The sequence below is a fragment of the Mobula hypostoma genome, chromosome 10 (genome assembly GCF_963921235.1).
Source record: "Mobula hypostoma chromosome 10, sMobHyp1.1, whole genome shotgun sequence".
Classification (NCBI taxonomy): domain Eukaryota; kingdom Metazoa; phylum Chordata; class Chondrichthyes; order Myliobatiformes; family Myliobatidae; genus Mobula; species Mobula hypostoma.
In genome coordinates, this window is record NC_086106.1 from 3951135 (window position 1) to 4095313 (window position 144179).

At 47.6% G+C, this 144179-nt stretch overlaps 1 protein-coding gene across 2 annotated transcripts; it reads left to right on the forward strand.

Annotated features, from left to right (window-relative positions):
* Nucleotides 1-6378: 6378 nt before the first annotated feature.
* LOC134353218 (G-protein coupled receptor 4-like) lies at nucleotides 6379-117120 on the forward strand. Of its 2 annotated transcripts, none has more exons than XM_063061240.1 (2): nucleotides 6379-7591; nucleotides 114854-117120. In XM_063061240.1, the coding sequence occupies exon 2, from the start codon at nucleotides 115126-115128 to the stop codon at nucleotides 116185-116187; it is 1062 nt and encodes a 353-aa protein (XP_062917310.1). In that variant the 5' UTR covers nucleotides 6379-7591; nucleotides 114854-115125; the 3' UTR covers nucleotides 116188-117120. The 2 variants fall into 2 exon arrangements, with proteins under 2 accessions (XP_062917310.1, XP_062917311.1); XM_063061241.1 differs by lacking the exon at nucleotides 6379-7591 and adding an exon at nucleotides 102735-102765.
* Nucleotides 117121-144179: the final 27059 nt, after the last annotated feature.

Sequence of the window (144179 nt, forward strand, 5' to 3'; positions counted from 1 at the left end):
GTAACACTTGACAACGCTCCTTACGGTCTTGCGTCTTAATTTCCAAACACGGGAGAAACCGAGGGTAAAGCCGACCTTAGCTTGTTGCAGGCACAATGGGCCTTTAACCTGGTATCACCAAGACCCACGAGCTACGGGCTAGCATGATTGGTCCTTGAAGGATGGGGGGCGCGGGGTACAGAGCTGCGGTGCTGTGGCTCACAGAATACAAGAGTAAGGAAGTCATGTTGTGGCTGCACGAAATCATTATTTTGCCACACTGGTCAGCCCCGTTACAGAGGATATTGAGGATTTGCAGAGGGGGTGGAAGAGGTTTACCAACATGCAGCCTGGATTAGAGTGTATGCATTGAAGTTCAAAGTAATTTTTATTAACTAAGTACATACTCGTCACCATATACAATGCTGAGATTAATTTTCCTGTGGACATACTAAATAAATCTACAGAATGATAAGCATATCCGAATCAATGAAAGAACGCCCAGCTAGAGCGTTGGACCAGAGTGCACATGACAACAAACTGTCAATACAAAAAAAAGAGAGAAATAATAATAACTAAATAGTAATAAATATTGAAAACGTGAGACGAAGAGTCGTTGAAACTGAGCCCACTGGTTGTGGGAACATTTCAATGGTGGGGCAAGTGAAGTTGTCCCATCTGGTTCATGAGTCTGATGGTCGGAAGCTAATGGCATGCTGGCCTTCATAACAAGGGGAACTGAGTATAAGAGCAAAGAGGTCCTTCTGCAGCTGTACAGGGCCCTGGTGAGACCATACCTGGAGTACTGTGTGCAGTTTTGGTCTCCCAATTTGAGGAAGGACATTCTTGCTATTGAGGGAGTGCAGCGTAGGTTCACAAGGTTAATTCCTGGGATGGCAGGACTGTCATATGTCGAAAGATTGGAGCGACTGAGCTTGTATACTCTGGAATTTAGAAGGCTGAGAGGGGATCTTATTGAAACACATAAGATTATTAAGGGATTGGACACGCTGCAGGCAGGAAGCATGTTCCCGCTGATGGGTGAGTCCAGAACCAGAGGCCACAGTTTGAGAATTAGGGGTAGGCTATTTAGAACGGAGTTGAGGAAAAACTTTTTCACCCAGAGAGTGGTGGATATATGGAATGCTCTGCCCCAGAAGGCTGTGGAGGCCAAGTCTCTGGATGCTTTCAAGAAAGAGATGGATAGAGCTCTTAAAGATAGTGGAATCAAAGGTTATGGGGATAAGGCAGGAACTGGATACTGATTGTGGATGATCAGCCATGATCACAGTGAATGGTGGTGCTGGCTCGAAGGGCTGAATGGCCTACTCCTGCACCTATTGTCTATTGTCTATTGACATGTTTGGGTTGTTTTCTAGGGAGCGTTAGAAGCTGAGGGAAGATCTGATTGAAATTTATGAAATTATGAGAGGTTCAATAGAGTAGACAGCTGGAGACTTTTTCCATCCCCAGGGTAGAAACGTCAAACACTAGAGGACATGTGATGGGGTGAAAGTTTGAGAGGAATGTGTGGGGCGGGTTTTCTTAAACAGAGAGTGGAGGGTGTCTGGAACAGGCTGCTGGGGTCGGTGGCAGACATGACAATGGCAATGGAACATGTGGAGAACAGAGGGAGATGAAGTGTATGGGAAAAATAGATTTTGTATAGTGTGGCATCATGTTCAGCACAGACATTGTGGGCTGCGGGCCTGTTCCTGTCCTATGTTCTCTGTACAGCCACTGTACCATGATGGGGGTCAAACCAAAGGGAATGATCCATTGCTTCTCTACAGCCACTGGGATCAGATTAGGGGCTTTCTAATGGAGGTGTACACATTCTTTAAAAACTTGATCCCTTCCTGCAGTGCCCCTGCTGTGTACATACATCTACTGATGCTTCGGGACACATTTTCAGTGATGTTCCTGGAATCATCGGGTGTTTCGGGTCTTTCAACATCATACAGCCTCCTCCAGGTGACCCAGCCGGGGCTGATCAGACCCCAGCTTGTGTCCAGATGGCTAGCTACTTATGACTCCATGGCTCCCCTCTTTTGAGCCACAGCCATCTTGAGGCCCTCTCTGCTGCATCGGTGGTACTGAGGATGGCTCTCCTCTTCCTCTCTCCCTCGATGCCCAAAATGCTGAAGGCTCTAACTAAAGAACGGGCTGCAAATCCCCTACAACCAACCTCCACTGGGGCCAAATACAACCTCCAAAAGTAAGGGAGATCCTAGGACAGCAGGTCTGTCTCCTTATTCATCACTTTGGGTGGTCAGAGTAGTGAATTGGGTAGCGTAATGCTGTAATGCTACTCTGTGCAGACCAAGTCATTGGGTATATTTAAAGTTGGGGTTGATACATTCTTGATTAGTCAGGGCATCTAAGGTTACTGGAAGAAGGCAGGAGAGTAGTGAAGCAGGCTCGATGGGCCGAATGGCCTAATTCTGCCTCTGTAAAGCGCCAGCACCCCGGGTTCAATTCCCACTGCTGTCTGTAAGGAGGTTGCACGCTCTCCCAGTGCCCGCGTGGGTTTCCTCCTGGTGCTCCAGTTTCCTCCCACATTCCTCAGACGTGCAGATGAGTGGATTAATTGGTCACATGGGTGTAATTGGGTGGAGTGGGTTTATTAGGTCCCTTTACCGTGCTGTGTCTCTAAATTTAAAAAGTAATAAAAAGTTAGAACAACTTCCAAAACTCAGCATGATTCCCACCCCAGTCCCTTCACAATCCACCACCACCCCACCCCGCACCTTAACAGGATATGATCATTAGAATCAGAAGCAGGTTTAATATCATTGGTATGAAAAGTACGTCGCATCCGGAGTTTCTCCAGTTAGCGGATGATTTCCCTCCACGCCTCTCTGACGTAGTGGGGAACCGCGTACGAGGCAAGTTACGGCAGTGGTTTGCCATTGCCTTAGACCATAAGATAAAGGAGCAGAAGTCGGCCATTCAGCCCATCGAGTCTGCTCCGCCATTTTAACATGAGCTGATCCATTCTCCCATTTAGTTCCACACCCCCGCCTTCTCACCATAACCTTTGATACCCTGGCTACTCAGATACCTATCAATCTCTGCCTTAAATACACCCAATGACTTGGCCTCCACCATTGCCCGTGGCAACAAATTCCATAGATTCACCACCCTTTGACTAAAAAAATTTCTTCGCATTTCTGTTCTGAATGGGCGCCCTTCAATCCTTAAGTCATGCCCTCTCGTACTAGACTCCCCCATCACGGGAAACAACTTTGCCACATCCACTCTGTCCATGTCTTTCAACATTCAAAATGTTTCTATAAGGTCTCCCCTCATTTTTCTAAACTCCAAGGAATACAGTCTAAGAGTGGACAAACGTTCCTCATATGTTAACCCTTCTGCTGAGTAAGTTCCCAAAGAGATCACCAGCTCGTAACCCAGCACGGATGGAAAGCGTGCAGGGGAGCCGGCTGGATTCGAACTCGGGACCTTTCATCCCGAAGTCCGACGCTGATGCCACTACGCCACCAGCCGGGTCTATCATTGGTATATGTCGTGAAATTTGATGACTTTGCAGCTGCAGTACTATGCAATACATAACACTGAAATAAAGCTGAATTACTTGTTTTATACTTATTAAATTGTTAAATTGAATAAGTAGTGCAAAAATAGAAATTAAAAAGTAGTGAGGAAGTGTTCATGGCTTCACTGTCTATTCAGAAATCAGATGATGGCAGAGAGAAAGAAGCTGTTCCTGAATTATCTTCCTATGATTTGATTTTTAAATGGTTATCTGGCATGTTTCATGGTGTTAGAGGCTGTATATAACTGGGGGCTCTTGCATTGTGGCACTGCCAACTCAGACCACTGCAGCAGAGCTACCAGTATTAAGCACAGCCGGGGGTGTGAGGTGCGGAGAGAGAGGTCTCTGTCTGGACGGCAGTAAAGGTCAGTGGCTGCAGTCTACCGTTGTGTATGTATCCAAGACAAAGCAGCAGGCAGGAACAGTCATTGTGGACTCTGCCCACCCTCAAAACTGCCTTTCACAGAATCCCCCTTCTGGAAAGCACCATGGGTCTATTAAAACAAAAACTTCACACCATCTTAAAAGTTTCTTCCCCAGGCAGTTAATCTGATCAACCATTCCAGCTAGCACCCCACCCTCCTCTATCTGTACCCTCAGTCTCCACACTGAACTGTAAACACTTTAAACCACTGTTTATAGAGTTGTTGTTGTAAGTACAAGCTGTTATTTATGTATTTATGCACATTTTATTCCATATCTGTACTTCTAACTTTATTTTATATAATTCTTGATTTTTTTTTATAACCGTGAAATGTTTTTTGTTGCATGTTGTACCAACATGCCACAGTAAATTCCTAATATAACAACTTCTGGTAATTTCTCCCCCCCCCCCACCTTCTGTCACAATGGGGGGCGTTGGGAACGGACCCAAATGCAAGACACTGACACTGAAGTACAAGGAACAGGACTTGACTAGAGTAGAGACGTGACAGGATACAGACAAGGAGCAAGGGTGAGAACGCAGACTTGGGCTAGGACATGGACAAGACAGGGAACCCGGACAAGGAACTATGTACTAGGAGCCTGGGCTTGGGCTCCAAGCCAGAGACTGGACAAGGACCCCAGGACCTGGGTCTTGGCTCGGGCTCGGACCCCAGAACCAGGCGAGGACATGACACGACTCCAGGGCAGAACATGGCTGGGGTCTTGGCTCTCAAGGCTGGAGGCAGACTGGGAATTGTACATCAACATAGAGCCGGGACTTATCCTTCAAAAGCCAGGACTCATCTTTAACAAGACACCAACATGAGGCAGGACACTGCATAGACTTAGAGCCTGGACTTATACTTAGACAAGCTGGGACTCAACTTCTTCTCCACACCAAGGTGGGACAGGACCATCCATCGGGTAATGGCAGAACAGCCTGACTTACCCCACAGAGGCAAGGACAAGAAGAGACCAACACCAAAGAATGACAGACAGTTCCATCTCTGCATCAGGGTTGTTCCGAGTAACAGTTACGGCCAACAGCCTCGGCTGGCTACGGAAACAGCCGGATCCCCACCTAGCTCGGAGTGGCTGACAGCCATTCAGCTGGCCCGGGATTCGGCCAAATCCATACCGCAAAGACAGCCTTGAATACCAACAGCAAGGCTCCATGAGAGGATGGTTTCCCAATGCAGCCTAAAGATGGCAAGTGGCTGCTCTAGCCTTCCACCAGCAGGTTACTCCCAGGGGATCTTGACAAGACAAACCAGCAGCCCACACTCAACCCCAAGGCCACTTATATTCCAAGCCCCAAGATGGGAATCAGGTGCCTATGATTAATTCAACCAAAACAAGGAACAGCTGGAAGACCCGGAGTCCTGACTCCACGGACCGGACTGTGAACCGGAATGCGAGCTTCGTGGACCGGACCATGACACCTTCACCTTCTCCCTTTTTTCACTCCCCATTCTAGCTTCCCCCTCAGTCATTCCGTCCCCCTCACCTGCCTGTCACAACCTCTCCTCCTTCCCTTTCTCCCACGGTTCACTCTCCTCTCCTATCAGATTCCTTCTTCTTCAGCCCCTCCCCTCTTCCACCTAACACCCCCCCCCCGTTTCTCTCTTCACCCCACCGCCCCCACCCACCTTCCCCGTCACCTGGCCCCACATACCACCTTCTTCACATTCGCCCCACCTTCTTATGCTGGCTTCCTCCCTCTTCCTTCCCACTCTTGAAGGAGAGTCTTGGCACCAAACATCGACTGTTTATTTTTCTCCATAGATGCTGCCTGACCTGTTGAGTTTTGTGACTGTTACAATGTACACATAGTGGCTACTTTATTATGATTTGGGGTCTTCTACTGCTGTAACCCATCCACTTCAAGGTGCGATGTGTCGTGTGTTCAGAGATGCTCTTCAGCCCACCACTGAGGGTATCTGAGTTACTGCTGCCTTCCTGTCAGCTTGAACCAGTCTGGCCATTCTCCTCCGACCTCTCTCATTAACAAGGTGTTTCCGCCCACAGAACTGCCGCTCACTGGGTCTTTTGTCTGTTTTTCGCACCCTTCCCTGTAAACTCTAGAGACTGCTGTGTGGGCGTGAAAATCCCCGGAGATCAACACTTTCTGACATACTCAAACCACCCCATCTGGCACCAGCAATCATTCCACGGTCAATGATCACATTTTCCCCCCATTCTGGAGTTTGGTCTGAACAACAACCGGACCTCTTGACCGTGCCCGCATGCTTTTATGCATCGAGCTGCTGCCCCGTGATTGGCTGATTTAGATATTTGCATCATCGAGCGGGTGCACAGGTTTACCTCACAATCCGCCCGCTGAGCTGACTCCAGAAGGGGCATTTAACCAAGAATCCCCTTTCCACTTCAAGAGGGTAATAGAATAAGTTTATCTTTGAACAACCAGTACGAGTAAACTAACTTGTTTCTGGTTCACACATCGCCTCGTTGAGGAGGCTTGCTCTTGCAACTACAAAGACATCAAGCCGAGGTCTCGGTGGATATCATCGATGCCGCGGCACTATCTCGAAGTTCAAGGCTGTCAATTTCACAAACCCAGCGTCTCTAAAGTAGATCGAGTGAGCTCGGGCTTCGGAGATTAGGGGTGACTTGGTGGAGGTGTACGCTCTGAGGCGCAGTTCGCATGGACAGCCAGAGAACTGTATCCCAGGGCGGAAATGAGTAATGCGAGGCAGCACAACTTTAAAGCAACACCTACAAGATGCTGGAGGACCTCGGCAGATCAGGCAGCATCTGTGGGGAAAAGAGTAGACAGTCGACGTTCGGGATCGAGACCCTTCTTCAGAGCTGATGTGTAGGAGGGCAGGGTTAGACCTTAGAGGGTCGGCACAACGTCGGAAGGCTGAACGGTCTGCGGTGCGCTATCACGTTCTGCGTACTCTCTCCGCCAAGGCTGGTTCCTACCCAGAAGTTCCCAGAGCTCAAGACTCGCATTTGTTTTCAAGTAGACGGTCGGGAAGGAAAGAGTTAATGATTTCGCCCCCGATCTGATGAATCGCGGAGACTTTAAGAAAAAGCTTAGCGCACGCCTGGAGCTGCTTTTGAACCACTTCCTGTTTCTGTGCGCCCATTGAAAAGAAGCTGTCAGAGCGCTTTGAAAGGCTACACAACAGACTGGGCACCGCGTCCTGTCTCGCTGCCTGCGATTGTCTCGGTCGCCTTCAAGGCAAAGCGCAGAGGGGAGCGAGAGAGAGTGAGAGTATGACAGGGAAACTCGACTGACTCAGTCCAGACTCCACCATCGCACTCGCTGAGTTCCGAAAGAAAGTGAATGCGTCCTGACCTGCGTTCCAGGATTCAAATTAAACTGAATTAGATCACGCAACATGGTCGGATCAACGCGTAATCACTTCGATGGAAATTTCCCAAGCTTGATTCAGGACGTGAGGATTTATTTTTTATCGCAAAGAACCAGTTTAGTAGTTTAATTCTAACTCGGACTGGTCATTTTGAACTGGTGAGGTTGATCGGACACCGGCAGCTCTGAAATCCGGGAAGACTGGGCATTCTCTCTCTGATCGGATCCGTAACGTTATCGATCGGGCTGGAAGCGCCGCTGACTCCGACCAGCATCCCGCTGCGAAGGTTTTCCATTTTTCTTCTTTAATACCCGGGGGCTGCACGGGAGGGATGGGGAGGTAGGGTAGGGGACACTCAGGGAATCGGCCCAGTTATCTGAAGGTGAGGTTTGTTACTGAAAGTTCAACGCATTTGTACTTAGGTGAAATCGATTTCAGTTAGTTAGGTATCTCTGTGTCCCAGTTCTCTCCCTCCCTCCCTCTCTCACTCACTCCTTCTCTCCTCTCTCCCTCTCTCTCTATCTCTCTCACTCACTCCTCTCCCTCCCTCCCTCTCTCACTCACTCCTTCTCTCCTCTCTTCCCCTCTCCCTCTCTCTCCCACACTCTGCCTCTCTCTCTCCAGCCTTTCTCTCCTTGTCTCTCCCGTCTCCGTCCCTCTCTCCCTCTCTCTCTCCCGCACCCTCTCTCCTCTCTTCCCCTCTCTCTTTCTGTCCTCTCTCTCTCTCTCTCTCTCTCTCTCTCTCTCTCTCTCTACCTATCTCTCTCTACCTCTCTCTCTCCTCCCCTCTCTCCTATGCTAAATGTCAACGCTCTGGAATATATTTTAATATCTGTAAATTTATTTGCGGTGATGTTACGGTGCGTGTGGTGTTGTGCACCTTGGTCCAGAGGAAAGCTGTTTTCTTTGGCAGTATACGATTGAATGACAATGAACTTTAACTGTGTCCCCTTCTCCCTCTATATATTTCTGTCTCCCACTGCATCTCTCTTTCTCTGTTTTCGTCTATCACTTGTTCTCCCTCTCTCTCTCTCCCTCCCTCCCTCTCTCCCTCCCTCTCTCGCTCTCTCTCTCTCTCTCTGCCTTTTTCTTCAGCTCTGAGTCTCTGCCTGCATCTTGAAATGCATCACAATTAAGCACCGGGTCCTTCTCCTTGTATGAGAAGGGACTGAAGACTGTGTCTTCATCCATACAGGTTATATACAGGTACCCTGGACTTGTGTCCCCCCCCCCCCACCCACCTGCACCTCACCATACAGGACCAGTTCCCAAAGCTCGATTCCCTGACCAAGGCTTTGACCGCATCCCCCTCTGCCAATCCTCTTGGACTTCCCTACGTCAGGACAGAGGTCTACAGTTGCTTTGGCACTGGCATTGGTGAGGAAGTGCAAGAACTGGCCCTCAATTGAACCCAACCTCACGCATTTAGTTCCAGTGAAGTTATAGAGTCACACAGCCAGGAACAGGCCATTCAGTCCATTACATCCATGCTGATCAGCAAGTACGTGCAGGCCGTTCCCAGAGTAATGATATCCGGCTTATGAATGCACCCTACCTGCACCCAACGGCCACTTTATTAGGTACATCTGTACACCTGATCTTTAATGCAAATCAGCCAATCATGTGGCGGCAGTTCAATGCATTAAAGCATGCAGACCCGGTCAAGAGGTTCAGTTGTTGTTCAGAATGGGGAAGGAATGTGATCTAAGTGACTTTGACACTGGAATGTTTGCTGGTGCCAGATGGGGTAGTTTGAGTATCTCAGAAAGTAATAATCTCCTGGGATTTTCACGCACAACAGTCTCTAGAGTTTACAGAGAATGGTGAAAAACAAAAAAAAAATCTAGTGAGTGGCAGTTCTGTGGATGAAAATGCATTGTTAATGTTCGTGGTCGGAGGAGAATGGCCAGACTGATTCAAGCTGACGGGAAGGTGAAAGTAATTCAAATAACCACATGTTACAACAGTGGTGTGCAGTGGAATAGCTCTGAACGCACAACATGTCAAACCTCGACGTAGACGGGCCACAGCAGCAGAAGACCAGGAACATACACTCAGTGGCCACTTTATTAGGTACAGGAGGTGAGTGGTGGGGTGGAGATACGTCTCTACCAAAGGAGGTGTAAGACACTCTTTCCCTCCGCGAGCCTGCAGGTCACCCTTGGACAAGGTGTGGCACCTGTTTAGCCCCCCGATCAGGGTCACGTGAAGCCATGGGGGCAGGTGGTGGACGGTCGTACGAGCAGCCGGTGCAGATCACAAGTCCTGGTTATGTGACCACTGACACCAGGCAGACAATCTCTGAAGAGTATTGATGATAATGGCTGGGGGTCACCCGTCTTGTAAAGACAGTTCTGTAGAAAAATTTGCCAAGAACAATCATGGTCATGGAAAGACACTGATCGCCCACGTCATACGACACGGCACATAATGATGATGATCACTGAGTATATGAATGAGTTACCATAATATTACTAAACTTGAAAGCCTTCAAAGTCATACATTAACTCCTACAAACACAGAGCTGATTTCTTTTCTCTCTCCACTTTAATACACGGTGTTTCTTGTCAGATCTATGTGCATTTGATGTCATTTATTGTAATACTGTGGAGGTCTGGTTACCATATCAGGTGATATTTTCTGTCTATTAGACTCTGCAGTTCATGTTATGATGTATTTCTGGTTATTCCTCTGTTGTCGTTATTTTGTGCGATTTTGATCAGGGCGGATTGGCGCTGTGGCCGGCAGCCAATGAATGAAACCGCACTCACTCGAACTGAGCTGAACATACCCAGAGTGTTTCACTGACTCTGCAGTTTGATATTTTATATTCTGTGTTTCTCACTCATTCTTTTTTTTTTGCTATTTGCTCAATTTGTTCTTTTTTCTTGCGCGTTGGGCATTTGAAGTTTTTCTTTGAGCAGGTTCCATGGTGTTTCTTCGTTTTGAGGCTGTCTGTGGGGAGGAAAAATCTCAGGTTGTATATTGCATGTATACTTCAATAATAAGTACACTTTGAATTTTTAAACTTAGTACAAAGATATGTTGGCATTGGAGGGAGTTCAGAGGAGATTCACGAGAAGGATCCGGGAAATGAAAGGGTTAACCTGTGGGGAACACTTGATGGCTCTGGGCCTTTCCACACTAGAATTCAGAAGAATGAAATGGGATTAAAACCTATCGAATATTGAAATTTCTGGATAGAGCGGATACGGGGAGGACGTCTCCAAGAGTGGGAGGGTCCAGGACCAGAGCCGGACAGCCTCTGAACTGAGAGACATCCATTTAGAACAGAGATGAGATTTCTTTGCCGGAGGTTGATGAATCTGTGGAATCTGTTGCCACAGACGGCTGTGGAGGACGAGTCATTGGGTATAAAGCAGTTGTTGATAGGTTCTCGATTAGCAAAGGCATCAAAGGTTACGGGGAGAAGGTAGGAGACTGGGGTTGAGAGGGGTGATAAATCAGCCATGATGAAATGGCAGAACAGACTGGATGGGCCGAATGGCCTAATTCTGCTCCTAATGTCTTATGGTCTAAAATTGACTTACGGATGTCTGTAAAATTGGAATCTATTCGCCTGTATCGTATACGAACTTATGAGCAATTCGCTCCCAGTCCCTTCCTTATACTTCGATGATTTAAGTCCCGCCTGATGAAGGTCTTGGCCCACAACACTGACTGTTTACTCCACCCTATCGATGCTACCTGACTTGCTGAGTTCCTCCAGCATTTAGTGTGTGTTCCTCAAGATTTATAGCATCTGCAAAATTATATCTGCTGCATTCAAATTCTACCTTTTTACAGGACTATGCAGAAGTCTAAGGCACATACATATAGCTAGGGTGCTTAAGACTTTTGCACAGTACTGTAGTAATTTTATGTATTGTGCTGCCCTGCTGCAAAAAACAAAAAACAAATTTCATGACGTGTGAGTGATGATAAACCTGATTCTGATCTGGGTCTCTATTGTGGACTGAGAGTGGGAAGGAGACAGGGTGAGGAGAATCATGGTTGGGAAAAGAGGAAGGGAGAGGGGAGGGAGCAGGAAGCACCAGAGAGACATTCTGTAATGATCAATAAACCAATTGTTTGGAATCAAATGACCTTGCCTGGTGTCTCAGGCTGGGTGTGTCTGCACTCGTCCCTGGTCTTCCTTCTCTGCCACCCGTCCCACACCCCTCCCTTGTCTCCCTCGCCATTCCTGACATCCTTTGCTCCCACCAGATTTACAAACTCGCTCTCCGCTCCACGTTGACAAGTACCGTACTGTGCAGAAGTCTTAGGCACCCTAGCTATATATATGAGGCTAAGGCTCCTGCACAGTACTGTACCTCCACCATTTCTCAGGTAGCGTGCTCTAGATTCGAACCACCCCATAGGTGTAAAGAATCCTACCCCTTAAAACCTACTGGCTCTTCATCTAACCCTCTGCCTTCTAGTTTCAAATACTTTTGCCAAGAGGAAAAGTTTCCTACGACTGACCCTATCGATGCTTATAGTTCTGCATACCTCCATCCCCAAGGGACGTGGGGAAGTGAGTCTGGAGCAGGGCATTAGACTTGATACTGCTCCTAGATCCTGCATCCTGTTTAATTTCCTTTGGCTTCCCATCTGCACCTCTGGGTCCTCAGAAACCAGGGCGGCAGTGATGCCCGGCCCTGTGCCTCTGGGCTCACTTTCATGGACTTCAGGTGTGAATGTTATTTGCTTATCTTTATTGTTTGCATGATTTGCTCTTTTTTTTGCACATACTGGGTGTTTATTGGTCTTTTTCTCAGGGGTTTCTTGTTTTGTGGCTGCCTGCAAGGAGGCGAATTTCAAGAGTATATATCGTGTACATGCTTTGATTATAAATGCTCTTTGACTTTGAATGCCCTATAAATGTGAACTGATATTAAGACATAAGACCGTCAGATACTGGAGCAGAATTAGACCGTTTGGGCCCATGGAGACCGCTCCGCCACGCGATCATGGCTGATTTATTTTTCCCTTTCAACCCCCATTCTGCATGGTGGTGTAGTTGCATTAGTACGGGACCACGAGGCGAGGGGCCCCAGGTTCGAATCCGGCCCCTTGCACGCTTCCCATCCCTGCTGGGCTGAGCGTCGAGCTAGCAACTTGCTCTCGTAAAAAAAAAGACTGAAAAAATGCTAAGAAGTGGCAAAGTTGCTGCCTTACTGTGGCACGAGACATGGAGAGGATTAACATGGCATCAGTCCCGTTCTCCTGCTTTTTTCCTGAACACCCCGCGGTGTCGCTGTCACTGTCCAAGAACCTATAACCTCCGCTTTAATCACACCCAGTGACGCAGCCTCTGCGGCAGTGAGCATAAAGGCAAAAATTCACGGGGCCCCTGGGCCTTAAACATTTTGCCAGGATTTCCTTTGCCAATGTTTGTTCTTGGAGTATCTGGGAGGCCCTGCCTTTCAGGTGCATGCGTCCAGCAGGCAGGTGTGGCTGTCTGGGTAAATACACAGCCTGGAAGTTACCAGGGTGACTGACACCCAGGAGAGTGTGGCAGGGAATTTGACTTTGCACCCGGCTGATCGGCATCTGCGCCTGTTACCGGCACAGCCTGCTGTCTGGAAATCAGCAAATCAGTCACAGGAGTCTCAACTTGGGGAATAGGGCCATTACAGAAGAAAGACCCCAGGGAATGAATGACGGAAAAACGCTAGAACGCCCAAAGACCCCCTCCCAACGCGCTTGCTCCAGCAAAAAACATCAACCCCCCCTTCCCGTCCACCATGCCCCCACAGACCATGGTCTAGAGTCCATCAAATGCTACTGTCCATCCCAACACTTCTACATCTCAGGCAGCTCTCTTCCTCCCCCCTCTCTTTCTTTTATAAATATATAAAAAGAGAGAGAGAGAGCCTGTCTGAGTTGTCAAAGTGTAGGGATGAACAGTAGTTTTTGATGGGCCCTAGATCACAGTCTGTGGGAGCGTTGCTATTGCTTGCATGGGGGTGGGGATTTGATGCTTTTTCTGCAGCAAGTGGGGGTGGGGATAATGCCATTTGCTGCTGCTTGTGTATGGGATTGGGGTTGGGGAGGCTTTGGGGTTCTAACGTTCTTCCTTTGGGGTGTTTTGTATCCTGGGTGTCTGTGAAGAGTAAGAAAGTCAGGTTGTATACTGTATACATTCTCTGATATTAAATGGACCCATTGATATAAGATTTCCATTTATTCTCTGTACCCCAGGGAATAGAGTCCTAATGTATTCAACCTATCCCTGTGACTCAAGTCCCCAGCTGGAGTCACTGGTAACCTTCTGCTGCCCTTGAGGAGGTGGTGATGAGCTGCCACTTTAAACCACTGCAGTCCTTCTTCTGACCAAAGTCAAGCATTACACGCAAAAGTGCACGTATGCACAGGTGCAATGAAAAACTTACTTGCGGCAGCGTGAGAGGTCCATAACATCAGATCCACAATATCCCGGGAAAAAGAATTAACCATAGTCATTTTTACTAGAAAGAACATAATCAGAACAGAAACTCCACTGTTGTGCAAAGTGTTCAAAGGTCTACACCAGTGTAGTGATTAGGGACGTGCCGGTTGGTTCAAGAACCAAACAGATGCAGGGAAGTAGCTCTTTTTATTTATTTGTTGGAATAGGCGCTTCCAGACCTTCGAGCCACACGGCCTGGCAATCCCCCGATTTAACCCCAGTCTTATCACAGGACAATTTACAATGACCAATTAACCTACCAATTAGTATGCCTTTGGACTGTGGGAGGAAACCGGAGCACCCAGAGGAAACCCACGCCATCACGGGGAGAACGTGCAAACTCCTTACAGGCAGAGGCAGGAATCGAACCCGGGTCATCTGCGCTGTAAAGAGCCGGGCCAACCACTATACCTGTCTCATAGCAGTGGGATAGAAGCTGTTCCTGAACCTCATGGTACTTGCTTTCTGGCTTTCAGGCTTATGGGGTTGACTGGATTGCTCTGAGAACAGCATCGATTCAATGGGCTGAGTGGCCTCCTAATTTTTTTAGAAAGAGGAGGTGAAATGTGAATTGCTTCTGTTATGGGATTTTGCTGTGTGAGGAACTGGGTGCTGTGAATTGGGTTATTAATCGCCACATGCACTGAGATATGTTTCAATCTTTTGTTCGCCTGTCACCCAGACAGATCGTTACCTGCATAATTACATTGAGACAAGCAGAAGGCGGAATAAAGAGTTACACTTACAGAGAAAGAGCAGTACAGGCAGGCAGTAAGGTGCCAGTGCCACGGTGAGGTAGATCGGGAGTTCAGGAGTCCGAATAAGAGGTCAACTGAGCAGTCTGATATCAGCCGGACAGACACTGTCCTTCAGTCTGATATCAGTGGGACAGACACTGACCTTCAGTCTGATATCAGTGGGACAGACACTGACCTTCAGTCTGATATCAGCAGGACAGACACTGACCTTCAGTCTGATATCAGTGGGACAGACACTGACCTTCAGTCTGATATCAGCCGGACAGACACTGACCTTCAGTCTGATATCAGCGGGACAGACACTGACCTTCAGTCTGATATCAGCCGGACAGACACTGACCTTCAGTCTGATATCAGCGGGACAGACACTGTCCTTCAGTCTGATATCAGCCGGACAGACACTGTCCTTCAGTCTGATATCAGCCGGACAGACACTGTCCTTCAGTCTGATATCAGCCGGACAGACACTGTCCTTCAGTCTGATATCAGCCGGACAGACACTGACCTTCAGTCTGATATCAGCGGGACAGACACTGACCTTCAGTCTGATATCAGCCGGACAGACACTGTCCTTCAGTCTGATATCAGCCGGACAGACACTGTCCTTCAGTCTGATATCAGCCGGACAGACACTGTCCTTCAGTCTGATATCAGCCGGACAGACACTGTCCTTCAGTCTGATATCAGCCGGACAGACACTGTCCTTCAGTCTGATATCAGCGGGACAGACACTGACCTTCAGTCTGATATCAGCCGGACAGACACTGTCCTTCAGTCTGATATCAGTTGGACAGACACTGTCCTTCAGTCTGATATCAGCGGGACAGACACTGTCCTTCAGTCTGATATCAGCGGGACAGACACTGACCTTCAGTCTGATATCAGCAGGACAGACACTGTCCTTCAGTCTGATATCAGCCGGACAGACACTGTCCTTCAGTCTGATATCAGCCGGACAGACACTGTCCTTCAGTCTGATATCAGCCGGACAGACACTGTCCTTCAGTCTGATATCAGCCGGACAGACACTTACCTTCAGTCTGATATCAGCGGGACAGACACTGACCTTCAGTCTGATATCAGCCGGACAGACACTGTCCTTCAGTCTGATATCAGCGGGACAGACACTGTCCTTCAGTCTGATATCAGCGGGACAGACACTGACCTTCAGTCTGATATCAGCGGGACAGACACTGTCCTTCTGTCTGATATCAGCGGGACAGACACTGACCTTCAGTCTGATATCAGCGGGACAGACACTGTCCTTCTGTCTGATATCAGCGGGACAGACACTGACCTTCAGTCTGATATCAGCGGGACAGACACTGTCCTTCTGTCTGATATCCGTTGGACAGACACTGTCCTTCAGTCTGATATCAGCCGGACAGACACTGTCCTTCACTCTGATATCAGTTGGACAGACACTGTCCTTCAGTCTGATATCAGCCGGACAGACACTGTCCTTCAGTCTGATATCAGTTGGACAGACACTGTCCTTCAGTCTGATATCAGCCGGACAGACACTGTCCTTCACTCTGATATCAGTTGGACAGACACTGTCCTTCAGTCTGATATCAGCCGGACAGACACTGTCCTTCAGTCTGATATCAGTTGGACAGACACTGTCCTTCAGTCTGATATCAGCCGGACAGACACTGTCTTTCAGTCTGATATGAGCCGGACAGACACTGTCTTTCAGTCTGATATCAGCTGGACAGACACTGACCTTCAGTCTGATATCAGCCGGACAGACACTGACCTTCAGTCTGATATCAGTGGGACAGACACTGACCTTCAGTCTGATATCAGCCGGACAGACACTGACCTTCAGTCTGATATCAGTGGGGCAGACACTGACCTTCAGTCTGATATCAGTGGGACAGACACTGACCTTCAGTCTGATATCAGCCGGACAGACACTGTCCTTCAGTCTGCACTCGCAAGCTTCTGTACCTTCTATCCAGTGAGAGGGGATGAAGAGAGACTGACCAGTGGGAGGGGGATGAAGAGAGACTGACCAGTGGGAGGGGATGAAGAGAGACTGACCAGTGAGAGGGGATGAAGAGAGACTGACCAGTGGGAGGGGATGAAGAGAGAGTGACCAGAGGGAGGGGGCCTCGATGATGTTGGCTGATAACCTGAAGCAAAGTTCAACGTTCAAAGTATCTTTATGATCAAAGTACATGTATCCCACCCTCTGCTTCCTTGACATTCATTTCCTCGCTGGCATTCACAGTAGAACAAAGAAATAGACTAGAATCAATAAGAAATTACACTCCAACAAAAACTCACCAGCAAGCAATGTGCAAAGAAAAACAAACTGTGCAAACTCTAACATGATAAATCAATTATAATTGGCTGATCCATTAACTAGTAAGTAGATAAATAGATAAATAAATGAATAAATAAGCCATACTGAGAATGTGAGTTGTGGAGTCCTTGAAAGTGAGTCTGTAGGTTGTGGAATCAGTTCAGAGTTGGGGTGAGTGAAGTTATCCACACTGGTTCAGGAGTCTGATGTGTTGAATCAGTTCAGAGTTGGGGTGCGTGAAGTTATCCACACTGGTTCAGGAGTCTGATGTGTTGAATCAGTTCAGAGTCGGGCTGAGTGAAGTTATCCACACTGGTTCAGGAGTCTGATGTGTTGAATCAGTTCAGAGTCGGGCTGAGTGAAGTTATCCACACTGGTTCAGGAGTCTGATGTGTGGAATCAGTTCAGAGTTGGGGTGAGTGAAGTTATCCACACTGGTTCAGGAGTCTGATGTGTTGAATCAGTTCAGAGTTGGGATGAGTGAAGTTATCCACACTGGTTCAGGAGTCTGATGTGTTGAATCAGTTCAGAGTTGGGCTGAGTGAAGTTATCCACACTGGTTCAGGAGTCTGATGTGTGGAATCAGTTCAGAGTTGGGGTGAGTGAAGTTATCCACACTGGTTCAGGAGCCTGATGGTTGAGGGGTAACAACTGTTCCTGAACCTGGTGGCGTGGTACCTGAGGCTCCTGTACCACCTCCTTCCCAACAGCAGCAGCGAGAGGGGAGCGTGGCCTGGATGATGGGGTCCGTGATGATGGATGCTGCTTTACCGGCGGCAGCGCTCCGCGTAGACGTGCTCAGCGGTGGAAAGGGCAGCAGCGGGAAGACTGGATGCGGCCAAAGGAGGGGAGGGTGGTTTGTGTGATGTTCTGGGAGGCGTTCGCAACTCTACTGCGTTTCCTGCGGCTTTGGGCGGAGTAGTATCCTTACCCAGCTAAGGTGCATCCAGGTAGGATTCTTTCTGTAGTGAGTTGATAGTACCCTAGAGAACGAGGGCCAATGGGGATACGCTGACATTCCTTCACCTCCTGAGGAAGCAGAGGTGGCTGTTGCGTCCACTTAGCCAGTCCAGCATTGTTCCACCTGTCCCAACAGAGACTTGGCATTACAAGGTCCCATGCTGACCGTAAAGTGCTTTGCAATAACCCGAGGGCGAGCAAAAAGCTCTACGGAAATGTACCTGCTCCCTCCTCTGTGTGCCAGTGTCATCCCTGTCCCTACAACCCAGCCGGGAATTGCACCTGACACCTAGAAGGCAAAAAGAGATATAAAAATAACTGAGTAACATAACCTCATAACAGAATGCTGGTTTCAGTCCCAGGCATGCAAGGTGATCAGGTCAGTGCAGTCTGTTGTAAGGGCACGTGACTTCGCTGCTGATTACACTGAGATGTACTCAAACACTGGGGACAGCAAAACATTGCAGCCCTGTTTAACACAGGATCTGTTAGTGAAAGCTGAGGAAGGTGATGTACATTCTTGCTTACTGTCCGTTACGCTGCGGAGTTCAGGGCCGCAGTGAAGGTCCTCCATCTCTGTCTGTATGGAAGGATTCTTCGTTGCTGTTTCCATAACAATTTTGTTTGACCAGTCAGGGTTGTTAGCCCTGAGCTGAACCCCTAAACCTGGAGGATCAGTGGACCACTCTTGGTCTTGCTAGGGTCACTCATGACCCGTTTGGCCCTATCAAGAGCCAAAACACAAAGATAAGACTCCGGTCATCTCATTTAACTTCAAAAAATGCATATCTACTGTATGGATATCTACTTACTGTGGCGTGGTGGAGATACGTCTCTACCAAAGGAGGTGTAAGACACTCCTTCTCTCCGCTGGCCTGCAGGTCACCCTTAGCCCGTGTAGCACCTGCTTAGCCCCCGATCAGGGTCACGTGAAGCCATAGGAATGGGTGGTGGGTGGCCGTATGAGCAGCCACTGCATATCACACGTTCTAGTTATGTGACCACTGACACCAAGCGGACAACCTCTGAAGGGTACTGATAACGGCTGGGGGTCACCCACCTTGTGAAGACACTGCCCAGAAGAAGACAATGGCAAACCACTTCCGTAGAAAAATTGGCCAAGATCATGATCGCCCATGCCATACGACAGGGAACATAATGATGATGTCATACAACACGGCACATAATGATGACGTCATACGACATGACATATAACAAACAACTACTTACTGTAATTTACAGTTTTATTATGAATTGAATTGTACTGCTGCCGTATAACAACAAATATCACGACGTATGCCGGTGATATTAAACATGATTCTGATTCTGATTCAGCAATTGTAAAAGCAGGAAAGTTATGTTAAACTTTAGTAAAGAACTGATTGGTTTAGGCTAAGGCACCCACACAAAACACTGGTAGATCTCAGCAGGTCAGTCGGCATCTATAGAGAGGAAATGGACGGACAACCAGTCCAGATGGAGGGTCCCAACAGGGAGCAGGAAAACGCCATTTCCCCCAGTAGATACCAACTGCAGAAGGAATTCAGTGGGTCAAGCAGCATCTAGGGAAAGGAATAAAGAGTGGACATTTCGGGCAGAAACCCTTCTTCAAGTCTCTCCATAGGTGCCTCCTGCTGAGCTGCTCCAGTGTTTTGTGTGTGTTGCTCACACTTCTTGCGCCTCCCCCTAGTTTGGGCTAGTGGCCACTTCAAGAAGGACGACTGAGTTCAAGAGCCACGAGGTAATGCAGCAGCTCCCTAACACCCCGGTTAGAGCAGACGGAGTATCGTCTTCAGTTCTGGTCACCTTGTTACCGGAAGAACGTGGAAGCTGTAGACAGGGTGCAGAGGAGATTCACCAGGACGCTGGCCGGATTAGAGAGCGTGTCTTATGGGGATAGGCTGAGCGAGCTAGGGCTTTGAACGTTGGAGAGAAGGAGGATGAGAGTTGACTTGATAGAGATTTGCAAGACGATACATGGCATGGAGAGAGTGGACAGCCAGAGACTTTTTCCCAGGGTGGAAATGGCTTCGAGGAAAGTAAAGTTGGGGGGTTGGAATGTCAGAGATAAGTTTCACATGGGGGGGGGTGTGGATGGAAAGCACAGCCAGGGATGGTGGTGGAGCCAAATACGCCCAGTGCCAACTTTGTATAAGACACTATTGAGGCCACCTCTGGAGCTCCGATGGCCAAAACGTCCCTCCATAGATGCTGCCCGACCTTCTGAGTTCCTCCAGCACTTCGTGTGAGTTGATCCAGGGTTAAATTGATCTTAAAGTAAGCTGAAAGGTCATCACAGCACTGTGGGCCAAAGAAACTGCACTGCGCTGTTACGTCCCATGCAAAACCAACTCTTTTGTTCCACAGTATAATCATTTGCGTCTACACGGAGTGCTGGTATTCAGTCACTCAGGGGCACACACACTCAGGAACTGCATCGGAGAAAGTGACCAGTCATAAACCAGCCAACAGCTCAACCATTTTCTGTCCACTCGGACAAGGTCATTTAAAAGTCGGTGCTTCGAAAGAGAAGTACTAATTTTAATCCTGCCTCTTGGATTAAGTCTCTTGTTTACGGCTAAAGCGTTGGCATGGACAGAGCTGAAAAGTAAGAATTTCTAGCCTGCTGTGTTTATTCTGAAACAGAGAGATAAAACCATTGGTGATTAGTGCAGACCATGTGTATAAACTTCAAATCCTTGTACCCATAAACTTTCTGCTAACCACAGTTTGCCAATAATAGCAGCTCCCCCACGCAGTTTCAGCTGGTCAGTCACTTAATGTTAGTGTCTATCCAGCACAAAGTATACAGTCAGTGGCCACTTTATTAGATACCCCCTTCACCTCCTGTAAAATGGACACTGAGTGTATGTTCGTTGTCTTCTTGCTGCTGTAGCCCGTCCACTTCAGGATTCGACATGTTACGCATACAAAGATGCTCTTCTGCATACCATTGTTGTAACGTGTGGTTATTTGAGTTGCTGTCGCCTTCCTGTCAGCCTGAACCAGTTCTGGCCATTCTCCTCTGACTTCTTTCATTAACAAGGCATTTTCGCCCACAGAACTGCTGCTCGCTGGGTGTTTTTTGTTTCTCACGCCATTCTCTGTAAACTCTAAGAGACTGTTGTGCATGAAAATCCCAGGAGATCAGCAGTTTCTGAGATACTCAAACCACCCCGTCTGGCACCAACAATCATTCCACAGTCTAAGACACTTAGGTCACATTTCTTTTCCCCATTCTGATGTTTGGTCTGAACAACAACTGAACCTCCTGACCATGTCTGCATGCTTTTATGCTTAACTGGAACTAGGGGGCGTAGCCTCAAGATTCAGGGGAGTAGATTTAGGACGGAGATGAGGAGGAACTGCTTTTCCCAGAGACGGGTGAATCTGTGGAATTCTCTGCCCAATGAAGCAGTGGAGGCTACCTCAGTAAATGTATTTAAGGCAAGGGTGGATAGATTTTAGCATAGTAGGGGAATTAAGGGTTATGGGGAAAAGGCAGGTAGGTGGAGATGAGTCCATGGTCAGATCAGCCATGATCTTATTGAATGGCGGAGCAGACTCGACGGGCCAGATGGCCGACTCCTGCTCCTGTTTCTTATGTTCTGCATTGAGTTGCTGCCTCATGATTGACTGATTAGATACTTGCACTAATGAGCAGGTGCACCTAATCAAGTGGCCATGGAGTGCGCTGCTGTTTACAACGATGCTGAGCATTAATCTGAGCGCAGAGTATCCCGCGCCTCAAATGTTAAAAGCAAAAATATCAGATAACCTGCATTCCTGTTCGTGACAGAACTGGGCAGTTCCGCCGCAAGGTCATCCAAGCTTGCTTAGTTCCACCTCCACAGCTACCACCTGATTTCAAAGTTCAAAGTAAAAGTTATAATCATGGGAACGGTTGGCCTCCAGGAAATCTTTCTTGTTGTGTATGGAACAAGGGTGGTGGGCAAAGCAGTCCCCCAATCTATGTTGGGTGTGGCTACCATGGTGACATCCAATGATATGCTAGTATTCGGCCTATCTTATGCATTCAAAGGAGGCCGCTCGATCCATCAGGTCCATGTTAGATCTCATTGCCAAGTCACTGACCATCTTACAGCTCAGGACTAGATTGAAACCACCCTCTCCTCATCCCCTAACGCTGAGGGTCTGCCACTCGGGGAGCCGTCCTCACCCTGATGCTCCTGTTCCCTTGCACGTTTATTAATTTAGAGACACAGCACGGTGACAGTGCCTTCCAGCCCAACGGGCCCGCGCCACCCAGTTATACCCATGCGACCAATTAACCAGCTAACCTGTATGGTCTTTGGACTGTGGGAGGAAACCAGAGCACCCGGAGGAAACCCACGTAGTCACCGGGAGAACGTACAAACTCCTTACAGGCGGCAGTGGGGATTGAACCCAGGTTGCTGGCGTTACACTATCGTGGCGCCCCGCTGGAAGCCGTGCAGGTTCACAGATAAAATGGTTGCTATGGGTGGGCAGCAGGGGAATGGAAGGCAGTTCACGGGCATATGCGAGAAGACCCAGAAAATAGTTCACGGGGGAACAGAGTGAGATTGCTCTGAGAGTTAGTACAGGCTCGATGGGCCAAATGTCCTCCGACTACATAAAAGATAGACAGAGTAGTGAAGAAGGCGTTTGACATGCTGCCATGAATTTTAAATCCCACTTAAAGAAAGTGAGCAAAGCACTTTAGAAACATTGCAAAAGTATGTTAATTCCTGTCACCTAATGTTGGTGAAAAACTAGTGCATCCTTTATATCGAATAGACTAGATAACAATAATTCATTTTTTACTGGCCTTCCAAAGCCACCTATTGACAAACTCCAACTCATTCAGGACACCACTGTTAGACTTTTAACTAAAACCAGGACGAGGAAATATATCACTCCTGTCCTAGCTACTCTGCACTGGTTTCCTGTGTCTTTTAGGATTCATTTTAAACCTTCTCTTACTTGTTTTTTAAAGCTCTTAATGGTCTGGGACTGGAATACATCACAGAATCATTTCTGTTTCATAATCCTGCTCGAGCTCTCTTCCACCACTCTGTTAAAATTAAACAATCCTTCAAAAGATAATTGGCAGGTCACCTTTTTGATTTGCGCTCTTAAACTGTGGAACTCAATACCTAAAACTGTAAGGGATGCTATTTAACCTTGCTTTTAAACTAACATCTTTTTGTCTTTCATTTTCACATTTATGTATACTTTTACTTTTCATTTTGTTTTCATGTTTGCACTTTGCCCATTGAAAAGCACTTTGAACTATATCGTCTGTATGAGAAGTACTGGATAAATAAAGTTATTATTTTTGTTATTAATATTATTATTATCAGTCAGGGTGCTGTGTGTCGTAACTGTGGCGTCATGTTGCTATTGTGTAAGTGAGGCCGCGTTTGAAGTATAGATGAAGTCCTGCTGAACGGTCTCGGCGTGAAGTGTCAATTGTTCACTTCCCTCCACAGATGCTGCCTGACCTGCCCGGATCTTCCCCTCCCCCTCCCACTTCCAAATCTCTTACTAGCTCTTCCTTCAGTTAGTCCTGACGAAGGGTCTCGGCCCGAAACGTCGACTGTACCTCTTCCTAGAGATGCTGCCTGACCTGCTGCGTTCCACCGGCATTTTGTGCGGGTTCCAGTTCCTGCAGTGTTTGTGTGTGTTGCTGATCCAGATTTCCAGCATCTGCCAAGTTTCTTGTGTTTGTGTACATGAAGCACTGTGTACTGTTATAGAAAATACATCTTTTACGTTGGAAAGAGTGCAAAAAAAGATTTAAGAGAATGTTGGCAGGACTCGGGGATGGCTTAAGATATAAGGAGAGGTAGGGAAGCCTGGTGTGGTATAATTGGTATTTCAGTAATATTTGAGTAAATTGTAAATATATTGCTTGATTAAGCACTCTTTCTTGTTGAAGTAATTCATTTAGATTATTGTGTAAAAGTATGTGAATGTCATATGTCATTACGTCACTACATCATCACGCCACTAAAATTTAAAGCAAAACTAAGCGCATGCATCTCCCGACTCCATGTTCTCTTTCAATTAGTCTTTATGTTTTGGAGTTACAAAACGTAACAGCTAGAACTTTATTCTTTGCAACATACAGCACGTGCAAAACTCGTAGGGCACATACATATTGCTAGGGTGCCTCAGAACTTCTGCACAGTACTGTAGTAATTTTATGTATTGCACTGTACTGCTGCCACAGAAAAAAAACAAATTTCATGACGTGTGAGTGATTCTGATCTGGGTCTCTATTGTGGACTGAGAGTGGGAAGGGGGCAGGGAGAGGGGAATCATGGTTGGGAAAAGGGGAAGGGAGAGAGGAGGGAGAGGGGAAACACCAGAGCGCCAAATGGCCAGGACTGGTGTCTCAGGGATGGGGTATGTCTGCACCCACAACAACCCCCCCCCCACCCCGGCACTCCTTCTCTGCCACCTGCCCCACCACCACCACTCCCAACATCCATTGCTCCCACTAGATTTACAAACCCACTCTCCGCTCCACGTTGACAAATGCAGTCCTGTGCAAAAGTCTTGGGCACCCGAGTTGTAGATATGCGTCTGAGACTTTTGCACAGGACTGCCGGAGAGACTGGGGGTGCCTTCATGGAGGTGTATAAAATCACGAGGGGTACTGGTCATGTGAATGGTCACGGACTTTTCCCCCAGAGGGAATCAGCACTGAGAGGGCATGGGTTTAGGGTGAGAGGAGAGGCATTTAAAAGGGAGCCGAAGAGCATCTACTTCACCCAGCGGGTGGTGCAGAGATAGAAGAAGCTGCCAGAAGGAGTGGCTGAGGCGGGAAAAATAACAGCATTTAAAAGACACTTGGACAGGTAAGTATATAGGTAAGGCCAGGGGGATATGGGCAAACCGGACAAGCTTAGATGAGCATCTTGGTCGTCATGGTCTAGTTGGGCTGAAGGACCTGGTGTTATTCTGCATCTCCTATGACTCTAACAGGTGAAACACTGAGGCTGCGGCCTGCTCTGAGCTCCACGACATTTACACTGCGATGTGCTGAACTGAGGCGGAGGCTGAGGCTGCGGCCTGCTCCAGGCTCCGGCCTGCCCCAGGCTCCGTGTCTGGGGACTCTCATTCTAAATGTTATTTGCTTGCTTTTATTGCTTGCATGATTTGAATTTTTTCTCTCTCTCACACATAGATGACCCTTTTTTTAATGGGTCCTTTTAGGTTTTTTTGTTTCGTGGCACCTGTCAGAAGCTGAACCTCGGGGTTGTATACTGTATACATACTTTAATGAAAATCAACAATGCCCAAAGCTCCAGACACACTTTGTTGGAACTGAGCCAACCAAGAACGTGGAAACTCAACATCTAGGAATCTGCAATAGAATAGAAGTAATTGATATTTTTGTACTTCCAGTACAGAATAATGGATTTCCTCTTTTTGGGAGACATACAATAGTCTCTTCTCCTGCATTACCAGCCCTTTTGTTCTCCTGCCTTGAGTGGTGCTCCACCCATCCACAGCCCTCCTGTGCTGTCCCCCTCGCCCCACCTTGTAGAGTCATAGAGACAGGCCATTCTGCCCATCTAGTTCATAGTCATAGTCATAGTCATACTTTATTGATTCCGGGGGAAATTGGTTTTCGTTACAGTTGCACCATAAATAATTAAATAGTAATAAAACCATAAATAGTTAAATAATAATATGTAAATTAAGCCAGGAAAAAAGTCCAGGACCAGCCTATTGGCTCAGGGTGCCTGACCCTCCAAGGGAGGAGTTGTAAAGTTTGATGGCCACAGGCAGGAATGACTTCCTATGACACTCTGTGTTGCATCTCGGTGGAATGAGTCTCTGGCTGAGTGTACTCCTGTGCCCACCCAGTACATTATGTAGTGGATGGGAGACATTGTCCAAGATGGCATGCAACTTGGACAGCATCCTCTTTTCAGACACCACCGTCAGAGAGTCCAGTTCCATCCCCACAACATCACTGGCCTTACGAATGAGTTTGTTGATTCTGTCGGTGTCTGCTACCCTCAGCCTGCTGCCCCAGCACACAACAGCAAACATGATCGCACTGGCCACCACAGACTCGTAGAACATCCTCAGCATCGTCCGGCAGACGTTAAAGGACCTCAGTCTCCTCAGGAAATAGAGACGGCTCTGACCCTTCTTGTAGACAGCCTCAGTGTTCTCTGACCAGTCCAGTTTATTGTCAATCCGTATCCCCAGGTATTTGTAAACCTCCACCATGTCTTCTACCTAGTCTTCGACCTAGTCTTCTGCCTATGCCTTTCTACCTATACCCAAATCATATCCCTCCCATCCATGTACCTATCCATGTTTCTCTTCAGTGTTAAACTGAACTTCAATTTTGAAAATTAAATTAAATTTATTATCAACGTCCATGTACCGTATGCCACCATATACATTTTCTTGCGGGCATACTCAATACGTCCAATGGCCATAATGGAATCAGTAGAAGACATTTATTGATACTACACTTCTATTGACACTCACACCAGCTGGAAAAAAGTGGGCTGCAAAATGACGGGAGGAAGTTAATGTGGACAAGTGTGAGGTGCTGCACTTTGGCCCGACTAACCAGGGTAGGTCTTTCACAGTGAGCGTTAGGGCACTGAGGAATAAGGTAGAACAAAGGGTTCTGGGAATACAGGTCCATAATTCATTGAAAGTGGCATCACAGGTAGAGAGGGTCGTGGAGAAAGCTTTTGGCACGTTGGCCTTCATAAATCAAAGTACTGAGTACAGGAGATGGGATGTTATGTTGAAGTTGGTGGTGAGGCCTACGTTGGAGCATTGTCTGCAGTTTTGGTCACCTACCTACTGGAAATATGTAAATAAGGTTGAAAGAGTGGAGAGAAAATTTGCTAAGATTTTGCCAGGTCTGGAGGACATGAGTTATAAGGAAAGATTGAATAGGCAAGGACTCTATTCCTTGGAATGTAGAAGATTGAGAGGAGATTTGATAGAGGTATACAACATTATGAGGGGTATAGGTAGGGTAAAAGCGAGCAGGCTTTTTCCACTCGGTTTGGGTGGGAATTACAACCAGAGGTCACAGGTTAAGGGTGAAAGGTGAAAAATTTAGGGAGAACATGAGGAGAGACTTCTTCATTCAGAAAGTTGTTTAAGAGAAGTTAGGATAGGTACGTGGATAGCAGGGGTACAGAGGGCTATGGTCTCGGTGCAGATCGATGGGAGTAGGCAGCTTAAATGGTTTGGCATGGACTAGATGGGCCGAAGGGTCTGTTTCTGTGCTGTAGTTTACTATGACTCCATGATGGCCATATAACACATCCAGGGCTCACTCACAGCGTAGCTGTGTGGGGGATTGATTAAGATTCACGGTTCAAATCCACATCCAGCAACGTCCAACATCCAACCTCAGGTGTCGCATCGGGGTGCCACAGTAGTGTAGCGACTAGCACAACGCTTTGTTGTACAGGTGACCTAGGGCTCTGGTTTCCACCCACAGTCCAAAGACGTATCAGTTAGTAGGCTAACTGGTCATTGTAAATAGTCCAGGATTAAATCAGGGGATTGCTAGGCAGCGCGGGTCGAAAGCTGGGAAGGTCTACCCCACGCTGTATCTCGGTAAGTAAAGACCCACATGCTAGCATTCGAACGTCGAGCAGAATCTTGGACGCTAACTGCCCCACATCCCTCTCCCGAAACCCTAACCTAATGCCTAACTCTTCTCTCTGTCCCCAAAATACATCCTGACAAGCCTAAAATAAAATTCAAATCTGAGCTGCGATCACAGCCCAGCCCCGTCTTCTCCAACTGAACCATGTTTCTGTACAGGTTGTTTCAGTTGGCACAGCAAGGGTTAAGGTGATTGTCTTTGGAAACATTCCTAGACTTTTATCTTAGATCCTTTCGTCAACCTATTATATACCCTGCTCCTCCTGACTACACTGCACCTCAAAACAATATCCCGACGTTCCCAGGAGAACGGTCAAAGCGTCAGTGCTGTGATTTGCAGGAACTGGATCTGAGAGCGGAGAGACGGAGATACGATCAGAGAGTCAAGACAGGATGGACAAGGTTGGCTCACTGCCTCCCTCCTGTCATGGGAAGGGAGGAACAGGTTGGAGACGCTTTGCCGTGATGGGATTGCACAAGGCGGATCGGAATCGGGTCCGGTGTGTTGTGAAATCCGTTGTTCCGCGGCAGCAGAACGTTGCAATGCACGGAATACATGCAGTAACCAGCGCGGTCGTCGTGCAGTGGAGACTGAGTCTGTCACTCTGGTGGGAGCACAGGATGCTGGGAATTGGCGAGGGTGGAGCGCCGCGGGAGGGGTGTGGGACAAGTGGAAGAGACGGAGGGGCTGGCGCGGGTGCAGACACCCCCAGCCCTGAGACACCAGTCCTGGTCATTTGATTCCAAACAATTGGTCTATTGATCATTACAGAGTGTCTCTCTAGTGCTTCCCACTCCCTCCCCTCTCCCTTCCCCTTTTCCCAACCATGATTCCCCTCTCCCTGTCCCCTTCCCACTCTCAGTCCACAATAGAGACCCAGATCAGAATCAGGTTTATCATCACTCACATCTGTCATGAAAATTGTTCTTGTGACAGCAGTACAGTGCAATACATAAAATTACTACAGTATTGAGCAAGAGTCTAAGGCACACTAGCTATAGATATGTGTGCTAAGACTTTTGCACAGGACTATATGTGCATAGCTTATATACACAGATTAATTGGATGTCTATAAAGTGACACTAGGTGACTGACAGGAAATAATAAAGTAGTGGAGGGTGTGGGAGGTGTTGTAGGGTGGGCTGGCAGCAGAATTACTGTGATGTGATCAGTGATCGATCATACAAATAAGGAATTTGAAATTCCACGCGGTTACCAATTGGTCAGTATCAATATCGAAGTCGTCAGTTTCTGTATAGAAATAGCAGTTCTTTGTCCAGACTCCGGAGACAGGGGCCACACTGGTCTTTGTGCACAAGTAGAGGAAGTGTGAGTGAGGAACGAGTGTGAGTTCTCAGAAGTCTGGTTAATCGGGGACAACAAGGGAAGCTGGGGAAGCTCTTAGCCCTCTCTGCATCTGTTTCCTCCCCCGGTTTGAGGGGACCCCCCCCCCCAATAATCTTTCAGTTCCACGTGCGTCAACTAAATTAGACTCACTCCCCTGGCTTCCTGTGAAGTCACTAATGTCCGATTTTGTTCATTAAAATCTCCGAGTCCAAGATGAATCTGGCAGAAAGAGCAGGGCGTCTGTGACCACATCGGCGCGGACGAGTCACTGTGTGTGGCATCTCTGCCATGGGATTGGAAGGAAGTGAGTTCAAATCCCATCACTGATCTGGTACACAATGATCCAGGGTGGCATACCAACAACAGATTGTGGTGCTTTATTCTGGGCAAACTGTCCTTTGTTCCCTGAATTAGACATAAAAGGTTCCCCTTGCGCTCTTTCAAAGGAGTTAAGGCACAGCTTAATCAATATTACTAACAAATCAAACTACTGCTTGTGCCTGCAAACTCTTCTGTGAATTTGGTTTTGCAAATCGTTTTGCATTGTTTTGCATTCCAGTTGAGACCTACCTAAAGGTCTACCTAGAGAGGGTGGGCATGGAGAGGATGTTTCCTGTAGTGGGGGAGGCTAGGACCAGAGGACACAGCCTCAGAGTAGAAGGACGTCCAGTTAGAACTGAAATGAGGAGGAATTTCTTTAGCCAGAGGGTGATGAGTCTGTGGAATTCATTGACAGGACAGCTGTGGGGGCCAAGTCATTGGGTATATTGAAAGCACAGGTTGATAGGTTCTTGAATCATCAGGGTGTCAAAGGTTGCGGGGAGAATGCAGGACAGTGGGGTTCAGAGGGATAATAAGTCACCCAAGGTTGAATGATGGAGCAGACAGGATAAACCAAATGGCCTCCTTCATCTTAGGGTCTAATTTGACAGTGTTTTAAAATTCAGCAGATTTTGCAAAATGTACAACTTGGTTACCTTCAAAAAGTGATTCTTTGGTTGGAAGTGCTTTGCAACGGAAAATATTCCCAGGAAGCACAAATCTTACTTTGCATACAACTTAAAACAATAAAGCTCAGTAGAGGCCCTTCGGCCCACAATGTTGTGCTGACCTTTTAACACAACCTAAGATCAATCTATCCCTTCCCTCCTGCCCAACTCTCCATTTTTCTATCATCCATGTACCTTTCTAGGAGTCTCTTAGATGTCCCTGACACCACCACCCCGGACAGGGTATTCCACACACTTACCAGTCTCTGGATTTGAAAAATACTTTCACTTTCTTTTCTTCCTTTAATCACCACACACAACACAAACCCGTTCTATGGTTCGATAAAGCCAAAGCTAATATTTGCTTTCATAAAGTCAAGACGGACTCAAAGAGCCAAACTTCTCCCTTAACCACACGCATAAAATGCTGGAGGGACTCTACAGGTCAGGCAGCATCTAAGAGGAATAGACAGTCGATGATTCAGGCTGAGACACTTCATCAGGACTGGAGAGGAAGAGGGAAGACACCAGAATAAAAGGTGGGGGGGAGGGAGGAAAGAGGCTGGCTAGAAGGTGATAGGTGAAACCAGGTGAGTGGGAATGGTAAAGGGCTGGAGAAGAAGGAATCTGATAGGAGAGGAGAGAGGACTATTGGAGAAAGGGAAGGAGGAGGGGACCTGGGAGAGGTGATAGGCAGGTGAGAAGATGTAACAGGCCAGAGTGGGGAATAGGTGAAGAGGGGAGGGGGAGGGAACGTTTTTTTTACCCAAAGGAGCAGAGGTGCTCAACGGAGCGATCTTTCTTCCTTGGTATGACTGACAATTATTTTATTATTACCACTGGTACCGAGGTGTAAGCAAAAGCCTTTGTTGTGTACCATACAAACAATTCATTCTCGGCATTCATACATCAAGGTGTGTGGAATATGTCACTGAAAACAGGTACAGTGAAAGAGTCAGAATCGGGTTTAATATCACCGGCGTGCGTCGTGAAATTTGTTGTCTGCGCGACAACCGTACAATGCAATACATATTAACAAAAAAATATAGATACTGTAAGAAGTATATATACTTAAAAAGTTAAATTAAATAAGCAGTGCAAATAGAAATAAAAAAGTAGTGAGGTAGTGTTCATGGGTTCAATGTCCATTCAGAAATCGGATGGCAGAGGGGAAGAAGCTGTTCCTGGATCGTTGAGTGTGTGTCTTCAGGCATCTGTACCTCCTCCCTGATGGTAGCGATGAGAACAAGGCATGTTCTGGGTGATGGGGGTCCTTCATGATGGACGCTGCCTTTTTGAGGCATCGCTCCTTGAAGATGTTCTGGATACTGGGGAGGCTGGTGCCCGTGATGGAGCTGACTGAGTTTACGACTTTCTGCAGCTTATAGCCCCCGCCCCTACAGCCAATTAGAATGCTCTCTAGGGTACATCTGTCAAAATTTGCAACAGTTTTTGGTGACAAACCAAATCTCCTCAAACTCCTGATGAAATATAGCCGCTGTCATGCCTCCTTTGTAGCTGAATCGAAGTGTTGGGCCCAGGTTAGATCCTCAGAGATACTGACACCCAGGAACTTGAAATTGCTCACTCTCTCCACTTCTGATCCCTCGATGACGACTGGTATGTGCAGGGAGACAAATAAAGTTCAAGGGTCATGGCAAGGTAGACTGGGAGATCAAGAATTCATCTTTACATTACAAGAGGTCCATTCATAGTCGTACTGACGCCGTCCTGGAGCCTGGTGGGATGTGATCTCAAGCTTTTGAGCCTTCAGGAGGGCGACGAGACGAGACAAGAGAGCTATTGTGGTGAGAGCAGTCGTTGATTGTGGTAGCCTGCTTTCCTGAGGCAGATGGAGTCAGTGGAGGAGGTTTCATGACTTGCTGAGTTGCTTTCATACCACTGCACTTTCTCAGACAGACCAGTCACCGTGCCTGCCAAGCTGTGAAGCATCTGGGTAGGATCCTGGGTCCAACATAACCTACCTGCACATCACTCACATCTTCTGGCATCTTCACCCTCGCACTTCAGACCTGAAGAAGGGTCTTGGCCCGAATCGTCGACTGCTTATTCATTTCCATGGATGCTGCCTGACCTGCTGAGTTCCTCCACTGACTTGTGTGCGGAACTTCAATTTCCCACTCTGTCTCATTATGTCTTGTTTTGTTCAATGACCAACATGGATCCTGGTACTGGTAGTTTTTAAACGGGAAAGAAGAAGTTAATATTGACCAAGGAAGACTAAGGAATTGATTGTGGACTTCAGGAAGGGGAAGCCAAGGGAACTAAGGAAAAGGGTGAGCAGTATCATGTTCTTGTCAAAATCCCGAAAGACCTATCCTGGGCCAACATATTGATGCAACTACAAAGAAGGCACACCACTAGCTATATTTCAGTAGGAGTTTGAGGAGATTTGGTATGTCACCAAAGACTCTGGCAAATTTTACAGAAGGACCTTGGAGCGACGGAGGATGAGAGGTGACCTGATAGAGGTGTATAAGATGATGGGAGGCATTGATCATGTGGATAGTCAGAGGCTTTTCCCCAGGGTTGGAATGGCTGCCACAAGAGGACACAGGTTTAAGGTGCTGGGGAGTAGGTACAGAGGAGATGTCGGAGTAAGTTTTTTACTCAGAGAGTGGTGAGTGTGTGGAATGGGCTGCCAGCAACGGTGGTGGAGGCGGATACGATAGGGTCTTTTAAGAGACTTTTGGATAGGTCCATGGAGCTTAGAAAAATAGAGGTCTATGGGTAACCCTAGGTAATTTCTAAGGCAGGGACATGTTTGGCACAACTTTGTGGGCCGAAGGGCCTGTATTGTGCTGTAGGTTTTCTATGTTTCTATGTTTCTAGAGCATTCTAACTGGTATGGAGGGATCACCGCACAGAATCAGAAAAAAAAACCGTAAAGGTTTGCAGACTCAGTCAGCTTCATCTTGGGCAGTAGCCTCCCCGGCATCAATCACATCTTCAAACGGCAATGCCTGAAAAAGACAGTGTCTATCGTTAAGGACCCCAATCACCCAGGCCAGGCCTTGGTTTCATTGCTACCATCAGGGAGGAGGTACAGGAGCCTGAAGACACACACTCAACGATTCAGGAACAGCCTCTTCCCCTCTGCCGTCCAATTTCTGAATGGACAATGAATGAACCCATGAACACAACCTCACTATTTTTGCTCTCTTTTCCTACTTCTTACTTAATTTATTATAGTTTACAGTATTTTTATGCATTGCTGCCTCTAACAACTAATTTCACAGCAGATGTCAGCAGTATACCACCTGATTCTGATTCTTTTGAGCAACGGCTTTGCTCGAGAAACTTGACTAAGTGAGGTAGATGCTGAAGCAACAGGGCTTTGCGTTTCGTCCCGCGTACGTATTCTTAAAACATCTGCCAGATGGTGTTTCACTGGTGCCAAAGTTGACAAATCGGCCCCACCTAAACGGCGGAGTTCAGATCTGAAGCATCGAGTTGGGACCAGTTTGTGGAGTGGGCTCTGCAGTTCGTGTTGTGACGTGTTTCTAGTTTCTGGTCGTTCCTTTTGTTTTTTTTGTTGCTGTCTTGGGTGACTGATCGGAGCGAGATGCAGATAATGAAGGACACCGAGCTAGACTGAAATGAACTGAGCTGAACTGACTGTGCCCGGACTCTTTCAATTTTGTGCTTTATATTCCGTGGTCTTTGCTCTTTTTTTCCTTTTTTGCCGTTTGCGCAATTTGTTTCTTTTTTCACGTGTGAGGGGGTGTTGATGTTTTTTTTTTCTTTGAACGGGTCCCAGGGTTTTCTTTGTTTCGTGGCTGTCTGTGAGGAAGACGAATCTCGGGGTTGTATACTGCGTACGTAATTTGATAATAAATATACTTTGACCTTGAACCTGAAGACAGGTTGCACGAATAACCTACCAACAATGACCATGGGGGTGGGAGGGTGGTAATCTTCAACCAAAGCTGTAGATCAAGCGAACGGCGCAGACGCTGGAAATCTGAAATAAAAGACAGAAGATTGGAAACACTCAGCAGGACGGGCCACATCTGGAGAAGAGAAACACAAGTTAACACTTTCAGGTCGAACATTCCTTTGTCAGTGCTCATGTTTGATGAAGGGTGTCCGGCCTGAAAAATTAGCTCTGATTCTTTTCCACAGATGCGGCCTGACACGTTGGGAGTCATTTCATTTATTTTACAAATCAGCGTTGAGTAGGCCCTATCAGCCCCTTTGAGTGACACCACCCCAGCAAACCGCCAACAACCCCGCTTTAACCCTAAAACTAATCGCGGGGCAATTTACAATGACCTATTACCCTGCCAATCGGTACGTCTTTGGACTGTGGGAGGAGACCGGAGCACCCAGGGAAAACCCATGCAGGGAGGGTGGAGAAACTCCATACAGAGGACGCTGGAGTTGAATTCTGAACTCCAACGCCCTGAGCTGTAATAGCATCGCGCTAACCTCTATGCAACCGCGGTGCCCAGTTTCCAGTATTTTATGAATTAGACCTTGCCTGAGCAGGATATCAGCTCTTGCTATCAGTCAAAATACAACCCTTTCTGCCCCAGACTTTTTGTCTTGGGGGACACACTTGGGTTACTTGGGGATAAACACTCTCAAAATTGGATGCAGCCAAGTATAATGGGAGGAAGACAGAGGTTGGAGCAACTTGGGGGGAGGCCTTCATTTCAGGAGTGGGTCACAGAAATAGCCAAAGTGGCAGCTTTTGAACGCACGTCTTACGAACAGTTTGATAGATTGGACATCTATACACAAAAATGGGGCAACTATTAAAGTTAAAGGGCAAAAGTTTAGGGGTAACATGAGGGGGAACTTCTTTACTCAAGGAGTGGTGGCTGTGTGGAACGAGCTTCCAGCAGAAGTGGCTGAGGCAGGTTCGATGTTGTCGTTTAAAGTTAAATTGGACAGCTATATGGACAGGAAAGGAATGGAGGGTTATGGGCTGAGTGCAGGTCGGTGGGACTAGGTGAGAGTAAGAGTTCAGCACAGACTAGAAGGGCCGAGATGGCCTGTTTCCGTGCTGTAATTGTTATATGGTTATATGGTTAAATATTTAGGTTCCTGGGGGGGAGGAATAGCGGTGAATATGTGGTGAAACATATTGCTGAATGGCAGTCTTTTCTGTTATTAGAGGTCTAAATAGACACACATGGTTATTATATTGATATTTATTTCTGCCATGTTTGTTTTTTTAATTTTATGGATAATTTTAAGTTTTGTAAGCTATGATTTACATAACTTCAACACTGACTCAAGGGTTCGGGGAAAAATTTGTAAGAGAATTCAATAACATTTAAATCACAAAAAAAGATATAACCTGCAGCTCTTATAACCTTTTGCGGCAGGAAGTTTCACACTTTCAACGGCTGAAGAATCTCTGGTTGAATCTAAAATGTGCTGAAGGGGCAGAGTTATGTTTATGCTGCGGGCCTTGTCCGGTACCGTCCTGTGCAAAACTCTTAGACGCAAATATACAGCTCGGGTGCCCGAGACTCTTGCACAGTTCAGTATTCGTCAACGAGGAGTGAAGATAGAGTTTCTAAACCTGGCGGAAGCAAAGGATGTTGGGAATGGTGAGGGTGGAGTGTCGCGGGGGGCGGGGTGTGGGACAGGTGGCAGAGAAGGAGTGCCAGGGTCGAAGGGGTAGTGCTGATGCCACCACACCCAGCCCTGAGACATCAGGACAGGTTATTTGATTCCAAACAATTGGTTTATTGATCATTACAGAATGTCTCCCTGGTGCTTCCCTCTCCCTCCCCTCTCCCTTCCCCTTTTCCCAACCATGATTCCCCTCTCCCTGTCCCCTTCCCACTCTCAGTCCACAATAGAGACCCAGATCAGAATCTGGTTTATCATCACTCACACGTCATGAAATTTGTGTTTTTTTTTTGTGGCAGCAGTACAGTGCAATACATAAAATTACTACAGTACTGTACAAAGGTCTTAGGAACCCTAGCTATAAATATGTGCCTGAGACTTTTGCACAGGACTCTATTTGCCCAGCAGAGAGTATCAATATTTTCTTCTCCATCGTCCCCTTTCCATCATCTAAAGTCTGATGATCCTGGCACTGCCCTCTCTCCCAGGTCATAAATTATCTCCAAATCCAGGCTCCCAACCTAGGGTCCATGGACCCCTTGGTTAATGGTAGGGCTCCGTGGCATAGAAAAGGTTGTGAACCCTTGCTCTGAGGCATTGCAAGCACAAGATAGTCTGAAGATGCTGGAGATCCAGAGCAACACACACAAAATGCTGCTGGAACTCAATGTCAATCTCAATGTCTTGGGCCAATGTCAATCCATGGCCTCCTCTTGGGCCAATGTCAATCCATGGCCTCCTCTTGTGCCAATGTCAATCCATGGCCTCCTCTTGTGCCAAGATGATGCCACCATTGAGGTGGAGGAACAACACCCTATTAAACATCTGGGTACCCTCCACTCTGGTGTATGAATTTCGATCTCCCCTTCCAGTGAACAAAATGTCCCCACCCACCCTTCCTCTCTTCCCCACTCTGACATTTTATTTCTTCTCACCTGCCTATAACTTCCCCCTGGGTCCCCTCCTCCTTCCTTTTCTCCTATGGCCCACTTTCCTCTCCTATCAGATTCCTTCCGCTCCAGCCCGTTACCATTCCCACCCACTTGGCTTCACCCTTCACCTTCTAGCCAGCCTCTTTCCCCTACCCCTTTCTTTCAATTCGGCTATCTCTCCCCCACTTCCCTCTCAGTCTTGAAGAAGGGTCTCGGCCCAAAACGTCGACTATGTAAGGCTTTGCGTCTTCTTTCACTTCACCACTCTTCCGCCCCCCCCCAACCCCACCCATCAACTGCAGATAAAGCCTGGAAAACAGAAAATTCTAGAAACATTCAGCAGGTCAGGCAGTGCCAATGAAAACACAGGACATAGAAAATTACAGCACATTACAAGCCATTCGGCCCACAATGTTGTGCTGACTTTGTAACCTACTCTAGAGACTGCCTAGAATAACCCTATCCCATAGCCCTCTATTTTTCTAAGCTCCCTGTACCCATCTAAGAGTCTTTTAAAAGACCTAATTGTATCCACTTCCACCACCGTCGCTGGCAGTACATTCCACACACCCACCACTCTCTGTGTGAAAAACTTACCTCTGACATCCCCCTTGTACATACTTCCAAGCACCTTAAAATTATGTCCCTCCTGTTAGCCATTTCAGCCCTGGGGAAAAGCCTTTGGGTATCCAAAAAAAAGGAGAGAGCTAGTGTCACAATCAAAGATCTTTTTTCGTCAGAATCTTTTCATGCCGAATCTGTCATAGCCATTCCTCGAGGTCTTGTGATGCTGGTTATCACACGCCTCTCCCATCACCTGGACCCACCAATCCCCTTCCAGCTCTCGCTGCACCCAGTCCCTCCACCTCTTTATATCGGCCACCTCCCCTCTACCTTTCATTCCAGACGATGGTCTCAACCCAAAATGTCGATTGTCCATTTCCCTCCACAAATGCTACCTGGCCCACTCAGTGGCTCCTTCGCTGTGAGTTTTCTTCCCTGTTTGAAAACTGCCGATACCAGGACCATTGATGGACGTGAAACAGAGGAAGACATGAGGAGACAAAGTGCGGTCGATGTGCAGATAGATTACATCCCATCCAGATACTTCTCAGCTCGGTACAGCAGCTGCTCCGCCTGAGATTGCAAGAAATCGCAGTCTTTTGTGTCTCCATCACGATGCTGGTTCCTGAGCCAACTTTTGTAAGTTGAAAAGGCTGAGTAAAATGCGTTCTTGTTATTTTGAGTATGGCCTAATCCTGGTTGTTATAGACATGTGATTCGAAGACAATTAGACCAAAGACTCGGAACTATTGCAGGAAAAATTCAGGGTCTTAATATTCACAAATCAAGGAGTTATTGGGCGATAATAAGACCATGAGATTTAGCAGCAGAAATGGGCCATTTGGCCCATTTTGGTCCGATCCACCATTCAATCAAGGCTGATTTATTTTCTCTCCCAACCCTTTTCTCCTGCCTTCTCCCCATAACCTTTGATGATGGTCGAAGTCCACTTTAAATGCACCCATTGACTTGGCCTTCACAGCCGACTGTGGCAACGCAGTCCAAAGATTCAACACCCCCTGGCTGAAGAAATTCTTCTTCATCTCTGTTCTAAAGGGAAGTCCTTCTGTTCTAAGGCTGTGTCCTCTACTCCTTGACTCTCCTGTTGGAAACATCCTCTCCACATCCACTCTATCTAGGCCTTTTAATATTCGGTAGGTTTCAATGAGATCATCCTTTATTCTCCTAAACTCCAGCACGTACAGCCCCAGAGCCATCTTGTGTTAACCCTTTCATTCTCCAGATCATTCGGGATCCTCTCCAATGCCAGCACATCCTTACGCAGAGATGAGGTCCAAAATAGCTCAGGATACTCCAAATGCTATAAACTCCAAATGCTGCAGCTATATAAGACCTTAATTACACCCCTCTTGGAGTACTGTGTTCAGTTCTGGTCACCTCACTACAGGAAGGATGTGGATGCTTATAGAGAGAGAGCAGAGGAGATTAACAAGGACATTGCCTGGATTGGGGAGCATGCCTTATGAGAATAGGTTGAATGAACTTGACCTTTTCTCCTTGGAGCAACGGAAGATGAGAGGTGACCTGATAGATGTGTATAAGATGATGAGAGACATTGATCGTGTGGATAGCCAGAGGCTTTTCCCCAGGGCTGAAATGGCTAACACGAGGGGTATAGTTTTAAGGTGCTTGGAAGTAGGTACAAGGGGGATGTCAGAGGTAAGTTTTTCACGCAGAGAGTGGTGAGTGCGTGGACTGCACTGCCCAGTGACAGTGGTAGAGGTGGATACAATAGGGTCTTTTAAGAGACTCTTAGATAGGTACATGGAGCTTAGAAAAATAGAGGGCTAAGCAGTAGGGAAATTCTAGGCAGCTTCTAGAGTAGGTTACCTGGTTGGCACAACATTGTGGGCCGAAGGGCCTGTAATGTGATGTAGATTTTTTACGTTTCTATGTGATCTTACCAAATACCTTGCAAAGCTTTAGTATTACATCCTTGCTTTTGTATTCTAGTCCTCTTGAAGTGAATGCTAGCTTTGCATTTGACTTCCTCACCACTGAATTAACCTGCAAGTTAACATTAGGGAATCTTGCACCAGGACTCTTAAGTCTTTTTCCAAAGCTGAGGCGGATGCAAACCCAGGGCCTTGTTCAACGAAACTGCAGCCGTCACCCAAACCATGCGTCCAAATGGGCAGATTGCTTGTCAGCAAGCATTCCAAAGTTATGCTGATGGTGGTTGTCCATCTTGTCTGCGCTGATAACAGAAAACCTGTGCAGGAGAATTTTTAAAGCGGTCCACTCTCTCGACCTCAGAAGTCCGGGTCCAGTGGTACGAACGAGTGTCACAAACTGGGGTCTGCAGTGGGTGACCATGACATCTTCTGTGCCTCGTCACGCCCTTCGCTCTCCACGGAGCGTTACAGAACCACCTTCCTGGCTGTTGGCGTATCTCACCGGCGTATGAGGCCACCTGTCGAAGCAGTATACCGGAGTGCAGCCGCTGTCGCACGCGAAAAGCTACTTGGAGCCACAGTTGAGAGCTGAGTGTCTGGTGGGGACCGAAAGTGAGAGAGCTGCCCGGGAGCAGACATGATAAGCCCCTTCACCAGAGTTGCTATCCCCTCCCTACACACCCCATACACCCTAGATTAGCTGATAATTTCGAGGGAATTATACAGACATCATCAAAATATCACTATGCACTTGGATGTGAAACAAGATTGTTATCTGATGGTATATCTTACGAGGTAATCAGTTATGTGCTCTTTTTAAATATCACCAGACAATTAAAGAACATTTGTTGCCTCCACAACTGAAGCCAGATGAATCGCCAGCGCTTTCTTCATCAAGTTTACATAGAAACACAGAAACGTAGAAAATAGGTGCAGGAGTAGGCCATTCGGCCCTTCGAGCCTGCACCGCCATTCAGTATGATCATGGCTGATCATCCAACTCAGAACCCTGTACCAGCCTTCCCTCCATACCCCCTAATCCGTTTAGCCACAAGGGCCATATCTAACTCCCTCTTAAATATAGCCAATGAACTGGCCTCAACTGTTTCCTGTGGCAGAGAATTCCACAGATTCACCACTCTCTGTGTGAAGAAGTTTTTCCTCATCTCAGTCCTAAAAGTCTTCCCCTCTATCCTCAAACTGTGGCCCCTCGTTCTGGACTTCCCCAACATCGGAAACAATCTTCCTGCATCTAACCTGTCCAATCCCTTTAGGATTTTATACGTTTCAATCAGATCCCCCCTCAATCTTCTAAATTCCAACGAGTACAAGCCCAGTTCATCCAGTCTTTCTTCATATGAAAGTCCTGCCATCCCAGGAATCAATCTGGTGAACCTTCTTTGTACTCCCTCTATGGCAAGGATGTCTTTCCTCAGATTAGGGGACCAAAACTGCACACAATACTCCAGGTGTGGTCTCACCAAGGCCTTGTACAACTGCAGTAGTACCTCCCTGCTCCTGTACTCGAATCCTCTCGCTATAAATGCCAGCATACCATTCGCCTTTTTCATCGCCTGCTGTAAATCTGCATGCCCACTTTCAATGACTGGTGTATAATGACACCCAGGTCTCGTTGCACCTCCCCTTTTCCTAATCGGCCACCATTCAGATAATAATCTGTTTTCCTGTTTTTGCCACCAAAGTGGATAACTTCACATTTATCCACATTAAATTGCATCTGCCATGAATTTGCCCACTCACCCAACCTATCCAAGTCACCCTGCATCCTCTTAGCATCCTCCTCACAGCTAACACTGCCACCCAGCTTCGTGTCATCCGCAAACTTGGAGATGCTGCATTTAATTCCCTCATCTAAGTCACAAGTTTCTCATCAGTTAGCTAGTTTTGTTTAAAGCCATGATTCTGGTCACCAGTGCTGCATCTCAACTTGTGAAGGGTGGTTAAGAAAGTGTCTGGTGTGTTGGCCCTTCCTAGTCAAGGAATTAGTTTCCAAAAGCCACGACGTAACATCAGAATCAGGTTGAAGATCATCGGTATGTCGTGAAGTTTGTTGACTTTGCAACAGCAGTATAATGCAATAGAGAGAAAAAAGTGTGAATTACTTCGGTCCTGTGCAGTAACCATCCCCTCCATACCAGACAGTGATGCAGCCAGTTACAATGCTCCCCATGGGACATCTGTAGAAATTTTTCAGTGTTTCTGGTCACATACCAAATGCTGCAAATCCTGGCTATACCAGACTTGAAGTATTGTGTTCAGTTCAGGTTGCCTCATTATAGGAAGGATGTGGAATCTTTAGAGAGGGTGCAGAGGGGAATTACCAGGATACCAGAGAGCTCATCCTTTGAAGGTAGGTTAAACGAGCTAGGGCTTTTTGTCTTTGAAGTGAAGGAGGAGGAGAGATGACTTGATAGAGGTGTACAAGATGATGAGGCATTTTGTCAGAAATTTTCCCCAGGAGATTGCGAAAAGTGTAGGGGAGACGTCAGGGGTAGGTTTTTTACGCAGAGAGTGGTGGGTATGTGGAAGGTCAGGGTGATGGTAGAGACAGATACATCAGGGACTTTTAAGTCATAGTCATAGTCATACTTTATTGATCCTGGGGGAAATTGGTTTTCCTTACAGTTGCACCATAAATAATAAATAGTAATAGAACCATAAATAGTTAAATAGTAATATGTAACTTATGAAATAAGTCCACGACCAGTCTATTGGCTCAGGGTGTCTGACCCTCCAAGGGAGCAGTTGTAAAGTTTGATGGTCACAGACAGGAATGACTTCCTATGACGCTCTGTGTTGCATCTCGGTGGAATGAGTCTCTGGCTGAATGTACTCCTGTGCCCACCAGTACATTATGTAGTGGATGGGAGACATTGTCCAAGATGGCATGCAACTTGGACAGCATCCTCTTTTCAGACACCACCGTGAGAGAGTCCACCATTAACAGACTCTCAGATGCGTAGAAAATAGTGGGCTGTGGGGTGGGAAGGTTGGGAATTGATCTTGGGGTGGATTAAAAAGTCAGCATAACACCACGGGCCTGGAATGGGTTCTACTTTCCATCAGAGACTGTGTCAGTTGGTTTATCAGTGAATCATCATCTTGCCAGTGGCTACAGCTTTTACTTTGAAATGTAACGACCACAAAGAAAGAAAGCTGGAGGAATATACGGGAGGGAAGAGTTGGGTTGGACCTTGGAGTATGGTCAAGGGTCAGCACAGCATTGTGGGCTGAAGGGTTCCATGTTCTTATCTTCCTCCCTCGGGCCATCGTGGTGCGTCACACAGCCGACACGAACAGACCAGGCTCTTCACTCTTTGCAAAGTTTGGACCTGTGTCCTTGACGGGTAATGAAGGAGGGTCTCGGCCCAAAACGTCAACTGTTTACTCTTTTCTACAGATGCTGCCTGGCCTGCTGAGTTCCTCCAGTCTTTTGTGTGTGTGTGTTGTGTAACGCTCTAGTTCAGCGGTCGTGAGGGGATCTGGAACTACGTGAATGGGGTATAAAACTGTCCAAGAATTAGGAATCAGAATCAGAATTAATATCACCGGCATGCACTGTGAAATTTGTTGTTATGCGGCAGCAGTACAATACAAATCATAATAAAAACTGTAAATTATGGTAAAAAACGTCATATAATCTTTAAATAAGTGGTGCGAAAAGAGGGGGAGAAAGTAGGGAGGTGGTGTTCGTGGGTTCAGTGAACACTAGGAGACACCCAGGATTCCGCAGACGCAGGAAATCTGGCTTAATGCACGCAAAGTGCTGGCGGAACTCAGCAGGTCAGGCAGCGTCCGCGGAGAGGAATGATTAGTCGACGCTTCGGGACCGGAAAGGAAGGGGGAAGAAGCCAGAGTAAAATTACAGTGGGAGTTGGGGGGAGGAGGACAAGATGGTGGGCGGTGGGCGGATCCAGGTGGAGGTGGGGAGGGGGAAAAAGAGGAGGTGAGGTGAGAAGCTGGGAGGTGATAGGTGGAAGAGGCAAAGGGCTGTAGATGAAGGAATCTGATAGGACAGGAGAGTGGACCTTGGGAGAAAGGGAAGGAAGTGAGGAACCAGAGGGAAGGAGGTGAAGGCAACGGGCAGGTCCTGAGGGTGGAAAAGGATAAAGACAAGGTGTAACGGGCCACATGGAGAAGGGAAAATAGGGGAGAGGAACAGAGGGGTGTAGTTACCAGAAGTTAAAGAAATCGATGTAGATGGTGTCATATTGCTCCAAATTTCCACCATTTTAAGTCTCTCTCCATTTTTCTGTCAATACAAACCTCTCATCATAGGGTGGCCCGTACACCCTAGGTAAACACCTCTTGAACCCAGTAATATCCTTTCTTAACTGAGGTCACCTTGCTTTGCATGTCTTAATCACAAACTCCCTACTTTTAAATTCCCCTAGATGGAAACGGTACCATGCCCACAACGTTCCTGATTAGTTACCATTCATGCGGACCAGCCATCAACATCTCAGCTCGCAAGACACCAGATCCCTCTGCCTCTCCGATTTCTTCACCCTCTCGCCGTTAAAATGAAAGTTCACACTTTCACTTGTGAATTAAAGTCTGGGGCACATTTAGATATCTAGGGAGCCCGAGGCTTCTGCACGGGACTGTATTTGTCAACGTGGAGCAGAGAGCGAGTTTGTCAATCTGGCGGGAGCAAAGGATGTCAGGAATGGTGAGGGTGGAGCGCTGCGGGGGGGGGTGGGACAGGCGGCAGAGGAGTGCCAGGGACAGAGTTGGCACAGGTGCAGACACACCCAGCCCTGAGACACCAGGCAAGGTCAATTGATTCCAAGCAATCAGTTTATTGATCATTACAGAATGTCTCTCTGGTGCTTCCTGCTCCCTCCCCACTCCCTTCCCCTTTCCCCAACCATGATTCCCCTCTCCCTGTCCCCTTCCCACTCTCGGTCCACAATAGAGACCCAGATCAGAATCAGGTTTATCATCACTCACATCTGTCATGAAATATGTTTTTTTTTGTAGCAGCAGTACAGTGCAATACATAGAATTGCTACAATACTGTGCAATCATCTTAGACACACTAGCTATAAACAAGGGGTGATTGATAAGTTCATGGCCTAAGGTAGACGGAGTCAATTTTGGAAAACCTAACACATTTATTTTTCCTGCATTTACACACTTAGTCCAGCTGTCGTGGAGCATACGGATCCCTTCTTTGTAGAAGTCGCGTCTTGGACCTTCAGAAAGTGGTCCACAGCAGGGTGATTGATAAGTTCCTGGCCTAGGATAGAAGGAGATCGGTTATTAACTTCAAACTTTCTGCATTATCACTCAAAGAGCTGAACTGCACGTGCATGTAACGAGAGCTGTATAACTCATCTCCTTCTACCTCAGGCCACGAACTTATCGATCATCCCTGCCGTGGACCACTTCTACAAAGAAGGGATCTGTATGCTCCACGACCGCTGGACAAAGTGTGTACATGTGGGAGGGGACTATGTTGAAAACTAAATGTGCTAGGCTTTCTAAAATTGACTCCTTCTACCTCAGGCCACGAACTTATCAACCACCCCTCGTATATATGTCTGCCTGCAGGTTTTGCACACTACAGTATCTGAATTGAGTCTTTACCCTAAGAAGCTTTCTCTAGTAAGTAGTAATTTTGGGAATAGGTGTACTATTGGGCCCCGTTGTCCCTCAGTGGGTACTGATGCACGAGCAGCCACCACACGATCCTCAACAGGTCAGAGGTTGGGATCCAGTGGCATGGAGTGCTGGGCAACTACGGACCCTTCAGTTCCGTTGTGATGTGTCATCGTCTTCCTCCAGCTCCGTCGTTGAGGCCTTGGTCGGATCGTTCTTTGTCTGGAACCTCGGCCTTGACCTTTCCGTCACGGGTGACCCCCCCACCGGGAGCTGAGCTCCGACCCGCTTTGCCCTCGCGGTCGTGGGAACTCATAAGCCTCTCCGGCACGGTGCAAAGAGTAGTGCAGTACCAGCATAGGGCATTCGGCCCATCGAGTCCATGCCAGCCACAGCACCCACCCCTCCACCGCCAATTCCCTGCATTCATCCCACGTCCCTCTCCGGCCCTGCCCCTCCGTGTACCTGCCCAAGTGGATCTTAAGTGATTCTATTGTATCTGCCTCAGCCGCTCTCTCTGTCAGCTCATTTCATACACTCATCATCCTCTGCATGAGAAAGTTGAGTGAAGTATTAAGCACTTACCTCTACAGGGCAGACCACATTTGCGGAGAGAGTCAGTGCACACGCTTCATACTTAACTCCCCCGAGATTTTTTATCTGAAGTATCAGTAAAAACTTCTAACCCTTTTCCCCATCACTATGCTAATTTAAAAATACGTGGACAAGTTTTAGAAATTTCAGCCGCCTTTTCTCACCTCTCTCTACCCTCATCCAACACCATCGTCCGGTTCTGGCCTGTTGACTACCCCTGCCTGGTTTCAACCACCCCACCATGGCAGCCGTAGTAAGACCCTCCCATTCCCTCCACCTCTCCCTCCTCACTCTTCAAAACGTAACTTCTTCACTCGGAGGGTGGTGAGGGTGTGGAACGATCTGCCTGCAGGAGTGGTACACGTGAGCTCAATTTCAATGTGCAAGGGAAGTTTGGATGGGTACATGGATGGTAGGGGTATGGAGGGCTATGGTCCGGGTGCAGGTTGATGGGAGTAGGCAGTTTAAATGGTTCAGCATGGACCAGATGGGCTGAAGGGCCTGTTTCTGTGCTGTACTTTTCTGTGATTCTATGGCTCTTTATCCGGAACAGAGAACAGAACACTAAAGTGCTTCAGTCCACGGTGTTGTACTGACATTGCAACCTACTCTAAGATTCAAAGTACATTTATTGTCAAAGTATGTATACAATATACAACCCTGAAATTTATCTTGCTCACAGACAGCCACAAAACAAAGAACCATGGAGTCAAACCGTTCAAAGGAAAACATCAAGCATCAAATACAACCCCCCACCGAGGGCAAAAAAATTAACGTGCAAATGGTAACGAGAAATGATCGGAAACCCAGAATATAAAACGCAAAATCAAAAGACATACTTCAGTACAGTGCAACTCTCTCTGCGGGCCACCCTGATTGTAATCTTGCCTTCGATCAATCTAACCCAGTATTTCCCAACTCTTTTTTAGCCCAACGCCTACCCACCCCCAAAGCACTTTCATACTTGCCAATGCCCCTCTTAGGCATAATGTACTTTCCAGTGTAAAAACTGTGAATACTATTTGTTAAAAATTGCTATAATTTGCACATTGCAGAAACAGACGGAGATGTAACGTAAAGATTTTTACTCCTCGCGTATGTGAAGGATGTAAGAAATAAAGTCATTTCAATTCAGAACATGACTACTATATGTTAACATGAGAAAGATTATTCTGCTTTAAATTTTTATGTCTTTAAACCTAGTTTACACAGTATCCGTATGCTTCGATATCAATGTGATCCTTCAGCTTGATGGTTTTTAGCAAGAGTTGAAATATCTGATTCAAGTTGTGATAGCAAAAACCCCAAGTCCCCATGCATAAAAATGTCTAAGCAGTTTCTATTTTTAGTGAATATGTGTTTCACTGCACTGAAGCCTCTTTCAACAAGATAGAACCGTGGAAATGCGATGAAGAGCAGTTTGGCTCTTCACCAAAGACCAGGAAATTTCGTATGACAGTGTAGCACATACCACAAAAGCCGACATTTTTGAAAAGCATTTTTGCTTCTTCATCATTCTGAATTTAGATCATTTCTTCTTGCAAGCTCTCTTCTTGTTCTTCCACCTTGCAAAGAAATGGGTCAATTACCCAGTCCTTGAATCGATTCTGAAAGTCCTTCTTCAGTGACTGCAGGTGTAAGCAGTACCCTTGAAAATCACAGTCTTGAAAGAGAGTGCCATACTTTTAATTCAAGGGAAAAGATTCTTCTCCCAATATTTTGCTTATATATTTCTAATTTAAAAGTGGACACTGCACTTTTTGCCTGAATTAAATTGAAATTCTCACCCTGCAGTTTCATATTTAGAATGTTCACCTTATCATACAGATCAGCTAGGTATCCCACATCTCCACGTAGAAACTCAATCTTTTTCAAGCTATTGTTGCCTTTGAGCAAAAATTCAACCAGTGTCAGAAAGATCAAAGAAATGTTTTAAGCAGCAGCCTTTCAATAGCCAATGCACTCCAGTGTGAAGAAGCAAGCATTCAAAATCTTCATCGTTATCTTGGGATAACTGACAAAATATTCTGCTATTTAATGGATGAGCTTTAATTTTGAAAGCAGGTATTACAAGAGTCATGCCTGAAGAAAGTCGCTGGCTGAGGTTTTTGGCTGTGAGATGTTGACAATGAACTACACAACGGATTACAAACAGACTTGGAATTTCTTTTTTCATAAATGCCATTAAACCAGCATGGCGATCTGTCATATATGGTTCTCCATCAGTTGCACAAGAAATCATGTTCCTAATCAGAATACTCTTACCTTCAATATATATTTTGAGCTCATCATAGATTGATTCTCTGTTTATATTTGTTTTTAACTTTTACATAAGATAATCTTTTTTTGATAATCTGTACATATGCCATTAGCAATATCTCATTTTCTTGCACAGTTGACGCATCCAGTTGTATCCCAAATTCCGTTCTTTGTAGCTCTGTGCATAGTGGATACTCAATTTCTTCACTCATTTCATTAATGTGACAAGCTGCAGAGATATTTCTTGGAGGAAATGACTTTAAAGTACTTGGTATTCATTTTGAGAACAGTGGTGAGCACTTCTGATACAGCAGGCATTATTAATGTTCGTCAATCGTATGAGATTTGCTATCACTTGGGAAATGTTATAAGAAGCAATGAGACCACTATCAAGCTCATTTTTAGCTTTCTTGGCAAATGACTCGAGTGTTCAACACTTTTCAAATGCTTCTTTCATCCTCTGGAACTGAGTAACACCATAAGTAGCCTTTTCAGGGTGTCTTTTATGGAAGTGTTCCTGCAGTCTTAGTAGTTTTATGGCTTCATTAGACAGTACAGTATTACAAATTAGACACATGGGGTGTCGCTGATCCGACAGGAGCGGAATAAAACCATACTCCAGATCTGTAACATTGTATTGACACACTTTCTGTAGTTTCTGTTATTTAGCAGGATTAGAATTCAAGGCTTCAGCGCCTTCAGACTAATAGAGATCGTGCTGTACATATGTATCCATTGTTAACGGGGCTAAATTCAAGTAAAAAGTTTGCACAAACTGGGAATAGCTATCGGATGTTGACGACGGCGGCAAGTTGACACGGTCGGTCAGGTCCCTGACGCAAGTTAGGGTGCCATTTGCCCCCTCCCCCCGCCAGGGATCTTGAACACTCCCTGATGACTTCTATACGTCCTAACTATCCCTTAGGACTTATAACTGCCCACTGATCTAACCCTTTCCCCCTACATAGCCCTCCATTTTTCTAGCATCCACGTGCCTATCTAAGAGTTTCTTAAAAACCTGTAATGTATCTGCCCTGGCAGGGCGTCCCACACACTCACCACGCTCTGTGTGGGAAAAAAACCTACCTCTGATATTCTTCCCATGCTTAAAGTTATGCCCCCTGGTATTAGCCGTTGCCACCCTCAGAAAAGGTCCCTGGCTGTCCACTCGATCAATGCCTCTTATCATCTTGTACGTCTCCATCAAGCCACCTCTCATCCACCTTCACCCCAGAGAGAAAAGCCCCAGCTCACTCATCCTATCCTCAAAAGACAAGCCCTCCACTCCAGGCAACATCCTGGTGAGACTTAGGAAATGTGCATCTCTTGGAAACCAATTGTTTTCTGTCCATGGTTACTCATTTGAACTACCAGTTGTTACATTAAAGACTCGATATAGACTCATAGACTTGGAGGGAGATCTCCAAGTGGTGGTGCTCCCAAGTATCTGTTGTTCTTATCCTTCTAGTTTGTAGTGGTTGTGGGTCTGGAAGGTGCTGCCTTAGGAACTTTGGTGTGTTGTCGCAGTGCATCTTGTTGACAGTACACACTGCTGCAACTGTTTGTCGATGGTGGAGGGATTGGACACTTGTGGAAGAGGTACCGATCAAGTGGGCTGCCTTGTACTGGATGGTGTCCAGCTTCTTGAGTGCTGATGGAGCTGCACTCATCCCAGCGAGTGGCGAGTATTCCATTCCACTCCTGACCTGAGCCTTGTAGATGGTGGACAGGCTTTGGGGAGTCAGGAGGTGAGTTACATGCCTCAGGGTTCCTAGCCTTTGACCTGCTGTGGTAGCCACGGTGTTTATATGGCTAGACCAGCTCAGTTCCCTGTCAATGGTAAACCCCAGGATGTTGATAGTAGGGGATTCAGTGATGGTGATGCCACTGAATGTCAAGGGACGATGGTTAGAGACTCTCTTGTTGGAGATGGTCATTGCGGGGCACTTGCCTGGCTCGAATGTTACTTCTCACTTGATATTGTCCAGGTCCTGCTGCGTTTGGGTATGAACTGCTTCACTACCTGAGGAGTCACGAATGGTGCAGATCATTGTGCAGTAGTGGTGGATACTGCCCAGTCCGTCACAGGCAAACCCCTCCCCACCACGGAGCACGTTTACGTGGACGACACCGACAAGAAGGCATCATCCATCATCAAAGACCCTCACCACCCAGGCCAAGACCTCTTCTTGCTGCTACTGTCCGGCAGGAGGTTCAGAAGCCTGAGGCCTCATGCCACCAGGTTGAGGAACAGTTATTACACCTCAACCATCAGGCTCCTGAACTGGACAGGATACCTGCACCCACCTCAACTCTGAACTGACTCCACAACCCACAGACTCACTTAGAAACATAGAAACATAGAAAATAGGTGCAGGAGTAGGCCATTCGGCCCTTCGAGCCTGCACCGCCATTCAGTATGATCATGGCTGATCATCCAACTCAGAACCCTGTACCTGCCTTCTCTCCATACCCCCTGATCCCTTTAGCCACAAGGGCCGTATCTAACTCCCTCTTAAATATAGCCAATGAACTGGCCTCAACTGTTTCCTGTGGCAGAGAATTCCACAGATTCACCACTCTCTGTGTGAAGAAGTTTTCCCTAATCTCGGTCCTAAAAGGCTTCCCCTTTATCCTCAAACTGTGACCCCTCGCTCTGGAACTTCCAAGAACTCTGCAACTTGTGTTCTCAGTGTTATCTTTTTATTTGCATAATTTGTCTTCTTTTGCTCATTTGGCTGTTTGTCAGTCTTTGTTTATGTATAATTTTTCAGGAATTCTATTGTAGCTCTTGATTTTTCTGCAAATGCCCGCAAGGAAATGAACTCAAGATAGCAATGATAACACAAACGTACTTTGATAATAAAGTTAACTTTTTTTTTGCAGTTTAGATATTTTTACCAAACTGAAGGCAGTAATTGGAACCAAAAGGCAACCCCCTTCACAGTGCCAATGCACTGTTGAAAGCTGTACACTAATTGTGTGTAGGCACCTCAGGCAGGAAGCCGAGCGGAGACCTGGTTTGAGTCAAATAGGTCACAGGAAAGGCAGTTTGGTAGTATCGAAAACCTGTCACCAGGCGAGCAGCAGAGATCAGCGGAACTTGGGTGTGTGGGGTGAGACTGGTATTCTAAGCTCAAAGTAAATTTTATTATCAAAGTACATATATAAGTCACCATATACAACCCTGAGATTCATTTTCTTGCGGGCATGCTCAATAAATCTATAGAATAATAACCATGACAGAATCAATGGAAGACCACCCAACTGGAGTGTTCAACTAGAGCGCAGAAGACAACAAACTGTGCAAATACGAAAAGAAAATAATAATAATAATAAATAGCTAAGCAGTAAGTATTGAGAACATGAGATGAAGAGTCCTTGAAAGTGAGTCCAGAGGTTGTGGGAACATTTCAGTGATGGGGTGAGTGAAGTTGAGTGAAATTGTCCCCTTTGGTTCAAGAGCCTGGTGGTTGAGGGGTAGTAACTGTTCTTGAACCGGGTGGTGCGAGTCCTGAGGCTCCTGTACCTTCTTCCTGATGGTAGCAGTGAGGAGAGCGGACGTCCTGGGTGGTGAGGGGTCCCTGATGATGGAGGCTGCTTTCCCGTTACAACTCTCCGTGTAGGTGTGCCCAATTGTGGGGGAAGGCTTTACCCACGATGGACTGGACCGTAACCACTTTTTGTAGGATTTTCCGTGAAAGGACGTTAGTATTTCCACGCCGAGCTGTGATGCACAATTCTGTTCACTGTGATCAGGTGAACACTTCCAGTTCTCTGCTACCAGAACTAGAGGGCTTGAGTTCTATGGAGAGGCTGAACGGACTGGGAAATCCTGAACACGAGAGATTCTGCAGTTGCTGGAAATCCAGAGCAACGCACACAAACTGCCGGAGGGACTCGGCAGGACAGGCAGCATCTATGAAGCCTCCTTTGGTTGGGGTCAACCATGGATATTGTGTCCTAGCTGCCTACGTGCTGCAGAAGCCAAGAAGCACACCGGGGCAGTACGATATGGAGAGCAAGCTGCCGCCCATGTAGCAGACTCCCCCTCTCTACCCATCTGCTGAACCCAGTGAAACAGCAGAGACGGATACAGTTTGGCACCAGCAGTGTCGCAGGAGCTGAGGAGCATTGAACTCACTGTAGGACTGCCTTAGGGACTACAGCTCCGGAATTTTCCCGAAGCCTTCCCTGTGAGTGGGTATAGCCATGAGGCAGCACAGGTTTGAGATCAGAGTTTCCCTTCTCCTGAATGAGCTTCCAACAATGCCAGTTGAATCCCATCTGCCCAAAGCAGCTGGTTTTGAGGTGCCAATAACCCACCTTTGCCCCTTCTCCTGTTAGTAGAAGTGGTTCCACCAGGCTTAGTCCCTAGGCCACACACGAAGGCCAGGAGCTGGACTTGGCTGTCAGAGGCTATTTGAGACGCACGCCATTGGAAGCATTTAATAGGTGCTGGGAGCTTGTCCCCACTACTCAACCTCTGGGCTATGACAACTTGAGGAACCAGGCAGCATCTGTGGAGAGGAATAAGCAGTCAAAGTTTGGACCCAGGCTCAACAATACGACAGATGAAGGGGCTTGGCCCAAGATGCTTCTCTGTAGGTACTGCCTGATTTGCTGAGGTCCTCAATACATTCCCCTGAAATATTTTACCTTTTACTCCGGACCTATGACCTCTACGCCTGAACCTCTAAATTGACCAATTATCCTACCTACCGGTACGTGTTTGGATAGTGGCACCGGGAAGAAACGCACGTCACAGGGAGAACGCACAAGCTCCTCACGGGCCGCGGCGGGAATTGAACCCGGGTCGCCCGCATTGTACAGCGTCGTGCTAACCACTACGCTACCGTGCCGCCCTGCGTTGGCACCAGAAACGTGGCAGCACTTGTGGGCTGTCCCCAGCACAGTTCTCGGACCGTGTTGGCCATCGATGCAAAAGAACGCAATTCGCTTTATGTTTTGACGCGCGTGTGTCAAATAAAACTGATCTAATCTTATCTTAGAATGTGGGGAGAGAGAAAAGGAGACTAGTTTGAGGTTCGTAATCAGATGATCTCAGAATTTCCACACCAAGCAACTGCATCTGAAGATATATTAAGCCGAAGTTGCCACCGCCCAATGCACCATGTCAGCAGCTCTCCTGTCAGTCATCCAGGTCCTGGGTGGAGACTCAGGAATACCGTCACACTCGGATCTAAAACGATTCTTCAATGCTGCTTCCGTAACAGTTCAGATTTGGAATGCCCTTCGCTCGCTTCTACTGTTTGCATGGTGTGTGTGTGCTTTTCCCCTCTTTCTCTGTGCAGTGGTTTTTAGTTTTTTTAATAATTACATTTCTTGCTTTGTGGCTGCCTGCAAGCAGGCAAATCTCAAGGTGTATATTTTATGCATTCTTTGGTAATAGATGTGCTTTGAATCTTGGAATCTTAACAGTTTTGTTTGTTTGACCAGTCGAGGTTGTTGGCCCTGAACTGAAACCCCGAACCTGGAGGACCGGTGGACCACTGTTAGTCTGGCCTCTACCCTTTGACCTGTTTGGCATGGGTGACCCTACCAAGAGCCAAAGCATTAAGCCCTGACTCCAGCCAACAGAGCTCTCCAGGTCAGTGGTTCAAACAAAGCTGTTAAGATTCAAAGATTGTGGTGGTGGCAACCGTTAGTCTGCGAGACCATGGATCTGTGCCTGGAAAGTCTTGCTTCAGTCTCTCCAGGGCACAGGCCTGGGCAAGGTTGTAGGGAAGACCGGCAGTTGCCCATGCTGCAAGTCTCCCCTCTCCACGACCCCGATGTTGTCCAAGGGAAGGGCATGAGGACCCATACAGCTTGGCATCAGTGTCGTCGCAGGAGTTGCCAGAACGAGGTTGAAGGCAGTGTCGGATTGCCTTAGGGACTCCAGATTTGTCCTCAAGGTTTACTCCCAAAGCCTTTCCCATGAGTGGGTATGGCCGCAAGGTAGAGCAGGTTTGAAATCAGAGTTTCCCTCTCTTAGATGGACTGCCGTCCCAGGCTGACGAGCTCCACCTACCCGAAGCACTGGTTTTAAGGTGCCAGGACCCACCTTCGCCCCTTCTCCTGTGAGTAGAAACAGTTCCGCCGGGCTCAGAGGCTAAACCACACGAGAAGGCCAGGAGTTGGACTTGGTTGTCAGAGGCTATTTGAGGTGCATGCCGTGAGGAGAACTTTTAGGTAGTGGGAGCTTGTCCCCACTCCCACTTCTCAGATTGATAACCTTGGAACCAAGATTCAACGATTAAAGTACATTTGTTATCAAAGAATTAAAAATTATTCACCTTCAGATTTGTCTGCTTACCAGCAGCCACAACGCAAGAAACACAAATGACCCTTTTTTTAAAAAAAAAAGACCAAAAACTAGTGCACGGAGAAAGTGGGGGAAAAAGCACACATTGTGCTAACAATTGAAGCCTCCAAAGCCAATGACAAGGTTGTGATCCTCTTGGAAGAAATCAAATCAAGCAGTTCAATTTAGCAACAGAGAATGTATACAGTATGCATTCCGAGATTCTTACTCTTCACAGACATCCACAAAACAAGAATGAATAACAGTAGCATCTGAACCCCAAAACCCCCTCCCCTCACCCCATTTGCGCCAGCAGAAGCACGAGTATCTTCCCCCATCCCCCCAGTACCTCCTTCCACCATGTAAGCAAAAGCCCCCAAAGAGCCGTTGATCTAGGGTCCATTAAAAACCTCAGTCCATAACCCAACACTGCGGTATCTCAGGCAGGTTCTCTCTCACGAGCGAGGGAGAGGGGGATCGCTCCTGGATCAACGAGAGCGGGAGACCAGCCACTCACTGTTCCAACGTTACAGTCTCCCGTGGCGCTTCTCCAAAATAAAGAACGACGTATGTAAGGTGGATAGTAACAGTCTTTTTTTTTAAAAGAAGGGTAAGTTGTCCAAAGTGAAGGGGCGTATGTCTAAGGTGAGAGGAGAAAGAGCTAGAAGAGATCTGATGGGCAACATTTTCACACAGAAGGTGGTGACCCCCCCCCCCACCCAGGTCATGCCTTGTTCTCGTTGTTACCATCAGGGAGGAGGTACAGGAGCCTGAAGACACTCACTCAGCAATTCAGGAACAGCTTCTTCCCCTCTGCCGTCCGATTTCTGAATGGATACTGAACCCATGAACACTACCTCAGTACTTCTTAATTCTATTTTTGCACTACTTATTTAACAATTTAATATATATAGTTACTATAATTCACATTTTCTTCTCTATCATTATGTGTTGCATTGTACTGCTGCCGCAAAGACAGCAAATTTCACAACATATGCCAGCGATATTAAACCTGATTCCGATTCTGAATATATGGAAGCTGGTGCCAGAGACGGGTACAAGAGTGTTATTTGAGAAGCACCTGGATTGGTACAAGGAGGGGCAGGGGTCCACGGACCCCTTGGTTAATGATAGGGGTCCACAGGAACCTCTGGCTTAGAGGGGTGTGGGTGAATGCGGGAAATTGGGAATGACTGTGGGGGCTCCGTAGGTGGCATGAACACTTTGGGCTGAAGTGCCCGTATCTGTGCCGTATTAGTGATCACACAAGTCAAATATGAGGCTAGCACTCATTTCGAGAGGAGTAGGACATAAAAGCAAAGGTGTAATGTTGAGGCTTTATAAAACTCTGTGAGACCTCAACACCTACAATGGTAGTTACATAGGCTTACATACAATATTTTGGACCAGAAAGAAATGGTCCAGAAGAGATATATGGAAATTATTATTAATCCACTATTATTACTATTTTTCTTAGCAACTAATATCATTACTTAGCCTAATAGAGTAGAATTTCAACTGCACATAATTATCTATTTGTGTCTAACTTCTTTTTATATCATCTCAATGTGTACTTAGGAATGTATAAATAATTATAGATTTATACATATATAAAAAAAAAGAAAAGGTTATACATGAGAAAAAAGTTCATGATACTTGTGAATTCCTTATCCAAATAAAAATAAAAAATTTAAAAAAAAAAGACAACTCTGTGAGGCCTCACTTGGAGTAATTGTGAGCAGGTTTGGGCTCCTTATCTTAGACAGGATGTGCTGAAACTGGACAGGGTTCAAAGGACGCTCACAAAAATTATTCCAGAATTGAACAGCTTGCCGGTATGATTGAACAGCTTGGGGCCAGTTTTCACCAGAATTCAGAAGAACTGAGGGGGTGAACTCATTGGAGCCTATCGAACGTTGAAAGGCCTTGACAGAGTAGATGTGGAGAGGATGGAGCCCAAAGCCTGAAGACGCAGCCTCAGAATAGAGGTGCGTCCCCTTAGAACAGAGTTGAGGAGGAATTTCTTTCACCAGGGAATGGGGAAATCTGTGGAATTCTTTGGCACGAGCAGCTGTGCGGGCCAAGGCTTTATGTATATTTAAGGCAGAAGTTGGTAGATTCTTGATTGGTCAGGGCATGAGGGGATACTGAGAGGGGATTGGAGCTGAGAGGAAAATTGGATCAGCCATGATGAAATGGCAGAGCAGACTCGATGGGCCAAATAGCCTAATTCTGCTCCCATATTTTATGCTGTATGTTCTGCATGCTGTATTGCTCGATGACTTCAATTACAGTCACCGCTCCTGGATTGGAGCTTTGCCTAGGTTGTCCTGAGAAGATGCAAATTATGTGTGAATCCCCAGAATTAAATGCGGAAGCAGTTCCGAAAGGCGAACGCGTTGGGGAGGAGAGAAGACAAGCGTGAGGTCATTCCCTTGATGATTCTTCAATCCCTTAAACACCAACATCTTCAAACATTTCCTGTTAGGGTATTTCACCTGTCCTGGTGAACAATCTCCTGGTAACTGGAACCATGTGGGATCTTTCTTCCAAAATTTCACACTCTTTTCTTCCCATTGCAACATCTGGCCATCTTCCAACCAAGTTCAGAGTCTCACCCAACCACTTCCAGCTCCTGCTGCAATTGTTCATCTTGGGAAATGCCGGGGATTTTCCCCTTTTGACACTATGACCCCTCTTTCCTCTTCAAACCGTCTCTGCAGTTTTGGTCAAATCCACCTTCTATGCTTTGGAATCTGACGACTCGGCGATAGTGCGTATGATTCAAAGGCACATCCATCCCTAAAATGCAAAGATGGTCTGTTCTGAGTGAACCATAGACACAGGAGGTACCGCAGATGTTGGAGATCGAGAGCAATACGCACAGTGTGCCAGCGGAGCTCCGCAGGGCCGCATCAGAATCAGCTTTAATATCATCGGCATACTGTGTGTCGTGAAGTTTAAGCAACACACATCAAAGTTGCTGGTGAACGCAGCAGGCCAGGCAGCATCTCTAGGAAGAGGTACAGTCGACGTTTCGGGCCGAGACCCTTCGTCAGGACTAACTGAAAGAAGAGCTAGTAAGGGATTCGTGAAGCTTGCTGACTTTGCAGCAAAGTCAACGATATATAAAATAATTAAATTAAATAAGTAGAGCAAAAACAGAAGCAAGAAAAAAGATAGTGAGGTAGTGTTCATGGGTTCAGTGTCCAATCAGAAATCGGATGGCAGAGGGGAAGAGGCTGTTCCTGAATCATTGAGTGTGTGTCTTCAGGCTCCTGTACCTCCCCCCTGATGGTAGCAATGAGAACAAGGCATGACCTGGGCAATGGGGTTCTTAATGATGGACGCCGCCTTTTTGAGGATCGTTCCTTGAAGATGTCCTGGATACTACAAAGGCTGGTGCCCATGATGGAGTTGATTGAGTTTACAACTCTCTGCAGCTTTCTTCAATCCTGTGCAGTGATACAGCCAGTCAGAATGCTCTCCATGGTACATCTGTAGAAATTGCGAGTGCTTTCGGTGACGTACAAAATCTCCTCAAACTTCTAATGAAGTATAGCCGCTGTCGTGCGTCTTTGTAGCTGCGTCGATGTGTTGCGTCCAGGTTAGGTCCTCAGAGATATTGACACCCAAGAACTTTGGTGATATATCAAATCTCCTCAAACTCCTAATGAAATATATTCACCTTCGTGCCTTCTTTGAAGCTGTATCGATGTGTTAGGTGCTCAGAAATACTGACACCCAGGAACTTGAAATTGCTCACTCTTACCCAGCCCTCCACCCAGCGCTGATGAAGGGTCTCGGCCCAAAATGTTGACCGTCTGTAGATGCTGCCTGACCTGCTGAGCTCCTCCAGCACATTATGTGTACCGTTCTGAGCAAAGATTTGACCGACAATAATAGAGTTTCACAGACATAAAGGAAGAGGGACAAGATTCTTTCATCCTTCTTAACTTCAGGGTATCCCAAAGCATTTCACTGCGAGGTATTTTTGGAATGTAGCAGACAACTTGGCGAGTTCTCACAGACAGCGTTCCAGTTGTGGCCACAGAACCTGTTTCTAGTCAAAGACAAAGTCGAGTTTCTTGTCATTCGCATTAGTCCACGTGTGCACAATATGATTATAAACTTGCTTGCAGCAACACCTCAGACACTCAGCATCATGTAGTGTTCACAGGTAGAATAACTCACAACCATTTTTTTCACAATAACGGGAAAGTACTTAATTGTGGGAGAACGAATTATGATGCTATTAGGCAGGGACATGGGAGTGTAAATTGGGAACAGATATACTCAGGGAAACGCACAACAGAAATGTGGAGGTTGTTTAGGGAACACTGGAAAGGGGTTCAGGACGGAATTGTCCTATTGAAGCAGGGAAATGGAAGAACCATAGTAGACAAGAGATGTGGAACATCTAGTCAAGAGGAAGAAAAAAGCTTATTTATGGTTTGGAAAGCAAGGATCAGACTTGGCTGTAGGGGTTCTGGATGGGTTTTTCCCATTGAGTCAGGGAAAGGCAGGTAGGGTGAAGGAACCATGGTTGACAAGAGATGGTCAAGAGGAAGAAAGAAGCTTACTTAAGGCTTAGGAAGCAAGGAGGAGACAGGAGTCTAGAGAGTTACACAGTAGCCAGAAGGAGCTGAAGGGTAGACTTAGGAGCTCTAGAAGGGAGCTGAGAAGGCCTTGGTGAGTAGGATTAAGGAAAACCACAAGGTGTTCTACATGTACATGAAAATCAGATGTAAAACTAGAGTGGGGGTAAACTCATCAGGGATAAAAGAGGAACATGTATCTGAAGTCAGAGGATGTGGGGAATAAATCCTTTGCTTCAGCATTTACCAGTGAGAGGGACCTTAGCGAATATGAGGTCAGCGAAGAATGTTACTCCTTTGTTCAAGAAGGGTAATCTGGAAAACACTGGGAATTATAGACCAATTAATCTTACTTTAGTTGTGGACAAGCTATCGGAGAAAATTGTGAGAGACAGGATTCACAAGCATTTGGCGAAGCATTCTCTGATTGGGGAAAATCTCAATGGCTTTGTGAGAAGCAGGTTGTGCCTCACGAGCCTGACTGAGTTCTTTGTGGATGTAACAAAACATATTGATGAAGGTAGATGAGTGAATGTGGTGCATATGGATTTTAGTAAGGCGTTCCATAAGGTTTCTCATGGTCGGCTCATTCGGAACATCAGGGGCCCAGGGAAACGTCTGCATTGATTCAGAATGGGCTTACCCACAGAAGGCAGAGGGTGATCGTAGATGAAGCATATTCTGTCTGGAGGCTGGTGACCCAGGGATCTTCAGGGATCTGTTTGTGAACCCCTGCTCTTTGTGATTTGTATAAATGACTTGGAAATGGAAGGGTGGGTTAGCAAGTTTGCAAGTGTCTCTAAGGTTGGTGGTGTCGTGGATGGTGTAGAAAGTTGTTGTGGGTTACAAGGAGACATTGATGGGATGTCGAGCTGGGCAGGAAAGTGGTGGATGCAGTTCAAGTGTGAAGTGATTCACTTTGGAAGGTTGAATTTGAAAGCAGAATACAGGGTTAGTTGCAGGATTCTTAGCAGTGTGGAGGAGCAGAGGGGTCTTGGAGTTCACGTCAAAGTTGTCACACAAGTTGATATGGGGGTTAAGAAGGTGTATGGTGTGTTGGCCTATATTATTTGGAGAACTGAGCTTAAGAGCCATAAAGCTTTGATTAGACCAGACTGGGAAGTGTCTGTACAGTTCTGGTCAACTTATGAAGGATATGGAAGCTTTAGAGAAGATCCAGAGATCTACCAAAATACTGCTTGGATTAGAGAGTGTACCTTGTGAGGATTGGTTGAGCCGAGCCTAGGAGAATGAGAAGTGACTTGATAGAGGTGTACAAGATAATAAGAGGCACAGATCGAGTGGACAGCCAGAGACTTTTTCCCAAGGGGCATAATTTTAAAGTGATTGGAGGGAAGTATGGGGGCGATGTCAGAGTAAGTTTTTACACAGAGAGTGATGGGTGCATAGAATGTCTGGCCAGGGGTGGTGGTAATGGTAGATAGAACATAGAACAGAGAAGAGTACAGCACAGGAACAGACCATTCAGCCCGCAATGTTGTGCTGAACCAGCTAAAGCAAATCAAAAACACCCAAACACTAATCCCTCCTACCTACACCATATCCGTATTCCTCCATCTTCCTCACGTCTATGTGCCTATCTAAAGGTCTATTAAAAGCCACAAATTAAGTTCCCTCTTAAATCATACCAGGCAGTGCATTCCAGGCATCCACAAATGCCTGGATGCCCTCACATCCCCCTTGAACCTACCCCCTCCCTCCTTCAATGCATGCCCTCTGGTATTAGACATTTCAACCCTGGGAAACAGATACTCCCTGTCTACTCGATCAATGCGTCTTTTAATCTTATAAACCTCTATCCGATCCCCCCTCAGCCTCCACCGCTCCAGAGAAAACAACCCAAGTTTATCCAGCCTCTCCTAATGGCACATGACCTGTAAACCAGGCAGCATCCTGGTAAACCTCTTCTGCACCCTCTCCAAAGCCTCAACATCCTTCCTGTAGTGGGGTGACCAGAACTGTACACAATACTCTAAATGTGGCCTCACCAGAGTTTGATAAATTTGCAACTTAACCTCCTGACTTTTGAACTCAATGCCTCGACTACTAAAAGCAAGCATCCCATAAGCCTTCTTAACCACCTGATCAACCTGTGTAGCCACTTTCAAGGAGCTATGAACTTGAATCTCAGGATCTCTCTGCTCAGGATCTTGCCCTTAACAGTGCACTGACTCCTTGCATTTGCCCTAGCGAGGTGCAACGCCTCACACTAATCTGGGTTCAACTCCATCTGCCATTTCTCAGCCCATATTTTTCATATGCAATGAATTTTATTTTTTCTTTTTGCTGCAGCAGTACAGTGCAATACATAAAATGACTGTGCAAGTGTCCTGGGGCACCCTAGCTATATATATGTGCCTAAGACTTTCACATAGTACTGTATATATACCCAATGACAAATCGCGTATACAATGAATTAACATAACATAATATATACATGACAAAAATTAACATAAATTATAGATTAACACAAATATATCCAATGATAAATGACATAAGCACAGTAAATTAACATAATTATATATATGGCAAAATAGAAATAATAACATTAATGAAAGTTGAAGGAAATCCTGTTCTCTCTCTCTCTATTTAAACAACATTCTTTTCTGCATAAGAGACCCTCAAAGGGACTCCAAATCCTTTAACAAGGATTAGCCAGTCTCTTTGAAAGGGCTTCGAGTTGGCAGACTCCACTGTTAATAAGGATTTCTTTCAGCGAGCTCCTCTCCCATGGCGGAAATTTCCAGAATCAGCTGTCATCAGCAAGCGATGCCCCTATTTTAGTTTCAAGAGCAATGAAGTCCTCTATTTGTCTTTTGTCACTTGTTGAAACAATTTTCCAAAACAATGAGCCGATCTGACTCAGATTATCGAAAGTTTCGATCACGATGCAGCCAAGGGAAAAGGGCTCGACGCAGAATGCGGGACAGGAGGACGGGTGTCGGGAGAACTAGTTGCCAGCTTAGTCAAGAGATAGCCTCAGCCAAAAGTTTGGGACAATAATTCTTCAGGTGGTTTCTGTTTTCAAGATTTCTTTCAGGATTTTTGGTAAGTCAACTTTAGCTTACATCAATTTCAAACTTAACTTAAAATGTTAGTCTGATAGCCAATGATGTCCTGTGGCCACTATTAGGGAAGTATAATTGAGGTATATTCACTGGGTACCATGCCTTCTTCTCCAAGGACGCCCAGGCATGTTCATTGTCTCAGGAGAAGGGTAGGTGATGAGATGAATGGACAGGTTTGATCTTGATCACCTGAAGGCAATCTGACTTGGAGGTCCCAAGAAGAGCCCATCCCTAACTCCGTACTGGGTAGGTAGGGTGAGGTGAAGCCAAAACCACTTCAAATCTCTCTTGTGCCTCAGACGCACTCCAACCACCTACACAACATTTCTCTATGTTGGCCTTGAATTAATCTCCACGTAACCACCACGTCAATAATTCCAGTTGGAAGTCAAGAGGGAACTCTAACTTCCCTAGAGATTTGTTCTGAGTGAACATTCCTGACATTAGAAAGCAATGGTGCAGAATGTTCATCTAACCCATAAGACCATAATATCCTGGGCTCCTCTCTTGTTTAGCGGCCTCACTTATGGCAGCTTGTCAAAGGCCTACTGAAAATCCAAATACACAACATCAACCGATTCTCCTTTGTCTATCCTGCTTGTAATTTCTTCACATAATTCTAACAGATTTGTTAGATGAGATTTTCCCTTGAGGAAACCATGTTGACTATGGCCTATTTTATCATGTGCCTCTAAGTACCCCAAAACCACCTCCTTAACAATTATCCCAATATCTTCCCAGCCACTGAGGCCAGACTAACTGGCCTATAATTTCTTTTCTTTTGCCTCCCTCCCTTCTCGAACAGTGGAGTGATGTTTGCAATTTTCCAATCTCCCAGAACCATGCAAGAATCTATTGATTCTACAAAGATCCTTAACAATGGCTCCACAATTTCTTTAGCCACCTCTTTCAGACACTGGGGTGTAGTCCATCAAGTCCAGATGACTTAATTACCTTCAGACCTTTCAGTTTCCCAAGTACCATCTCCCTAGTAATGGTAACTTCACACACTTCTGTCCCCTGACTCTTTGCAACCTTCTCCATACGACTAGTGTCTTCCACAGTGAAGACCGATGCAAAATACTGATTCAGTTTGTCCGCCATTTCCTTGTCCACCATTACTACCTCTCCAGCATCATTTTCCAGCAATCCGGTATCTACTAACTTGTGGTCCACTGAACCTCCAAGATATTCCCATTGCCGTACCAGCAGCACCAGCTTCATTATCTACTAACAGTGTGTGACGAGAGGCCCAGGTGAGGACGGTAAGGACCCAAGTGCTGGAGTACCAAGACGAGAATCGAGACACGATTTCGAGACCGAGATGAGGACAGGGTCTTGACTAGATGCCAGACGAGAACCTGATGAGGGCAAGATGAGAATCCAAATGAGACAGAAGATTGAGCTGACGACTGAGCCCCGAACCCAAGTTCAAGTGCTCTCTAAGTATCCACATCTTGGCGGCAAAACATGGCCACCAATTAGCGGAGGGGCGGTGCTGGCTTTCCATACTCCGGAGAATCGGAGCGTCTAAACCCCGGAGGCTGCTACTGTCGGGTGTATACTGTAACCCGATTCCAAGGTTAGAGCAGGACTAGAGAGCTGAATGCCAAACAGTATATCAATGTTTCTTGAGAAGGAGAAGGGGACCATTCAACCCATTGAACCCGTGCTGGTTCACTTTGCAATCCCGATCACATTCCCGCACTAACTTTCACAATGACCCATAATCCCCATCAACTCCCCCAGGGATCGCCCACTAGGGGTAACTTACAGCGCTCAGTTAATCTACCTACCCGCAGAGGTAGTGAGTGTATTGGGAGTTGCCCTTCAACTTGTCTCTGGAGCTGAGCACAAATGTCCTTCAACCCACTGAAACGTTGAGGCAAACCAGTCAGAAATCCGATGGTGGACGGGAAGAAGCCTGTCCCTACAATTCTGAGTGTGGGTCTGCTGATGGTAGTAATGAGAAGCTGGCATTTCCCAGATGGTGAGGGTCTTTAATGATGGTGGCTGCCATCCTGAGGTGCCTCTTTTAGAAGAATTCTAAATGGCGGGGAGAGCTGTGACCGTGATAGATCTGGCTAAGTCTACAACCCTCTGCGGCCTCTCGCAATCCTCTGCGTTGGAGCTGCCACACCAGGTGGTGATGCTGTCAGAGTGATTTTTGGGTTGAGGACTTAGACATTTAGCAATTGACTTGGGCTACCCAGTCCTCACACCTGAATATGGATTGTACATTTAATTTGGAGTGCAGCTCCGAACTATGAGTTACTAAAAGCTGTGAACGCCAGTCCAGACAACGCTGATTAAAATTCATTTGAGTGTCTGTGGTGTGGATGCGAATCAGGAGGTTTGAAGGCTGTATGTAGTTTCAAAGAAAGCATTGTCCATACATTGTAAATACGGAGTTGTTTGATGTTTGGCACATAAAATATCAAGCCCCACGTTGGGCCAGCGAGACCTCTTGACTGAAGGCGTCTCCGTATGATGCTTGCTGTACCTTGTTTTGTTAAATGAAGAAGCTGCTTTGTATCTACCAGTACTTCTCTCTGGTGACCTCATTCACACAGCAGCAATGCATCCAGTACGAATGCTCTCCACACTACACCTACAGAAATTTACAAGAGTTCTTGAAGATATACCAAATGACCTCACACTCCTAGTGAAATTGAACCCCGAAAGTGTGCGTTCTTCATATTGGCATCAACGTGTTGGGCCCAAGCAAGGTCTTCTGCGATGTCGAGATTGTTTGTCAGAAACACTGCAATGTTGGACATAGTCATTGTCTGGCAACCTTATGGAGCAAGTGTCCCTTGCCACTTTTTCAGCCCATGGCTGATATTGTCTTGGTCTTGCTACGTACTGGAGTGCACTGCATTGTTTACAAAGTAGTTGCAGATGGAACTAGAAATTGTTTAACCATCAGCAAATATCCCCAATTCTGACCTTATGATAGATAAGGCCTTTGGTGGGGCAGCTGAAGACAGTAGGCCCACAGCTCTTGCGGACACAGCTCAAATCACCATGGAAACCAGCCTCCCCTCTGTGGACTCTGCCTACACTCTCACTGCCTCAACAAAGCAGCCAGCATAATCAATGACCCCACCCACCCCAAACATTCTCTCTTCTCCCCACTTCCGTCAGGCAGAAGATACAAAAGTCTGAAAGCACGTACCACTAGGATCAAGTACAGCCTCTATCCCACTGTGGTTAGCTCCTTGAACGGACCTCTTGTGCGATCAGATGAACCCGTCACCTCACAATCTGCCGTGTTATGATCTTTCGCTTTATCGTTTAACTGCACTGCACTCTCTTGGCAATTTTGACACTTTATTCATATATATATATTTGGTGTGTGTGTGTGTATATATATATATATATATATATATATATATATATATATATAAATAGAACAGTCAATGTAACATAGAAATACACTCAAATCATTGTGAGTTAATCAGTCTGATGGCCTGGTGGAAGAAGCTGTCTCGGAGACTGTTGATCCTGGCTTTTATGCTGCGGTACCGTTTCCCGGATGGTAGCAGCTGGAATAGATTGTGGTTAGGATGATTTGGGTCCCCAGTGATCCTACGGGCCCTTTTTACACACCTGTCCTTGTAAATGTCCTGAATAGTGGGAAGTTCACATCTACAGATGTGCTGGGATGTCCACACCACTCTCTGCAGAGTCCTGCCATTGAGGGAGGTACAGTTCCCATACCAGGCAGTGATGCAGCCAGTCAGGATGCTCTCAGTTGTGCCCCTGTAGAAAGTCCTTAGGATTTGGGAGCCCACACCAAACTTCCTCAACCGTCTGAGGTGAAAGAGGCGCTGTTTTCACTCTCAATATGGGCTGCCCCCTCCCTTTTTTTTCCCTTTTCTTTTATTTTTTGTTTTTGTTTATAGAGAATAGTGGGGGTTCATATATATAAATTATAAAAGTTTCTTTATCTTTTCTTTCTTTTTATGAAACAATAAGAGGAGAATTGATTATCTTATTTTTATTATATACTATTAGATTAATACTATGTATGATATTGATATTGTTTATTTTACCTTTTATATGTATTGTTATCGATATAGATATCTGGGATAATCCTCCTCTTGTTTGTATATATGTACTTTTGTAAATTAATAAAAAGATTGATAAAGAAAGAGAGAGAGGCACTATTGTGCCTTGTTCACCACACGGCTGGTGTGCATAGACCATGTGAGGTCCTCGTTGATGTGGATGCCATGATGGAATGGTGGAGCAGACACGATGGGCCGGATGGCCTAATTTCGCTCCTACATTCTTGTGGTCTTATCACCTTGGGAACAAATTGGAATCAGCTTGTTCCAATGGCACTTTGACTGGAATGATATTTGCAACTCCCCAGAGATCGTTGTCCTCAGTCAGTGTGACACAACCAACTTCACCTTGTGTTTCTCCAGTGCTGTTGCACAAATGAAGCTCTCTATGCTGCCCTGGTATATAAAGTTTCACTTTGCAAAGACTGTAATATGATACATTTCAATTATCTGCTATTTAATCAAGTGCGTAGTGAGAGATAGAGAGAGTTTATACTGGGGGCCTGGCGGGAGTGCAGTGCTGACTCCCAGAGCGGGCACGCTCTCCATTCTCACGATCTGCAGTTTGCAACCAGCCTTCATCTGTTCAACCTGTTTGGGAACAGACCAGCACACACGGCAATTTGTCAGGCGTGGGCAACAGCTGGGGATGTCCAGGTGAGTGATAATTCCACAGTACCCATGGATCTCTGACTCTCTGTAACACACTCACACCTACACACACACCATAATCCCACACTATTCATGGATCTCTGACTCTCTCCTCTCTCTGCAACACACACACACTCGCCATAATCCCACACTATTCATGGAATTCTGTCTCTCTGTAATACACTCATACTCACACACACATTGACACATTCACACATTCACACTCACACACACAGTCACACATTCACAGTCACACACTCACATTTACATACACACATTGATAGGTGCACACCGTTCACACTTGCACACTCACATTCACACATACTCACAGATATTCACACACATTCACACTCACGGACACCATTCACACTCACACACCCATTCACATGCATTCACACACATTTACACTCACACACACGCACAAGCCCCTACTCACACACACACACACACACACGCACACACACACACATTCACACTCACATGCATACTCATGCATTCACAACACACTCACTTACAATCACACTAACACACTCGCACCACACCACACCACTCACACACAAACACGTTTCCATAGATGCTGCCTGACCTGCGGAGTTCCTGCAGCATTTTGTGTGGGTGCCCAGACATGTTCCAACCACACTGAAATGCATATCAATCACACACACTCATGAACTCTCTCTCACACACACACACACACACACACACACACACACACACTCCACCTCAAACAATACACTCTCAAACAAACAACACACTCTTGGCAAGCCACCTTTTCCTCCATATTGGCCCACCTTCACCTTGGTCCCAACCCCTACTGATCAGTAATATCTGCCTCATTGAGCCTCGATTTCAGCACTGTCCATCAGCTCCCCAATCCTGGTCTTTGTGGACAGCTGCCTAGCAAGCACAAGGTGGAGAAGGAATGGGGAATGGGTTCGGACACGGGTTTCCACAGACTCTCACAGGCAAACCACTCGGTGACAGGCCGGCCTGGAAGGCAGTAAATTGGGTAACTCGGGTGATAATAGATAGACAGACATACTTTATTGATCCCGAGGGAAATTGGGTTTTGTTACAGTTGCACCAACCAAGAATAGTGTATAAATATAGCAATATAAAACATAAATAATTAAATAGTAATATGTAAATTATACCAGGAAATAAGTCCAGGACCAGCCTATTGGCTCAGGGTGTCTGACCCTCCAAGGGAGGAGTTGTAAAGTTTGATGGCCACAGGCAGGAATGACTTCCTATGACGCTCTGTGTTGCATCTCGGTGGAATGAGTCTCTGGCTGAATGTACTCCTGTGCCCACCCAGTACATTATGTAGTGGATGGGAGACATTCTCCAAGATGGCATGCAACTTGGACAGCATCCTCTTTTCAGACACCACCATCAGAGAGTCCAGTTCCATCCCCACAATATCACTGGCCTTACGAATGAGTTTGTTGATTCTGTTGGTGTCTGCTACCCTCAGCCTGCTGCCCCAGCACACAACAGCAAACATGATCACACTGGCCATCACAGGCCAGGGTTGAAGTTTCCGGCAACACACCAGCTGGGATGAAGCTACCGAGTCAGAGGGAGTCGGGATGAGGTTGAAAACTCATCTCGGTCGACGGCTCAGAGAACTTCCCGGACAAGATGTCAAAGGAGCAAAGTTTGTGGCTCTGACTTTGCCCACACAGAGCAGCCTGGTGGATTTCTGTCAGATGAACCCTGAGGCCGACTGCTGGTGGGTGGTGAATCAGAGCTGATGGCGCCAAACGTGGTGCGAATTTACAGAGAGTGCTGACGAGCAAAGAAAGGGCCTCCTGGGACAGCAAACCGGGAGCGAGAGAGGAAAGGGCTGGGGACAATAGTGCGCCTCCCACGTTAGTTATACGGCACGGCAACAGGCCGCTCCGGGAACGTCGAAGCTACGCCGCTCGCTCCCGACCTGCTGACCACTACGTCTTTGGGAAGGTGAGAGGGAACCGAAGCGCGCACAGTCCTGGGGAGAAGGCGTCAACTCCCGACAGCCAGCACAGGAACCGTGGCTGCGTCGCTGGTGCCGTCACAGCGTTACACTGGCGTGTTAATGGTCGGGCTGCGCTGGGCCGCGGGAAGAACGTACCAATGGCACGCTCGGCAATTAGTGTTCCGCGAACCGCTGGCGGTGTGGCACTGCGTGGCCCCACCCACCCACTGGTCTATAGGTTGCTGGACTGCAGGTCCCATGGGAACTGTCTCTTCCTGGGAAACCACAAGACAGAATTAGCCCATTCGGCCCATCAAGTCTGCTCTATCAGTTCATCTTTGCTGATCCATTTACCTCACAACCCCATTCTCCTGCCTTCTGCCCATTTCCTGGGCTCTTGTCTCGTTTAGCAGCCTCATGCGTGGCACCTTGTCAAAGTTACAGCTCCCATGGGAACTCTCTCTTCCTAAGATAAGGTCCCCATGGGAATTGGCTCTTCTTGGAATACAGTTCCCATGGGAACTGACTCTTCCTGGGAAACAGTTACCATGGGAACTGTCTCTCCCTGTGATGCAGGTCCCATAGTATCTGTCCCTTCCTGTGGGTCAGGTCCCAACGGGATATGTTTCTTCCCAGGATATAGGTTCCACAGGGATTATCTATTCCTAGGATTCAGGTTCTCTTCCCGGGTTCCAAGTTTTCCTGGGAAGTGGATTCAGAAGGGGAGATTCAGTGTGATGTTATAGCAAATGCTGCATCCTCCAATAGGACCATAACCTTGTCATGGTTTGTAGACTTGTGTGCCTCAATGATCCAGTGAGCTGTGCTGGCTGGAGTCAGGGCTTCATGCTTTGGCTCTTGGTCGGGTCACCCATGCCAAACAGGTCAAAGGGTAGAGTGTCCACCCATCCTCTAGGTTCGGGGGTTCAGCTCAGGGCTAACAACCCTGACTGGTAAAAACAAAATTGTTACGGAAACAACAATGAAGAATCTTTCTACATCTGAGAGTGACAGTATTCCCGAGTCCCCACCCGGGACTTGTACGACTGACAGGATTTAAAACCAAGAGAAAGTTACTGACACGATGAAGGAAGCCCTGAACACCACCAAGTCCAACACCAAATTGGTTTTGATGGCCAAGGACAGACAGAAATGGAGGACCTTCATTGCTGCCCTAAACACCAGTGATGTGACGGGCAGTAGAAAAAATTGCTGCACGTTCTGAGAAGAGATCAATGCTTGCATTGGTCAGTAATTCAGTCTCGATCCTTGGAAGAGCCCCTGTAATAATGTCCATTGCAGCCCTTTGTCCAGCCCAACATTCAGGGTGATATCAGTTTGGACCTGGGGTTTAAATACTGCTTCAAGCCCCAGGGTGCTGGGTCACAGCTAACAATAGCTGAGCGAAGCACTGCTCTCTCTTTCTCGTCTTGTCTCTAGTTAAGGTGCACAGCGGTAAACGCCCCCTTTAAGGCCAGCCGCGCTGTGTTGGCTAATGGACCGAATCATGCACAAGCTGTTAAACTGGAGCCTTAATAATCGAGCGTTGGCTGCAACCACCTGGGTCAGGAAACTCAGGATGTGGTGGGGCAGCTTCTGGTCGGCTGACAGACTGATCAGAGTGAAACGGCTGAAGGGGAAAAAACAATTTGCGTCAACCCACTTCACTCAGGACAAATCACAGTGCAGGCTACACAGCCCTAGCTTCAGTGGGAGTTACCTAGTTATGACATCGGATTGTGATTCTGCACAGGGCTCCTGTAAATATCAAAGTGCACTCCATCTCGAACGCTCCAATAGAATACGTGAGCATGGTTTCGTTTAATCGGTTCCCCTTCCAGTTTATTGAAGGCAATTGAAATCTAATCAGTATAGACGATGTTTCTTGCTTGTCTGGATAAATCACCAGGTTATTCAAAGAAGCTCCAGCCTTCTTGAACTCAGGCTCTTTGGCCCAAATGCAGCATGTCGTCCACAATGCGTGACTAGGCCTGGCCCATTTGCCTGTATTCATCCCTTATCTCTTGAACTTTTTTCATGCCATGGACCAATACCATTAAGAAAGGGTCCACGGACTCCCCATTTGGGAACCCCTGCCCTAAAGCTCTCCTACCCAAGCACCTGTCTAAATGTTGTTAATGTACCTGCCCTCGACCACTTCCTCTGGCAGCTCGTTCAACATGAGGATCACACGCTGGGTGAAAATGTTGCCCCATTCCTGCCTTTTAAATGTTAATTTCCAGGCCCCCTACCACTTCCTCTCTCCGTCATTGCTGCCGACTCCTTCCCACGGGAAGAATCTCAGAGGCTGCTGCTGGAGCAGTCTTCATAACGGCTTACAGAGAGAAAAGATTATCAGGACCTCCTCAACTAGACTTGAAGCTCAGGGAGTGTGACTAGCTCGGTGAATGCTCTGTATGCAAGTAAATTATTAGCCATCATGAAGTGACATAAATGGGCTGAAGGGCTTTTATTTTGTAACACACAAACTGCTGGAGGAACTCAGCAGGTCAGGCAGCGTCTATGGAGGGGAGTAAACAGTCATCGGGGACTGGGAAGGAAAGAGAAACAAGGTAGAGGGGAGGAAAAGGAGTTAAAGCTGGCTGGTGATACGCAAAACCAGATGAGGGCTCTTTCCTCTCCAGTCCTGATGAAGGATCTCATTCTGAAACATTAATTGCCTATCGCTCTGACCTGCTGAGTTCCTCCAGCATTTATCTGTCTATCTGTCTACCTGTTTATCTGTCTATCTATTTGTTTACTCTATCTATCTATCTACATGCCTACCTACTGACCTATCTGCGTACCTACCTCCCTACCTATCTGTCTATCCACCTGTTTATCTGTCTATATGTCTATCTGTCTATCTACTGACCTATCTGCATACCTACATATCCACATTACCTGTACATAGATTTACATTTTATTGATATACGGTGCGGAATTGGCCTTTCCGGCCCTTCGGGACGTGCCGCCCAGCAACTCCCAATTCCTAATCGCAGGACAATTTACAATGACCAACCGGTAGGTCTTTGGTCTGCCAGACGAGGACGTACAGACTTCTTACTGTGGACGTTGGGATTGAACTTGACTCTGATGCCCCAGACCCCAGTCGTGTCGTGCCACGGGTCCCAGTTTACAATATTTTATCAGTTAGACCATGATCAGGACACAAGAACATACAAACTCCTCGCAGGCAGTGATGGGAATTGAACCCGGGTCGCTGGTACTACAGACCCGTGGTACTGACCACTACACTATCGTGCCGTCTCACAGTATGTGTGTGCAGATTAGGTGTATGACTCTAGATCTCCAGCACCTGCTTGTGTTTAGTATTTTATATTTTATAAGCTCCCACTCCCTATTAAATACTCCCAATGGTGTGCTTCTCATATAGCCTCTGACAACCAAGTCCAGCTCCCGGCCGTCACGTGAGACTTGGCTACTCAGCCCGGCGGAACTGTTTCTACTGACAGGAGAAGAGGCAAAGCCAGGTTACTGTCTGCGTTTGCAGAACCTCTAGAGTTTATTTGTATCTTGTAATCTGAAGGCAAGGGAATTAAATGTAAATAGAATTCAGATTATTCCATGATCTCAAACATGAGAAAATCTGCCGATGCCGGAATCCAAAAAAATGCACACAAAACGCTGAAGGAACTCGACAGGTCAGGCAGCGTCCATGGAAATGAATAAACAGTCGATGTTTTGGGCCAAGACCCGCCCCAAGTGGGGGAGATGCCTGAATGAAAAGGTGGGGGGAGGGGAAGGAGATTAGGTAGAAAGAGATAGGTAGGTAGGTGGGACAGGTAGGAGAGGAGAGTGGACCGCAGGAGAAAGGGAAGGAGGAAGGAACCCAGGGGGAGGTGATAAGCAGGTGAGGTGAAAGGTCAGAATGGGAAGTAGAGATGAGGATGGCGAAATTTGTTCACTAGAAGGAGGAATCGATATTCATACCATCAGGTTTGGCGGCTATCCAGACAGAATTTAAGGTGTTACTCTGCCGTGATCTGTAATCAGGAATATGTTCACGGTATTCCATGATCTGTAGGGAAAGAGAAAACAACCATGGGAAAATGGTGGTCCTGACGAGTGGTCTTGGCCTGAAATGTTGACTCCATAGATGTCGATGCTCCCTGACCTGGTGAGTTCCTCCAGCATTTTGGGCCCTGCATGTGCTACTGGAAAATCGAAGGGAATTGAACACAGCCCAGTCTATCCCAGGCAAACCTCTCCCCACAATTGAGCACAGCCACAAGAAAGCAGATTCCATCATCAAGGGCCCCCACCATCCAGGCCAAGCTCTCCTCTAGATAGTACCATCCGGCCGCTGGTACAGAAGCCCTGGGTGCCACACCACCAGGTTCAGGAACAGGCATTACCCTTCCACCATCAGACTCCTGAACCAGTGTGGATAAACTCACTCACCCCAACTCCGAACTGATTCCACACATCAGACTCCTGAACCAGTGTGGATAACTTCACTCACCCAACTCCGAACTGATTCAACACATCAGACTCCTGAACCAGTGTGGATAACTTCACTCACCCCAACTCCGAACTGATTCAACACATCAGACTCCTGAACCAGTGTGGATAACTTCACTCACCCCAACTCCGAACTGATTCAACACATCAGACTCCTGAACCAGTGTGGATAACTTCACTCACCCCAACTCCGAAATGATTCAACACATCAGACTCCTGAACCATTGTGGATAACTTCACTCACCCCAACTCCGAACTGATTCCACACATCAGGCTCCTGAACCAGTGTGGATAACTTCACTCACCCCAACTCCGAACTGATTCAACACATCAGACTCCTGAACCAGTGTGGATAACTTCACTCACCCCAACTCTGAACTGATTCCACACATCAGGCTCCTGAACCAGTGTGGATAACCTCACTCACCCCAACTCTGAACTGATTCAACACATCAGCCTCCTGAACCAGTGTGGATAACCTCACTCACCTCAACACTGAACTGATTCAACACATCAGGCTCCTGAACCAGTGTGGATAACTTCACTCACCCCAACTCCGAACTGATTCAACACATCAGACTCCTGAACCAGTGTGGATAACTTCACTCACCCCAACTCCGAACTGATTCAACACATCAGTCTCCTGAACCAGTGTGGATAACTTCACTCACCCCAACTCTGAACTGATTCAACACATCAGGCTCCTGAACCAGTGTGGATAACTTCACTCACCCCAACTCTGAACTGATTCAACACATCAGACTCCTGAACCAGTGTGGATAACTTCACTCACCCCAACTCTGAACTGATTCCACACATCAGGCTCCTGAACCAGTGTGGATAACCTCACTCACCCCAACTCTGAACTGATTCAACACATCAGCCTCCTGAACCAGTGTGGATAACTTCACTCACCCCAACTCTGAACTGATTCCACACATCAGACTCCTGAACCAGTGTGGATAACTTCACTCACCCCAACTCCGAAATGATTCAACACATCAGTCTCCTGAACCGGTGTGGATAACTTCACTCACCCCAACTCTGAACTGATTCAACACATCAGACTCCTGAACCAGTGTGGATTACTTCACTCACCCCAACTCTGAACTGATTCAACACATCAGACTCCTGAACCAGTGTGGATAACTTCACTCACCCCAACTCTGAACTGATTCCACACATCAGACTCCTGAACCAGTGTGGATAACTTCACTCACCCCAACTCTGAACTGATTCCACAACCTACAAACTCACTGTCAAGGACCGCACAACCCAAGCCTCAGTATTATTTATTATTTGCAGATTTTCCTTTATTGCACATTGCATGTTTGTCAGTCTTTGTTTTTGTAGAGTTTTATATAAATTCTACTGTGTTTCTTTATCTTCCTGTAAATGCCGGCAAGAAATGAATCTCAATGTAGTATATGATAACATATACATACTTCGATAATATATTGCGCTATACTTTCAACTTGGTAATGAAGGTTGCTACATGCGCACACCAAAGGACCTATTTCTATGCCGTACAAATCTTTGACTGAGTTACTCGATGAACGTCGCCAGAATGATGGATACAGTGGGGCACGTGGCCAGATGGTTAAGGCATTCGACCAGCGATCTGAAGGTCGTGAGTTCGAGCCCCTGCCGAGGCAGCGTGTTGTGTCCTTGAGCAAGGCACTTAATCACACATTGCTGTGCGATGACACTGGTGCCAATCTGTATGGGTCCTAATGCCCTTCCCTTGGACAACATCGGTGGCATGGAGAGGGGAGACTTGCAGCATGGGCAACTGCTGGTCTTCCATACAACCTTGCCCAGGCCTGCGCCCTGGAGAGTGAAGACTTTCCAGACGCTGATCCATGGTCTCGCAAGGCTAACGGATGGTACAATTGCCAGGTTGATGGGCTATCCAGGTTTTTGATGCAGAGGGCCCAATGATGGGATAAATGGGTGCGTCCCATGTGTATGCAAGAATGGTTCAAGGCTTGTCCCTCAAGGATAGAATCAGAATTAGAATGCTTTTGCAAAATGTAGTGGATTCGGCCCAGTATGTCAGGGGCAAGGCCCTCCCTACCATTGAGCAAATCTACATGAAACACTGCCATCATCAAAGATCCTCACCACCCAGGCTATGCTCTCTTCTCACTGTTACCATCAGGTAGAAGATACAAAAGCCTCAGGACTCACACCATCAGGTTCAAAAATAGTTACTACCCCTCAACCATTAGTCTCCTGAACCAAAGGGGATAGCTACACTCATTTGCCCATCCATTGAGATGTTCCCACAGCCAGTGATCTCACTTTAAGGACTCTTTATCTCACGTTCTCCTTATTTATTGCTATTTATTTATATTTGCATTTGCACAGTTTGTTGTCTTCTGCACTCTGGTTGATCTTTCATTGATCCTGTTTACAGTTACTATTCTATAGATTTGCTGAGTATGCCCACAGGAAAAGAATCTCAAGGTTGTATATGGTAATATACATGTGCTTTGATAATAAAATTTACTTTGAACTTTGAGAATCAGGACGAGGTTTCATATCACCAGCATATGTAGCAAAGCTTGTTGTCTTTGCAGCAGCAGTGCAATGCAATACATAACAATAATATGCATTATAAAAGAGTTAAATTAGATAAGTAGTGCAAAAAGAGGGAAAAAAGTACTGAGGTAGTGTTCATGGGTTCGATGTCCATTCAGAAATCTGATGGCAGAGGGGAAGAAGCTGTTCCTGAATTGCTGAGTGTGTGTCTTTAGGCTCCTGTACCTCCTTCCTGATGGTAGCAATGAGAAGAGGCCATGTCCTGGGTGATGGGGGTCCTTAATGATGGACGCCGCCTTTCTGAGGCATCGCTCCTTGAAGATGTCCTGGATGTTAGTGCCCATGATGGAGCCGACTGAGATTACAGCTTTCTGCTGCTTTTGCTTAGTTAAGGAAGCAGGTATCCTAGTTCAAGAGTGGATTTCTTCACAAAGCTGCCACTCAGGGGTTGGTTCAAGGAATTGTTACCAGTTGGTTCATTGAAGGGGTAGGCAAATTTGCATTCCAAATGTTCTTGATGATTTTGATGGCAGCATTGCAGTTTGAGAGGGAGAAGCTAAAATCAGATGTATCGGTATTATAGTGCAGTAAAGGGAACTACAGAGGCATGAGAGAGGAGCTGGCCAAAGTTGATTTGAAGGGGACACTAGCAGAGATGACGGCAGAGCAGCAATTGGAGTCTCTAGGAGTAATTCAGAAGGCTTGGGGTCGGTTCATCCCAAAGAAGTTTTCTAAAGGCAGGATAATACAATTGTGACTGACCAATGGAATTCAAAGACAGCATAAAAGCAAAAGAGAGGGCATACAATAAAGCAAAAAATTAGTGGGAAGTTAGGGAATTGGGATGCTTTTACAAACCAAAAGTAGGCAACTGATAAAACCATAAAGAGAGAAAAGATGAAATATGACGGGAGCTAGGCAATAATATCGAAGAGGATACAAAAAGTTTCTTCAGATGTATAAAGAATAAAAAAGAGGTAAAAGTGGATATCAGGCCGATGGAAAGTAAGGCTGGAGAGGTAGCAATGGGGGACAGTGAAATGGCAGATGAACTCAGTAGGTATTTTGTGTAAGACACCAGCAGCTTTCCAGAAAGTTGAGACAATCCGGGGCAGAAGTGAGTGTAGTTGCTATTACCAGGGAGAAAGGTCTCGGGAAGCTGAAAGATTTGAAGGTAGACAAGTCATCTGGACCTGATGATTACACCCCAGGATTCTGAAAGAGGTGGCTGAAGAGATTGTGGCGACATTAGCAATGATCCTTCAAGAATCACTGGATTCTGGAACAGTTCAGTAGGATGACAAAATTGCAAAGGAAAAGAGTGAGGTAAAATATGGGCAATTAAGTGGTTGGGGAGATGTTGAAGTCCATTATTGAGGATGAGACTTCAGGGTACTTGGAGGCTCATGATAAAACAGGCCGGACTCAGCATGGGGAAATCCTGCCTGACCAATCTGAGAAAATAACAGACGGGATAGACAAAGGATGGTGTTTATTTACCTAGGTGTCGCACATGAGGCTGCTTAACAAGATGAGTGCCCATGGTATTACAGGAAGGATACTAGCATGGACAGAAGATTGGCTGACCGGCAGCGGGCAAAGAGTGGGACTAAAGGGGGCCTTTGCCAGTTGGTGAGTAATGGCGTTCCTCAGGGGTCTGGGTCTGGGTTGGGACAGCTTCTTTTCACATTATATGTCAATGATTTAGATGATGCAATGGATGACTTTGTGGCCAAGTTTGTGGATGATATAAAGATGGGTGGGGGGGGGTGCAAATAGTATTGAGGAAGCAGGGAGTCTGCAAAAGAACTTGGGCAGATTAGAGAATGGGCAAAGAAGTAACTGATGGAACGATATGGTCATGCACTTTGGTTGAAGGAATGAAGGCACAGACTGTTTTCGAAGCAGGGATCAAATTCAGAAACCAGAGTTGCAAAGGGATTTGGGAGTCCTTGTGCAGGATTCCCTGAAGGTTAACTTCCAGGTTGAGCCAGTGGTGAGAAAGCAAATGCAATGCTAGGATTCATTTTGACAGGAGTAGAATATAAAAGCGAGGATATAGTTTTGAGGTATTAGAAGGCATTGGTGACATGGCCTCTCGTGTCCCGTGAGCAGCTGCGGGGCCCCTTATCCCAGAAAGGAAGTGCTGGCAATGGAGAGGGTCCGGAGGACGTTCGTGGGAATGATCCTGGGAATGAAAGGGTTCACGTGTGAGGAGCGTTGGATGGCGCTGGGGCTGTACTCACTCGGGTTCAGAAGAATGAGGAGGGAATATCATTGAAACTTTTCGAACGTTGAAAGGCCCAGATATAATGTATGGGGAGAGGATGTTTCCTGTAGTCGGGGTGTCTAGGACCAGTGGGCGCACTTTCTGAATACAGGGGCATTCATTTCGAATAGAGATGAGAGGAATTTCTTTGGCCAGAGGATGATGAATCTGTGGGATTCATTGCCACAAATGGCTGTGGAGGCCAAGTCAATGGGTATGTTTAAAGCGGAGGTTGATAGGGTCTTCATTAATCAGGGCATCAAAGGCTACGGGGAGAAAGCAGGAGACTAGGGTTGAGGGGAATAATAAATCAGCCAAGATGAGGGGGTGGAGGAGATCAATGGGCTGAATGACCTTATTTTGCTCCTATATCTTATGGCCTATCAGTCTCTCAAGGAGGAGATGATGGGAATATGGGAAGGATTATGATGGGGTTCCTGCAGGATTCAGATCAATGGATGCATGGTAGTCTTCCTCTGTTCTGTGTGTTTCAACAACTCTAAGATCAGAGCCGGTGCAAATATTTGGACAGGATAGAAAAGGCCTAGAGTAGGGGTTCCTGGCCATTTTTATGCCATGAACACTTACCGTTAGCCGAGGGGTCTGTAGACCCCTGGTTGGGAACCCTTGCTCTGCGAAGGAGCTAGCATGAAGTCGATGGACACAATGGCCCCTATTTGTACCAGAGCAATTCTACGTCTCTTTAATGCATTGTTGCTGACGGCCGCTTTGTGCTTCCTGCAGCAACCACTTCCCATTTTGAAATGTTACAATTGTCTATTGTCTGCTAAATTGCATTTGGGTTGTCCGCTGTGTTGTGTCAGGCATCTCCTCTTGTCATCAGCGATGGCCAGAAATGGCCATTGTCAGCTCAGCTGCAGAAAAGGTTTCAGTACCACCTGCAGTAAACCTCAAGACTACTGTTACGTGTAATTCTTTGACCGTGTCCCCTTTCCTGAAACCGTTCATTGGAATTTCTCAGCTATCTACAGCTCACAGGCACTACAATTCCAGCCATTAGCTGAGGAGTCCGAGGAACCCAGGCTGGGGACCTTCGTTCTACAGCCTCGTATTTGCCATCCCATCTCTCTGGTTGCAAGAACCACCGTCACAAACACGGTGTTTCATCGCAGGGAGGTGATGCAACCAGTCAGAATGGGCGGACAGTAGCGTAGTGGTCAGCACAACCCCTCACAGTTCACTGTCTGTGAGGAGTTTGCACGTTCTCCCCGTTTCTGCAGATTTTTGGATACCAAGGGAATCCAGAGAAACAGGAGACCCGAGAGATTCTGCAGATACTGGAAATCTGAAGCAACGCACACACACACACACACACACACACACACGCTGTCACACAGTCTCTCTCACACACACACACACACAGAGCTGAACAGAGGCTACACAGGGAAAGAACCCTCAGAGAAATGTCCTTCTTTACCCCTATTCAGTTTACCCCTACTATGTGAATATCTCATACTTGTGGTTGTCAGTGAGGACAGCAAGATAGGCCACTTTAAGATTCTGATGGGGTTATTGATAGAATCATACTGAGGTAGACGCTTCGGCCCACTGAGTGTATGCTAACCACTGACCACTACACTAGTCCTATATTAGCTGATATAAAGGGCTTATTTGAAGAGGGAAATAAAAAAAAATTATTTTTGAACATTAAAAGAAGCTCCTTCCTATCATCAGGTAATTTACAACAGACAAAAGAAAAGTAGGAGTTGCTTGAAAATTATAGCCAGCAATCAAAACATTTTCCACACTGGAAATTTGGGAAGAATGAGGGTGAATTGAGGCTTGCACGACATTATTTAACTTTGTTATGTAAGTGATATCAAGGAGTCCCAGTCAAAGGCAGGTAGGTTGGTTGAGGTATAAACCATCTACAATCTAACCGAACGTGGAGCAGAGCTAAAAGACTGACTTCCTCGTCTTGACAAGCTGTATGTCGTCGTCGTCGTCGTCATCATCATTATCATCATTATGTGCCATGTTGTATGACATCATCATTATATGCCATGATGTATGACATCATCATTATGTGCCATGTTGTGTGACATGGGCGATCACGGTCTATCCATGACCAAGATTGTTCTTGACAAATTTTTCTACAGAAGTGGTTTGCCATTTGCCTTCTTCTGGGCAGTGACTTTACAAGACGGGTGACCCCCAGTCATTATCAATACTCTTCAGAGATTGTCTGCCTGGTATCAGTGGTCGCATGACCAGGACTTGTGATCTGCACCGGCTGCTCGTACGACCGTCCACCACCTGCTCCCACGGCTTCACGTGACCCTGATCGGAAGGGGGAGGGAAGGGGGGGAATAAGCAGGTGTTATACCTTTCCCAAGCGCGACCTGCAGCCTAGCAGATGGAAAGAGGGAAAGAGCACCTTACACCTCCTTTGGTAGAGACATATCTCCACCCCACTACCCATGGGTGTGGTAGGGTGGGTTGGTGGGTGGAGGTGTTGATCAGCCTTACTGCTTGGGGAAAGTAACTGTTTTTGAGTCTTGCTGGTCCTGGCGTGGATGCTACGTCGCCTCATCCCTGATGGGAGTGGGGCAAACGCTCCCTGAGCAGTCAACATTTCAGGCCGAGACCCTTCATCAAGACCCGAGACGTCGACTGTCTACTCTTTCCCATAGGTGCTGCCTGGCCTGCTGAGTTCCTGCAGCATTGTGTGGGTGACGGCTTGCCTTCTGCCGAGTGAACACTGGGGGGGCAGCACTGAATGCAGCATGGGTGACGTGGCACATCGCCTCTGGCACTCCAGTGGAGTGGCTGACCGTGATCCCTCCCCCGGGCAGACTCACATGCATAATTGGTCTATATCCATCCTTTGCACACCAAATTGCTCTACTCTAATCATCTTGCCTTTACTGGGAGAAGTTCATCGCCTTTGTTCATTAATTAAACTTGTTCCTTGAGTAAGCTGGTTGTATTCTACTGTAGGAATTTTGCTTTGGGCCACGTAGCCTATCTCCAAACCATTCTTTCCATCACAGCACTGTGAAACCAGAACACAAGATGCTGGAGGAACTCAGCAGGTCTATGAAAAGGAATGAAGAGTCAATGTTTATGCCCAAACCCCTTCATCGGATCCAGAAGGAAGAAGGGCCTCACCCCAAAATATCTACTCTTTTTGCCTTTCCACAGATGCTGCCTGACCTGCTGAGTTCCTCCAGTACATTGTGTGCATTACTCTGGATTTCCAGCATCTGCAGAATCTTTTGTGTTTAGTTTTTTTATATATATTTTCTGAGCTCCAACTGGCTATTAAATGCTCCCAATGGTGTGGGTCTCAAATAGCCTCTGACAGCCAAACACAATTCCTGACTTTCACATGTGGCTTAGCTACTAACCCCAAAGAACTGTTTTTACTGTCAGGAGAAGGGGCAAAAACAGGTTACTGGCGCTTAAAACAGTCACTTCAGGCAGATGGAGCCTTGTCAGCCGTGGTTGGCAGCTCGACTAGGAGAAGGAAAACTCTGATCTCAAACCCCCGCTGCCTTGCGGCTCTACCCACTCATGGGGAAGGCTTCAGGAGTAAACCCCGAGTAAAAATCCAGGGCTGACGTCCCTAAGGCAGGCCAACGTTGAGTTCAATGCTGACTGGCAACTCCTGCGATGCCGCTGGTGCCAAACCGTATCAGTCTCTGCCAACCATTCCTTTGGATTCAACAGACAGGGGGAGGCACAGCTTGCTCCCCAAATCATACTGCCCTGGCTTGCATATCTGGACAGGCTGGAAGGCAATGTCCATGGTTGACCCTGACCCATGGAGGACCTCATTAATATATGCAGACGCATGCAGTTGGTATTTTATTGGAGACACTTTTGAAATTCTAGTTTCAAACAGCAAATAGAGCAAATGGAGAGACGACACAAATACCTGAGGCACAAGGGGACTTGGGAGTCCTTGCGCAGGATTCCCTGAAAGTTAACTTGCAGATTGAGTCAGTGGTGAGAAAAGCAAGTGCGATGTTAGCGTTCATTTCAAGAGGACTAGAATATAAAGGCAAGGATGTAATGCTGAGACTTTATAAAGCACTGGTGAGGCCTCACTTGGAGTATTGTGAGCAGTTTTGGGCTCCTATCTGGGAAAGGGAGTGTTGAAACTGGAGTGGGTCAAAGGAGGTTCACAAAAATGATTCCAGGATTGAATGGCTTGTCATACGAAGAGCGTTTGATGACTCTGGACCTGTATTCACTGGAATTCAGATGAATGAGCGATGACCTCACTGAAACCTGTCGAACAGTGAAAGGCCTTGACAGAGTGGATGTGGAAAGGATGTTTCCTCTGGTAGGAGAGTCTCGGACCAGAGGGCACAGCCTCAGAATAGAAGGGCATCCTTTTAGAACAGAGATGAGGAAATCTTATGATCTAAATGAATAAGAAAAGAGAGAAAAAATTTATTTATTTAGCTGATTCATGTACCACTTTAAGGCTAAGTAAGGACATATGATCATGCTTAAGTCTAAACACCAGCTAATACGTACATACACACACACATTAACTTCCCGTAAGCAGCCTTCTGATTCAGGGAAATTGACTCAGTATCACACTTGAAGCCAGAATTCCAGGATAACACCCCTGCAATTCTTCATCAACACTGCAGTATGCAAAATCACAGCAGAAGGCAGGGAGTTGTGGACACCGTCCATTGCGCAACCAGACTCCTCTCTTCTGATTCCATCAACACTTCCCACTGCTTCAGTAAGGCAGCCAACACAATGAAGGAACACCTCCTGCCCCAGTTATTCTTTCTGCTCTGCCCTCCTTCAGGCAGAAGGTACAAATGCCTGAGAGGTCGAAGGGCATGTTTTGTTACCAGATTCTCATACGCTGACCGACAAACTCCTGATCTCCCAATCTTATACACAAGAGGATTCTAGCAGACGCTGGAGACCTTGAACAACACGCGCAAAATGCTGGAGGAACTCAGCCAGTCAGGCAGCTTCCATGGAGGGGAGTAAACAGCTGGCTCTTCATCAGGGCTGGAAAGGAAACAGTTTTCTCCAGCACGTTATGTATGTTGATCTCCCAATCTACCTTGTTGGAGCCCTTGTATGTTATCCGATGCCATGCACTGCACTTCCTCTACATCTCTAACATTATATTCTGCATTGTTTTCTTCTGCTCGGTCTCGATGTACTTACGTGTAGCGTGATTTGCCTGGGTGCCACACAGAACCAAAGCTTTCCTCTGTATCTCAGTACGCTCTCAGCGGTCACTTCTATTCACTACAATTCACCTATCTATCAGCCAATCGGGTGGCAGCAACTCAATGCAGAAAAGCACGCTAGCACAGTCAAGAGGTTCAGCTGTTGTCCAAGCCAAACATCAGAATGGGCGAAGAAATGTGACCTAAGCTATGGAATGGTTGCTGGTGCCAGATGGGGTCATTTGAGTATCTCAGAGACTGCTGATCTCCTGAGATTTTCATGCACATTTGAAGCCAGAATTGACAAAGTATGCAGAATGTTTACCGAGGATGGTGTGAGAAACAAAAAGCATCCAGCAAGCAGCAGTGCTGTGGGCAAAAACGCCTTGTTAATGAGGGAGGTCAGAGGAGAATGGCCAGACCGGTTCAGGCTGACAGGAAGGCGACAGTAACTCAAATAACCAGGCGTTACAAGAGTGTTGTGCAGAGGAGCGTCTCTGAATGCACAACACTTTGAAGCTTGACATAGATAGTCTACAGCAGCAGAAGACCACGAACATACACTCAGTGGCCACTTTATTCGGTACAGGAGGTACGCACTGAGTGTGTGTGACAATAATACAGAACCAAGCCAATAGCCGGAGAGAAGCAGAGGCCCCAGACAAACCACAGTCTCTGATAGTGAGGCACACGGTCTCTCCCTCTCTTTCTCTGGCAGCGAGTGCCAGCGTTCAGCACCTTGGGCAAGGTGTAGTGGGCATGTGGGGCGGACTCTGCAACTCACATTACGATGTGTTTCTGCTCCTTCCTGTGTCGCAATGTTGTGCAATTCCGATCGGGGCAGCCTGCAGCTAGCAAATGACACTGCGCTCGATTGAACTGAACCGAATATGCCCGGGGCTCTTTTGACTTCAGTGTTTTACATTCTGTGTTTCTCACTCGTTTTTTTTTTTTCGTTTTTGCAATTTGGGGGGGGGGGGTTTTGCGCGTTTGGGGTTTGGTGCTCTTTCTTCTTTGAATGGGTTGGTTCCATGGTGTTTCTTTGTTTTGTGTCTGTCAGTGGAAGACAAATCTCAGGGCTGTATACTGCACGCATAATTTGATAATCAATATTCTTTGAATCACCTCAAGTAATGTAGTGGGAGATTTAACTCTGATTTTACCTCTTCTGACCTTCTGACATTCGAGTACTGCCAACTAAGCCCTGACTGACAGATAGAACAAATCTAAACCATAATAAAGATAATGATCTGAGTGCCTGCTTCCTACGTTTATACCTGTTTGAGCCTGTTAAATGCTCCTATCAGTTTGCTTTCAACTGATATTTTCCCACAAACTGTTACTGCTCTTGGCTAAATCTACGTCAATAGTCAAGAAATAAGTCACCAGCCAAGTGCAGGAAGGTGAGAATTACGAACAGAACAGGTGCGAGGGAGGAAATTCAGCCCATTTGGTCCAAACCAGATCCAATCCATCCCAGTTAGTGACTGCCTGTGATGCCGCAGATGCTTTGGGCAGCAGAGAAGGGTGTCCATCTCTGCCCCAGGCCTGGTTCAGGTCCTCACTTCACCCTCTACAGTACAACGCCAGGTTGTCTTCGCTCTCCCGTGCTCCCACTGCAGTGAAGAGCTTCCTTGATAGTCATAGTCAGACTTTATTGATCCCGGGGGAAATTGGTTTTTGTTACAGTTGCACCATAAATAATAAATAGTAATAGAACCATAAATAGTTAATAGTAATATGTAAATTATGCCAGGAAATAAGTCCAAGACCAGCCTATTGGCTCAGGGAGGAGTTGTAAAGTTTGATGGCCACAGGCAGGAATGACTTCCTATGATGCTCTGTGTTGCATCTCAGTGGAATGAGTCTCTGGCTGAATGTACTCCTGTGCCCAACCAGTACATTATGTAGTGGATGGGAGACATTGTCCAAGATGGCATGCAACTTGGACAGCATCCTCTTTTCAGACACCACCGTCAGAGAGTCCAGTTCCATCCCCACAACATCACTGGCCTTACGAATGAGTTTGTTGACTCTGTTGGTGTCTGCTACCCTCAGCCTGCTGCCCCAGCACACAACAGCAAACATGATCGCACTGGCCACCACAGACTCGTAGAACATCCTCAGCATCGTCCGGCGGATGTTAAAGGACCTCAGTCTCCTCAGGGTGACGGAGTTGGCCCTCTGTTCTCATCACGTGCCCAACCCAACTCCCAACGCTTCCTCGTGATGATTGTGGCCCATGTCCCCTTGGTGACACTGCAGGAGCAGGGCGCGGCTGGAGATCTTCCCTGGCCAGGAAGTAGGGAGGATCTTCCAGAGGCTCACGGTGTGGAATGACTGCAGCTCGGCAAAGTCGTTCTCAGCCACGCGCCCGAATCCTGGCCCATACGAGAGCATAGACGAAGCACAACTCTGGTACAACTCCACCTTGGTGTGGATGCAGTACGTTATATTCCCTGATAATTACCCCAGCCTTGAAAATTATTACCTCTCATCCCCACCCCCAGTGATTCGGTTTCCTTCTCCCCTCCAGGCAGCCTTTCCAGAGCATGAATACCCTCCCTCTTAAAGTGTCCTTTTTCCCTTTTTGCACTTGATTCCAAAAATTCTGAGCCTGTGTCCCATCGGCTAATCCTTGGCCAGAGGGTGGTGAATCTGTGGAATCCATTGCCATAGGCGGCTGTGGAGGCCAAGTCATTGGGTATATTTAAGGCAGAGGTTGATAGATTATTGGTTAGTCAGGGCATGAAGAGATACGGAGAGAAGGCAGGAGATTGGGGCTGAGACGGAAAATGGATCAGCCGTGATGAAATGGTGGAACAGACTCGATGGGCCAAATGGCCTGATTCTGCTCCTATGGTCTTACGATCCAAAGCAGAGGTTCCCAACCCGGGCTCCACAGATCCCTTGCTAACGGCATTAAAATGGTTTTGAACCCCTGTGCTAAAGGGAACAGTGTCCCTCCTGTGATTATCTCCAAACCCGTCATGATCATCCGCACCTCTCTCACGCTCGCTAGTTATCCCGAGGGAAGGCACCTGCATTCGAGTGGTCTCCCTCAACGTTGTCGGAAGCTGTTATCGAAATTCTGCAATTTATGCATTGGACTGTGGACTGTAGTTCATATTGGTCTCTCCCAGCTTTATGTTTTTTTATAATCTGTGTTTTCATCTTTCTCGTTGCCCTTGGGTGTGAATTGTTAGGAACACATAATATATATCTAGGGTGCCTAAGACTTCTGCACAGTACCGTAGTAATTTTATGTATTGCACTGTACTGCTGCAAAAAAAAAACAAATTTCATGACAGATGTGAGTGATGATAAACCTGATTCTGATCTGGGTCTCTGTTGTGGACTGAGAGTGGGAAAGGGGCAGGGAGAGGGGAATCATGGTTGGGAAAAGGGGAAGGGAGAGGGAAGCACCAGAGAGACATTCTGTAATGATCAATAAATCAATCGTTTGGAATCAAATGACCTTGCCTGGTGTCTCGGGGCTGGGTGTGTCCACACCCGAGACAACCCCACCCCCCCCAACTCCAAGTGCCCCGGCTCTCCTTCTCCGCCACCTGTCCCTCACCCCTCCCTCCTCCCTCGTCATTCTCAACATCCTTTACTCCCGCCAGATTTACAAACTCGCTCTCCGCTCCACGTTGACGAATACTGAACTGTGCAAAAGCCTTAGGCACTGAGCGATATGTGTCTAGGAGTTTTGCACAGTACTGTATAGGATGAGGTTATCAGCATGACCGAAACCTGCCCCTTTAGCACTCTCTCAGTTCAGCAGGAGATTCGTCAGCACATTGGCAGTGTGAAACTTCCGGCCCTACCAGCTTGTTTCTTGACTGATCACCAAGAGCTGATATCCTGATCGGGCATGGTCTAACTCATAAAACACTGGAGACTGGGCACTGTGGGCGCATAGCGGTTAGCCTAATGCCATTGCTGCTTGGGGCATCACACAGTAGCTGTTTATAGGTGCCTAAGTTTTATGGTCATAGTCATAGTCAGACTTTATTGATCTCGGGGGAAATCGGTTTTTGTTACAGTTGCACCATAAATAATTAAATAGTAATAAAACCATCAATAGTTAAATAGTAATATGTAAATTATGCTAGGAAATAAGTCCAGGACCAGCCTATTGGCTCAGGGTGTCTGACCCTCCAAGGGAGGAGTTGTAAAGTTTGATGGCCACAGGCAGGAATGACTTCCTATGACGCTCTGTGTTGCATCTCGGTGGAATGAGTCTCTGGCTGAATGTACTCCTGTGCCCACCCAGTACATTATGTAGTGGATGGGAGACATTGTCCAAGATGGCATGCAACTTAGACAGCATCCTCTTTTCAGACACCACCGTCAGAGAGTCCAGTTCCATCCCCACATCACTGGCCTTTCGAATAAGTTTGTTGATTCTGTTGGTGTCTGCTACCCTCAGCCTGCTGCCCCAGCACACAACAGCAAACATGATAGCACTGGCCACCACAGACTCGTAGAACATCCTCAGCATCGTCCGGCAGATGTTAAAGGACCTCAGTCTCCTCAGGAAATAGAGACGGCCCTGACCCTTCTTGTAGACAGCCTCAGTGTTCTTTGACCAGTCCAGTTTATTGTCAATTCGTATCCCCAGGTATTTGTAATGTTGAGGCAGCTACATTAATAATATCTGAAAGGTGCTTGGGCAGATGCACAGGTAGGAAAGGCTTTGATAGATATGGACAAATTGGACTAGCTTGGATGGGGTTCTGGGTCAGCATGGTCCAAATGGGCTGAAGGGCCTGGTTCGGTCCTATAACTCTATGGCAGCTCTTTATGAGGTGCTTTAGGTGATGAAAAGGGGCTGTGAATATGTAAAAATAATTTCACGACCTCCAAAGTCGAGCCTTCAAGATCCGTCTAAAATTGTCAACATTGCTCTTAAGGCTCCAAATAAGAGGCCGTGTTTCGGCGCTATTTTGCCAAACGCCTGGATAGTTTTGATGTATGTTTTTCCATCACAGTTTGCTTGATCAGCTAACTTCTTTCAGCTGGGGTCACTGTGAGTTCACATCTCACCATCATCATTATGAGCCGCCTCGTATGGTCTGGTGTTCATGGACTTTGACCACGAGCATGATTGCTCACGGCAAATTTTTCCACAGAAGTGGTTTGCCATTGCCTTCTTCTGGGCAGTGTCCTTACAAGACGGGTGACCCCAGCCATTATCAATACTCTTCAGAGATTGTCTGCCTGGTGTCAGTGGTCACATAACCAAGACTTGTGATCTGCACCGGCTGCTCGTACAACCATGCCCCCATGGCTTCACGTGACCCTGATGGGGGGGCGGGGGCTAAACGGGCGCTACACCTTGCCCAAGGGTGACCTGAGTGAGATTTTTTGAGAAGCTGGAGAGCTACAGAAAAGAAGGAGGTGACGTGTGGTGGTTTTGTAGATGGCAATTTGGTGAATAGGTGACTGCTGGGGTGGGTGGAATTGGCAGTAATTTTTGCAGCTCCTTTCTTCGCTCTGGCGATGTACAGGCCTTTTAGCATCAGTAGCTGACAGCCAGTGATCTTCTCTGCTGAGCGGACTACCCTCTGCAACCTGGTCTTGGAGAGGGAGGTGAAGGCAGGAAATCAAACAGCGATAAAGATAGTCACAATACTCTCAATGATGGCGGAGAAAAAAATTCATCAGGATACGCCCCGAGATGTTACATAGAAACATAGCAAATAGGTGCAGGAGTAGGCCATTCGGTCACGAAGGCCATGTTAAGTGTCCTAAGCTGGTTTCAGAAGAAGAGTCTCTGCTGAGGCTTTCCTAGTGATGAGTGTAACCTGCTTGTCCCATTTCAAAGTAGATTTCCATCTGGGACAGTCCTATTTTCCTACCTTTGGCCGTAGCCACCATAACCTGTCCCGTCCATGTACCTGTCCGAGTGTGTTTTAAACGTTGAGGGAGTGCCTACCGAGGTACTTCCTCGTGCAGCTCGTTCCATGTTCTCTGAGTGAAGAAGTTGCCCCACAGGTCCGTTTTAAATCCCCCCTCTAACCTTTGGCGTACGCCTTCCACACCTTCAGAGGTGTTGACCTGAACGCACGCACCCTTTCACTCCCGACAGCCGGACGAGGACTGGTGTATGCTCTCCCCTCATTTCTCCTTCCCTCCTCCCCCCCACCCCCCCAGGTCGACTGCCTATTCCCCGCCATCGACGCTGCCCGACCTGCTGGGTTCCATCAACCTCCTGTGGGCGTTACTCTGGATTTGCAGCCTCTGCAGAAGCTCTTGTGGTCCACGGGGGAGCCGGAGTGATGGGGCGGGGAGGGGGCAGGCAGGAAAGTTTCAAGCGCAGAAGTCAAGCAAACGCCAGTAATTTTACCCCATTTGAGCCCTGGCCCGATGAGATGCCGTATTAATGTACCCAGGAATCCTCTGTTGGCAAGAGAGGGGAGGGGAAACTGAAAAAGCACAGCCACCATGGCTGATAACTGCATCTAGGTTATTTACTTACTGGAATTAAACTTCCACCTCATTAACAGGTTTGGCTGGACAATCTGTAAGGCCCAATTTGGAGTATTGTGTACAGTTCTGGTCACCGAATTATAGGAAAGATGTCAATAAAATTGAGAGAGTACAGAGGAGGTTTACTAAAATGTTGCCTGGGTTTCATCTCCTAAGTTACAGAGAAAGGTTGAACAAGTTGGGTCTTTATTCTTTGGAGTGTAGAAGGTTGAGGGGAGACTTGATAGAGGTGTTTAAAATTATCAGGGGAATTGATAGAGTTGACGTGGATAGGCTTTTTCTATTGAGAGTGGGGGAGATTCAAACAAGAGGACATGAGTTGAGAGTTAAAGGGCAAAAGTTTAGGGGTAACATGAGGGGGAACTTCTTTACTCAGAGAGTGGTAGCTGTGTGGAACGAGCTTCCAGCAGAAGTGGTTGAGGCAGGTTCGATGTTGTTGTTTAAAGTTAAATTGGATAGATATATGGACAGGAAAGGATTGGAGGGTTATGGGCTGAGTGCAGGTCGGTGGGACTAGGAGAGAGTAAGAGTTCGGCACAGTCTAGAAAGGCCGAGATGGCCTGTTTCCATGCTGTAATTGTTATATGGTTATATCTTATCAGTCACAACGAGTGTTTTATACAACAAGAAAAGGAACGGTTAACCCACAGGCAGGAGTGATTCAAACCATCAAATAAACAGGAGAAGCCTGGGACACTGGCTGACTGTAGTGAACTGGACAAGGTGTACAGAAACCCATATGACCTTAAGGCATTCCTAATAATTCCCATTAAGGCCACTCGGCCCATCAAGTCCCCTCTGCCATTTCATTGCGGCTGATCACCCTCCCACTCCCACCTTTAGAATCCCGTGGACATGATCTGATTTGTCCCTGAGCAATGTAGCATTTGGGTCTCTCAGAGTCCGTGGATGCAATAGAGAACTGGAATCTGATCCTCCATCGCATCTACAGGCTCTCCTGCCTACCTCTCGGGAATCTCCTGTCACCACCACTTTCCTCCTCTGCCCCCTTCCCTTCTGAGCCACAGCACCAGACGCAGTGCCAGAGATCCAGTCACTGCGGCTGCCCTCCCGCTAACAGTGTCCGAAACAGTATACATTTCCGAGGGGAACGGCCGCTGGGATAGTGTGCACCAGCTCCCCATTTCCCTTCCCTCTCCTGACAGTCGCCCATTCTCCTGCCTCCTGCATCCTAGGGGTAACGACCTCCCTGCAGCTCCTGTCTATCACCTCCTCGGTCTCCGGCATAAGCCCAAGGTCACCCAGCTGCAGCTCCAGTTCCTTACCACGCTCTCTCTGAGGGGCAGCAGCTCGGCGCACCCGGTGCGGGTGAGGTTATCCGCGAGGCTGGAGGACTTGCAGTGATGTAGCGCCTCTCGACCACGGCAACCTCCGTCGACAGGGCAGGTGTGAGGTAGATATTTCCTCACGGGGGAACCAGCAGCATGTTTTCCAAATGGAACATTCAGTTTGTCAGAACCAGAATCTGAGTACATTTCCAAATCAAAATCCAAAATGGGTTCCGTTCGCGACGTTTACTGCGCTCTTTGCTGCACTGAGGCCGAGGTTGTGGGCCTGCTCCAGCCTTCGTGCCGGCAGCCTCTGAGATGATTTGCCCGGCTATGTGATAAACTGAGCCTGAGGCTGCGGGCCTACTCTGGCTGCCCTGGGCTTTGTGTCTGTGGACTCACTTTCATTCTGAATGCTGTTGCTTTTATTGTTTGTGTGTGTGTGTGTGTGTCTGTCTGTCTGTGTGTCTGTGCAGATATCCCACCTCTCCCGGAAGTTCCGGGGGTCTCCCGCAAATTGATGATGCTACCTCCCTGAAATGAGTCTGACTGTAAGGAGACAAATGTCAAGGTTCTACATAGCATACATACTTTGATCATAAATATACTTTGAACTTTTGAGTACAGGATCTGGCTTATTGTCACTGACATGTTGTGAAATTTGTTGCTTAGCAGTGCAATGCACTAATGATCACCGTGGGGTAGAGCTCGTGGGTTCATGAACCATTCAGAAATCTGATCACAGAGAACAGAACAACAGAGTACAGATCCTTTCGGCCCACAATGTACTTACCTCTCGATCAATCTAACGCTTCCCTTCCGCTAAACCCTCCATTTTTCCATGTGCCTATCTCAGAGTCCCTTAAATGTTCCCAATGTGTCTGCCTCCCCCACCGCCCTGGCAGTGCGTTCTGAAAAGCTACCTCTTATACTTTCCTCTGATCGCCTTGAAATGATGCCCTCTTGTAATAGGCATTGCCTCTCCGGGAAAAAGGTGTTGGCAGCCTCATCAATACATCTTGGACAACTCCAACAAAACTCCTCTCATCCTCCTTCGCTCCAGAGAGAAAAGCCCTGGTTACCTCAACCTGTCCTCATAAGACACGCTCTCTAATCCAGGCAGCATCCTGGTAGATCTCCTCTGCACCCCCTCTAAAGCTTCCGCATCCTTCTAGAATGAGGTGACCAGACCTGACACAAGTGTGGTCCAGCCAGAGTTTTATAGAGCTGCAACATGGCCTCATGGCTCTTGGACTCAATCCATTGACTAATGGAGACCAGCACACTCTATCAACTTGCCTGACAACTTTGGCGGAATCAAAGGCCACATCTGCAGTATTGAATACCGTTCTGGTCATCCGGGATGCTGCCTGGTTCAGAGGGCATGAAAGGCTGGGTAACCTTGAGTTATTTTCTTCGGGGTGGCGGAGGGTGAGGGGAGATCCGATAGATTATGAGAGGCATAGACAGAATGGACAAGGATTACCTGTCTCCCAGGGTTGGAATGTCTAACACCAGAGGGCATGCGTTGAAGGTGAGCGGGGGTAGGTTCAAGGGGGATGTGAGGGGTAAGTTTATTACTCAGAGAGTGGTGGATGTCTGGAATGTGCTGCCTGGTGTGGTGGTAGAGGCAAATACATTAGAGGCTTTTAAGAAACATCTGGATCGACACATGGATGTGAGGAAGGTGGAGGGATATGGACATCGTGTAGGCAGGAGGGATTAGTGTTTGGGTTCTTTTGATTTGTTTTTAGCTGGTTCAGCAAAACACTGTGGGCCGAATGGCCTGTTCCTGTTCTATGTTCTGTGTTTTATGGACACGGACCCCACAATCACTCTGATCCTCCACGCTGCTCAGAATCCTGCCGCCAACCCTGGACTCTGCCTTCGAGTTAGACTTCCATACTGCATCATATCACACTTTTCTGACCCGGACTTTGGAAAAGTAAGGGTCCGATCACTGAAGAGGGAAACATAGAAACATAGAAAATAGGTGCAGGAGTAGGCCATTCGGCCCTTCGAGCCTGCACCACCATTCATTAAGATCATGGCTAATCATCCAACCCTGCCCCAGCCTTCCCTCCATTCCCCCTGACCCCCGTAGCCACAAGGGCCATATCTAACTCCCTCTTAAATATAGCCAATGAACTGGCCTCAACTGTTTCCTGTGGCAGAGAATTCCACAGATTCACCACTCTCTGTGTGAAGAAGTTTTTCCTAATCTCGGTCCTAAAAGGCTTCCCCTCTATCCTCAAACTGTGACCCCTCGTTCTGGACTTCCCCAACATTGGGAACAATCTTTCTGCATCTAGCCTGTCCAATCCCTTTAGGATCTTATACGTTTCAATCAGATCCCCCCTCAATCTTCTAAATTCCAACGAGTACAAGCCCAGTTCATCCAGTCTTTCTTCATATGAAAGTCCTGCCATCCCAGGAATCAATCTGGTGAACCTTCTTTGTACTCCCTCTATGGCAAAGATGTCTTTCCTCAGATTAGGGGACCAAAACTGCACACAATACTCCAGGTGTGGTCTCACCAAGGCCTTGTACAACTGCAGTAGTACCTCCCTGCTCCTGTACTCGAATCCTCTCGCTATAAATGCCAGCATACCATTCGCCTTTTTCACCACCTGCTGTACCTGCATGCCCACTTTCAATGACTGGTGTATAATGACACCCAGGTCTCGTTGCACCTCCCCTTTTCCTAATCGGCCACCATTCAGATAATAATCTGTTTTCCTATTTTTGCCACCAAAGTGGATAACTTCACATTTATCCACATTAAATTGCATCTGCCATGAATTTGCCCACTCACCCAACCTATCCAAGTCACCCTGCATCCTCTTCACAGCTAACACTGCCACCCAGCTTTGTGTCATCCGCAAACTTGGAGATGCTGCATTTAATTCCCTCATCCAAGTCATTAATATATATTGTAAACAACTGGGGTCCCAGCACCGAGCCTTGTGGTACCCCACTAGTCACCGCCTGCCATTCTGAAAAGGTCCCGTTTATTCCCACTCTTTGCTTCCTGTCTGCTAACCAATTCTCCACCCACACCAATACCTTATCCCCAATACCGTGTGCTTTAAGTTTGCACACTAATCTCTGCTCCTAGGCTGGTGAACATGTGGAGTTCTCTGACTTTTTAGAGCTGTGGAGGTGGATGAATTCAAGGCTGAAGTAGCTCGGTGTTTTGTGCTCGACGTGTTACGGTGAGCAGCCCGAGGTCAACAGACACAAAACGGGGGAGGAACTCAGCAGGTCAGGCAGCATCTACGCAGGGGATAAAGTTGACATTTTGGGCTGAGACCCTTCATCGGGATTGGAAAGGAAGGGAGCAGAAGCCGGAATAAGAAGGTGGGGGAAGGGGAGGAGAACACGCTGGCAGGTGACAGGTGAGACCGGGTGAGGAGGAAGGCTGGTGGAGCAGGGAAGGGGAAGATGTTGACCCCCAAGGTCAATGCTTGACCCGACCAGGCGCACGGAATGCTGGAGCTAGTCAAAGGGGGCATCTTGTTTTTCACGTTCTCCACTAGGGGACCAAAGCTGAGCCAGATCGGTCTGGGCGAAGGCCCAGCCAGAGAGAAATGGACCCAAGGAGCATCTCAGAGAGCGAGACTGAGAACTGACGAGGCTTATGGGCAGAAATCCAGAGCGCGGCCACTGAAGACCACACACACTTGAGTTACTTAAACTCTGGGGCCACCGACAGGAGAGAGAGCGGGGAGGGGAAAGATCCTCGTGACCTCGGGGAGTGACACTCAGCGGAAGTTGCCGCTCCAGGAAACGCTGCCACTCAGAAATGCTGCTGGCCCGCAGATCAAGATCCCAAGGGGGTGGGGGGGGGCGCGCGATGGCCTGATTTTAGCTGTCGGTTCCAGGAGATTATATTTTTTTTAAATATAATACCAGGAAGCCAAGGCAAATTTCCCAAAAGAGACGTTTACCAGAGGAAGCCAGTAAGAAATGCAATGCCATCACCATAAAGGTCAAGAAGTGAAAAATGATTCTGGTTGCATTCCTTGTTTACTTTAATCTTCCACTGGAAGTTGCTTATTCATGCCTCAGCCATCCACAACCTCTCAGCTATTGTCTCTGTCATTACGATGCCCCACAGACAGCGGGTGAGTCAGATCATTAATGATGTCATGTCCACTAATTGTATTTTGCACTTTGAGATAACTTCTGACAGGACTTATGAAACTGCCAACTGGCACATAACATGTGTGACTTCGCATGAGAAAGCAAAGTGTTTCGAAGAAAAACCTTTGTTTTTTGCAAGAGTGCTGTTCCATTTTCAGATCAGGCACAGGAGAGCAAGAAGAAAGTTCGACAAACGCAGGTACTTTCTGTTCTTAAGACTAAGCGGATAGTGCGAGGGATCCTAACCATTTTTATGCCACTGACACCTAACGGAGGTCGGGGAACCCCTGGGTTCGATCCTGATCTCCCTCTGTGGAGTCTGCAGGTTCTTCCTGTGCCCACCTGGGTTGCCCCTCACCCCCCCCACCTCGGGGTGCTCCGATCCCCTCCCATGTCCCAAAGACGGATGGGTTAGAAGGTTGATTGTCCACTGTCAATTGCCCCCAGTGTTGGAGGGTGGCAGGAAAATCGGAAAGGGGTTGCAAGAGAAAGAATTGGGACAGGTGTGAATGGGTGCTTGGTGGCTGATGGGCTGAAGGCCTGTTTTCATGATCAGAGTCCGAATCTGAAACAGCTTTATTATTATTTGGCCTAGGTCACAAGATTAATTGTGTATAGTAGTACAATTTTAAACACTATAAGGTACAATAAGGAACATAAAAAGATTTTTACAAAGAATGCAAAATAGTTCATGGTTTTATGGACCGTTCAGGAATCTGATGGCAGAGGGGAAGAAGTTGTTCCTAAAATATTAGTGTGTGTCTTCAGGCTCCTGTACCTCCACCCTGATGGTACTAATGAGAAGCGGGCATGTCCTGGGTGGTGAGCTTCCTTAATAACAGGCATGGCCTTTTGAAGATGTCCTCGATAGTGGGGTGGCTGGTGCCCATGGTGCAGATGGCTGTGCTTACAACTCTCTGCAGCTTGTTCAGTCCAATGCATTGGCACCCACATACCAGATGTGACCAGTGAGGATGTTCCCCACGGTACATCTGTAGAAATTTGCTATGGACTTTGGTGACATGATTAATCACTCAAAAGAAGGGATTAATATTGATGGGGACTATAGTGTACTCAATAGTTCAATAATGTCTGAATAATGTTGTAAATATATTGTTTGATTGAGCATTCTTTGTTTACGCAATTCTTTACGGGTTAGAGGTAAGAAGTATGTGAATGGCATGTGTTATAATGCCACCATGCCACACGTTACTGTGCAAACGTTTTAGATACTCAAATATATGCTGTAACTAGGGTGCCTAAGACGTTTGCACGGTACTGTAGTAATTTTATGTATTGCACTGTACTGCTGCCACAATAAAAAACAAATCTCATGACAGATGTGAGTGATGATAAACCTGATTCTGATCTGGGTCTCTATTGTGGACTGAGAGTGGGAAGGGGGCAGGGAGAGGGGAATCATGGTTGGGAAAAGGGGAAGGGATTGGGAAGCACCAGAGAGACATTCTGTAATGATCAATAAACCAATTGTTTGGAATCAAATGAGGTTTTCTGGTGTCTCAGAGCTGGGTGTGTCACAACCCGTACCAACCACCCCCCCCCCAACCCGACACTCCTTCTCTGCCACCTGTCCCACACCCCACCCACGGCGCTCCACCCTCGCCGTTCCCAACATCCTTTACAAACTCACTCTCTGCTCCGCGTTGACAAATACAGTACCGTGCAGAAGTCTTAGGCACCCTAGCTATCTATGTGCCCCCCTGTTTTTTGTTTCAATTAGTTTCTGAATTTACAAAACATAACAGGTATCTCAGTCAGTATGAATGTGATGAGTTGAAGATCCCACTGTTGTTTTGTAAAGCTGTGTGACAACCAAATGCATGAAGTTAAAATACTGCTGGATTTTAATTGACATATGTTATATGTCAATGATTTGGATGGTGGAATTGATGGCTTTGTTGCCAAGTTTGCAGACGATATGCAGATAGGTGGAGAGGCAGGTAGTTTTGAGGAAATAGAGAGGCTACAGAAAGACTCAGACAGATTAGGAGAATGGAAAAGAAGTGGTAGATGGAATACAGTGTCGGGAAGTGCATAGTCATGCACTTTGGTGGAGAAATAAAAGTGTGGTCTGTTTTCGAAATGGCAAGAAAATTTGAGATGCAAAGGGACTTGGGAGTCCTCATGCAGGATCCCCTAGGAGTTAATTTTCAGGTTTTGTCAGTGGTGAGAAAGGCAAATGCATTCATTTTGAGAGGACTATTGTGAGCAGTTTTGGGCCCCTTATCTCAGAAAGGATGTACTGATATTAGAGCAAGTTTAAAGCAGGTTTACGAAAATGATTCCAGGATTGAATGGTTTGTCATATGAAGAACATTTGATGCCTCTGGGCCTGTGTTCACTGGAATTCAGAAGAATGAGGGGTGACCTCATTGAAACCTATCGAATGCTGCAATGCCTCTATAGAGTGGATGTGGAGAGGATGTTTCTTATGTTGGGAGAGTCTAAGACCTGAGGACACAGCCTCAGAATAGAAGGGCGTCCTTTTAGAATGGAGATGAAGCCAGAGAGTGGTTATTCTGTGGAATGTGTTGCCACAGTAGCTGTGGTGCCAGGTCTTTAGCAGAGGTTGATAGGTTCTTAGTTAGTCAGGATCTCAAAGCTTACGGGAGAAGGCAGGGGAATGCAGTTCAGAGGGGAATGGATCAGCCATGATGAAATAGTGGAGCAGACTCGATGGGCCAAATGGCCTAATTCTGCTCCTATGTCTAATGGTCTAAATTATAACAATATGTGTGCATTGCAAAGTCATATTTCATATAAAAATGTTATCAACGTCTATCAGAGTAATAAGGAGACAGAGATAAAGAAAGTTAGTCAGTGGTGGTTTATTGAAAGTCACCTCCGGCATTTCTGTACAAAAATGAATGAAAGACCTGATCCCACAGGACTCCGGTTTCTTGCTGGCACGGAGTCCGCTAATGAAAAGAAAAATAAATTTTCCTCCTCGGTCTTCAAGGGTAATTATGTTATTTTTATTTATCGAGATACAGCGTGGAATAGGCCCTTCCGGGCCTTCGAGCCATGTCACCACGATAACCCCAGATTTAACCCGAGCCTAATCACAGGACAATTTACAGTAACCAATTAACCTACCGACCAGTATATCTTTGCACTGTGGGAGGAAACCCCCGCGGTTACGGGGAGAACTTACAAACTCCTTACAGAGAGTGGCGGGAATTGAACCCGGGTCACTGGTACTGCAAAGCATTGTGCTAACTGTTATGTTACTTCTATTTAAACATTCCGTGGGTTAACAACAAAGAATCATATTGTGGAAGGATTATAGAACTTTTATTTACAGAAATAAACACATCTTCAGCCCGCCACGTGCTGATACGTTCTGGCAAACCCCGCGCACGCTCAGTGCTGTCCAATCAGGAACTGGCACATCATTGCGCGTGATATCACCACACTAACCGCTGTGCTACCGTGGCTGGTAAACAAAAGGTCAAGCCTCGTTAATGAGGAAGAGGAACCCCAGGGTGCTTCGGCAGCCTGGCAGTGAGGGCAACGCTGTCACGGCTCTGGGTGTCAGGGTTCAGAGTTCAATTCTGGCCACCTCCGTAGGGGGCCTCTGTACGTCCTCCCTGTGGAATGCGCGGGTTTTCGCCGGGTGCCCCGGTTTCCTCACTCAGTCCGAAGGCGTATTGAGTAGGTTCATTGCTCGTTGTAAATTGACCGGTGATTAGATTAGGGATAAACCGAGGGTGTCGGGTCGGGGGTCGCTGGGACGGCACAGGAGGTCTGGAAGGGCCTAACTCCATGCCGGACCTACAAAAAAATAAATTATAACACAAACCGATGGGGTTTGGACTGGAGTGCCAGTCAGGGAAACAAGTGTTCAAGATAGCAGCTTCTACGATGGGCTCCCAGGGTTGGTAGTGGAAACAGACACGATAGTGGAGTTTAAGAGACATTTGAAAAGACACAGGAACATGCAGGGTGTGGAAGGATATTGAAGCATTTGCAAGCAGATTGGTTTGCTTGAGGACAGCCGAGAGGATCATAGGGGTCTCCCTACCATACAGCGGGGACATTTATCAGGAGCGCTGTGTTCGCAGGGCCCTTAGTATTATCAAGGATCCCACCCATCCATCCAGCATCCTCTTTGACTTTCTACCCTCAGGCAGGAGACTCCGATGCATAAAGACAAGAACGGTCAGGATGTGAAACAGCTTCTTCCCTCAGGCCATTGGCATCTGAAACTCCCTGCTGCATCACATTCAAAGTGTCACTAGTTAATCTGTTCTGTACCAGACAATATTTAATTTATGCATTTTACTTTGTTTACTTTTGCATATTTCAACTGTAGATTTTATCCTTACTTTCATAAATTAGTGTGTGTTGTGTGTACTACTGTGCTTAACACCTGATCTGGAGAAATGTATACATGGATAAAGTTAAGTAACAATAAACTTGATTTGCCATCAGGGTAGGCACAGATATTGTGACCCAAAGGGGCTGTTCATGTGCTGTATTGCTCTACGATCTCTGTGACACTAAAGAATTGCTAAGTGCTGATAAAGACATTTGGGGGGCCAGCCTACATACCCTGGGATATAGACTATAAAAGCATTGAGCTACTGGTACAATATTAGTTGGACCACAGCTGAATACTGTGTATGTACACCCAGTGACCACTCTGTTAGGTATCTTCTGTATCTAATAAGGTGGCCACTGAGTGTGTGTCCGTGGTCTTCTTCTGCTTCTATGTTCAACGTGTTGTGCCCTCAGAGATATTCCACTGCACACCACGGTTGTAACGTGGTTATCTGAGTTACTGTCGCCTTCCTGTCAGCTTGAACCAGTCTGGCCATTCTCCTCTGGTTTCCCCCCTTAACAAGGCGTTTCGCCCACAGGACTGCTGCTCACTGGATGTTTGTTTTTTTCACTCCATTCTTTGTCAACTCTAGAGACCGTTGTGCGTGAAAATCCCAGGAGATCAGACAGTTTCTGAGATACTCAAGCCACCCCATCTAGCACCAACAATTTTCCACGGTCAAGGTCACTTCGATCCTATTTCTTCCCCATTCTAATGTTTGGTCTGATGTTTGGTTTGGGAGGGCAGGGTTGGAGATACATCTCTACCAAAGGAGGTGTAAGGCACTCCTTCCCTCCGCTAGCCTGCAGGTGAGGTGTAGCACCTGCTTAGCCCACCCCGATCAGGGTCGCGTGAAGCCATGGAAGCAGGTGGTGGACGGTTGTACGAGCAGCCGGTACAGATCACAAGTCCTGGTGATGTGACCACTGACGCCAGGCAGACAATCTCTGAAGAGTATTGATAATAGCTGGGCTCACCCGTCTTGTAAAGACACTGCCCAGAAGAAGGCGATGGCAAACCACTTCTGTAGAAAAATTTGCCAAGAACAATCATGGTGATGGAAAGACCACAGGGATGGAAGGTTGTGGTCCAGGCTTGGATCAATGAGACTAGGAAGAATACCAGTTTGGCGTGGGTGTGTAAGTATTGGTAGACAGAAGCTGAGAAGTGACAGTCAACATGGTTGGCGGAAATAGAAGAGATGGTTTTAACATTTAAAGGAATTTGCTTAAGTACATGGATGGGAGAGGCATAGAGGTCTACGCTCCAGGTGTGGGTCAATGGGACTAGGCTGAACAGCAGTCCAGCATGGACTAGAGGGGCCAAAGGGCCTGTTTTTGTGCTGTAGTACACTCTAACTGTGTTCATCCACCTTCCTCAGAGACGGAATTTCTATAATTTCCCTATTTCCTAATTCTTGTGATGGGTTACGCAGTCCTCAGAGTAAGAGGCACTCAGGACGTCCCATCCACTCCGAGGGAGGCCTGAGGATCTTGTAGCTGTAGGCACTACCAGTCTGGCTCAGTTCACTGCTATCATGGGAAAGCCGACCCCCTGGGAACTGTGGAATCCGCACGCCCTGGGGCTCCGGGATAGCAAAATCGCAGTTTGATCTCCAGTCCAGCTGCAGACCTCAGGGGAGGGATGGGAATTTGTGGTTTGAATTGAGCCAGTAATTAATTCCTCATAATGACAAATTTGGGGCTTTCCATCCACAGAAGGAGCTGGAGTGAATGGAAAGAGCTCCCTTAGAGACTGAGAGATCTAATGTGCCAGGAAATATTTTTTGTCAGCGGTTATAGGCTATTCCAGGCCACCCACATGACCAATTAACATACTAACCTGATGTCTCTGGACTTTGGGAGGAAACAGGGGCACCCGGAGGAAACCCACACGGTCACGGGGAGAACGTACAAACTCCTTACAGACAGTGGTGGGAATCGAACCCAAGTCGCTGGTACCGTAAGGTGTTGTGCTAACCACTACGCTACCGTGCCCCGCATAGGGAATCTTTTCCAGAGTATGGTATAGAGATACATCCTTACAGAAGACACACACTCAGCGATTCAGTAACAGCTCCTTCCCCTCTGCCATCCGATTCCCAAATGGACATTGAACCCATGAACCCTACCTCACTACTTTACTTGTTTCTGTTTTTGTACTATTTAATAGGCAAATATATACTTAATGTAATTCACAGTTTTTTTCTCTATTATTACGCATTGCAATGCACCGCTGCCACAAAGTTAACAAATTCCACAACATATGCCGGGGATATTAAACCTGATTCAGATTCTGATATCGTTGCTGATATTGTGACTGACTGAAACGGAGCCACACGGTAACTGGGAAATGTAAACATCTTTATTCACTCAGTAAAGCTCCAGGAGAGACAGAATGTTCAGGAGAATCTCACTCTCCAGCCCTGATGTTTTAAATCTCTTCAACTCAAAGATCATAAAAACAAACCATTAATTACAGTCCTATGTTCTATTGGGTGTTGTGTAGGTAGGAGCAATTAGCCTTTGGGGGGTTTGATTTACTTTCTAGATGACTCACCACAACCTTGTGGGCTGAAGGGCCTGTCCCTGTGCATAATCACCCGACTAACCTTAACACTTGGAACAGATTCAAATAAGTTTTCAGAATGACAGTTTAACATATCCCAAACAACAGAATTATTAAGGCATCCGTTAGTCTTGCGAGACCATGGATCTGCGCCTGGAAAGTCTTCACTCTCCAGGGCGCAGGCCTGGGCAAGGTTGTATGGAAGACCAGCAGTTGCCCGTGCTACAAGTCTCCCCTCTCCACAACACCAATGTTGTCCAAGGGAAGGGCATTAGGACCCATACAGCTTGGCACCGGTGTCGCTGCAGAACAATGTGTGGTTAAGTGCCTCGCTCAAGGACACAACATGTTGCCTCGGTCGGGGCTCAAACTCACGACCTTCAGGTCGCTAGTCCAATGCCTTAACCACTTGGCCACGTGCTCACACAAGCAACAAAAATCATTTCAATATTTAATAATGGTGTCTATTCCAAAAACATCTGAGAACAAACTACAATCCTTTTGTTCCAGTGCTGAGGGATAACTCCAGAATCAAATATCGTTGCGATGATTGTACACTCTAGTATCAATTGTTTTGCAACAATAAAGTAAAGTAAAGTAACATCCAAAACTGGCAAATTTCTATAGAATTGTGGTGGAGAGTGCATTGACTGGCTTCATTGTGGCCTGCTATAGAAACACCAATAATCTTGAATAGAAAATCCTACAAAAACTAGCAGATTCGGACCACTCCATCACGGGCAAAGCCCTCCCAGACTTTGAGCACATCGACATAAAACACTGTCGTAGGAAAGCAGCATCCGTCATCAGGGATCCCCACCACCCAGGCCAAGCTCCTTTCTCTCCGCTCCATCAGGTAGAAGGTACAGGAGCCTCAGGACCCACACCACCAGGTTCAAGATCAGTTGCTACCCCTCAGCCATCAGGCTCTTGAACCAAAGGGGATAACTACACTCACTTGCCCCATCCATTGAGATGTTCCCACAACCAATTATCTCACTTTAAGGGCTTTTTATCTTGTTATTTCATGCTTTCATTATTTATTGCTATTTATTTATATTTATATTTGCACAGTTTGTTGTCTTCTGCACGCTGGTTGATCTTTCATTGATCCTGTTATAGTTACTATTCTATAGATTTACTGAGTATGCCCACAGGAAAATGAATCTCAGGGTTGTATATGGTGACGTATATGTACTCTGATAATAAATTGTACTTTGACCTTTGAATTTTGAATATGCAGCTTCAAACTTCAAAGTGCATTTATTATCAAAGAATGTATAAATTATACAATCTTGATGTTTGTTTGCTTACAGGCAGTCGCAAAGCAAGGAACCCAAAGGAACTCAATTTTAAAAACCGCCCCCAGTGCCACGGAGAAAGAGAAAAAATACAAATCATGTAAACAATGGAGGCGAACGACAGCATTCCGATCCAAATTGTGTCTTTAGTTCCAAATTCCAGGAGCAGTCCGGAGTAGGCCCAAAGCCTCGGTATTCAGTTCATCATATTAATGGGGCAAATTGCCGCAGAGTTCACAGGCACGAGGCACAGCAGCCGAGGGCAGTCTCACAGCCTTAGCATCATGGGGAGAGACAGTCTATCTGGGCCAGCGTTTAAGCTGTCCAAACCGTGCACTAGACCGGGCCCTGCCACGGCAAAGCTCTTCAGGCCCAGATTTCGTTGCCGGAGAAGCCAAATTGGCTCGGCACCCAGAGTGATCAAACCTCGCCCAACTCTCGACACGCTGCCTTTCCAGTTTATCTGGATCGGTGTTTAGATTGCCGTACAGGGGATTGTACCTCACGTTAGGACCCGGGCCTCGCCAAGGCGAATCACTCCGGGCCTTCAACATGCTGCCCGGCAATCCCACTGCCCGGAGAAGCTGGTCTCCACCTCTCCAAAACGGCTTGGCATTTAGAGCGATCCAACCCCGTACCCAGGGCAGCTGGACGGGCATCAGAACTCCCCTGTCCCACCTCCTCCCCTCCCACTGTCCACTCCAACCAGCTCGGCTCCAACTCCAAGTGCATCAGCAGGGCACATCCCGCAAATTCACTCACCTCTTCATTGTTTGCGGTGATAGTTTGCCACAATTTACTTCAAAAGAAAGTTTTCAAACTTTTCAAACCACCAGTAAGATGTCACATGTCATTGGTAGTGACATCTTAAACCGGAAGATTAAGTGATATATATATATATAGCTAGGGTGCCTAAGATATCTGCACAGTGCTGTATTTGTCAACGTGGAGCAGACAGCGAGTTTGGAAATCTGGCGGGAACAAAGGGTGTTGGGAACGGTGAGGGTGGAGCGCTACGGGAGGGGTGCGGGACAGATGACAGAGAAGGAGTGCCAGGAACAGGAGGTGGTGTGGGTACAGACACACCCAGCCCTGAGACACCAGGCAAGGTCAATTGATTCCAAACAATTGGTTTATTGATCATTACAGAATGTCTCTCTGGTGCTTCCCTCTCCCTTCCCCTTTTCCCAACCATGATTCCCCTCTCCCTGCTCCCTTCCCACTCTCAGTCCACAATAGAGACCCAGATCAGAATCAGGTTTATCATCACTCACAAATGTCATGAGATTTGTTTTTTTTTGTGGCAGCAGTACAGAGCAATACATAAAATTACTACAGTACTGTGCAAACGTCTTAAACATCTATACAGCTAGGGTGCCTAAGACTTTTGCACAGTACTGTAGTCATACAACACATGAACAGGGCCTTCACCCCTTTTAGTCCATGCCAATCTATTATTCCAGCTCGTCCCATTCCCTTCCCATCCCTGCACAGTAATTGGACAAATTTCTCTGAAATGTTGAAATCGAACCTGCGTGCACCACTCCTGCTGGTAGCTCGTTCCACGCTCCCCACGCTCTCCGAGCGAGGACATTCCACGCTCCCCACGATCTCCGAGCGAGGATGTTCCATGCTCTCGACGCTGTCCGAGCGAGGACGTTCCACGGTCCCGAAGCTCTCCGAGCGAGGACGTTCCGCGCTCCCCACGCTCTCCGAGCGAGGACGTTCCGCACTCTCGATGCGGTCCAAGCGAGGATGTTCCACGGTCCCGACGCTTTCCGAGCGAGGACGTTCCACACTCCTGACGCTCCCGACGCTGTCCGAGCGCCACACTCTCGACGCTGTCCGAGCGAGGACGTTCCGCGCTCCCCACGCTGTCCGAGCGAGGACGTTCCGCGCTCTCAACGCTCTCCGAGCGAGGACATTCCACGCTTCCGGCTCTCTCCGAGCGAGGACGTTCCACACTCTCGACGCTGTCCGGGCAAGGACGTTCCACGCTCTCGAGACATTCCACGCTCTCGACGCTGTCCGAGTGAAGACGTTCCACGCTCTCGACACTGTCCAAATGAAGATGTTCCACGGTCCCGATGCTCTCCGAGTGAGGATGTTCCACGCTCTCGACGCTGTCTGAGTGAAGACGTTCCACGCTCTCGACGCTCTCCGAGCAAGGACGTTCCACGCTCCCCACGCTGTCCGAGCAAGGACGTTCCACGCTCCCCACGCTGTCCGAGCGAGGACGTTCCACGCTCTCATCCCGACGCTGTCCGAGCAAGGACGTTCCACGCTCCCCACGCTGTCCGAGCGAGGACGTTCCACGCTCTCGACACTCTCCGAGCGAGGACGTTCCACGCACTGGACGCTGTCCGAGCGAGGACGTTCCACGCTCCCGACGCTGTCCGAGCGAGGACGTTCCACGGTCCCGACGCTTTCCGAGTGAGGACATTCCACGCACTGGACGCTGTCCGAGCGAGGACGTTCCACGCTCTCGACGCTGTCCGAGTGAAGACGTTCCATGCTCCCGACGCTCTCCGAGGGAGGACGTTCCACGCTCTCGACGCTCTCCAAGCGAGGACGTTCCACGCTCCCGACGCTGTCCGAGCGAAGAGGTTCCACGCTCCCCACGCTCTCCACGCTCTCCGAGCGAGGTCGTTCCACGCTCTCGAGGCTGTCCGAGCGAGGACGTTCCATGCTCCCGACGCTGTCCGAGCGAGGACGTTCCACGCTCTCATCCCAACGCTGTCCGAGCGAAGAGGTTCCACGCTCTCGACACTCTCCGAGTGAGGACGTTCCACACACTGGACGCTGTCCGAGCGAGGACGTTCCACGCTCTCGAGGCTGTCCGAGCGAGGACTTTCCATGCTCCCGACGCTGTCCGAGCGAGGACGTTCCACGCTCTCATCCCAACGCTGTCCGAGCGAAGAGGTTCCACGCTCTCGACACTCTCTGAGCGAGGACGTTCCACACACTGGACGCTGTCCGAGCGAGGTCGTTCCACGCTCCCGACGCTGTCCGAGCGAGGACGTTCCATGCTCCCGACGCTGTCCGAGCGAGGACGTTCCACGCTGTCATCCCAACGCTGTCCGAGTGAAGAGGTTCCACGCTCTCGACACTCTCCGAGTGAGGACGTTCCACACACTGGACGCTGTCCGAGCGAGGACGTTCCACGCTCTCGAGGCTGTCCGAGCAAGGACGTTCCACGCACTGGACGCTGTCCGAGCAAGGACGTTCCACGCTCTCATCCCGACGCTGTCCGAGCGAAGAGGTTCCACGCTCTCGACACTCTCCGAGCGAGGATGTTCCACGCACTGGACGCTGTCCGAGCGAGGACGTTCCACGCTCCCAAGGCTGTCTGAGCGAGGATGTTCCACGCACTGGATGCTCTCCGAGCGAGGACGTTCCACGCTCCCGACGCTCTCCGAGCGAGGTCGTTCCACGCTCCCGACGCTCTCCGAGCGAGGACGTTCCACTGTCCCAACGCTCTCTGAGTGAAGAGGTTCCACGCTCTCGACACTCTCCGAGTGAAGACACTCCCCTTTGGGTTCCCAATTAGCATTTCAAAAGCCACAAAGTCTCACTGGGAAGTTAAATTATATACAGGATATGTAAGTGCTTATTTAGTTAATCCATGATAATGGTTTCTATAATTTCATAACCCAAGAATTATCTCTCACATTGCCCATCGATGCTAATTGCATTTAGCAACACTTTGTCCTTGGCTTTCTACATTTGCCAGTTGCGGTGCTAGTCCAGACACTGCTCAAGAGGTACCTTCCTCCTGCACCTTCTCAGCAAGGTCATTTCAGATTCCGAGCACAGTCTGTATGTTAAACTTCATTAGATTATCTGTAGCTCCTCCGAGTGTCAGGACGCGAAACCTCAACCGTCCATTTCCCTCTGTCGATGCTGCCTGACCTACCGAGATCCTCCAGTAGTTTGATTTTCTTTTAAAACTTCAGCTCTCCAACATGACCACGCCCACTCCCCCACCTGGCCCAGCCATGGGAATGTTTCCTGAAATCCACCCTTTCTACTGGGTGGCCCTCATAAATTTGTCAGACCTCTTCCCTCGGCCTCCTGTGTTCTACGAAAGCCAAGCCCAGCCTGACGGGAACGTTCCACCCCAGGCAGCGTGGAAGTGTCAAGGGGCACAGATGACGGAACCTGGAGCCACAAGCGGTCTACCACACAACAGTGGGTCGAGAGGCATCGGTGGGGGGGGGAGGAATGGTTGATGTCTTGGATCAAAGCCCAGCATCAGAGTGAAGTTCAGAGGCTATGAGAGCGTAGAACATAGGAGCAGAATTAGGCCGTTCAGCCCATTGATTCTGCCCCGCCATTTCACCATGGTTGATTCATCCCCCCCTCTCAACGCCATTCCCCTGCCTCCTCTCCGTCCCCTTGATACACTTACTAATCATCCTCAATAACCTGTGGCATATCTAAGGTATGGCAGGTATGGCACGTGACCTGGGCGCCACTGAGCAGTTTCTATTAAAGTCAGACAAGCCACCTTCGGATAGCGAAAAAAGAATTTTCTTCAGATGTATGATCTGTCGTTGATTACCATGGGTGAGAAGCACTAGGATGGCCTTATTTCAGAGCACTGTGTAAGAAGACCATGAAATGTTTCTTCACGAAGAAGAGGGAAAGAGGAGCTGAAGGACGGAAGAGACAAAAGTTAGAGGCGGAGGAAGCCAAGAAGTCGAACAAGTTCTTCATGCCCCTCTTTGAAAAGCCCGGAACAAGTAGTTGGACACGTTCCACGGAGTCGCCTGCACCTGCGTGCTGAGTGTAGAAAGAGAAGAAACTGAAAAAAACTGACTTTGATCACATCATAGACCAATTTGCATCAGTGAAAGCAAGGAAGGTGCAGTTAGAATTTTCATGTAGTGCCATAATTTGTTAATTAAAAGATTAACGAGCTAGACTTGTATTTTTGAGCTGATATTATGGTAAAGTTATCTAAAAGATGGGTATCAGATGATTGGACAGGGTGCAATTTCTGTGCTTACCATAGGCGCTATATTCCGTAGATACGCCCCTGTCAATAACTTGGCCTCCACAGCTGTCTGTAGCAATAAATTTCACAGATTCACCACCCTCTGGCTAAAGAAATTCCTCCCCATCTCCGTTCCCTGTATTCTGAGGCTGGGCCCTCCAGTCTAAGACTCGTTCACCATTGGAAACATCCTCTCCACATCCACTCTGTCCAGGCCTTTCAACATGTGTGAGACCATCTTGCAGAGGACAGGAGGATGGGTGAGCCACGGGCCCGAGGGAATAGATGAATGCGGACAGAAAGAGGGGAAGAGGGAGCCAGGAAGGGTAGGGGAAACTGCTTATCGTGCGCCATCTCTGTACGTCCATCTCTCGTTCACTTGCCTCTGACGCCCAGCTGCATCCCTGCCCCCCCCCACCTGGCCCGACCTCCCCACCATGGGGAGCACACGGGATTCACTCCCTTGCAAGTTGCCAAGGGGAGCAACGAGCACGGGAAAATGGCAGCGAAACTGTCAGGTCAGCAGACAAGGTCACTGGCTACAGTCTACCATCACTTGTATGTGCGCTGGACAAAGAAGCGAGTGGGAACAATCATTGCGAGCACCACATACTCTGCAAAATGTCTTTTCCAGAAACTCCCTTTTGAAAAGTAACATCATCATCACCATCATTATGTGCCATGTCGTATGACATCATCATTATGTGCCATGTCATATGACATCATCATTATGTGCCTTGTCGAATGACATGGGCGATCATTGTCTTATGACCATGATTGTTCTTGGCAAATTTTTCTACAGAAGTGGTTTGCCATCGCTTTCTTCTGGGCAGTGTCTTTACAAGACGGGTGACCCCAGCCATTATCAATACTCTTCAGAGATTGTCTGCCTGGTGTCAGTGGTCGCATAACCAGGACTTGTGATCTGCACCGGCTGCTCGTACGACCATCCACCACCTGCCCCCATGGCTTCACATGACCCTGATCAGGGGGCTAAACAGGTGCTACACCTTGCCCAAGGGTGACCTGCAGGCTAGCGGAGGGAAGGAGCACCTTACACCTCCTTTGATAGAGATGTATCTCCACCCAGCCACCCTGGAAAGTGCCATAGGGCTATTAAAACAAAAAAAAAATCCACGCCACCTTAAAATTTTCTTCCCCTAGCCAGTTAATCTGATCAACTAACACACATCAAAGTTGCTGGTGAACGCAGCAGGCCAGGCAGCATCTCTAGTAAGAGGTGCAGTCAACGTTTCAGGCCGAGACCCTTCGTCAGGACTTCGTCTGATCAACTATTCTAGTTAGTTTCCCCCACACCCTCTATCTGTTACCCTCAGTCACTGCACTGTAAACACTTTAAAACCATTTTTATAATGCTGTTTACATTTTGGTATTTTGGTATTTATTCCATATTTTATCCATATCCTTTCTTCTAACTTTATTTTATATAATTCTTTATACTTTATAGTTGATGACATGAATATCGATTTCTCTTTCCAGTAAACAAATTTACCCCTCCTGCCTTCCTCTATTCCCCACTTTGACCTTTTACCTCTTCTCACCTGCCCTAGATCCCCTCCTCTTTCCCTTCCTCCTGTGATCCACTCTCCTCTCCTACCAGATTTCTCCTCTCTAGCCTTTGACCTTTCCCACCCACCTGGCTTCACCCATCGCCTTCCAGCCATCCTCCCCCCCCCCCCGCCACCTTTTTATTCTGTCGTTTTCCCCCTTTCCTTTTCAGTTCTGAACAAGCGTCTGGGCCCAAAACTTCGGCTGTTTACACATGCTGCCTGACCTGCTGTGCGCGTTGTTCTGGATTGCCAGCATCTGCATGTCACAGCAAATTCCTAACACGTGTATACGGCGAGTGAAGTCAATCCCTGGTCCGTAAAGCCTCGACAGAGTGGATGTGGAGAGGATGTTTCCTCTGATGGGGGAGTCTAAGACCAGAGGACACAGACTCAGAATAGAGAGGTGTCCAATTAGTCATAGTCATAGTCATACTTTATTGATCCTGGGGGAAATTGGTTTTCGTTACAGTTGCACCATAAATAATAAATAGTAATAAAACCATAAATAGTTAAATAGTAATATGTAAATTATGAAATAAGTCCAGGACCAGCCTATTGGCTCAGGGTGTCTGACCCTCCAAGGGAGGAGTTGTAAAGTTTGACGGCCACAGGCAGGAGTGACTTCCTATGACGCTCTGTGCTGCATCTCGGTGGAATGAGTCTCTGGCTGAATGTACTCCTGTGCCCAACCAGTACATTATGTAGTGGATGAAGAGATGAGGAGGAATTTCTTGAGCCAGAGGGTGGTGAATCTGTGCAATTCATTGCTACAGGTGGCTGTGGAAACCAAGTCATTGAGTATATTTAAGGCCGAGGTTGATAGATGCTTGATTGGTCAGGACATGAAGGGATATGGGGAGGGGGGGTAGGAGATTGGATCAGCCTTGATGAAATGGTGGAGCAGACTCGATGGGCCAAATGGCCTAATTCTGCTCCTGTATCCTATGGCCTTGAGGGCATCCTGGGCAGACACAAAGAAAAAGAGTGTTAAGAAGGAGTGGGATGTAGCTGCTACGTAAATGCTAGCATGGGGAATGTGGGCCGAATGGCTTGTCTCACTGAGGTGCATTCCATGGCACTGGGAATTCAAACCCACATCAAGTGTAACAGGCATCATACATTTACCGTCCAACATCGGGGAGCTTCACGTCTATGTGACAGCAGAGAGTGGACGCTGGTGCAGAATTCGGCTCTCTGGCCAATTGAGTCTGCTGTGCCAGTCCACCATGGCTGATTTATTACCCCTCCCAACCCCACTCTCCTGCCTTCTCCCCGTAACCTTTCATGTCCTGACTAATCAAGAACCTCTTTTTTAATTATACTCAGTTAAATTGTCCTCCACAGCTGACCTTGGCAATGAATTCCACAGATTCACCACCCACTGGCTAATGACATTCCTCCTCCTGTCTGTCCTAAAGGGACCCTCTTCTATTCCGAGGCTGTGCCCTCTGGTCCTAAGCTCTTCCATTAATGGGAACATCCTCTCCCCATCCCTGATATTCGAGACGTCCCCCTCATTCTTCCAAACGCCAGCGATTACCATCAAACGCTCCTCATAGGTAGAGCAAGATCCCACAGCTGGGCAGGACCCCCCCCCCCGCCTCCCCAGCGCGCGAGAGTGCAGCGACCAGAAGCGCGACCTTCAGGGTGGGAGTCTCCGAACTCAAGGTGCCCGAGCGCACTGAGATGGTGCCACCCATACCGGCAGTTAGACCCGCCTGGTGACGTTCCCTGCGGATGGCACAGGCCGAGAGTGTGTGTGTGTGTGTGTGTGTGTGTGTGTGTGTGTGGTGTGTGTCTGTGTCTGTGTGTGTGTGTGTCTGTGTGTGTGTGGTGTGTGTGTGTGTGTGTGTGTGTGTGTGTGTGTGTGGTGTGTGTCTGTGTCTGTGTGTGTGTGTGTCTGTGTGTGTGTGTGTGTGTGTGTGTGTGTGTGTGGTGTGTGTCTGTGTCTGTGTGTGTGTGTGTGTGTGTGTGTGTGTGTGTGTGGTGTGTGTGTGGTGTGTCTGTGTGTGTGTGTGTGGTGTGTGTCTGTGTCTGTGTGTGTGTGTGTGTGTGTGTGGTGTGTGTGTGTGTGTGTGTGTGTGTGTGTGTGTGGTGTGTGTCTGTGTGTGTGGTGTGTGTGTGTGTGTGTGTGGTGTGTGTCTGTGTGTGTGTGTGTGTGTGTGAGTGTGTGTGTGTGTGTGTGTGTGAGAGTGTGTGTGTGTGGTGTGTGAGAGAGACAAGCCAGCACCTCGACACGGCCAATTAGAGGCCAGGAATGCGGAGCCCGCTCAGGTGTGGAGGGCACACGGGGTGGGGAGGGCTGGAGTCCACAGCGATGGGAAACACTCGAGGATGGGGGCCTGTGTGGCGACAACAGTGATTTTATGTTCAGTCAACATCAGGGCTAGTCTGCGTCAGGATGTGGGTGTCTCCAAATCACAGGCTGTTAGATTTTTAGATATTTACAGAGTTAAACGATCGTGGGATCAGGTGGGAAAATGAACAGGGCTGAAGGTTGTCTTGAATAGGAATATGAAGGTAGGTGGAGGGGCAGGTAGTTCTGAGGAAGCAGAGAAACTACGGAAGGACTTAGACAGATTTGGAGAATGGGCAAAGAAGTGGGAGATAAAATATAGTTTTGGGAAGTGTATGGTCATGCACTTTGGTAGAAGAAATGAAACAATAAACTATTTTCCAAATGGGGATAAAATACAAAAAACTGAGACACAAAGGGACGTGGGAGTCCTTGTGCACGATTCCCTGAAGGTTAATTTGCCAGTTGAGTCTGTGGTGAGGAAGACAAATGCAATGTTCAACATTCACTTCCAGAGGACTAGAGTATAAAAGCAAGGATGAATATTGAGGCTTTATGAGGCACTGGTGAGGCCTCACTTGGAGTATTGTGAGCAGTTTTTGGCCCCTTATCTTCGAAAGGATGTGCTGAAACTGGAGAGGGTTCATAGGAGGTTCACGAAAATGATTCCAGGATTGAAAGGATTGTCATATGAAAAGTGTTTGATGGCTCTGGGCCTGTACTCACTGGAATTCAGAAGAATGTCGGGGGGGGCAGATGAATTCTCAATGAAACCTATCAAAAGTTGAAAGGCCTCGACAGAGTGGATGTGGAGAGGATGTTTCCCATGGTGGGGGATTCTACGACCAGAGGGAGACGAGGAGCAATTTCTTTAGCCAGAGAGTGGTGAATCTGTGAAATTCATTGCCACAGGCAGCTGTGGAGGCCAAGTCTTTATGTATGTTTAAGGCAGAGGTTAATTGATTCTTGATTAGTCAGGGCAGAGGCAGGAGATTGGGGCTGAGAGGGAAAATGGATCAGCCATGTTGAGCAGAACCCATTAAAAATAGACCAACAAACACCCGATGCACAGAGATTATTAAAGTCTGTCACGAGCCTTGTGGCCCATCAGGCGGGTGCTTATGCCGGTTTCCGTGGCGTGAAGCAACCGAGAGTACGAGACTCCCCCCGGATAGGACGCCAGTTTATCACGAGGTTAACCCCCAGCATTTGCCGGTACCCATTCTCAGCTGGGTGGACTGGAGCAGGGTGTGGTTAAGTGCCTTGCTCAAGGACACAACACGCTGCCTCGGCCGAGGCTCGAACCCACGACTTTCAGATCTCTAGTCCAACGCCCTAACTGCTTGGCCATGCGCCACACACAATGTGCAGAGAGAGGGAGAAAAAAAAACAAATCATGCAAACAATAAAAGCATTCAGAACAAAAGTGAGTCCGCAGACGCAAAGCCCGGAGCAGGCCCACAGCCTTGGGCTCAGTTCATCACACAGCAGAGCAAAACATGGTGGAGCCTGCAGGCATGGAGCCCAGAGCCGTCCCATAGCCTCAGCTCTCTAAATATCTCTAAATATAAAACAAATCCCCCTGAACTGCACAAACAACATCAACCAGCAATTTTTGCTCCTCCTCACGGGTGTGGGAATTGAACCCACAACCTCCGTGCAAAGCCACCAGGAAGTCATGGAGTCTTACAGCTCTGAAGCAGGCTCTTCAGCCCATCGCCAATGCTGGGCGCCCACTTACAGCCGGAAAATTGGTCACATGGGTGTAATTAGGCTGTGCGGGCTTGTTAGGCCAAAAGGGCCCTTTATCGTGGTATATCTCTAAGTAAAAACATACAGTACTGTCAAAAATATCCAGCACATATATATATATAGCTGGGGTGTCTAAGGCTTTTGAGCAGTACTGTAGTAACTTTATGTATTGAACTGTACTGCTGTCGTTAAAAACAACAAACAGATTTCATGACACGTGTGAGTGATGATAAACCTGATTCTGATCTGGGTCTCTATTGTGGACTGGGAGTGGGAAGGGGACAGGGAGAGGGGAATCATGGTTGGTAAAAGGGGAAGGGAGAGGGGAGGGAGTGGGAAGCACCAGAGAGACATTCTGTAATGATCAATAAACCAGTTGATTGGAATCAAATGACCTTGCCTGGTGTCTCAGGGCTGGGTGTGTCCGCAACCGCACGTCCCCCCACAATCCTTCCCACGGCGCTCCATCCTCGCCATTCCCAACGTCCTTCTCTCCCACCAGATTTACGAACTCGCTCTCCGCTCCACGTTGACTTTTACCGTGCAAAAGTCTTCAGCACCCTAGCTATATATATATACACCTAAAACTCGTGCACAATACCGTGTGGACGTAAAAATAGAGCAAGTTTGAGAAACCAGTCAAATAATACAGATGGAGTGTGCAAATCCAGTAAAATCCAGGTCCTACCATAGTTGAAAAGTCCTGCCTGGTTGCAAGAAGGGATGTTTACAAATGATTACCTCAAAAGCTTCATGGGTGAAATGAAGCCCTGTTAATTTCATAACCCATCCGTTGAAGCATTACAAAATATATATAATAAACACGAGAGATTCTGCAGTTGCTGAAAATCCTGAGCAACATAAACACTAAACGCTGGAGGAACTCAGCAGGTCAGGCAGCATCTATGGAGCGGAATAAACTGTCGATGTTTCGTCAGGACAGGCGAGGAAGGGGGAAGAAGCCAGTATAAGAAAGTGAGGAGGGGAGGAAGAACAAGCTGGCAGGTGACAGGTGAGACCAACTGAGGGGGGAAGGTGGGTGTGTGGGCCTTGGGTGATAAAGTAAGAAGCTGGGAACCTGGGTGGAAAAGGTAAAGGGTTGAAGAAGAAGGAATCTGGTTGGAGAGGATAGTGGACCGTGGAAGAAACGGAAAAAGGAGGGGAACCAGAGGGAGATGACAGGCAGGTGAGGCACAGAGAAAGGGTGAGACAGGAACCAGAATGAGAAATGGAAAAAGAGAGAATGGGAAGGGGAGAGAGATTACCAGAAGTTAAAGAAATCAATGTTCATGACATCAGATTGGAGGTTACAAAAGTGGAATATAAGGCGTTGCTTCTTCAACCTGAGTGTGGCCTCATCATGGCAGTAGAAGAGGCCACGAGCCAGCTTGCCAGAAAGGGAATGGGAAGTTAAATTGCAATGCGTGGCTACCAGGAAACCTTTTGCCATGGACGGAGCGAAGGTGCTCACCAAAGCGGTTCTCCCGGTCTACATCGGGTCTCACTGATGTAGAAGGAGACGTACCGGGAGCACCGGGGATACAATAGATGAGGCCAACCAACTCGCGGGTGACGTGTACGGGATGGGCGGGAAGAAACCGACCAGCCTGGAATCCGCATGGTACAAAAAAAAATAAGGAATGCTCTTCTGTTTTTTTCCAGGGGTGACCAACGCCGCTTGAAGTGCAAGTGACGGGCCGACGACGGAACGCAGGCGCTCTGCGGCCTGACCTGCCAGAGACCAGGAAGGCGACACTTCGAAGAGAGAGTCGGCTGTGGGTGCAGTGAGAAACTACGAGTTCAATGTTCAATGGAATATCTGGCTGAGCTCTCCCCTCACCAGTGCCAGCTCTTGACTGCTCACGAGCTCCGGGCGATGGGCTGCTTTCCCTTGGGAGACTCGGAAATTGGGGCGATTGAGCAGAGCAGGTAAAATGGGTAACATTAGTGAAGACAGCTGTCAAGTGGACTCCAGGCTAGATAGCCTCTTTCCACCCACGCTGTATATCTTTGTCATAGTCATTGGCCTCCCAACCAACTGCCTGGCACTGTGGGCCGCATACCTCCAGATTAAGCAGAAGAACGAACTGGGAGTCTACCTTCTCAACCTGTCCATCTCCGACCTCCTGTACATTGCCACCCTTCCCCCTTGGATAAATTATTTCTTGCACCAGGACAACTGGATCCTTGGGCAGGAGTCCTGCAAGCTTTTTGGTTTCATCCTGTACACCAACATTTACATCAGCATCGCCTTCCTCAGCTGCATCTCCGTTGACCGCTACCTGGCCGTAGCTCACCCGCTGAGGTTCGCCAAGATCCGGAGGGTGAAGACGGCGGTGGTCACCAGCGTGGTGGTGTGGACCATCGAGATTGGCGCCAACTCCGCGCCGCTCTTCCACAATGAACTCTTCGAGGACCGCTTCAACCACACCTTCTGCTTCGAGAAGTACCCCATGGAGAAGTGGGTGGCCCAGATGAACCTCTACAGGGTCTTTATCGGTTTCCTCTTCCCGTGGGTGCTCATGCTCTTCTCCTACCAGGGCATCCTCAAGGCCATTAAGGGAAATTTGTCGACGGAGAAAGGGGAGAAGGTGAAGATCAAGAGGTTGGCCCTCAGCCTCATGGTCATCCTCCTCCTTTGCTTTGCCCCTTACCACCTCATCTTGCTTCTGCGTAGCATGATGTACCTAATCAGTCCTCAGGGCTGCAGCTTCGAGGAGAACATCTTCATGGCCTACCACGTCTCTCTGGCCTTCACCAGCCTCAACTGCGTGGCCGACCCGATCCTTTACTGCCTGGTGAACGAGGGTGCCCGCAACGACGTGACCAGGGGGCTGGCTCCACTCCTCAAGTTCTTCACCAGCTCCAAGTCAACCGACATCGCCCGGTCGGTTACCCTAGACACGCCGCTATCCTCGAAAAAATCCCAGTACTTAAACATCGAGCTGGTGGTGTTAAGGGAGGACTGCATACAGATGAAAACTTTGAGTGTATGAAAGCAAAGGGTTGCAAGAGTACATTTATAAATGTATTTTTTATAACATGTGCGTTAACATTAAGAAGAAACTTATTTAAGTCACCTTGGCACCCGTAAAGTGCTTGAACCATCCACCTGTGCAGCCCCTATTCTGTGAAGTGTGTTCGCTTTCATTGGCGGCCATATTTTCACCATGGTAGCCACCTGTGGGTGACCCTCACCTGACCTCTGACCATCTCCTCCTATTGGCCACCTACCTTGGCAAAGCAGAGCCCCTCTGCACCAATTGGACGGCTGCAGGGCTCCTTGGTGCTCGACCGTCACTTGAAGGTCAGTCAAGCCCCAACCCCTAAGGCCCCCTGACATCTCCACAGGTGTAGGTCCCCTAGCGGAGAGAAGTGGCCTAAGCCCTGTGGGCACCATATTCCTGAACTCAGGTCAGTCGTTATGAAGAGTTGTCCGGTTGCCTTCCAGATTGGGAGGCCGGGGGTGGGGGTGCTTTCTCCTTGCAGTATTGTATTTGTTACCCTGCTTGGCATGGCTTGGCAGATGTATTAGAGTGGGAAAGAGAAAGTTCTACAATATCCATCCACTTTCCTTGCAAGGGAAGCCAGCTCTGAGCCAGAAGGAGATTTGGAGGAAACCTCACCCACAGTCATCACCGACTCCTAGCTGGGGAGACCTCATAGAGACTGAGACATCCAGTGACGTTGACTACATGTACACCCTGGGGTGAGAACTGATATAGTTACAGAGCGGGGTCATTCTATCTCCCACCCTTGTTCCACGTCAATCCCAAGAGAAAGGGTGGTCCACCCCACCCGGACACACACTTGTTCCACGTCAATCCCGAGAGGAAGGTTATAGGCTGATCCCCACCCACTCCCGGCCCCAGAATGGCATGAGGGTATCGGGGAGAAACAGGAGAGAATCCGCAGATGCTGGAAATCCAAGCGGCACACGCAAAATGCTGGAGGAACTCAGCAGGCCAGGCAGCATCCATGGAAAAGAGTACAGCTGGCGTTTCGGGGCCGAGATGTCGACTGTTCACTCTTCTCCATAGATGCTGCCTGGCCTGCTGAGTTCCTCCAGGATTTTAGGCACTGGGGCTCATTGTAGGGTGCCAGAGCCAACTGGACAATAGACCAAAATGGGATTGATTTTAGTAGCTCGCGTGGGATAGCATGGATATGATGGGCCACATGGCCTCAAATGTACAGTGGAAGTCTCTATTTTATTTATTCACTGACTGAATGTGGGAAAGTTAACTATTTATTGCTAACTGGTTGGCTTGCCTCCGTTCATTGCTTGTCGAAACGTTCCTCGTCTTGAATCGTACATTGGCCGGTTTGTCAGTTTCTTTCCCTCTCTGACAGATGGGTCTTCTAACAGAGGTGAGATCGTCAGTACTGATAATAAGCTTTTATTTAATTAATCAGGTTATAATTACCAGGTCACCGTGAAGGGATACTGAACTATCAGATCGTTAACTCTGGACAGTGAGGGGTTTGAACCACCAGGTCAGTTGCTCCGGAATTCTAATCCAGAAACCCATATACAAAGCCAACGCTTCCCCCCTCCCAGCTGGTTGGTACTGTCCCAGCTCTGGGCTCCACACAGCTTCGAACTCGGGATCTTTCTGGTCTAGTTCGCATTTGACCACTCGATCAGCTCTCGCTTCTATTCAGTTATGTAATTTCTTGCCTGTTTTCTAGCTGGGGTTGGTGGGGGGGGGGAACATCTTTCCCCTATTTTCCTCCCTCCCTCCCACCGTGTGGCCAGTGTCCTGTCAGTCCAGCTGGCCCTCCTCCGTCGAACTCCCTGCGCTGGATACGTCACTGAAATCTCACTCAGGCCTGGCGGTTAGTCGCCGCACCCCGCCCCACTCACGTTTCCCTCTCCCAGCCTCGTAGCGCAGCCGTTTCGTCGCACAGCAGTTGTCAGTCTGACCCGATGGTCCAACCACAAGACAATGAACCTAAGTCCCATTTTATATAGACACATCACACCAGTAAAGTGCATCACTGGTCATAGAATCACAGAGCTCTCCAGCTCAGTAACAAACCCTTCGGTCCATCTAGTCTGTGCTGAACTGTTACTCTGCCCGGTCCCATAGAGCCACACATGAATCAATGTCCTTCATACCCTCACATCTATGTACTCATTCAAACTTCTCTTGAGTGTTGTAATCCAGAAGTCCGTCACACAGCTGTGGAGGCCAAGTCATCGGGTACGTTTAAAGCGGAGGTTGATGGGTTCTTGATTAGTCAGGGCGTCAAAGGTTACGGGGTGAAGGAAGGAGAATGAAGATAAGAGGGATAAGAAATCAGCCATGATGGATTGGTGGTTCAGACCCAAATCGAACCTGCAGCTCGCTCCACCCTCACGTCACCCTCTGAGTGAAGACGTTCCCCCCTTAAAAATTTCAGCTTTCACCCTCGACCCATGACCTCTAGTTCTAGTCTCAGCCAACCTCAGTGGAAAAAGCCTAAAACTTTATCTCTCCCCTCATGCTTTTGTAAACCTCTATCACATCCCCCCTCATTCTCCGACACTCCAGGGAATTAAGCGCTAACCTACTGAACCCTTCCCTGTAACTCAAGTCCTCGAGTCCTGGCATTAGAATGTAGGATGGTATAGCACAAGGGCAGATCTTTCGGCACAACGTCTCGCTGAACACGATGCCAGGACAGGTCAAAGGTTAATTTTATTGTCCAAGTATGCACGTGCAATACAACTCTGATACTTGTCTTCTCCAGAGATCCCTGCCAAATCAAACTAAATATCTTCTGCCTGCACATGACCCACATTCCTCCATTCTTGGGTGTATCTAACATCCTCGCAAGGGGTCCTATTGCCTCCATTCCTGGCGGTTCATTCCCGGAGCCTACTGCGCCCTGCGTCAAAAAAAAAATTGCCCACACACCTCCTCTAAACTTTCTCCCTCTGATCTTGAATAGATGTTCTGTCGTACTTGACATTTCTATCCTGAGGGGAGGATTCTGTCCGTGTCCTCAGAGTTTTATCAGCTCCTTCCCTCCGAGGTCTCCCCCTCACCCTCCAAGCCTCCAAGGAAAGCAGGACCTGGCATCCCCAACCTCTGCTGAGCATTGCGGGAGCGTTGTGTTGACGCTGGCGGGCTGCCCCCAGCAAACTCCCCGGCCATGCTGGTTGTTAACGCGATAAACGCGCCATACATAAACTTGAATCTTAATCTCCCCTCGTACCCTCCAATCCAGGCAGCGTCCTGGTGAACTTGTTCTGCACTCTCCCCAAAGACCCCTGCACCCTCACTGTAAGAGGCAAACGGAACTGCACTCTCTCGGTTCTCCCAATGCCCTCCCCAGGGTCAAAAGAACGAGTGACACAGGAGCAGGAGTGGAACTAGCAGCAAACAAAATGGCAGAGGAGCTCAACATGTCGGGCAGCATCTGCGGAAAGGATCGGACAGGTGACTGTTCTGGTCGGGACCCTTCATCTGCACCGAAAGATAGAGGGGAGGTGCCCAGGTTATCTCCTGGCAAGAGTACAAAGGGTATTGGTGGGTGCAAATAGACAGATGGAAGAGGGGAGATTGGGAACAGCAACCGAGGCTGGGAGGTGATCGGTGGATCCTGGTGAGGAGGGGTGATAGGTGGATGGAGGAGGGACGAATGAAGACATCTGGGAGGTGATAGGTGGAGGCAGCAAAGGGCAGTAAATGGAATCAGACAGGAGGGGAAATTGGAGCTTGAAAGACAATGAGGGAGGCAGGGAGTGCAGATGGGGACAGGTGGGGGAGGGGGGCCCAGTGGGCGGAGTGTGTGGGTGACAGACAGGTGGAGGGGGTGGGAGAGGGAACCCAGTGGGTGGAGTGTGTGGGTGACAGACAGGTGGAGGGGGTGGGAGAGGGAACCCAGTGGGTGGAGTGTGTGGGTGGTGGGGCAGACGGGGACAGTGGGGGAGGGGAGCCAGTGGGAGGTGGTGGACAGACGCAAAGGTTTTTGGATCGGAAAGAAGCGGGAAGATGGGTATGGACTGAACTGGTGGCTTAGCTGAAGAGTGAGTAGGGGCAGAGTGGGAGGAGGGCACCTGCAACTGGAGAACTCAATCCGAAATGGACAGACAACCTGAAACGTGAACAGTCCACTTCCCTACACAGATGCTTCCAGATGGTTTCCTTAAGCAACCTGTCTGTTGCCCTAGATTCCAGCATCTCCAGGAGCTGACTGTCTCTGTTTCGTCCGCTGTTTTACCTCTGCTATCTTTTCCTGGACGATCCTGCAGCAGTCTCCGTCTCGATCGTTGTTCTCAGTGCTTGTGCCCCATTTGGTACAGGGGTTTGAAGATTCACCACGTTCTGAATGAACGAAACTCTTCTCGTCTCTGTTCAGAGAAACTTCGCCATCGGCACGAGGTTTTAAAGTCATTCTGGTGTAAGTCTGCCAGGTACCAACACAAGATACGCCTGAGAACATCTTCCTTTAATTGTTCTCACTTCTACATCTTCTCGGCTGTGCTCGTGCCAGATACCCCTGCCCGAAAACCTGCAATGGAGCAGCTGTTCCCGCGGTAACACCCTTCAGAAAGAAAGCACTGCTTTTCTGCATTTACTGAAGATAGTGGAGTTTACTCAAGAAACCACATCATCCTTTCGTGTTTAGAATGCGCTCGCTGGCCTTTTTTAAAAACATTTTTCTGCCTTCTCTCTTGAAGCTTCTGACGGCTTCCCTTCCTCGAGACCTGAATAGCTTTTGAGGTACTTTTGGCCAATGATGACATCTGCTTGCCCACTCTTCCCGACAGGGACAGGAGGCTTAAGGATCAAACTAGGTCTTTATTTTCCTTGCTTTATTTAGGGCAGGGGTTCCCAACCTGGGATCCACATGTCCCCTTGATTAATGGCATTGGTCCATGCATGGAAAAGGTTGGGAACCCCTGCTTTAGAGGCACGGCGTGCTTTCAGGCCCTTCTGGTCTAGCAAACCCGCGCTGCCCAGTTTCGCCCAATTAACATTGGAATGCGGGAGGGACGGAGAGGAAACGGGTGATAGGTGAATGTAAGAGCAAGTGAAAGACATCCTGCAGCTTTTCCATTCAGAGATGTTACTCCAGGAACTGGAGGTCTAGAGATGTCCCAAGAGGGGCTATCAATTCAGGAATCTGTGACTATACAGAACTTTGGAAATATTGCTCCAAGTGCCGTTACTCCAGCCAAAATCACTCCAGCAATAGGTGTTCTATATATCATTACTCCATGACTGTTACTCCAAACACTATTTGTCCAGAATTTGTTACTCCGACCACTGTTTGTCTCAAGATTGTTATTCCAATCACTGTTTGGCTCGATTGTTACTCCAATCACTGTTTGTCCAGAGATTGTTACTCCAAATACTGTTACTCCAAGCACTAACACCTCAAAGCACTTTTATCACGTGGTACTATTATGCAAGGTTACTCCGAAGTCTCTCACCCCAGGTCCCATTTTTCCAGGTACTGTAATTCAGCCGATAATTCTAACAGTGTTACCCCAGCCATTCTCCACGCAGAGATTGCTGTTTCAAATATTGTTACTCAAGGCTGCATTACAACAGCAACTGTTACTTCAGGGACTGTTACTCCAACACCGTTACTCTAGGGACTTCTACCCCAAACAATGTCGGTTACAAACAGCCACGCTAGGCACAGTTACAGGGGCAGACAACCCCAACCCCTCACCCACCTACAGTCCATTATATAGATGGGTACCCAGTTGTCAGCTATTGGAACTTTGGCCCCCATTGCCAAACTGGGAGTCTCCTCATGACCTGACCCAACTTTTAACCCACCATGGGCACGGTGTTGCTTCCCTCATTGGTTGACCTCAGCACTCTGTGTCGAAACGGGCACCACAAGCCTGAATGTCTGCAGTAGCCATAGCCGGAGTGAAGGAACGTTGAAGAACGAGGTGGACAATGAGGTCCATGTGCCTTCTCTGGGACCATCAGGCCAGTCGGACACATCAGCATTGCCCCTCTCCCCTCCAGTGCCTAAAATCATTGCCATGTTGTTGAGACACACTCACGGGCTGTACTGAATTTCCTGAAAGCCACAGGATCGAGCAGGAAAGCTGCCTGTAGGATTGAATCGAAATAAGAACCTATTGTCCACCCATGATACAGGTATACAAAATGATGAGGGGTATAGAGAGGGTCAGTGCGAGCCGGCTTTTTCCACTGAGGTTGGGTGGGACCACAACCAGAGGTCATGGGTTAAAGGTGAAGAGTTTAGGGGGAACATGAGGGCAAACTCCTTCACTCAGAGGGTGGTGAGAGTGTGGAACGAGCTGCCAGTGTAAATGGTGCATGCAAGCTTGATTTCAATGTTTGAGAGTGGTTTGGATAGGTACATGGATGGCAGGGGTATGGAGGGCTATGGTCCCGGTGCAGGTCGATGGGAGTCGGCTGGTTAAATGGGTTTGGGCACGGACTAGATGGGCTGAAGGGCCTGTTTCTGTGCTGTACTTTTCTCTGACTTTAATGTGAAGGGGTGGAAGACTTGAATTTCTGTGGCTCCGTCCACCACCTCAGCAAGACCCCCACCTTTCCAAATAAAAAAGCTTTAAAGCAGTGAAGATTCCTTTGTGCTTGTGGCTTCACTTTGCTGCGGAGGGGGTGCGGCATGCAGGAAGGTTAAAGTGGCTGGAAGGCGGGCGGTGGTTCCAGAATGCTGAGACGTCCCTGCGCCATGCATCAACGGCGTGTGCCCGAGTCCACGAGGATGAGACAGCAATCAGTCATTCGCAAAATGATACTCCAGCTTCCTGCACTGAATTCCTCATTCAGGATCCAGTTCAGAGCTGAACCTCCCCAGTGTGCACGTGCATTCCCGGAAAAGAAACCTCTCCTTCGTTAGATCATTTCTCTTTTTTTTGGGGGGAGGATTTATGGCTGACAGGTTCAGACTCCTCACGGGTAGAAACGCCATCTTCCAAGTCCACTCTCATAAACCCTTACTTCATTTTAAGAAGAGCTTTATTGGACAACCTTTCCATCTTCGAAGAACGGGGGGATTCAGAAGCAGGAATAGGCCCATCAGATTCTTGTGCCATCTCCACCATTCAATAATCTTATCGACGACCCTCTACCTCAGCAAGATCTCAACGCTGTACCTGTTGATTTCCTTAACATCTACAGATCTGCTGATCACTTGAATGTGGTGACTAAGCCTCCACAGCCTTCTTGGGCAGAGAGATTCCTAAGACCCACCATCTTCTGCGTAAAAAAATTTCTTCTTCTCTCTGTTCTGATGGCTTGTCCTTTACATTAACAGCCTCGCCCCCAACCCCCCAACCCCCCACCAGGTTTTGGAAACCCCAACCAGGAAAAGCCTCATTCCTGCATCTATCCCTCCAGATCTTTAAGAATTCTGAACATTCTATTTAAATCATCTCTTGTTCTTCTGACTCAACAGAGTATCATTATCATCATCATGTGCTGTATCGTATGACATCATCGTTATGTGCTGTGTTGTATGACATCATCATTATGTGCTGTGTTGTATGACATCATCATTATGTGCCGTATCGTATGACATGGGCAATCATGGTCTTTCCACGACCATGATTGTTCTTGGCATATTTTTCCACAGAAGTGGTTTGCCATTGCCTTTTTCTGGGCAGTGCCTTTACAAGACGGGTGACCCCAGCCATTATCAATACTCTTCAGAGATTGTCTGCCCGGTGCCAGTTGTCGCATGTGATATGCACCAACCACTCATGCAACCGGCTCCCATGGCTTCACGTGACCCTGATCGGGGGCTCAGCAGGTGCTACACCTTACCCAAGGGTGACCTGCAGGCTAGTGGAGAGAAGGAGCGACTTACACCTCCTTTGGTAGAGACGTATCTCCACCCCATCACCTAACAAGAGTGTATCTTCACCTAATTAATCATAAACATGTTATCCCAGAAATCCATCTGATGGGTATCTGCTACATTCCTGCCCAAGTATATCCTTCCTTAGGTAGGGATACCAGACCTGTGCAGAATATTGCACCTTCTGTCCCACCAAGGCCCTAAATAATTGGAGCAAGATATCTTCATCCATGTATGCAGCTCTTATCACATAATGGCCAACATACCACTCCGCACAGTAACATAGTGGTTAGCGTAACGCTTTACATTGCCACCTGTAAGATCAGGGTTCAATTCCCACCACTGTCCATAAGGAGTCTGCACAATCCGTGTGACCATATCCCCCTAATTGCTTGTTGTACCAGTATATTTGGGTAGCAGGGTGGAGATACGTCTCTACCACAGGAGGTGCAGGGCACACCTTCCCTCCACCAGCCTGCAGGTCACCCTCGGGCAAGGTGTAGCACCTGCTTAGCCCCCGATCAGGGTCACGTGAACCCATGGGGGCAGGTGGTGGATGGTCGTACGAGCAGCCTGTGCAGATCACAAGTCCTGGTGACGTGACCACTGACACCAGGCAGACAATCTCTGAAGAGTATTGATATTGGCCGGGGTCATCCGTCTTGTGAAGACACTGCCCAGAAGAAGGCGATGGCAAACCACTTCTGCAGAAGAAATTGCCAGAAACAATCACGGTCATGGACAGAGAAAAGAGTAAGAGCAACAACAAGCATGGGGTCCTTCCCCGTGAGCCATTGGAGCAGAATTAGGCCATTCGGCCCATTCGGTCTGCTCTGTCACTCAATTATGTCTGATTTATTATTCTTCTCAACCCCTTTCTCCTGCATTCTCCCCGTAACGTTTGACATCCTTACTAATCAAGAATTACTCCCCACAGGCAGATTAAAAACAGATCGAAGACCGTGATCACTCATGTCATATGACACAGCACAGAATGATGATGGTGGCCCATATATAAAATCACATCCCTGGGGATACAAATGCCTTTCAATCTCTCAGAGTTTAAAACGTGCCCCACTTCTCTCCATTGTCTACAAGGGCGGACGATCTCACAGTTTTGCACATTCTTTTCCACCTGCCTATTCACCTAACCGGTCTGTATCCCCCTGAATCCACACTGCATCCCCCGCAGGTCGGCCCGTAGCCCAGCCTTGTCTCCCACGCAACCCTGGATATATTACGCTTGACTCCGCGTTCAGCCAGGGGTCTCACTCTGATCACTGCAGCGCCCCTCCAGTCCACACTGTAAACCTCGTGGAGTAGCGAGCTCAACAGGCCTGTCCCTCGCCTCCTGACCTTTCCACTCTGACCCTTTCACTTCTCTCCCCCACCTTTCCTCTTGACCTTGTCTTGCCTTAGAGTCACGTTTATATATTACTTGTAAACAATATGTTAATTCTTCAAATGTCAGCGATTGTTTGTTTACTGATACACTTCGTACATAATTTTCCACTCTGCTACAGGCAGCTAAACTTTCAGGTCTTCCTAATACTCTCTATTCAGGTTTAACACCCTGCTTTCAGGTGGATTTGAATTACTTTTGATTTCTGTACAAAGTAACCACTGTTCACTAATTAACTATCAGCTCATCCTTCCCCGTTACACAATACTGGATCTATAGAAATCGAAAACACTGTAAATATTCCACGGGAAGGCACCGTTCCAGTGAAAGGTCTTTGACCTGAAAGACTAACTCTGTCTCACAGATGCTGCCTGACCTTCTGAGTATTTTATTGAATGATTTATTTGTTTAGAGATGCTGGGCGGAATAGGCCCTCCCGACCCAAAGAGCTCACTGCCCAGCAACCCACCTCCCTAACCCTGGCAGGAGTTCCCCCCACCCCACTGCGTACGCAGTCCACACAATCTTTGTCTTGGCACCTCACCCCCCAACTGTGCCCCCAAGTGGCACCCTTTCCCCCCTTGCAAATGTTGGATGGGGGGGGTGGGGGGCAGAATTGTTACTTTTCTTGCAGTTTAACTTTGCCCAGCTTACTTGTATTTTTAGATAATCCCCCAGATCAGGGGTTCCCAATCTTTCTGATGCCACAGGCCAAAACCACTAAACGAGGAGTCTGTGGGCCCCAGGTTGGGGATCCCTGCGTGACTGGACAGTTTACAATGACCGATTAACCTACTAACCGGTATGTCTTTGAGCTGTGGGAGGAAACCCGAGCAACTGGGAGGAAAAAAACCAGCAGTCACGGGGAGAACGTTCGGAGAATCCACACAGAGGGCGTCGGAATTGAACTCCGAACTCCGGAACGCTCCGAGTTGTAACAACACCGTGCAAACCGCTAGGTTACCATGGTAACCTCTTTTCCAGCATTTTCCAGGGGTACTTCCAGCATTTTTGATTTTATTTTAGGTTTCCAGCATCTGCAGACTTTCATCATGTAGATCTAACACGGCCCGGTCTTTAATAGTCCCTCCACATACTGTCCTACAAAAATCCATTCTAGTACGCTCCGTATACACAGCTTGCTTGATTTACCTCGTCTGCATGCAATTCCCCATCATTTCTCTCTACTTCCCAGCGCCTCTGGTTTCCCAAGTTTTACTGAATCTTCATGACGATGTGGAGATCGAAAACTATCTCCCACCAATGACTTTGGCCTCTTGAAGACTCCTATATCCAATCCTTCCTCAAAGTTGCTGGTGAACGCAGCAGGCCAGTCAGCATCTCTAAGAAGAGGTACAGTCGACGTTTCAGGCCGAGACCCTTCGTCGGGACTAACTCTGCTGCGTTCACCAGCAACTTTGATGTGTGTTGCTTGAATTTCTAGCATCTGCAGAATTCCTGTTGTTTCCAATCCTTTCTCTTGGTTTTCTGAGCTAATATCTGTCCCCTTTGCTGCCTTCTGTTCCTCTAATTCACATCAGGATAATTCCACTTCCTTTTCCATGCCATCCGTCTTTTCAGACAAGCACCCCCAGTTTTCTTCTGGTTAGAAAGCCAACCTACATTCTACTGATCTAAACCACATCGCAGTAAGACCATAAGACCATAAGATATAGAAGCAGAATTCGGCCATTCAGCCCATCGAGTCTGCTCCGCCATTCAATCATGGGCTGATCCAATTCTTCCAGTCATCCCCACTCCCCTGCCTTCACCCCATACCCTTTGATGCCCTGGTTAATCAAGAACCTATCTATCTCTGCCTTAAATACACCCAATGACTTGGTCTCCACAGCCGCTCGTGGCAACAAATTCCACAGATTTACCACCCTCTGACTAAAGTAATTTCTCCGCATCTCAGTTCTAAATGGACATCCTTCAATCCTGAAGCTGTGCCCTCTTGTCCTAGAATCCCCTACCATGGGAAAAAACTTTGCCATATCTAATCCGTTCAGGCCTTTTAACATTCAGAATGTTTCTATGAGATCCCCCCTCATTCTCCTGAACTCCAGGGAATACAGCCCAAGAGCTGCCAGACGTTCCTTATACGGTAACCCTTTCATTCCTGGAATCATTCTTGTGAATCTTCTCTGAACACTCTCCAAAGTTAGTATATCCTTTCTAAATTAAGGAGCCCAGAACTGCACACAACACTCCAAGTGTGGTCTCACGAGTGCCTTACAGAGCCTCAACATCACATCCCTGCTCTTATATTCTATACCTCTGGAAATGAATACCAACATTGCATTTGCCTTCTTCACCACCGACAGCCTGGATGCTCCAGCTGGTTATTTCAACAGAAACCCACCTTCTGTTAAACTATATCACATCCCAGTAATGGTCCAGTTGGTCATTTCAACAGGTACCCACATCCCTGGCAAATTTTTCTATCAAAGTAGTTTGCCATTGCCTTCTTCTGGGCAGTGTCTTTACAAGACGGGTGACTCCAGCCATTATCAATACTCTTCAGAGATTGTCTGCCTGGTGTCAGTGGTCGCATAACCAGGACTTGTGATCTGCACCGGCTGCTCGTACGACCATCCACCACCTGCCCCCATGGATTCACGTGACCCTGATCGGGGGCTAAGCAGGTGCTACACCTTGCCCAAGGGTGACCTGCAGGCTAGCGGAGGGAAGGAGCACCTTACACCTGCTTTGGTAGAATCGCATCTCCACCCCAGCACCCTAAATAATCATAGATGTTGTTAAGAGAAACAGGGACTATTGAAACGGTCTGAATATCTTTGGACCCTGCGTACGCAGAACACAAATTCTCCCATTTTAGGCTGCGGGAGTCCCACTGATGAGAAATATTCAATCACACCAACGTTGACAACCAACAGTCCGGTCCCAAACTAGGATGGGATCGTAGGGGGGGAGGTGGGATAGGTGGCAATTGTGAATACTCGGAGTCGGTAAAAAATAAGTGATGAGAACCTCACGGACGATTGCTAAGAATGAAGTTGGTGTTGTGTAAGAACCCTTAAGGTCTATTTGAGTAGGTGAAGACCAAAGTTTTCCCATCTTATTAACAGGGCCTAGACTCAAACTGAAGCTAACATTGATCTGATAGCAGTCTCTCATGCTTTAACAATCTCCCTATGTTATTTACTGCAAAGATGGCCTTCCGCTCCGATCACTTGCTCCATGGCAATGTGTGTGACAACCACCAGGCTCTGTTCCCCTACCCATCTCCCCTGTCTCCCTGCAAGGCAGGTCCTGTTCCATTGGAAACACCCTCTCTGCACCCACCCTATCTAGGCCATTCAACATTCAATGAGGCCACCCCTCGTTCTTCTGAATTCCAGTGAGTACAGGCCCAGAACCATCAAACACTCCTCCTATGACAAGCCTTTCAGCCCCAGAATCATTTCCATGAACCTCCTTTGAACCCTCTCCAACGTCAGCACATCCTTTCTGAGCAACATGGCCAAAACTGCGCACAATACTCCAAGTGAGGCCTTTGTGTTTATATCCAGCATCTCGCTTCACAGAAAATCCTCAGTCCCTCCGCGACCCGTCCCAGGAAGGGCAACTCCCACATCCTCACCCTGACTAAGACAAGGACGTTCCTCCTGAATGCTCCTACCGTGTTTGTTGCCGGCCATTCTTCACCGGCAGTTCCGCAGAATTAACCCTCAACCAATGAAGTCAAGGGAAGAGACTATTTCACTTGTTTGTAAGAAGTTTGAAGGGAGTATGGAAACTCCAGCACTGAGTAATCCTGGCACATCCAGTCGATGTGGAGGACCCATTCACTGTCTGATTGTATGTAGCACTGTGACGATATCCTCTGACGCAGCCTACGAGACTGACTTGAATCCAGGTCGCTGAATGCAGATTATACCTTGAAAGCCTCTTTTGAATTGTATCGATATTGACGAGTTTGGTACGCTTGGTTAATAAAGACTTTATACATAAACTTGGTCTGGTGCTGATGTGTATTTTTTGTTATTATTGTTTGGACAATCCTGCCTTCATCTTCTAAAGCCCCATCATCCCTACTGGGGCACAGGCCATGACCACAGCTCTCCAGAGTGCTCTGTCCTGGGTCCCCAAGTGCAGCCCACCTTTGAAGATCCTTCCTCTCCCAGAGATGAGATCTCTGGATCTTCTGCTGGTGTGTCAGTAGCTCTGGGAAGGGGGTTTCTAGACCCATGGCCAACCCTCTCCCTTTCGCAGCCAGTTGTGGGACTGTCCACAGTGGAGTTATTTAGCTTGGTGGAAGTAACTATTCATGACATCCCGAGCGAGCGATGGGTCTGCAGACACATACACACCAAGGTGGGTAAGGGCAGAAGATGCCCTTCCATCCAAACATCAGTGAGCTGAACACATTCGTATGTAAGCTCAGTGGCCACTTTATTAGGTACACCTGTCCAAGGCATGCCATTGGTCAGGGTCGGCTGAAGATCTTGCGTCCTAGCACGTACACGACACGCAAGCCAGGGCAGGACGATACGGAGAGCTGGCTGTTGCCCACGCAGCTGATGAACTCAAAGGAACGGCAGAGGCTGATACAGCTTTGCACCGAGGGTGTCACAGGAATTGCCAGTCAGTGTAGGACTGCGTTAGGGACTCCAGCCCCGGATGTTTCCCACGGGGTTCACCGCCGAAGCCTTCCCTGTGAGTGAGTAGAGCCGCAAGACAGCGGAGGTTTGAGATCAGGATTTTCCTTCTCCTAGATGAGCTGCCAACCACGGCTGATGAGCCCCATCTGCCCGAAGTGAGAAGTTTTTAGGCACCAGTAACCCGCTTTTTCCCCTTCTCCTGTCGGTAGAAATGGTTCCAATAGATTTAGTAGCTAAATTACACGTGAAAGCCAGGAGCCGGACTTGATTTCCAGAGGCTATTTGAGGGAGCATTTAATAGGTCGTGGGAGCTTGTCGCCATTACCACACCCCCACCCCACCTATTACAACCTTAATGAAACAAATGTGCATGTGCACCTGCTCCTTGATGCAAATATCTAATCAACCAATCAGATTACAGCAACTCAATGCGTAAAAGCATGCAGCCATGGCCAAGAAGTTCAATTGTTGTTCAGACCAAACATCAGAGTGGGGGAAGAAATGTGAACTAATCATCTTTGACCGTGGAATGATTGTTGGTGCCAGATGGGGTGGTTTGAGTATCTCAGAACCTGCCGATCTCCCGGGACGTTCATGCACAACAGCGTCTAGAGTTTACGGAAAATGGTGTGGAAAAAAACTTAAAAGAAAACATCCAGTGTGTGGCAGATCTTTGAACAATAACGCCTTGTTAATGAGAGAGGTCGGAGGAGAATGGCCAGACTGGTTCAAGCTGACGGGAAGGTGACGGTAACTCAAATGACCACACGTTACAACAGTGGTGTGCAGAAGAGCGTCTCTGGATGCACAACAGGTCGAACCTTGAGGTGGACAGGCTCCAACAGCGGAGGATGACGTACGTACACTCAGAGCAGGTAAAATGGCCACCGAGCGTACGTTCTAATCGTCCCGCAGTTACTGTCACTGGGACTGTTCTGTTCTCAGAATTGAAGTACATAATGATTTGAACTTAAGTTCCCTAGCTGCGCCGTAGTGGGGGGGCGGAGGGTGTTGAACTCATGTCTCTGGTTTGATGGACCAGAACTCTGGTCACTAACCCAGTAACTCCCGCCAGATTTACAAACTCGCTCTCTGCTCCACGTTGACAAATGCGGTACTGTTGAAAAGTCTCAGGCACCCGAGCCATATACGCTTGCCTAAGACTTTTCCACAGTACCCTACGGGTTAGCAGGTTCTGGATACGCTATGTTGGTGCCAGAAGCTTGGCATCACTTGCGAGCTGCTCCCCCCCACCCCGCAACACACACACACACACACACTATTGTTTATTGACACAGACAACGCATTTCAATGTACCTGTGACAGATAAAGCTAATCAGTCTCGGACTGTTTTCCTCGGGGAGTCCAAAACCAGAGGCCACAGTTTAAGAATAAGGAGTAGGCCATTTAGAACGGAGTTGAGGAAAACTTTTTCATCCAGAGAGTTGTGGATCTGTGGAATGCTCTGCCTCAGAAGGCAGTGGAGGCCAATTCTCTGGATTCTTTCAAAAAAGAGTTAGATAGCGGAGTGAAGGGATGTGGGGAGAAGGCAGGAATGGGGTACTGATTGTGGATGATCAGCTATGATCACAGTGAATGGTGGTGCTGGCTCGAAGGGCTGAATGGCCTACTCCTGCACCTATTGTCTATTGTCTGCCCTCTCGCCATGGCAGGAGTGATGCCTGTCTCGCCCTTGTTAGTCAGATGTCGGAGATGTCGAAGTGTTGGGATGGACAGTAGTTTTTGATGGTCTCTAGATCATGGTCTCCAGGGGTCTTGCTATTGCTTGGTGGGTGGAGCGGGGCGCTGATGCTTTTTGCTACTGCTTGTGTGTGCGTGGGTGGTGGGTTTGGCGTTCCAGCATTTTCCTGTCATCCATTCCATGTTTTTTTTCTCTCCTGTTTCGTAGATGTCTGTGAAGAGTAAGAATTTCAGGTTGCTTACCGCACACATTCTCTGATATTGAGTGGAACCACTGAACTCATGGTTCCAATCACCCGGGTTCAACTCTGACTACCAGCTCTGTCGGTGTCGGGAGTTTGCCCCTCCTCCCTGTGACCGAGTGGGTTTCCTCCGGTGCTCCAGTTTCCCCCACATTCCAAAGATGAGCGGGCTGGGATATGAGTAAACCTCTGAAAATTGTTGTAGTTTGTGGGTGAATCAGGTAATATGGGAGGGGATGATGGGAATAAGAGAAACTCTAACCAACTGTTAACCAAAGTTAAACTATTAACTTATTCCCTTATTAACAGGGGAATAAGTAGAGTACATAGATGGGAAAATTTTGAGATTCGCTATGGACTCACCAGCATGAAGTCTGTTCCTATATCACCCTGGAACTTAAAGGTGTAGACTACTTTCTAAACAGCGAGCTGATTATGAAATCTGAGGTGCAAAAGGGCTTGGGAGTCCTTGGGCAGGATTCCCTCAAGGTTGAGTCCGTGGTGAGGCTGTTGACATTCATTTCAAGAGGGCTAGAAGATAAAAGCAAGGATGTAATGTTGAAGCTTTATAAGGCATTTGTAAGACCATGTTTGGAGTATTGTGGGCAGTTTTGGGTCCCATATCTAAGAAAGGCTATACTAGCATTGGAGAGGGCCCATAGGATGTTTATGGGAATGATCCCAGGAATTAGAAGGTTAACGTATGAGGAGTGTTTGATGGCTCTGGGCCTGTACTCACTTGAGTCTAGAAGAATGAAGCGGGATCTCATTTAAAAGTACCGAACTTTGAAAGGCCTAGATAGAGTGGACATGAAAAGGATACTTCCATTAGTGGGAGAGTCTAGGATCAGAGGATGCAGCTTCAGAAAAGAACAAAAGAGGTGAGGAGAAATTTCTTTAGCAAGAGGGTTCAATGGTTGCATCTAATTCCAGAGAATGTATACAGTATAAAGCCTGAAATTCCTACTCGTTGCAGACATTCACGAAACAGAAGAGAATCCCAGAGAATGTTTGCGAAGAAAAAGCATTTCAGGATGTATATTGTATACATTTCTCTGACATTAAGTTGAACCTTTGAATGAATACATTAGGAAACATTAGAACCCCAAAGCCCCCCCTTGCCTTCCCACAAACAAGTCATAGTCATACTTTATTGATCCCGGGGGAAATTGGTTTTCATTACAGTTGCACCATAAATAATAAATAGTAATAAAACCATAAATAGTTAAATAGTAATATGTAAATTATGCCAGGAAATAAGTCCAGGACCAGCCTATTGGCTCAGGGTGTCTGACCCTCCAAGGGAGGAGTTGTAAAGTTTGACGGCCACAGGCAGGAATGACTTCCTATGACGCTCTGTGCTGCATCTCGGTGGAATGAGTCTCTGGCTGAATGTACTCCTGTGCCCAACCAGTACATTATGTAGTGGATGGGAGACATTGTCCAAGATGGCATGCAACTTGGACAGCATCCTCTTTTCAGACACCACCGTCAGAGAGTCCAGTTCCATCCCCACAACATCACTGGCCTTACGAATGAGTTTGTTGATTCTGTTGGTGTCTGGTACCCTCAGCCTGCTGCCCCAGCACACAACAGCAAACATGATCGCACTGGCCCACTTATTTCAGCAGGAAGCACCAGCCTCACCACCCACCAAACACACACAGCAAAACCCTGAAAGGGAGACCACAGTCTGCAGTCCACAAAAAACTGTGGTTCAACCATTAACTCAACATGTTAGACCTGACGAAGGGTCTCGGCCTGAAACGTCGACTGCACCTCTTCCTACAGATGCTGCCTGGCCTGCTGCGTTCACCAGCAACTTTGATGTGTGTTGCTTGAATTTCCAGCATCTGCAGAATTCCTGTTGTGAACTCAACATTCCGCAGGTTCCCTCTCTCTGACTAGCAAAGTGGGGGCAGAGGGACATCGCCCTTTCCACAGCGAGAGGGGAGACCGAGAAACGGGGCGGTGAATCCGCGGAATTCATTGTGGAAGCCGTGCTCTTGGGTGGAGGTGGGTAACGGTATCAAAGGTTATGAGGAGTAGGCAGGAGAATGCTATTGAGAGGGAAAGTAAATCAGTCATGGTCAACTCGATGGGCCAAATGGCCTAATTCTGCTGCTATGTCTTCTGGCCCAACTTGAAGAACATCGAGCTCCATGCAGATTAAACTGCAAACCTCCCTCCAGTGATGGGGATTCCGGAAACAAGGGGACGTAGGGTTAAATAAATGAGGGATTAGAGAGGAGATCCAAATGGTTTGAATGGTTCTGTTTATTGCCAGAGAATGTATACAGTACACAACCTGAAACACTTGTCTTCGCAGACGTCCATGAAAAACAGAAAAATGCCAAGAATGAATGACAGAAATACATTAAAAACCCCAAAGCCCCCTCCCCCCCCCACACACAAGCAGTATCAACTCCCCTCTCCCTCCCCCTGCCCGTTTCAGCAAAACACATCAGCACCCACCACCCACAGCAAAGCACCCAAAGAGATCTGCGGTCAACAGGGACCGTTGTTTACCGGGCAGCTCGACATGCCGCAGGCTCCCTCTCTCTCGCTGACAAGGCACAGGGAGATCTCAGCCATGTCACAGCGAAAGGGGGAGACCGACAGTTGCCGTTTCCATGTTACGACCTGCCGCATCGCTTTCCAGTCCGAGATTCTCCGACTTGAGAACCGGCAGCGAACTCTCCCCACCGCCAAGAGAAGGAGGGCGAGAGTGCGGTCGTTCGACTGCGGAGACCTCCACCCGTGCATCTGCCGCAGCGGAATCCCTGACCTTCCCTTTCCCACTCAACGCCGGCCCGGCATCAGCCACCCCCGGGGCCGCTCTCCGGAGCCGCGCCTGCAGCATGTCGGAAAAACCTCCGGGAACGGGGACCCATCTGCCGGTAATTTTTTTTTAAAGACGCAGTTTGAGGGCCGTGGCAAATCAGGACCTCGATAGATCCCCAACCACCTTGAAAAGGAAAGGAAAGGGGCATTAAAGAGAGGAACTTCCACCGATGAGGCAGCCACTTGGAAGAGACTTCACCCGCTGAGGGAGCCCCGCGCTGGAGAGCAAGGTGGGGGCAGAAGCCCTCCCCAATTTTCAACCATACTTGGTTATGAACCTGAAGAGCCTACACAGCTGGGAAGTGGCAGAAAGTTCTTTTTGGAAAGCAAGACGGGATGGGCCAAGTACTGAAAACTCCAACAACTGTACAAGAACACCAAACACTTCACGCTGGATTATGATGGAATTCGTTTGGATCAAACTTGACAGTTAACCGAGTCAGACGTGTTTCCCAATCTCCAGTATTTTCACAGCCTATAAACAAAACTGTTCAAGAAGAATAACATTAAACAAAACTACTTGTCCAAGTGACTGTGAGTTTATCTCAGAATGTGGCCCTCAATTAGTCAAACCGAAGCAAACCCCACGCTTCAGTTCATTAAAATCTGAAACTAAAAATATTCAGGAGGTCGGGCGGCATCGAGGGTGAAGGATGGGCTAAGTTCAAGGAGATGTGAGAAGTAAGTTTTTTCACTCAGGGATGCCTGGAATGCACTGCCTGGTATGGTGGTAGAGGCAAATACATTAGAGACTTTTAAGAGACATTTAGACAGGCACAGGAAGCCAGGAGGTTATGTTGCAACTTTATAAAACTCTGGTGAGGCCACATCTGGAGTACTGTATACATTTCTGGTTGCCCAACTATAGGGAGGATGCTGAGGCTTTGGAGAGGAGGTTTACCAGGATGCTGCCTGGTTTAGAGAGCGTGTGCTATCACAAGAGGCTGGCTAAACTTGGGTCGTTTTCTCTGGAGCAGTGGAGGTCGGGGGGAGATCCGATAGAGGTTTACAAGATTATAAGAGCCATAGATAGAGTAGGCAGAGAGTATCTGTTTCCCAGAGTTGAAATGTCCAATTGGATTAGATTAGATAAGATTCAACGTTATTGTCATTCTCTTAGTACAGATACAAAGCCAATGAAATGCAGTTAGCACCTGACCAGAAATGCAAAAGACAGTGTTATTTACAAAATAACTGTGAATAAAAAGTGCTACAGCACACAAATATGAAAGTACTGACACAGTACAATATGGGTGCAATACTGCTTAGCGCTGTGATGTGAGGTTCAGCAGTGTCACAGCCTCAGGGAAGAAGCTCTTCCTGTGCCTGCTGGTGCGGGAGCGGAGGCTCCTGTAGCGCCTACCGGATGGGAGGAGAGTAAAAAGTCCATGGTTAGGGTGAGATGTATCCTTGATAATGATAACACCAGAGGGCATGTATTGAAGATGAGAGGGGGTAGGTTCAAAGGGGATGTGAGGGGTAAGTTTTTTACTCAGAGAGTGGTGGATGTCTGGAATGTGCTGCCTGGTGTGGTGGAAGAGGCAAATATACTGGAGGCTTTTAGGAGATGTTTGGTAGGCACGTGGATGTGAGGAGGATGGAGGGATATGGACATTGTGTAGGGAGGAGCAGTTAGTTTTTGGGGGTTTTTGATTTTCTTTTTAGCTGGTTCAACACAACATTGTGGGTCAAAGAGACTGTTCCAGTGCTGGACTCTTCTATATTCTATTTGTGGATGGAGAGAGCATTAATATTTCAGGATGATGACCTCGCAAATGATCTCCCTATAAATTGAGTCCTAATGAAGGTTTTTGGCCTGAAATATTGTTTATTCCCATCCACAGATGCTACCTGACTTGCATTTCGCATGTGTTGTTCTGGATTTCCAGCAACTGCAGAATCCCTAGTCCTTAAATTGGTAAATTAGATCATTACCGCCACGACAAAAAAACAGATTATGAACAGGAGAAAGTCTGGCAAATAATGATAATTTTAATCTTATATTGTTGAAATATATAAAACGTCTGGGAAATCTTCAGGATATCAGGCAGCATCTGTGCAGAGGGTCTTAATTCAAAGATTCAAAGTTCAAATGTTCATTTAGTGTGTGTGTGTGCAGTATCCAACTCTGAAACTGATCTTCTCCAGATAGCCATGAAACAAAGAAAACCATGGAAATCATTCAAAGAAGAAACATCAACCACCCGCCCCCCACACAACACGCGCAAAAAAAAACAAATCTTGCCAACAGCAACGCAATCATCAACCACCCCCACACACAAAAAAAATTGCACAAACTGCAACAAGATCATCAAACCCCTCCCCCCAATGCAGAAAAACAGACTATTCAAATGGCATGAACATCAAACCGTGAAACCCTCAGCCCAACCCCCTCTCTGTACAAAAGAACTAACAAAACTATACCAAACGGCAACAAGAAAGAACAGGTGAAAACACACAGAACGCCAAAAAAACTGAACAAGCCCATTTGGAACTGCAGAGCAATCCATGAATCGCAGAACCCAGCAACAACTTCCAACAGCATCAAAGGAGAGAGAGAGCGAGAGAGCGAGGGAGGGAGAGAGCAAGAGAGGGAGAGTGGGGGAGAGACAAGGAACACATCACAACATGAACTACTGACTCAAATCCACAAATTATGTCGATTAAACCTTACCCAAGACCCGGGACTCCAACGTCATTCTCCAGCAAAATCAAGTGAGAGAGAGAGAGAGACCATTCACTTGCAGGCACCTTCCTGCAGGAGCAGCAGGCAAGAGGGGGAGAACCAGACCCATCGCACACAGGTCTACGGCGCTGAACACCAGCCCACCTTCCGCTCTTCGTCCTCGTTGATTTCAATTTTCCTTGATGCTTTAACCAGCGGGACCGGTGCGAAATGGAACTGATCATGGGCTGGTAACCCGTCTCCAGACCTCTTGGCCTATAGGCCGGGCTCTCCTCTCAAAACCTCGCCGAGCTCCCTGGGAGACAGCAGAGTGCCAGCTCGCTCGATCGGCCGGAAATGCAGAATAAAGTGTTACAGTTACAGAGAAAGTGCAATGCAGGCAGACAGTAAGCAGTGAGGACCATGATGAGATAGGTTTTAAGGTCAGGAGCCCATCTTATCATGCTGAAGACCTGCTTAGTCATCTTGCAACGGTGGGATGAAAGTTGTCCTTGAGCCTGGCGGTACATTTGCTCTGGCTTTCGCACCTTCTGAGCGGGGTGGGTGGGCTCGTCGACGATATTGGCTCCTTTCCTGAGGCAGCAAGAAATGGCGATGGAGTCCATGCAGGGGAAGTTGGTTTTCATGGTGTTCTGAGCTGCGGCCACAACTCTCTGCGGTCCCTTGCACCAACGAGCTGGAGAGTTCCCATAGCAAGCCGTAATGCACCCAGATCCGATGCTTTCTAAGGTGCATCAATAAAACCTGCTGAGGGTCTACAGGGACATTCTGAATTCGTTAGCCTCCTGTGAAGCTGGCGAGCTTTCTTGCCCACGGTGTCCACGTGGTCGGACCAGGACGAGCTACTGGTGATGGCTGGAACCTGAAGCTCTCATGGACTATTTTCTAAATGGAAAGAAAATTCAAAAATCAGAGTTGAAAAAGGACTTGTGAGTCCTTGTGCAGGATTCCCTAAAGTAGCCTAAAACCACATCCTTAATAATCGACTCCAACATCTTCCCAACCACTGAGGTCAGACTAACTGGCCTATAGTTTCCTTTCTTCTGCCTCTCTCCCCATTGAAGAGTGGAGTGTCATTTGCAATTTTCCAGTCTTCCAGAACCATTCCAGAATCTAGTGATTCTTGAAAGATCATTGCTAATGCCTCCACAATCTCTTCAGTCAGCTCTTTCAGAACTCTGGGGTGTACACCATCTGGTCCAGATGATTTTTCCACCTTCAGTTCTTTCAGATTCCCAAGAATCTTCTGGCTAGTTATAGTAACTTCACACACTTCATGACCCCTGATACCTGGAACTTCCACCATACTACTAGTGTCTTCCACTGTGAAAACTGACAGAAAATACTTATTCAGTTCATTTGACATTTCCTTGCACCCCGCCCCCCCCCATTACTACCTCTCCAGCATTATTTTCCAGCAGTCCAATATCCATTCTCGCCTCTCGTTTATACTTTATGTACCTGAAAAAACTTTTGGTATCCTCTTTAATATTATTGGTGAGCTTTCCACCTTAGTGACATTTTTGGTTGTCTTCTGTTGGTTTTTAAAAGCTTCCCAATTCTCTATCTTCTCACTAATTTTTGCTCTACTATATGCCCTCTCTTTGGCTTTTATGTTGGCTTTGCCTTCTCTTGTTAGCTACATGTGTCATCTTGTCTTTTGAATATTTCTTTGTCTTTGGGATGTATATATTCTATGCCTTCTGAATTGCTTCCAGAACATCCAGCCATCGCTGCTCTGCCATCGTCCCTGCCAGTGTTCTTTTCCAATTGATTCTAGCCAACTCCTCTCTCATGCCTCTAAAATTCCCTTTACTCCACTGTAATACTGATACATCTGACTTTAGCTTCTCCTTCTTAAATTTCAGGATGAATTCAATCATATTATGATCACTTTCCCCTAAGTATTCTTTAACCTTAAACTCTCTAATCAATTCTGGTTCATAGCACAACACCCAATCCAGATTAGCTGATCCCCCAGTGGGCTCAACCATGAGTTGCTCTAAAATCCCACCTTGTAGGCACTCAAGAAATTCCCCCTCCTGTAATCCAGCACCAACTTGATTTTCCCAATCTACCTGCACATTGAAATCCCCCCATGACTATTATTACATTGCCCTTTTGGCGTGCATTTTCTATCTCCCGTTCTAATTTGTAGGCCACATCCTTACTACTGTTTGGGTGTCTGTATACAACTCCAGTCAGGGTCTTTTTACCCTTGCAGTTCCTTAGCTCTATCCACAATGGTTCAACACCTTCCCACCCTCTGTCACCTTTTCCTAATGATTTGATTTCATTCTTTACCAACAGAATAACGCCACCCACCCCCTCTGCCTTCCCGCCTGTCTTTTCAATTCATTGTGTATCCTTGGACATTAAACTCCCAGTTACAAGCTTTTTTCAACCATGACTCAGTGGGGCCTACAACATCATACCTGCCAATCTGCAACTGTGCTACAGGTTCACCGTATCCTGAAGGCAGATACAACACCTTCGGTCTTGTATTCACCCTTTTCGATTTTGTCTGGCTTTTACATTGCAATTCATCCTGTTGACTGCAATTCTGCCCTATCAACAGCCTCTCCTCACTACCCATTGCCTCTGTTTGTAAACCAGCTAGCTCATCTTCAGCATTATCATCCACCTTACCTACGATACTTCTTGCAAATATACGCAGCTCAGGAGTTGCTTCTTGCTCAGCTTTTGATTCCTAACTCTGTCTGAGGTCTTACCAACATCTGCCTCACAACCTCTCCTCTAATTGTTCTGGCATTCTGGTCCCCATCCCCCTGCAACTCTAGTTTAAACCCCGCCGTGCAGCACTGACAAACCTTCCCACTAGGATATTTGTCCCTCTCCATAAACTGTCCCTTCTGTACAGGTCCCACCTGTCCTGGAAGAGAGCACAATGATGCAAAGAACGTATGCCCTCTCTCCTACACTAATTCTTTCGCAGTTACGGTTACGGATCCCACAACCCGCCTGGGTCATAGGAGCATTGTACAGATGAGCACTGCACCAGTCGTCTCCTCCTCTCACCGATGTGGGTGAGTGCCTGGGTTGTGGCAAAGCTCTCTCCGGTCCACTCTGCAATCTCGTCTGCCTATTCCTTCCTCTGTCTGTCCCTTTTTCTTTTCCACTACACCGTTCCCAGAAGAATGATCTTTGAGAGTCCAATTGACCTTGTTATGTGACCAAACCATCTCAGTTTCCTCTTCTTCACTGTGGTCAGTAGATCTTCGTTGTGTCTCGTGCTGGCTGAAGGTTCCTCGTACTTTATCGTTTGAGACGTGGGATCTGTATGGGAGATGCCGAGGAGCCTTCTGAAGCATCTCATTTCTACTGCCTGGATCTTCTTTTGCAGTTCTGCTGTCAAGATCCACGATTCTCATGCATACAAGAGGATGGAGAGCACAAGTGCGTGCAGGAGTCTCAACTCGGAATGAGAGCGATGTTATTGTCTCTCCAGATTGGGTTTAGGTTAGCCAGCGTTGCTGTTGTTCGGACTGTCCTTGCAAGGGCTTCAGTCTTTGATCCTTCTTCATTGATGATGGCACCAAGATACTTGAACTGTCTGACAGCCTCTAGTTCTTGCCCACTGACTGGATTTTGATGGGATTGGCTCCTCACTGTTTCTCATCAGCATGGCTTTCTCTGGGCTGATCGACATGCTGTATCATCCAGATGGCTCACAAGGCAGACCGGTTCATCCTCCCCTCCTGCCAGCCCATCAGTGTCATCAGCAAACCTGAGGTTGGTTATGATCTGTCCTCCGATACTGACTGTGCTGATATGAGCATCTCTTATTATTTGCTCCATGAAAATGTTGAACAGCGTGGGTGAAAGGAGGCAGCCTTGTTGGACCCCAACTGATGTGTGGAACCACTCTCCAAGTGTGAGTTGAACAAGTACCACACTGCTAGCTTTGGTGTAGAGCTGCTTGATGGTTAGGATCTGCTTCTGGCACACGGTATTGGGGGTAAGGTATTGGTGTGGATGGAGAATTGGTTAGCAGACAGGAAGCAAAGAGTGGGAATAAACGGGATCTTTTCAGAATGGCAGGCGGTGACTAGTGGGGTACCGCAAGGCTCAGTGCTGGGACCCCAGTTGTTTACAATATATATTAATGACTTGGATGAGGGAATTAAATGCAGCATCTCCAAGTTTGCGGATGACACGAAGCTGGGCGGCAGTGTTAGCTGTGAGGAGGATGCTAAGAGGATGCAGGGTAACTTGGATAGGTTGGGTGAGTGGGCAAATTCATGGCAGATGCAATTTAATGTGGATAAATGTGAGGTTATCCACTTTGGTGGCAAAAACAGGAAAACAGATTATTATCTGAATGGTGGCCGATTAGGAAAAGGGGAGGTGCAACGAGACCTGGGTGTCATTGTACACCAGTCATTGAAAGTGGGCATGCAGGTACAGCAGGCAGTGAAAAAGGCGAATGGTATGCTGGCATTTATAGCGAGAGGATTCGAGTACAGGAGCAGGGAGGTACTACTGCAGTTGTACAAGGCCTTGGTGAGACCACACCTGGAGTATTGTGTGCAGTTTTGGTCCCCTAATCTGAGGAAAGACATTCGTGCCATAGAGGGAGTGCAAAGAAGGTTCACCAGATTGATTCCTGGGATGGCAGGACTTTCATATGATGAAAGACTGGATCGACTAGGCTTATACTCTTTGGAATTTAGAAGATTGAGGGGGGATCTGATTGAAACGCATAAAATTCTAAAGGGATTGGACAGGGTAGATGCAGGAAGATTGTTCCCGATGTTGGGGAAGTCCAGAACGAGGGATCACAGTTTAAGGATAAAGGGGAAGCCTCTTAGGACCGAAATCAGGAAAAACCTCTTCACACAGAGAGTGGTGAATCTGTGGAATTCTCTGCCACAGGAAACAGTTGAGGCCAGTTCATTGGCTATATTTAAGAGGGAGTTAGATATGGCCCTTGTGGCTAAAGGGATCAGGGGGTATGGAGGGAAGGCAGGTACAGGGTTCTAGGTTGGATGATCAGCCATGATCGTACTGAATGGCGGTGCAGGCTCGAAGGGCCAAATGGCCTACTCCTGCACCTATTTTCTATGTTTCTATGTTTCTATGTTGTATCTCTTCACTGTGGCCCAGAGTGCATCATGCCACACCCTATTGAATGCCTTCTTGAAGTCTACGAACCCGTGGAAGGTGCCCTGTTGACGTTAGCTGTGTTTCTCACACAGGACTTGGAGGTTGAATATCTGTTCTGTTGTACATCCTCCACTTCTGAATCCAGCCTGCCCTTTGGCGATTATTTCTTCTGCCTGTGTTTTCAGTCTGTTCAAGGTGACTTTCAACATCACTTTGCTTACGTGACTCCCAGCACTCTGTGTGTGTGTCATGGTCCCATCTGGCAATTCCCCATCTTGCTATGACCTCCTTAATTGAACCTTAATCCCCTCATCTGATTTCCAATCATTCCTAGTTCCACTCATTACAGCACACCCGGCTCCCATTAGCGAACATGGGATAAAACTTGGGTGTCACAGCCATGCTTTGCCAGTTCGTTGGTCAACCCTAGTGTGAGCAAACTGCGTTTCCTGATTCCTTGGGACTGTCAGTTCTAAGCTCTGCATCATTTATTAGATTATTAGATTAGATTACGAGGACACGCAGTCCTCTTTTATTGTCATTTAGCAATGCATGCATTAAGAAATGATACAATATTCCTCCGGTGTGCCATCACAGAAACACAAGACAGACCAAGACTGAAAAACTGACAAAAACCCCATAATTATAACATATAGTTACAACAGTGCAAAGCAATACTGTAACTTGATGAAGAACAGGCCATGGGCACAGTAAAAAAAACTTCAAAGTCTCTCGAAAGTCCCACATCTCACGCAGACGGGAGAAGGAAGAAAACTCCCCCTGCCATGCCCGACCACAGTCCGACTCTAAGTCGTCCGAAAACTTCGAGCCTCCGACACCGAGCACCGAGCACCATCTCTGCCGAGCGCTTCGACCCCAGCCCCGGCCGCCAGCAGCAGGCAAAGCCGGGGATTTTGGGGCCTTCCCTCCGGAGATTCTCGATCGCACAGTAGCAGCGGCAGCGAAGCGGGCATTTCAGAAGTTTCTCCAAATGTTCCTCTGTGCCTTCTCACGTCTGTCTCCCATCAAATCAGAATTGTGCACGGTGCATTTCCTGGATACTCTACGTAAACCTTGTCTCCGTGTAAAGACTCTCCTGGATACCGGTTCCCCGTTCACGGCGGTGCTAACGCCTCGGCACGCTGCCTCTGCGCCTGTGTCCTGCACTTGGGTTCATCCTCAGCCTCGTCCTTGCAACAGTGTGAATAAACTTACCTCTGATTTCCTTCTAGAATTTCCTCCAGTCACCTTTAAATTATTTATTATTTACAGAGATACACCACGGAGTGGGCCCTTCCAGCCCTCTGGAGCCACACCGCCCAGCAACCCCCCCATTTAACCCTTGCCTAATCACAGGACAGTTTACAATGACCAATTAACCTCCAACCGGTGCATCGTTGGACTGTAAGAGAAAACCAGAGCCTCTGGAGGAAACCCACACGGTCCACGGGGAGAACGTACAAACTCCTTTGAGCTAATGGTTGTGCTAACCACTACACTACCATGCCACCTCACAGCAGTCAGTTCCACCCTGGGAAAAGTCTCCGGC

Bases quoted from the DNA above. Each gene is read 5' to 3' on its own strand.
- LOC134353218 (XM_063061240.1), top strand. From the start codon at position 115,126: ATGGGTAACATTAGTGAAGACAGCTGTCAAGTGGACTCCAGGCTAGAT.